Below are 126,079 nucleotides of genomic sequence, written 5' to 3' on the forward strand. Positions count from 1 at the left end.
TTATTTATGGTTGAAGTCTGTTGACAACAAATTGACTAATTGAAAATGATTATTGCTTTTTTTATTTAATTTTAGATAACAGTTAGACAATGCTTAAACGGCCAGTCTGAGATCATCTGAGTCCCAGAGACAAGAATTGAAAAAAACTATGATTAAGTCAATATTTTTTACAAAATATAGGTAGTAGTCCTAATGTCGTTGCAAGTAAGGTCGAATTTCGACCTTTAGGCGATCTCTAGTTTCCTTAGAGTGAAACATCGATTAGGTAAGCCAATTATAAATGGAGAAATACCTTCATTTATTTCCGATGTTTGATAAAATAAGTGCTTACATTTGTTCCTGTACCATAACCAATGCCATAATGTAAATAATAAATATAGTAAAAGTGAGCCCACAACGTGACACTACGCGGCAACGCGCAACACCACAACGCGACAGTACGCGTCAACGCGCAACGCCACGAGTCACGACGCAACATTTTAAGTTCCATAGTAGTGACCTTTTAGAAACTTGAATCTCATGTTTTACAAACGTCAGTTCTATGGAACGTAATGTGTCGCATCGTGTCGTATCGCTTTAGTGCGGTCTCGTCAAGGGTTGCCGCAAACGCACGTTTTCCGAATTCGTTTCCCGTATTCGAAATTTCGTGAGACTAGCGCAGACATCCGCCCCCGTATCACGTATCTTGCGAGAGCAATGCGATAGCAATTATTGCAAGATAATTGCTCCAAAATCGCATTTCGTATCACGTATCAGCCAAAACAATACGATTGCAATATATGACACCGTTCACTATACATATATGACACCATTGTTTGTGACATTCATGACACCCAGCAATCGCTCGCGTGATTATTGCTAGTGGATTGTTGATCGCTATATTTACGTGATAAGGTAGCCGCTTTTTTTATGCGCTAACGCGCTGACTTGCACATGAAATGTACGTGTGGAATGAAATGATGGAATGAATGAATTAAAAGCATTTCAGTTATTATGCTATACGCTTCATAAATCAAACCACAATACCGCTTTAATGTACGACCAAAATCTATTAGCCGAAATAAAACTAATGAGAAACCATCTGAAACCATAAAATTTTCTCGTACATTTGTTGATAAAATCTTTAATTCCGACTGCGATTGGAAACCTTTCCAGTCTCACCTGACCCTTCGGCTACTCCGATACAAAATTACTTTCATCACTTTTAGAATCCGAAAAGGGTCAATCAGTTATGGGGTCGCCACACTTCAGGATGTAATGGGACACAAGTCATTTAAAGTTTTAAAGAGTACTGTTTGAGACACAGGTCGTTTAAAATTTGAAGAGTATTATTTCCATATGTTATCAGCTGTCCTTGCAGTTTGTCTAGAAAGAGTACACAGAACTAATTTTTTTAAACGTAATCACGATCGCATGGTGGTTTTTCTCGCCTCATGTTTCCACAACCAAGGCACAAACACTCTCAACATTATGACTATTAAACATTTTTTATTTGATTTAAGTACTTATTTTTTGCGATTTAAAAATTATAATCTTTTTTAACAAGAAGTATATTCTCCGCCAGAATGAAAATAGCGAGGATATATTCAAATAGGTTCGATTAAAAGTTATCCAATACAGGTTTCTCTCTATGAAAACAGGCCCCTGGCTAGTTCCATTATTTTGGTAAAACGCTATTTCTATTAATGTAGACTGTGGTTACCGCATGGTTTTTTAATTTACCTGTCCGGCTTTTCTCATATGACCTGGTAGCCCTTCTCGTAGAAAATATAAATGAAAAAGGGTTCGGGCCCTACAAGCCATGACTCAGAAGTAGTGGCAATCGCCTCACAATACTCAATAAATATTCAAGTGAATCTAACTTATCAAAATATGAGAAAATTGGATAAACAAATTCGTTTATCTCATCTGGACCTAGAACTCCCACTGAGTTTTGAAATTGACTTATTATTTACAAAACATCGGAATATTTATCTTTCTTTTTTCAGCATGAATTCGTGATGTTTCTACCAATATTTTTTGATGAATTATTATAATGTTTGTGTAAGGTATTCTTTGCTCACGGGCAATTAAATCCCGGACCTTTGGAAGGCATACCTGGGGCCGAAGCCAACACGTAGAGGCCCGTTACACAGTTTTAATCTAACGGCGGCTCTCCCTGTCCGCACTATGGGAGTACGACCAAAGAGAGCCAGCGGCCAGTGTAGGACTATTACAGGGAATGGGCTATGGCATCTCCCGATACAACGTGGAAATATGCATCATAAAAGAGACTGTGACTCGCCAACTCTTTAAATGGACCCCTCGAAATGGTCGCACGTACGGTACACCGAGGCGGCAACATTGATAGAGCGGCCTGAGGCAGAAGAGGTGTCGCTATGGACTTTAAACGCCGATCATTTGCACCCTCAGAGGGTCCCATCACGTCGCCCACTCGCCACTTATGCTTCACATCCTCCCTCCGAGCCGAAGCTCTTGCGACTCCACTCTGTCCGGCCGGTTAAGCTAAGGCAGAGGTCTGATTCTCCGTCAGTGTTAATTCCAGCTGGCCAGTGAAGGCAAGCCGGAGATGGAGAACAGAGACTTCCCTGGGAGCACTCGGGTACGTGGGGTCACTACTCCCCAACAGCTCACCACAAGCTGCCCTGCGGGCTTATTATTATTATGTTTACTTTCAGTAAGTGATTTTGTAAGTTTCAATTGAACATATTGGTTCAAGTGCATGGTAAGTTCATAATTATTATGACGTTTGAACTGTTTAAAACACGATAAAAAATATTATGTCAAAATTTGGACGTTTTATCTTTTTAATCTGCGTTAATGCGTGCGCAAATATCATAATAAACCTAATAAAGTTCACGTTAATAAAAATTAGGGAATCAAAGGGCTGGTTACAGCTTAAACTAAACATCCCACATAATATAATTCCCAGGTCCTACCACAAAACTATCCAACATAAACCAGTACCACTCCATTAGAAACGACCAAATCAATAACAGTAAGGTCGATATTCGCTCAGGATTCTTATCAGAGGAGGAATGCAGAGAATCCAAACAATCTGAATGTAACAGTTTTTCGCGCGATTCCATTAACATTTCAAGAATAACGGCCCTATTCAATTCGTCCGGTTGCGTGCTGCCGATTCGGACAGTAAGGCTGGCCGTATACGCACGTTTTCCGTATTCGATTTACTAATGCGGGATTTCGATTTTGAATTCCGTGGGAATAGCGCAAACTTTTTTTCGGCTCCGGTTACACTCGAAATGTACGTGCGTAATTCGTTCCGTTTGGAATAAAAGCGAACATGTGCGTCAGTTAATGTATTTTCAACTGATTCTATGCATACGGAAAACGAATTCGAAAATTGAATACAGCAAACGTGTGTGTGGGGCCAGCCTAATATTTGAATTTTCACAGCAAATTGTTTGCCGCGTTGTAAAATTTCACAAAATGCAGCGTTGGCTTTTCATCAGCATTTAAATATTTGTACATTTTTGGAGCATTCGCGCTGATATTAAATAATGGCTGCAACCCGTTACTATTGATGATATATTTTAAAAGAAACAAATTAATGCATACTTACCTATTATAATGTGCCAACGCACTGCGTAAAATCAAACATTAAATCAACAACAAAATCAAACTGTTTTAAACTGTGAAGAAAACGTCCATAGTTCCATTATAATATATTTTTTTTATCCTTTTAACGTTTTTTTGTTTAAGTATAGCAAACTACGCTAGGTAAAACTGGTTTCCAATTTAATTTAGGTTCCCAGTAACTTTATCAAATTCCCAAGATGTTGCCTCTGTAATATCGATGGTGAAGTGGCTATGTCTCGAGTTACGTAAGCGTGTTGAAAATTCTTAAGAGTTGAACTGAAGACATGAGTGGATGAACCGGGTAACTAAAATTTTATAATATAAGAGCAACTACTCATATTTTCCCTTATAACTTGAACCTTACCTTCTTCAACATCTGAATAATGTATCTAGCTATAAAAATAATTTTCTTGGTCGCAAAACCTCCATTTATGAAAAAACAACAGTTTTCAAATTGTTACTTACCCGCTTCATCCGCTCATGCCTTCAACTAATACATTTTCTATAGACGGTAGCGTCGAAACTCTTAAACAATAAAAGTGTGAAGTTGAAAATACAATTGCGTTTGAATGTACCCTACGGTAATATGGTCGCTGTTAAGCATTAGTATCCTAACCCACAATATTTTTTTGTTGATAAATTTTGAATGCAGTCTTGTTCTAAATCGTTTATAGAACATAACTGCATTCAAAACTCAATACGTAATTTTTATGTGGGTTAGTACACGAATGTTTAACAGCGTCCAATTATAACGTGATAATGTTTTTGTTATTGCTTTTTGTATACTCTTAAAGTTTAGTGTTTAATTCAATTCAATAGAAAGGATTAGCAGAATTATATTACTAAATCAAAAAATCGTATTAACAATTTTTTTTTATTATTTTAAAAGACGTACTTATCTATTTAAATGACGACGGGGTGACTGCAAAAAAAAATCATCCCCACAAAAAATATTTTTAGTGTTTTTACTTTAACACTTTGTCGGCAATTTCAAAAAATGATGCTAATGGATGCATGGAAAAACACAGACAGACAGAACAGACTGACATGACGAAAAAATATGATTCTGAGATCGAATTACGGAATCCTAAAAAGGTTTTCAACAGTAACACATATTTATATTACCTTTATAAGATAAAACCGATAAAACATCTTAAATTCGTAGCCAAATCCCTGATAAATTGATTTTTAGACCCAAAAGCCTTTGGGATTTATTTTTTGGACCCTAGATTATCTTTATCTATAGACCCTCGAGTTATTTATAAATAGGAAATACCTTTTGAAAAATTAGGAAATATATTTTTTGGATGTGAAAACACCAAGTGGACTGTAAAATGTAAATGTTTTGAATAATTTAAGACGCGAGTGGATGAATTACGAGTAGATAACTAACATTTTATAACATAAGAGCAATTATTTACGTTTTCCCTTATGATCTGAACAAACCTTAACTTATCTACTTCATCATCTGGCCAATATATCTGGCTATACTATATTATAATATTATAATAATTGTTAGTTACCTACTTTATCCACTCACGATTTTGATTCAAAGTTGTACATTCTCAAATTAATAAATAAAATCATAGCCATCTTACACCATAATAATTTTATGATATTCTGTACAATCTCATTACTACTTCATAGAACATAGATTGTAGTCTACGTCTATGTATGCGCTTAATACTGTATGATAAATAATCAGAGAATCTTGTCCAGTGTTATGCCGGCTTCTCACGGCGCGTAATATCACGAGCCGCGCTGCGCCAGCTCTATCCACGCGCCCGCACCCTGTAAGGGCCACCCCCTTTGGAGGTAGCGTGAGCTGGCTCGAGCAGGTGCGTCCGATCCGATTGATTTCATGATATCACGCGCCGTGAGGGGCCAGCATTAGTTCCAACCAAAAACATTTAAAAAAAAATGTGCTGAAAGAGCCTTGTAGAGTTTGCACTAGTATAATATAAAACTCTAATACCTACATAATATTCCCTAATTACCTATCAATTAAATAGCTTTCTTTGATGAACTTGACGAGACTAATTTTAATAAACACTTCGTCATAATATAGGTAAGTATCCTTAGATATAATTGAAATGATTGGTTAATTTTATTACTCTAGACCAGAGTGATGTGTAAGTGATTATTTGATTAAAATTAGAACTAACATTAACACAATTTAAATTTACTAAAATATAAATTGTGATGAAATTCGAAACGAAATTAATACGAACATATTATAGGCCACAAACCTAACTATTTTAATCAAGTAACACATTATCTGAGCTCAAAATATGGCAGATTTTATAACGAATTCCGACAGAATTATTATTCTGCGGCTAAATTTAATTCAAACTGGGAACACATTGAACTAGTTGGGAGTTGGTCGTGCTATATGGTGGACGAAGGTAAGTTGAGAACAATTATAGAATCAACAATGATACCTACATAGTATGTAATATAATATTGTACGCCTCGCCTAAACTGCGTGCAATATTATGTACGACTATTCGTGTCCGTAAAATGGTCACGTCAAAGTCAAAATATTGACTTTATTACTTTTTAGACATAATTCCTGCGACAGTCTCAGATTAATAAAGACAATTATGATGAGAGACTGGCCGTGTAATAATTGTCTAACAGTTTTCAAGATTCAATAAAAAAAACTTTTTAATTTGACAACCACTGACAACAGACTTCAACCATAAAAATATATAAAAGAGTACAATAATTCAAACAAGCGTATCAATCAGAATCTCCTGGTGTGTGTGTTGTAGTGTGGGTAATGTTTTATTTGTTAAAAATGTATGATAATAAAAACATAATTTCAAAATAATATTAGCTCGATGCACTTCTTCACCATATAAACTATAACTGTGCAAAATTTCAATCACCTACGTTTCCATATTTTTCGTAAAAAGGGATCCAAAGTTTTTCGCTCGCGTATTAATATAATATATAGAAACTTTATTATTATTAACTGGTGGCACTGGCGCATACGTTCGCTTTTTTTCCGAACAGAATGAATTCCGCACGTACATCACTCTGCACTCGAAGCAAAGACATCTATTTAAATAGAGGTCTTTGACTCGAAGCAAGCCAGCGCGTTCGCGCGTGAAAAAAAACAATGTTTGCGCTAGTCTCACGGAATCCCAAATCGTACATAATCCCACATTAGGAATTCGAATACGGAAAACGCGACGTAGCAATGTAGCTGACCCTGACAGTATTGTTTGACTAACTACTAAAAATAAACTAATACAACATTCTCTCAAAAAATAAATTGTCATAAAAGAGAATTTCAATTGTAATTATAAAATTTTATTTGAAAATTGTTAAAATTTCATTTCGCGAAGTTTTTCGGCGTATGCGGCCGCATATTAATGACTTAACCTTTTTTAATTAAAACGTGAAAATGTTAAGGCCAATTAATGTAATGTTAAAATGAACATACCTACGTTTAATACGATTTAAATATCAAGCGTTTCATTATGTGCCTTTTGTATTTTACATTTATATTTAAATTTAAATACTTTAAGACCTGTATACTGTATAGTATATAACTTTATTCTAAATGAAAATCATACAGAAGTGTAAAATTAAGTGCTTGAACTTAATACGTTTAACGATTAACCATCATAAAAATTAAGTAATAATTACGACGAAAAACTTCACATTACTAAGGGCCTGTTTAACCACTTCCTGATAAGTGCCGGATAGGCTATCCATCACTTAACTTAACATATAGAGTATGGAGAATCTGTCAAATAAATTGTGGATAGCCTATCCGGCACTTTATCAGGAAGTGGTGAAACAGGCCCGTAATACGTATGTCAAATTTATTGTAAAGTTTTTTGACGTGTTTGTCCTGGTACTGATTATAGTTTGTGCGTTTTATGATGATATGCGTGACACATAATTGACAATAGTAGGGAAATTACCTAACAAAAATTAATCGATAATTTAAAAATATCGAATCACTTCGTAAAGGAATTGCAATCGCAATTATCGATTTCGTACCGACATTTCAGTGGTGCCGGCGATTTAAGATGGCCGCCCTTTTTAACCGACTTCCAAAAAGGAGGAGGTTATATAATATGTTCGGCTGTGGAGATTTTTTTTTGTATGTACAACGATTACTCCGCCGTTTGTGAACCGATTTTCGAAATTTTTATTTCGTTGTATTATGTTTCACTCCAATTTGGTACCATGTTCACAAAGTGGTGACCTGATGATGGGATCCATGAGTAATCCATGAGTAATGAGTAATCGAGGGAACTCCTCAAAATTTATATGGAAACATATGGTGATTTTGGTTTTATAAGAAGTATCCTAAGCATATGCTACCAAAATGCAAGATTTTGCACCGAGGTATACTATGTTTACAAAGATACTAACAGAACTCCGGATTCCTTATAAATAAAAGTTTGGGGGCTTAGGCTCTGTTTTAAGAACTGAAATCATATGCTACTATGCAAATTACATTCATCATCATCATCATCATCATCATCATTACCACGTCAGGGTCACCAATGTCACCAAAATTAAATATAACAAATTCAGCCTTAACTTCAGAGCGTAAGGCACACATTTGACATTACTTCTGAGAAGTAAGCTGCTTCGATAAAGTAACATGCATGTCTCACTTCCATACAAAGTAATACAAACTGCGCGAAATTGCCGAGATATTATTTACCTACTATTCTGGAAAAAAACCTAATTTCAACCTTATGTATTGCGTTTAGCGTTCATTAGTACAATAACTGTCTGCCGTCTCGCTTTAATCTGTCAAGCGGTTCATAATATTATAAGGATGTTATTATTGTTTTTACCTTGGAAGTCGGTTTTAATTTTTTGTTAAAAATAATAATTATCGATTTGATTTCGATTCGACAGAGTCAATCTCTATTGCCATAAGTTCCGTTTCATGCATCAGACATTTTTCAAATGTTTTCGTAACAATAATTTTATACTTACGCCTATTTCACAAATTTTATATTAATAAGTTAGCATTTAGGAACTTTTAATTTTTGTTAATTTACAATTAAAGGAAACATTTGTTTTTGTACATGGAATATAATTTATTACATTTTTTTTTGTTTTCTTGTAAAAAAAACCCGTAGCAAGGAATATGAAAACTGTCACCCATATCATCTTAAAACGCACAAGCTATAGTTACAGATGTAACAATAATTAATTTCAAACAATTACGCTAGTATACTGTTTATTTAATTCTAAAGATTTTTCAACAAGAGTTTATCTTTTTAAAGCATTATCACCTGACTAACGTTTTATCACACTAATGTAAAGATTAACGCCTTTCAGAAAACCTCAGGGACTTAATGGATGAAAGCCAAAGAAGTTGAAGAAATATTAGAAGCTAGAATAATCTAATTTAACTTCACAAGAAGTGAGTCGCAGAATTCATCGCGGAATCTCAAAAATGCTAATCCCACATTCCGCTACAAATGTATCTTAAAGAGTCGTAAAGAAAGAAATCCGAACTTTTCCGGAATCCCAAAGTATTAAAGCGTTGAAACTGTCCGGAACTTATTGGAGCAATAAGATTCTGGAGATTCCGTTTAACATTAGCAAAATTTCTCAAATTCAATCGTATTATGGACCATTTAAACTTTCCGCCGAGACACTCTAATTTCTTTCGAAAGAAATAGGCTTACGGGTTCGTGGGATCGATTGGACTGTTTTTATAAACCCTTTAGCCGTTAGGGAGTATCTCCTATTGTCAGAATGTAATGATATATCAATAGACTACTCAAAAAAAGAGATACTTAATATATCTCCTTTTTTGAGTAGTCTATTTAAGTTGCGTTGGTGTGTGTCAAAGTTAGTCGTGGATTGTAGATTATATTGTTTTTTTTTTTTTTAATTTGTTTTTATGAAACGTCTATTTTGTAACACAACTATTTTTGCGCATTGTAATTAGTCCGATAGCGTAAGTCTACTAAGACTAGGCGCACAATAATTAATTATTGATACGTCTTTGCGCGATGTTTTTGCGCGCTGTTTACGTTGTCATTTCTAAGGATGTACGTTAATTTCTACTTAGCTGTGTACGTGTTTTAAAAATAATACGATTTACATGACCTTAAAAGAAAAAAATTAAATGATTAAAGTGTTTCGTTTTCGTCCGTCACGGGGTGAAAATTCTGACAATGGCCTTTTGTGTCTTTCACGTCATGTTCGAATGGCAATTTGTTTGACCGCAAATAACTAATTCAACAATATGGTGAACGATGGACGTTGGTCCGACCGCAACACCCAAATTGTACCTTTTTGTTGCGATTGTAATATTTATTTAATTCCCAACTATGGTACAAAGGTTTAACCCTAGAAAGATAATCTGCGCCTCAGAGGCGCACGCAAAATGCATATACAGTTGTCTCTTTCTAAATAGCGCGCTCCCGATCCTGTCGTGGCAGGTAATTTCAGTGGTCGCCAAGTGCTACAGCGGGGCGTACGTGTGTCACCGGTAAGTGTTTTAGATTAGCTGTTTTCGGTAGGTGTTGCGCTCGAGAAGCGCATGATTATCTTTTGTGTAACTTTCGCCGGCATTCATGAAGTTTAATTCGTAATTATTTCTATGATGTTTTACAGTTATTTATGTGTTATAGGATTTGGAAATCATGGCACAGAAAAGATACTTGGCTGAGGAGGAAATAACTAATGCGTTGTATGAGGAATGTGGCGATGATATCCAGTTTGCTGGTGAGGATAGTGATCAGGAAGAAGAGGATCATTTGAGTGAGGATGACGTTCAGAGTGACGAAGAAGAAGTTTGTAACGAGTCAATTATTAGCGAATCTGTAAATGTAAGTACAACATTAGTAAATGAAATTACTGATGCCTCACCTCCTGGGTTCCCTGAGGTTCCTGCGGTTGCCACTTTACCCAGACAAGACACGCGAATTATTATACCGAGCAAAAGGGTACTTACTCAAAGGAAAACTCAACTCACAGAGCCCTGGATGAATAGCAGATTGCTCATTCCTACTCTTAAACGATCTGCCCGAGCCGCTATAGAAGCTACATTACCAAAATTGGCTAGAAATGAAGCTGAAGATAGAGAAGGTGAGCCGGAACTAAAAAAAAGGCGATATTGTGACTTATGCACATCTAAAAAAAGGCGGATGTCAAAAATGACTTGCACGAAATGCAAGAAATGCATCTGTGGCGAACACAAAAAAGATGTGTGTGTCGATTGCATTTAGTGTACCAATATAAGTCTCAAAGATATTTTTTTTTTTATATTTTTATGTTATTTTTAAGTCGCAATAAGCAATACTTGTTACGATCTCACAAAGAGAAATTATATACTGTTAAAAGAAGACTGATATTTTTTGTTAATTTTTATTAAAGGTTTAAAAGTTTGTGTTATATTTTTCGTAAAATAAATAATTATAAAAATGTTTAGATTTTATTTACTTCTAATAAGTATGAACTGTATACTAAAGCAGGCTGGTTTTGAATAAAAAGCTTTTCAGGTGTCAGAGAAACCATAAAAAAGTCGTGCGCTCGAGAAGCGCAAGAATATCTTTAACGTTACCCCCAACATGATTATCTTTCTAGGGTTAATTTAAATATATTTTTATTCTATTTTTGTAAAACTGTATACTTACTTGGTTTTTGTGGTAAAGTTTATTTCAAGTTAGTAATATTAATGTATCGTAGACGGCTCACATAATATTATAATATTATTAAATTTATTATGAAATATACATTTTACAATGTACAACCAACTTTTCTAGCAGCTTCGCTTGTTTGAAGTAGATATTCCTTATTTAGTTACCTTAGGGGTAGAATTTTGAAAAAAAAGATTAGTGAATTATAAGAGAAACAAGTTTGCGAAATTAAAGTATGATCTGTGCCTTGATCTAAAAGTCAATCAGTTTTGCTGTTTTAAATACATATTTTACAATCGTGCTTATACTGTTTTAAATAGCCCTAATGATACATCCTGTAACTTTTTTATTACTTTTGCCAATTTTTGTGGACTTTACCATAGTACTATCACATTCTAAGAATCACGGTGTACCACCAATAAATATCTGGCTATAATTGTTCCATAAACTATAGTTTACAGGTACTCTTTACTACCCGGTTTGGTACGTTCTATTCCCAAATATTTTACCTCCGACTTCCATTGAGGTGGCCCTTGTGTAGTTGGCATAGAGGTTACATTCCCGGCAAAACAACTCAAAACAGACTTAAGAGGCGGCGCGCGTGCCATTGTTTATAGAAGACGTGAGTAGAATGTGGTATGCTGTAAGTTGTAATTAACATTAGTTAGTAACTAATTACGTAATTACACGTAAAGTTAACGAGGTCTAGAATAAGCCTTCAAGTTAGGTGTCCACAGTCCATAACAAAAAAATCCATTTTTCATGAAAACTCGACTTGTTGTTGTTATAGTGGAAATACTCAGGTACAATGAATGCGACATAATATTATGGCTTAGAGGTCTAAGGTCTTGTATACAATATGACAGTCGTAACTTTTTTATATATCCATACCTATACAACAACATCATACACTCATACACACAAATACTGTCTGTATTTCCATATTTTGTATCTTTGTCTGTTACTTCATCACGCTCAAACTCAAATCAATTTCAATTTGTTTTATTTTGGTGCAAGAAAATTACAGGTCACATCAAGTATTATTTCTTATTCCTACTTCACCAATAAAGTTATTCCTACTACAATACTCATGTCTCAAAAAATATACCCCCAGTTTCAGCGATATTAACCCGGCTGGCGACCGCGGTCGTAAATACCCGGTCATTCTTGTCCGTATTTGTCCGGTGACAGCGAGTGCGCCATATATTCTGTCATGTTACAAGGTACGGGTTAATTTGTTATGTTTCTTCATGCTGGGGTATTTAGGGGTCTATTTTAACAAGGAGTTGTGTTAGGCGTGCCAACTGCGTATTCGAGATACACAGGGTGTTAAAAGTGATCATATTTTTAACCGACTTCCAAAAAACGAGGAGGTTATATATTCGGCTGTGGATATATTTTTTTTTGTATGTTCGACCACTACTCCGCCGTTTGTGAACCGATTTTCAAAATTTTTGCTTTGTTATATTATGTTTCACTCCAATTTGGTCCCATTTTCACAAAAGTGGTGATCTGATGATGGTATCCATAAGTGATCGAGGGAACTCCTCAAAATTTATATGGAAACATAAGGTGATTTAGGTTTTATGAGAAGCATCCTAAGCATATGCTACCAAAACGCAAGATTTTGCACCAAGGTATACTATGGTTCCGAAGATACTAAGAGAACTCCGGATTCCTTATAGATACAAGTTTGGGGGTTTAGGCGTTGTTTTAAGAACTGAAAGCATATGCTACTATCCAAATTACATTCATCATCATCATCATCACTACCATGTCAGGGTCACCAATGTCACAACTCACATGGTTGTATATGGATACAATATACACACAACACCATAAAATATCATCAGTCATCACGTTATGTCCTTATTTATTTGGTATATTTCAAAGCGATTTTAATATAAAAAATATACTTATTTTTTTTTATGAAATAAGGGGGCAAACGAGCAAACGGGTCACCTGATGGAAAGCAACTTCCGTCGCCCATGGACACTCGCAGCATCAGAAGAACTGCAAGTGCGTTGCCGGCCTTTTAAGAGGGAGTAGGGTAATAGGGGAGGGTAGGGAAGGGAAGGGAATAGTTGAGGGTAGGGAAGGGAATAGGGTAGGGGTTAGGGGATTGGGCCTCCGGTAAACTCACTCACTCGGCGAAACACAGCGCAAGCGCTGTTTCACGCTGGTTTTCTGTGAGAACGTGTTTGAATGAATTTATCCGGTAGAGACTTCGGCACGAATGGGCCGGCCATTCGTGCCGAAGTATGGCTCTCCCACGTAGTGTTGTTTCATAATTCTGTTTCAAAATACATAATATTTCAAGTACCACAAAATTGAACATAAGTAACAAATTCAACCTTTACTTCAGAGCGTAAGGCACACATTTGGGTTGGACTGAAGGAAACGGCACTATGGAAAAAATATTTAGAAAAATTTTTCGTCAAAATTTTAACTTCTTATAACCACCCTTTTTGAATATACCAATCGATAGGGGGCGCCAAAGGGAGCAAAAAAGCTCAGATAAACTTTTCTCAAAAAACAACCCCTGTCGAAAGACAGGCCGAAATGTGACCCTCGTTAGCACGGAGAAAATACTTAAAAAAATTTGGACGAAAAAATTCAACCTCTTATAACCACCCCTTTTGAATATACCAATCGATAGGGGGCGCCAAGGGGAGTAAGAAAGCTCAAATAAACTTTTCTCAAAAATCAACCCCCGGTCAGATACAGGCCGATATACGAACCTCGTTTGTATGGCGAAAATACTTAGAAAAATTTTGACGACAAAAATACAACCCCCTATGACCACCCCTTTTTATTATTATACCAATCGATAGGGGGCGTCAAGGAAAGCAAAAAAGCTCAGATAAACTTTTCTCAAAAATCAACCCCTGTCGAATGACAGGCCGAAATGTGACCCTTGTTAGTATGGCGAAAATACTTAGAAAAATTTGGCTAAGGTGACATGGGTTCCACAAGGCAGCGTACTCGGTCATTTTAAAAAAATTATATACCTTACACACAGTCTTAAAAGTCCATAAACAATTAAATTATAAGTATTAATAGCAAAGCAACACAGCGAAGAAATAAAAAAAATATCGATAAAGTCAAAGTAAGATCCAACTTTGCTGCAAGACAATATGCATCTCAATCCACCCACATTTACAACCTAATTAATAAAAAACAGAACATTTATGGTTTAAGCAAATATAAATTGAAACAGACACTAAATAAATGGCTACTACACGCCACTTAAGCTATGACGAAACGGAAGCACTGTTTACTAGGTTATGTTAGGTTTTCCTTATCTAAAATGAAATTGTTTTTACCCAGCATGAATTTGGCTTATTATTTATTTACATCCACATATTATACCGAACATTGTCACACACAACACAAACACACGCACATCACCTACATACATACACACAACACTCACACCCACATTTCAACAACAGAAGCACATACGCGCTCGCTTCCCGAATAGCTTTTAAGATATTAGTAAGTAATTATAATGAATAAATTAAAAAAAAAATGTAAACTTTTTAAATACGTCCATGAGTAAACTCTATATTTCTCTTTGTAATAATTACTAGCCTCACTTAATATACGGTACTTACGGTACTTCCCAAGTTTATTGTTTTCGGCAGAGCGAGATTCCCCTAACACAGGTAATTTACTTATAAGGGTCTCAAACACTGTTATTATATTGTATTTTAAGTTTGTGAATAAAGATTTTTGTATTTTGTATTTTTTTTTTGTATGGGTTAAGGAGGATTGTTTTGGGTGAGAAAAACTCCTACTTACCGTTTCCACCGCCAGTAAACTCTCCGTTTAGAAGAAATTCGCATTTGAGATTTTCGTAATCTTCAGATAAGATCATCTGTTTTCTGATGTTTACGAAGTATTAATTTTAAGGCATCTCAAGGCTGTGATGAGTGGGTCTTACTTAACTACTCAGCCACGGATACCGAAGGGGGGGGGGGGGCTCGGGGGGCGCAGCCGGTCGGTTGGAGGTCGGTTTTAATTTTTGTTAAAAATAATAATAGAGTGTATAATAGTAGAGGAGGGGAGGGTGCTATTATTGTAGTCACTCGAGCGTCATGGAGACCTAGTAGGTTTTGTACATTAGGTAAAGCTGTTAAAAAAAATAAGAGCGTTTTTTGTTTTAGCGGTGGGTTCAGAGACTGGAGCCATTTTAAAGCTTTGAAAAAGAAAATATATTCAGAAAATTGCTAATTTAGGTAAAATATAAATATATTTTAGACAAAGAGGTCGAAATTATTTAGTTTAGAGCAAAATACAATATCTGCGAAGCTTAGTTAAGAAAATATGAAGCTTTATTTTTTATATTTTAAAATGGCCCTACAGGCTTATCTAACCTTTGAATCGTCAGTGCTTTATATGGAAGCTTCTTTGGGGTATACTAAACATCCCCTATCTTAATCTGACAGATCCGACACTTCAATATTAAAAAAAAAAAACATTTTTTTACCCACCACCTGAGAAATCTGATTTCTATACCATAATAACTAGACACATGTCGGAAGCCTATGCAAGCTTAACCTGACACGCTCGAGCTACTCCCGAAATCCCCTCTTCCCCTTTTCAACTATAATAATATGTGTTTCTGTAGATTTAATTATGTAAGTGGAGGACTCTTACACTCTTACTTACACTCATGTAGGACTGATAAAATAATTACCTTTTTCATTCTTATTGTATGCGCAAATCATTCATGATTTGATGAAGTCAAATGTAACTGTAACTTTTGACTTGTTTAACGCGAAGTTACATTCAAAACTAAGTAACTTCTTCGGCGAATAAAACCCATCATACCCATAGTCTACAATTCTGTTATAATGGGACCAATTATTGTAGAGTCTATGCTAGATAATATAAGAAGAATTATCCAAATATGCTAACTCGGTAAAAATTTATTTGCAATCGTACAAAAAAATCGCGTAGACATTAGAATCTCTTCCAGTCTAATTTAGGACTCTCGGTTGTAGTAGCAACAGCTGGCTATTAGCGAATGATTTAGCTTGACCTAAGCTATCCTAGGTAAACTAGATGTAGCTGACGTGTTTATGGAGGGCTTACCGGTACGTGACGTGAGACAAGACAAGGGAATACAGGACAACGTGACAGACGGACACCTAATGTGACAGGGTGCATTCAATAATTTATGTAGTAGAGGATAATGGACGTAATTTCCTTAATGAATGGAGGTACTTCTGAGAAATTGGAAGGCTTTTACCCGACTTCGTCAGAAGTAGGGTTATATTATTAAGAAGGCTTCGGAAAGGAGAGACTTTTTTAAGCTGTAAACATCTTTTATGATATGTTTCATATGAAATTAAAGATATTGAATATAATGAGGGACACGATAGACCTGACGTCTACATCACGGCACCCGGTGGCAAATAGAATTTCAACAAATCTCATTCAAAAACAGTATATTGTATGTGAAATTGCTTGGCACGCTTTAAAACCAGTTTAATTGGGTTTATTAGAAAGCAAATATTGTACATATTATCCCATAATTTTTGGAGTTGCTGCAGTTTTTAATAGTCTGTTAATAAGACAGAGAAGCAAGATTTAACAGTAATTTTAAATAGATCAAAAGTGAGAAGAAAGGAATAAGAGAACGAAAATCCACTTTGACTATAAATTTTTACGAATTGCTATTAATTATTCTGAAAAGGACAATTCTAAAAACGGTAAAACCATAGAGTCAATTTGGGCTCTCAGAAAAATAGTGATTTTATGTGTTAAAGTGAATAATTTTCAGTAAGTTGCTTTCGCAACAATATGGTAACTATTATAATATATGATAATTATTCTGAAAAGGACAATTCTAAAAACGGTAAAACCATAGAGTCAATTTGGGCTCTCAGAAAAATAGTGATTTTATGTGTTAAAGTGAATAATTTTCAGTAAGTTGCTTTCGCAACAATATGGTAACTATTATAATATATGATAATTATTCTGAAAAGGACAATTCTAAAAACGGTAAAACCATAGAGTCAATTTGGGCTCTCAGAAAAATAGTGATTTTATGTGTTAAAGTGAATAATTTTCAGTAAGTTGCTTTCGCAACAATATGGTAACTATTATAATATATGATAATTATTCTGAAAAGGACAATTCTAAAAACAGTAAAACCATGGAGTCAATTTGGGCTCTCAGAAAAATAGTGATTTTATGTGTTAAAGTGAATAATTCTCAGTAAGTTGCTTTCGCAACAATATGGTAACTTGTTCGGTCACCGATTGTGCTACAACACATCGAAAAAACCCGGACAAATATTCATTTCACAGGTGAATTATCGACAGGACCCAATTTTAAGTTTATTTTTGCCAATTCCCTACGAGTTATTGGTATTGATTTTGATAATTCACTTCTATATATGTTTATTTATATGGAAAACGTAACTTGACTAGCCATGGTGCACAATTTAAGGATATTTTGTGTAAACAATTTTCATCTATTTTACACTAGGGCTGCATCAGGTTATCGATAAGTAGTATCGATATGAATATATTTTTTTAGTTATACTAATTATCTAGGAATGTTGACATGATAATTGATAACGTAACTGATCCGTACTTTATTATTAATTTATATTAATATACTTTCATACATAATTTATCGTTTGTAGAGTTCCGCACCCAAAGGGTAAAAACGGGACCCTACTACTAAGACTTTGTTGCCTGTCCGTCTGTCCGTCCGTCCGTCCGTCTGTCCATCTGTCCATCTGTCCGTCTGTCCGTCTGTCTGTCTCGGGTCTCCAGGCTGTATCTCGAGAACCGCTATAGTAATAGACTTCTGAAATTTCCACAGATGTAATGTCTTTCTACATACAAAATGGGTATGGCATATTCACTAGATCAGGTATCAGATCATTCCTTCAATAGAAGATCAGCTCGGTGTAGGGCATCGTCAGTAAATAAGCTAGATATTCTTCCACACATCATAAATATTTGTATGAATAAACGAACCGATTTGTTTGCCTTATATTGTACTATGCCATGAATCATAGTTATGGTTTTACAAAACAAAAATCGTTTAAAATTTTAGAAAAGTTTTTTAGTTTGACTGTTTTTATATTGTGTATCTGCATATTGATTTAAAATAAAAAAGGTATGATATAGTAGTAAGTAGCAATAACAGCCATTTTTTTGTTATAGATCAAGATAAAGCCTAGGCGCACTGTGTCATCCTACGTTTACAGAGACATTGTACCACCAGAGTTAGCCACAATATGTATACCGTCGTCATCGCATTCTACGTCCTCGCCAACGCTGCTACAACTGTCTTCACCATCGACCTCCTTTCAACTAGAATTTATATCAAAAGAAAAGAAGCTTATATCTAAATGCACTAAGTTACAGGATAAAATAAGTAAATTTAAAGCTAAATTCACTGTAGGAACACCAGAAATAAGCACAAGCTAGATTTGCCGGTGATCAGACTTAGTAAAGTCAGTAAATCTTTTAGATGTCAATGTAAGTAAATTAAAAGCTAAAAGTGACATTCACTGTAGGAACACCAGAAATAAGCGCAAGCTAGATTTGCCGGTGATCAGACTTAGTAAAGTCAGTAAATCTTTTACGGGTCAATATATACGCCTTTACGATAACATCCCAGAAAACGTTCAAAATCTTTCCATTAATAAATTTACAAAAGTAGTCATAGAAAGTTTGTGTGCCAAATCCTATAGTTATCCTAAAAGGTCAATGATTTTATAAAGTATAACGATGGCACATTTTTGGAGTAGGTAGGATACTAATTAAAAGTCGCTTACATGACTGTAGTCTGTACGTGACTTCTAAGAAATAGCAGCTGCTATTTCAGGGGTAGAGCCGTGAAAGACAGACTGATAGACAGACAGAGTTACTTTCACATTTATAATATTAGCATGAATAAATAAATGAGTTATTTATAAGTATGTATATCTTTTGTTTTTTTGCTACAAAAATGTTTAATGATAAAAGTAATATTTTTCTCCAAAATTACAATATTATTATTATTCTATGCAGTTTTATTTTATCCTATTTTATTATTTTTATTACAATCTTACAATTATTATACCATGATCGGTATTTTGTCGAATTACAAGATGTATACAGTACATCACTAACACGCACACGTAAACATAACTGTATACACAGATCTAAATCAATTTTGGTTACGTTTGATAGCTCGGGATTGTTTCACTATTCCGATGGGTAATATTACCTTTATGCTCACTTTATGGGTAAAACACGCTTTTGATGATAAAAAATAAAGGCATTTTATTTCATTTTATTAAATATATTATTCTTCAATTAACTACTACTAAAGACAACAAAGGCTTTTAGTTGTTGTAGAGGCTCCTTCACTTATTAATTTAAGCAATATATTGGGTGTTAGTAAGTAAAATTTTTAGGGAAAAATTACGACATTTCTGTAGACAACCTTGGCTAAGCAAAACAAATTTGCTTAGCCAAGGTTGTCTACAGAAAGTAAGACTTATAATTTTATTTATTTATTAAATGTTTTATTTGGCTTAAGCTTCTTACAGACGAACGGCCCTTGTCCGATCCGTCGACTGGAGTGTAGTGTTGAAAACAAAGTTTTTTCATCATCATCTATTAATTATTATCTTTTTGTTAAGTTTCCAAAGTATATTTAGTGCTCAGAAGCGAGATTGACCATTTTTACAATATTCGATACGATATCGGACCGATAATAATGTCGGATAAAGGGTCGCTTAAGGTTACGACCGATAAATCAATACGTCTGATGCCGGATTGATCTGAGCGTATTTGACGAAACCATACGTTGGTATAGCTGAAACGTGTTCTCTCATAACAACTGCATGTCGGTCACTAATCAAATCCGACGGTCCTGTCACGGGTGACGGGCTGACGGACAAACAGTTCCAATCCCAGATTGTTCGATACCTATAAATCATCTGAGGCATGCAGACCGACAAACACTGTTACCAGAAGAAAAAGATGAAAGGACTTAAGAATTCTAGAATGAATTGCCTAGCGAAGAATATTGTAACGCCGTAAAATAAACCTATTTTGATACTTATAAATTAACTAGACGTTGTTTGCCTCGATGTCAACGAATTCTGAATTTGTTTGGCTGGATTTGTTTTGGCTACAGCTCTCGATTGCGCTGGATTCGTAGATTTATCTACTATAAAAGCTATTCTATTTCCTTTTTTGAGATAAAATGTGTTTTCACATATATGTAACAAATTTCAAAAAATAAAACTTCAGTGACTGACGGACTGACATACCCACTTTAAAATTTATTGTTCTGAAAGTAAATATTACTTTTAAGGCCACGCCTTAATAATTTGGCTGTAGCGGTGTGTATTGATTTTTCTTAGCAATGACTAAAGCTAAGAAATTAAAGTTCATTGTTAGTATTCATCATGTCTTTGTCTTTGAATTACCCATAGCATAATACGATTAGTCAACTTTTATAACACAGAATATTCAATCAAAAAGACATGTGTAAAAAAAGGCTTCTAATTTTGCTAACAGAGGAGAGTGATTTAAGCTTCCAAAATTTGTACACAGATTGGTTCAAGCATACACTTTAATTTGACCATTGCTTATATTAATGAAATATGTTTATGGTTTTTAAATTACACGACAAAACCATTTTGTCCCTTACGCCCTTTCCATTTTTTGTTTACTACGAGAGGCCGGGCCGGATCTAAAACATTTCCAACACGGTTTTTTAATTTAACGCGGCGTCACCTTAAGTAACTAGTTAAATAGCTAAGTAATTTAACGATTAGCAATTCATCAATTCATAGCCGAGGAAGATTGAAGTCGGAAACTCCCATCTTGTCTAATGGGGGTCAGAAATTGCTGTAATTGTCGATTTAACGTGGAAGTTTTGGCCCCATGAATCTTTGTTAATGGGTTTAACGAGATTGATTTGATGGCGAAGTTTCTGAATTCTGATGCTGACATGTTTGCTAGTAAATAATTTTATACTTTTTGTTGCATTTCACGCGATCAAATTATAATTCATTTATTCCATACTTCCATACTAATATTATAAATTCGAAAGAGTCCGTCCGCCTGCCTGTCCTTCTGTCTGTCTGTTTCACGCCCAAACTGCTGAACCGATTTAGCTGAAAATTGGTATGGATATACTTTGAGACTCGGGAAAGGACATAGGATACTTTTTATCCCGGAAAAATGTACGGTTCCCGTGCGATAAACGAATTTTGGCGCAACGGAATTTTCTTGTTTATATTATTATTTTCATCCATGAAAGCTGTTCACAAACATTTGAAATACCTACTTATACTTACTTAATGAAAGTATGGATAAGTTACAGAGCAGCAAACATTTTTCTACTTTCACTAACTTAGCATATTTCTCTCAAATTGGAAAAATCTAGGACTTAAAAAGCGCTAGATACTAGATACACAGAATCTTAAAGTAAGAAAGGTTTAGATCGAAAGTGAAGTAATCAGAAGAATAATTATTCTGATTAATTTCGTTGTGGGTCCCAAATCAGCTTAAGAATGACCCTGAGATCATAACGAAGGAATTTCGTGCTTCGATACCGCTGTCAGGCTGCGTTTCCACCAGAGAGAAAGCGAAGCTAAGCTGCGTTGCAAGGATTGTGTTTTTAAAAACCTACTAGCTGTGACGACAAACATTGTTTTGCCATAAAATGATTTTCCCTGTTTTCTTGCTTTTCTCTTGAAGAATTTTCGGATTTTTTTTTCTATAGACCTCACGGAGCCCGACACCTTTCCAACGAATGCAAATCCATGGAAATCGGTTCGTGCGTTCTGGAGTTATAGCGTCAGGAAAGAAAACCCGACTTATTTTTATATATTAGTTAGAAACGCTTCATTTGTAAAACACATTCCTCGCAACACAGCTTAGCTCATCTCCGGTGGACCGTGGAAACCCACCTTTATCCTGGCGACTGAGGAGATACAGTGGATGTGTGGTGGGCCAAACCTGTTGAACTGATATGAAATAAAAACACGTTCTAAATTGACCAGCGAAATTCATTGTTATTTGCACCCTTTATCTAATTATGTAAAACACGAAGACTATGTTTAAAACAATGGTAGAATTACAAAATCCCAACCGAAAACGGTGAAAATTTTAAGATCATATCCAATGAATATTAATGGAAATGAAATTTATTTAAAGCCCCCAGCCCGAAGTTATTTACAAGGTAAACAGTTTATAAGTGTTCGGTGAATAGTTTATGATGTACAAAGCCCGTTTCAACTTATTCGTATAATTAACATGGCTCAAAGTTCATAATAGTATTGGTATTTCGAATAAATTGAGCAAGTTTGGTTAAACAATGTTAATGAAAGGTACTTTCGACACATCGTAATACAATACTATGGAAGTCTATATGCGAGTCAAAAATGGTTCCCCTATAAGCCCACCAAGGAAGGCACCATGGCGTAATTTTATACCGTACTCGGCAAAACATGGCGGTAGCGGTCATTGACTCCCTGTTAAAAGCTTGTCATTATCTATATAAACCGTGATTGACAATGAAGTGTCAGATGTTGTCAATCGCGGCTTTATATAGAAAACGAGCTTTTACCCGCGGCTTCGCTCGCGTTAAGAAGTATTATTATATACAAACTTTCATCCCCTATTTTAACCCCTTGGAGGTGGAATTGATCAAAATCCTTTCTTAGCGAATGCCTACGTCATAATATCTACCTGCATGCCAAATTCCAGCCCGATCGGTCCAGTGGTTTAGGCTGTGCGTTGATAGATCACCGTGTCATGTATTATATTATGTTAAAAAGAATATATATCAATTCACGAAAAAATGTGACACCCATGGGAGAAATACTCGTAATAAACATAAGCTTGAAATTCCGGTGACTAGACTTACTAAAGTCAAAAATTCTCTTAAAGGTCCAGAAATCGTTCAAAATCTCTCAATTAATAGATTTAAAAAAGTTGTTAAAGAACGTTTGTATACCAAAGCGTACTATAAAGTTACTGATTTCATGAATGATAGTACACCATGGGAATAAGGTCGCCCCTTGCAGAGCTGTTTCTATATAATATTATGTATAATAATTGTACACTCGTTCTATTTTATTTAGTCACACTGCTGTTATTTTATAATATATTTTTTGTAATTTTCCATCTTTTTAGAAAAAGATGGCCCCGTGCGAGTTTCTTATGCCGGTTCTTCTCGCCGGGTTAGTTCCCGAACCGGTGGTAGGTATCTGTGTAGCCCCGACGTTCAGAGAATATTTGAAAAAATTTATTCTGAATAAAAAATTTTGAGTTTGAGTTTGAGTTTGTCAGTCACCTTTGAGTTTTATATATATAGATGTCAATTTTTTTGACAGGGTCAATGACCGCTACCGCCATGTTTCGCCGAGTACAGTATAGTTATTTATCATACTCGGGTCAGTTATAGCAGTGGCTTGAGTAATTTTTGAACGGCCCAATGTATGAACATTATCGTTCCATAGGATGGTATTTCGTTTAGTCTGCATGGGTATTAACTATTAAATTGAATGTTTTGAAAATAAATGTAATTATGATAATTCTTTAAGTCCCATAAGAGCACCGGTGATCGTGACAACAATAGAATACAATAGCATTTCCTGGAAACTGTGATCGAAGTATTAATATCTATGGACGCTTCACACCACGTCAGTCTGGCCCCGTGGTAAGTACCTACCATACCATACAACGGAAATATATTTAATACTTTCATACTATACATATATTTAAGATTTTTCTTACATTATACACATATTCAATACACATTCATAACCCAGGAACTTTGAAAACTTTTTGTTCCGTCGGCGGGATTCGAACCCGCGACCCCCGGCTTGAGCTACCAACAGCCCACTAACTGAGCCACAGAGGTCGTCATGTAATGATGATAGCTTTAACACTAGCACTGCGTAGCTGGCCTGGTTTCAATGAAACCGGCCATCGTCACCGAAACCGGTGTGGGGAGCTATTATTCTTCATGCCAAATTTCAGCAAAGTCGGTTCGGCAGTTTGGGCATGAAGAGGTAACAGACAGATAGACGGACAAACTTTTGCATTTATATTATACTATAGTATATAGCAGCGGTTTCCAAACTTGTTTTGTCTACTGCTCACTTTGAGAACAAATAATGTTTTAGCGTTGTTTCAATTTAAAATGCATTCAGATGAAATAAATCACCCCCTAAGCTTGTACACAACGCCCCCATTTTTTTCTGGCCACACGGCCCCAGCGCCCACAAGCGGGCATTATCGTCCACTTTGGGAAATAGTATGGATAGTATGGAAAACTGGTATATAGTATGGATTGCTGCTATACACAATATAAGATTATCCGTTTAAGTTTTTTACGAGAGGGAATATACTCATTCTTCATCACAGGTGGCACATGATTTTTAACAACAAAACTGAAACACTTTTTACCTGATACAAGAGCGTTTGATGGTCCTTTTCTTCTTTTAAAATGTTAAAGCTTGAAGTAATATCAACGCAGTTGCCGCTCGACGAGGTGATGAAAATCACTCAGAAGCGGCGTAAAATTGTTCACTTAGGTACAAATGCGTCAATGTCATGTAAAGCGCTCTATATACAGCAACTATCAGATTAAATAAAAATATATACTATCAGGGAACTTTATTCATAGGCTAGGCATTTGGTTATGCTTAGTCCATTTACATGACGTCTCGTCGGAAGTCGGTCAATATGTAACAAAACAAGTCATAATACTTTACTGTGTTTATGGGTCCCCTATATAGAGTTCACTGTAAAAAAGCACTAATGGCTATTTTACATTTGTATGGGAAAAGTCATGACGCTCGGGCGCTTACCCATTAGAAATGCATCTCACGGCATCTACGCGTCACATTGCAGTCTGACCTGACCCTAAAGGGCAAAGTTTTGAAACTGGCGATGCACGAACTTCGTCGATATAAGCTGGTAATCTCCATGTAAAAGTTAAGTCTAATTGATTCCACGTAAGCTCAAAAGTAGGAGATTTAGGGGATGGTAAATTACTAAATATAAGATATTATGAATATTAGAAGAATATTACCGGAGCAATTTCCTGTCAAGGATTGCTTTGGGAATTTCAAATAAATATAGATCAGAGGGAGACAAATGAAGACATAAAGTGGGTAACTAACAAAATTGGGTGGATCTCCGTGGTAACTAAAAAAATTTGAAAACTGTCTTTTTAGGGTTCCATACCCAAAGGGTAAAATCGGGACCCTATTACTAAGACCCATTATTGAATCAAGCAAGAAAATACTCAGAATATTACGTGCTAAATTACATTGTATCTCTAAGCTTAGTAGCATAATAACAATCATTATAAAATACAAGATTCAATTAACTCCGCAAACCCTTGTTTCTACGACGATAAAGGTAATTAGTTCATATTATTAAAATTATTACAAATCTTGAACGTCCGGCAAACATCTAATATTAGAAAATTTAATTTAATTTAAGAGCAAGATTTCGCAGTATCATTTTAATTAGAGATCGTAACAATGATTAAATTAATGTATTTAGTTGGTAATTGATTTTATGAATCTGGGCTAATAATACTCGTTATTCAGATGAGCCCTTGCCGTTATTTAAATGAGCCTGTCTTGCCTATTTCAGTTTTAATGCCTCTGTGATTTCGATTTCTATTCCAGTATGTGTCGATCTCTGTGGCTAAATGGTTGAACGACGAGCGTGTGGCGGCTGAAGCCCCGGGGTCGTGGGTAAAATTCCGCCGAAAGTTTTCAATGTTCCTGGGATGTGAATGTGTATTGTGTATGATATTATTATAATAAAAAATCCGGAATATTATGTTTCGTATAAAAGTACTAAATACATTTCTTTTGTCTGGTACCCGAAAAACAAGTCCGACCTTACCACGGGCCCAGACTAACGTGGTAGGAAGCGTCCATATTCCATATATACAAAAAGCTTCGGTTGACATCATTTTATAATTAAAATTATTATGGTGTAAAAATCCTACAAGAACCAACACCTAAGACCTCAAATGCAAGTAGAAGACTCTGTTTTATGGAGTCGTTACTTTTCATGACGACAAATAAAAAGGGAATAGGTCATAGAAACGATTGCCATTCAGAGAACGACTTCTATTCGATAATAAATGAAGATGATCTTGCTGCATGAAAAAGTTAAACATGTTCGGCTCTACAAGCAGTTATGGGACATATTTACCCGAAGCTATCCATCAAAGTTCGACCCAATATCCTCAATCTTGGCGATAAGACAAAATACTCTTCAGCATTTATGACACAGACGATATTATCTACGACGATACGATTTAGAAAAATAGCCTCGTATTTATAAAGCGATATCGTTTTACGTTCGTACCGGATCTTATATCACCATTAAAATGTTTTCGTCAAATTACGGGTTTATGTAGTCTTTGAATTTTTATTATAATGTATTTTGAAGGTGTAAGTATAGCAAAAAAATAAAGTGAAGGAAGAAATTACGAAAAAGAGACGAAATATTTACGAAACGAAATATTTTTACAAGCTTTTATTTAACTTGCTCTGTATGTATGTAAGTATGTATGTTCGGGTGAAATCTTGGAACTCAATTTGGAAGCAGATATATTTAACCGATTGAGCTGAAATTTTGCATACACGTTTAACGTTGTTAGTGGCGCACGAAAAGGAAGATCTTCCGACCGAGCGAGATAGCATGCTCGGTCAGGCCGAAGCCCACTGACGTCATTTCAGACGTTGTATATTATCTTGCCGTTCTCCGAACCTTCGATAGCGCGATGCAGGAATGTTAGGCGAATTATGGGTACCGCCACATCACTCCCCCCCGAAGACCTGTGGTATTCTTCGATGCGCTTGTGTTGTCAGGTGTGGGCCGAAGCTACGCGTGCAATGACCAGGAGAGGGACCCCGTGCTCTGCTTGCTGACCGGTCGTTGTAGCCTATGGCTGCCCCGTTCAAGCCAGACGAGGGTTCGACCGGCGCGGACCTCCAACGCGGCTTATGGTCGAGGCGGCCCGGTTATGCTTGATGTCTGCTGACGTGGTGCGGAGGGGCGGGGAGTGTTGATGATGATTGATGTCCAGAAGGATGCGTGTTCTTGTCGGTGGTCACCAATTTAACGTTGTTAGTGGCGCACGAAAAGGAAGATCTTCCGACCGAGCGAGATAGCATGCTCGGTCAGGCCGAAGCCCACTGACGTCATTTCAGACGTTGTATATTATCTTGCCGTTCTCCGAACCTTCGATAGCGCGATGCAGGAATGTTAGGCGAATTATGGGTACCGCCACACACGTTTAGTTTGGATGACAATACACGATATGGTATGTGGCATCACTCTAAATCCAATATGGCCGACAATCCAAGATGGCGAAATAGTTATTTTCAATGCAGTTCTACAATATGGATATTAAATGAAAGGGCTTTTTGAGAGTAACTCGAAAACGAATGTAATGTCATTCTACATAGGTTCAATATGGACGCTTATCCAAGATGGCGAAATAATTACTGTTTTTATGCAGTCGTACAATATGGATATTAAATGAAAGGGCTTTTTGAGAGTAACTCGAAAACGAATGTCAAGAGTCAAGTCGTGTCATGTCGTGTCGTGTCGTGTCGTGTCGTGACGTGAAGGTATGTGTCGTGATTTTACGTGACGTCACGTGAGTCGCGACGTGACGTGAAATAACGTGACGTGACTTTAAGTCAAATCCAGCCGGGTTTCAGAAAATGCCCGGTTGAAGCCGGTCACTTTTGTTAAATGAAATTTAACTTTTTAGTATATAAATATAATATATAATAATAAACGGAATAGAACAACTCGCTAAATATAGATTTTTCACTAGTCAAAGTCGAGTACGATTTCTTAAGGACTTAAGTTGATCAGATTTTAACAAATTCTTGAAACAAAACAAATTATGTACTATCAAACAGACTAAGAAGTCTAGCCAGAGATAACTAAAAACAAAAAATAAATTATAAACAAAAAACTTTTTGAAAAAAAGCTTTTATTTAAATAGTCTAAAAAGAATAAAATAAATTTCTACTTAAAAATTTTAACTTTTATGTTAAAATCCTCAATGTATTATACAATTTGCATGATAATAAAAGCTTGTCGCGCGATTTGTAAATAAACTACAAATGTAGATGTAGTACCAATATGACTGAGCAAATTGATATTATATTTTTATTTTAATAAATTTAGCAAGTACTGATAGATTGTTAAGTCTCTCGACAGTCGCGCGACAAGCTTTTATTAATATTATTCAAATTGTATAATACATTGAGGATTTTAACATAAAAGTTAACATTTTTAAGGAGAAATTTATTTTATTCTTAGACTATTTAAATAAAAGCTTTTTTTTTTTAAGTTTTTTGTTTATAATTTATTTTTACATTTTACACCAAAATGGAAATTCATATTCTGCCATCAAAAAACCGTGATTGTTACAGACTGTAAACAATGAATGAAATCGAAAACAAATTGATACTTAATTTATTATCTTCTTTTCTTCACTATCTTGTACAAATATCACGATGACCCACAAAATCCCGAAAAAGTGCGTTGTAGGTAGTTCAGATATTGGGTAGTTATACTCGTCAACTAGACAAACATTACGAATAACCATCAAGTTACTTATAAATTGTAAAACTACAACAATGAAACCAAAATATTTCAGCACATATTGCTTTCAAGCTTAAATTACACCACGACTCTGACAGGTCGTTCGCAGATTTTTTAACGGACGACATTTTGATTTCCTCTGACGTACAGCCGATTTATTGCCATGCCACAATCTGTATCGAGCTGACGGCAGTCGGGAGCCATGTTCACAAATTCTGCCGGGCAATAGATCAAAACATTGATAAGCGAACGTTGTCTATTACGGCAGATACGAAGTTTGGACCAATAATCCAGGTCGTATACCATTTGGTAACTAACAAACCGATTCACCAAACATAAATATAGAAATAGATGAAGGATAAAAATGAGGATAAGGTAAATAAAAAAAGAAACAAAAAAGGGGAAGCAGGAATAGAATGCATGAAACATCTGACAAAATGATGGCTTATTCACTTACATATTGAAATAGAATTCATATCTCACAAAAGGATCCGCCCATCATACATCATCAGACAATTCCTAATCGAATACTGAATACCTGTCAGGAGCACCTCGAATGGGCAATTTATCACCTCGTATTGTGAACATTGAAAGGGGTGGAATTCGGGATAAACATTAGTGTGGAAATTAGGACCGGACCACATTAGGAGCGTTTCAGTGGACTTACTGATGTGAGCTAATCTACTTTTGTACGGTAAATTAAGGCTTTTGAAAGAGAATTTGACAGATTTGGTAAACGTGCTCGATGTGTTTTCCCGCTTTTTCGAATGTGACTTTAGTCTCACGCAGATTTGTTTTCAAAAAGGCAGCATATACCCTAGCAAGTTTTTAAGCTTTAAACATTTCCTGACCAGAGAATCACCAGACCCTAGAGAGGCAGAAGTGTAAAACATTTTTTCAGTTCAGTAACTGAGTTATTAATTAGTAAGTCTATGATTTAAGGTTCAAGTTTCTGTAAGTGCCTAAATTTAACAAAAAATTTGCTCCGCAAAAACATTCGTTAGCAGTAAGCACCCAAAACTGTTTTATCAGTACTTAAAGAAATACATAAACAAAACGTTAGGAAACCTTCTATAAGTTCTATTTTATTATAAACATAAGCAGTTGGTTTTCCAAAACTAATAAATAAATTTATTATTTTTGAGACCTAAATTATTTAATATTTCTCAAATAAGTGTAAGCATCAAATTCACACAACAGAATTATTTCCTCAGATCGAACGTTCAACGGTAGCAGATATAAGATGCAGCAATTGCAAGGAATGGTATTCCAGTGTCCGCCATATTTCAGTGCGCAGTGCGACGCCATTGAATGATGCTGTAATATCCGCCGAGGAATGGTCTTTGAATGTGTATGAATCTGCAATAAAATCTTGTATGAAATGTTAACCAGCTACGTGAACTTTATTGAGTTACTTCGAGATGCGTAGTTTGAGAAAAATATTTTTTATTGGTCCAAAGTAAACTTTAATTTATATTGGTCTTAACATAATCGATTTTTCCTATTCTTCCTTAATATTTTAGTTATATAAGCCCTATCTTGTCTCTTGTTGTAATATTATGCTCTTGATAATTTCATTTGAAAGAAACACATTTTTCCAATGAAGACATTTTCAAGGTATGTGACGTACCTGTCGTGGCTCGTTTTGGCATTTCATTCATAACAATTTCATAGTGGTATCTCCAACAATAAATTTTGACCGACATTACAGCTTGAGATTCATATAGAGTCTCCAGATCTAAAAGGATCGTGTGGCATTTGGAAGATATTTAATGAAGTCTTTGGTGAAAAGCCTTCAAATAAATGACACCAGGTGAAAATGAGATTTTGGCCTCAAACTGACGATGACGGAGACCGTCATTGTGACGATTTACAAGATGGCAGTCAGGCTTTGATAACACACAAAAAAGCCTGGCAGGGCTGTAAGAATACAAACTCGAAAACTCCGGTGCCAAGAACCTTTCGTGTACGTAAAAACACTTAAGTAATATATTTATGCAACGTCTACTGTATCTGCCCTGCTCATATACCAGTCTGTCAGTACCTGGGCGGATTTACTGTGGGCTGCTAATCACCAGCAAAAAATAACTGGTTTTTGTGCGCGGCCGGGTGTTGGAGGCGAGCCAACCGCGCACCGTAATGCCTCGTACACGAATGTAGATTGATCTACTGCACTGTTTTGAACTGTGGCAATTTGTTTTATGTATCAAGAGTTAGTATGAAATATTGGTGGTCATTGAAGAAATTCTTAGTTCGAGTTCGGTTAATTTTATATAGCAGCAATCTCAAACAGTATGGTCCATTCAGACTCTATAGTAAAAATTTCTATTTTTCTATTTTTATTGTGTGAATCGATTGTAATTAGAGCTTTAATGGAACGTAAGTCCATCCATTTTTAGGGTTCCGTAGCCAAATGGCAAAAAATGGATGGCTGTCTGTCTGTCTATCCATATGTCACAGCCACTTATCTCCGAAACTATAAGATCTATACTATTGAAACTTGGTAAGTAGATGTAGTCCATTTTTGTATCAAAATCTTAAAGCGGTTCTTTAAGATTTTGATACAAAAATGAAAAAATTATCAAAAATTTTAGGGGTGCCATAGATACAACTGAAACAAAAAAAAAACATCTAAGCTATGCGTGTGGGATATCTATGGATAGGTCTTCAAAAATTATATTAAGGTTTCTCATATCATTTTTTTCTAACCTGAATAGTTTGCGAGAGAGACTCTTCCAAAGTGATAAAATGTGTGTCCCCCCTCTTACTTCTAAAAAGGGGCATGATAAGTCTAAAAAAATATATGATGTACATTACTATAAAAACTACCAACGAAAATTGGTTCGAGCGAGGTCTAGCCAGTAGTTTTTTTTATACGTCATAAATGGTAAACCAGCTTAATTTAACTTTCATTAAATCAACTGAAATATGAAAATAATTCAAAAACCTCTTAATTTCATAAAAACAAACCTTATTGCTGCTGCGGAACCCTGCAAGGGCGAGTCCAACTTGCACTTGGCCGGTTTTTTTGACAATTTTACCATGACGGTAAAATTGTCAAAAAAACCGGTTAGTTGTTGCGATTATGCTGAAATATAAATTACACAGTCGATAATAATTATAATAATTATTATAATCGTATGCACACGCAGATGTGACTCATAATAATATTACTTTTTTTCAGTACAATAATAATTGGAACAACGATGGTAGTTGAAAATATTATGTCAAAAATTGATGATTTATATGGACGTACCGTCAATGCACACACTTTGCATGCCCTGAAAACGAACACAACATGATATCGCACAGGCACTCATACATATATATACAGCCAATCATTCCGAGATACAAAATATAAGAATAGATGTCCTGTGGTAATACTGAATTTATTCACTTTGAATTGCAACCCAGATGAATGGTTTTAAGTAATAGCAAGAAATAATGTACAAAGTTAGTCATTGAGGATTTCGGCACAGACAAGTTGAATGAGACCCAAATTATGTCGCAGGCGGACCACTGATATGCAAAAACTAGATATGTCTTGTTGGATGTTACATTCTGCTTGATATCAAAATTTTTAAAGGTTTGTAATTGTTTTTTGTTACTTCTTCAGACAACAAGTAGGTACTGAACGGATTTTTATCAAAGACAAGGCAATAATTTAAGCATTGTATGAACACATATTGTTACATATTATGTAGAAAAAGTATAGTGTTAAAAACTAGTCACGAGTGCCAGAATACAATATATCAAAGAACGGACGGACTTAACGGACGTTGTTCATAGAGTCCACATCCTGAGGATGCTCCGGTGTTGGGGCGAAATGCGCGTCGAGGTTTTCAACCTGCATGGTGGTGAGGGGCCTTGCACGGATTTGCCAACATAGCTTGTGTGGTGGTGGTGTTTGCAAGTTCTTGCATGCGAGTGTACGTATAGGCAGTGTGGGAGGAGGGAGGTGCTGTACGCATGCCTATGCGTACACTCACTCATTTACTTAAAGGTGGAAGTTGTTTTCGCGGAATATTGCTAAAAATAATAACAAACTAAATTTAAACTATGGATTTCCGCAAAGTAACGCCTGCTTCCATTAACTATATAACAAAGATCTTACACATACTTATTTAAACAGCTATATCTAATAATAATTATTATAACTTGAAAGTTGCAGTGGTTAGAATCTAAGGTAGGCCGATTCCCGTTAAAATGCAATGAAGTAAATTGCTAAAATGTTAAACTATCTTGTGTTCCCGAAAAGAAAATTCAATTCGTGACTGTTCTAGAAAACGTTGTATCAATTATTTCTATGAGTTGGATATTATATTAAAAAAGTTTGCAGTGTTGGAGCAGTGGACTACCGCGGGCATTTCACGTTCGCGACTGATGGGAAAACTTCCAACCTGTTTGTAGGCACATATTTGCTGGTAATTAACGAATACGTCCGTACACTGAAAGTATGAACATGAAAGAAGTAAACTTAATTTTGTAATTCGTTTGAACGAAGCAATTTTGTTACGTTACATTGCAGTACCGCAGCGTACGCAATAGAGGCTCCGACATACCACCAAACCAACAGTATGAACGAAAAAACAATGGACAGTGGACATACTGACAGACTTTAGTGACAAATTGGCGGATTTCCTTTAACTGTCTCTTTGTCTATTCTCCCGTAGAAAGAAACCGTTTCGTTGTTGACCATGCTAAGCCTGCTGATATGTGCATTCATAGGTCAATTATTATAGCGGACCTTTTTTATTTGGAGGAATACCGTTTAAAGATTAGCTGGGGTTGACAAAACACGAACAAATTACGTTATTTCAACATCTGCCTATGCATGACTTTCTCAGAAAATACATAATATTTCAGGATCTCGTGTTTTATCTTCCGTTTTATCAGAATTGGGAGCGTTATTTCGATCTGACAACTCAAGGCACTGAAGTATTAGGTCCTCATTTATTATTAAGTACCTTTAATCCAAGTCTACTATATAACTACATCAATTTTTATAATATTATGCATCTACGGGTCTTCCCTATATCCTCAAACCGAAACACCGTTGCTCAATTTCGAAATTGCCAATGACGACGCAAACTATAAAGGAGCTGCAGAAGCGAATATGCGTGAAGTTAGTATTAACAAGTTCCTATTTACGTTTCCTAATGCAGTAACAGAGAACGGACTATTGTTAATAGATTGTCGGTTGGAGTCTCGCCAGATCTCAAACTCTACTATTTGAACTCGATCCTGTTTCCACAAACTTCCAAGTTTAAAACTTTATGTAGATCCAGTCAGGTGCAATACTTCAGATATTGTAAGGGTTTCAAGATTCGGTTTTAGTTTAGGTTTGCCTGAAGCTTCTAGTACTGCCGGATGAATAATAAAGCGTCTCAGCATGGGACTAGAAATGAGCATGCAGGCATGTCTACAAGACTACATAAGGCCCAAAAATAAAACTAAAAAGTCTTGTAAAATGTCTAGTAAAAGACAGCATATTAATTTAGGTTAGTGTAACGTTATATTCCTTCTGTCACTGACATATTATTATCAGTATAATTTTAAGTTGCTTTGCATTTACGCCCATTTCACTATCATCTAAATATCACAGTTGTAGTCTTTAGTCACAAAACTGTCTTTGTCATTATAACAGTGAGATCATAATATTATTAACATTTTAGTCCTTATTAGTCCTTATTGAAAATGGTGTCTTAGTTTGTTTGATTCTGTAACTCCTATGAGGATCAACAGCATTAGCCAGTGCTACCAAAAAAGGATAAGTACCTATAACCTATATTACGAGAAAAGTCAAAAGCAAGCCGTTCAATCCACATCGGAAAATGGGATTTTTTTTTCATTTTCCGATTTGGATTAGTACCAAGTAATAATTAATACTAGAGATCGCCTAATGGTCGAAATTCGACCTTAGTTTCAACGACATTAAGACTACTACGGACTACCTATATTTTGTAAAAAATAATATTGACTTTATCATTTTTTTTTCAACTCTGGTCTTTGGGAGTTAGCTGATTTCAAACTGGCCGTGTAAGCATTGTGTAATAGTATCTTAGATTCAATAAAAAAAACTATAATCCATTATCAATTTGTCAACTTGTTGTCAACAGTCTTCAACCATAAATAAAAGAGTATAAATTCGTATGTATAGGCTCGTCACTCAAAAATCTGTCATTTTCCTAGGTGTGTGTTGTAGTGTGTGTAATGTTGTATTTGTTAAAAAAATGTATGATAAAAGCATAATTTCAAAATAATATTAGCTCGATGCACTCCTTCACCATATAAACTATAACTGTGCAAAATTTCATGCATCTACGTTACCCCATTTTTCGAAAAAATGGTTACAAAGTTTTTCGTTTGCGTATTAATATTATGATTATAAATATATATATTATTAATTAATTTTAGCTTCATCGCATGACATCGCCATTATCACTTGTCAGGCGTGTCACAAGCACGACCTGCTTATGTAACTGCATTCAAAATGTAATTTACTAATTGAAAGTGTTTTGTTTTTACATGGGCGTTAATGCAGTGTTAAAATTGTTTTAGTTTTAGTATGTTCCTATGTAATAAATATTTCTATATTTTTTGTAAGGCTGCTTTCTTAAGCCTGAAAAATTTTAACTTGAGTGAGACGTTATTCATTATTCATTACTAATTATTATGAAAGTGACCAAAAAGTGACACTAAGTTTATTTAATTTTTTACTGTACTATTTATTTACCTTCACGTAACCAGGATCAGAAGAAACATAAAAAATATATAGGTAAGCATACGAATATAATTAACCTCCTTATATATTTTGTAAGTTGTTATAGAAACAAAATTATATGTGTAACGTCTCCAGTAGTGCCGACAGAAATGAATACTAAACAGCTGCTGTGCAAGCATTAATTTTCACCGCACTTTTTTTTATGAAATAAGGGGGCAAACGAGCAAACGGGTCGCCTGATGGAAAGCAACTGCCGTCGCCCATGGACACTCGCAACAACAGATCTGCAGGTGCATTGCTGGCCTTTTAAGAGGGAATACGCTCTTTTCTTGAAGGTTTGCAGGTCGTATAGGTCCGGAAATAGTGTGGAAAGAGAGAGGGATATTACTTCCTCGCTTACACCACGCTGGCCGTCATTCTGCGTCCCTTCTACGAACTTTTAAGCTATTGCATATGCTTTTATCGCGAGCTTCGAGCGCGGCGATCGAATCAAGAAATACCGAGACCTAAACCTTAACCTAACCTAACCGCGCGGTTAGGTTAGGTTAAGGTTGGGCAATCCGACCGGCACAGCAGAACTGCTGTGCACCGAACCGAAACTAAAACCGAACTACAACGACGATGCACGTTCGGTAAACTTCGGCACGGTGTTTGTGTGCGTGTGACTAGTCGTATGCGCATTGTTATAATATAATAGCTTTACCGTAGCAGTCCCCTAGTGCTACACGAATTTTTAACATTTCCACCCATTGCTAAAAGCGCACAACACCACTAAACAAGTTTTCACTCAAAATACAAAAACTATATTATCGTGAGAACTCATGGTAGTCCAAGACTGGACTCCCAAGCTGCACAATTTAGGATTATTAGACTATTCCCGACGCAATCTAGCCCATACAAGATTTCTCAAGCCGAATGTCTACGAAGACGAAGCGAAGGCATATGCGGTCTTGAATCTAATTATTAATTAACAGTTTATTATTTAGGTAAGAGAGTAGAAAGTTGTAATCTATACTAATATTACAAATGTGATCTCTGTCTGTCTGTCTGTCTACCTCGCTTTCACGCCAAAAGTAATGAACAACGTTTTACAAATCTTTGAAATTTGACCAAAACCAATTTTGTTATTAGATGGATTTTTAAGAAAGCTTTGCAGCAGTGTCGGCTACATTTTATGCCGGCATTCCTACGGAAACGGGAACCATCGCGCGCTGTTTAAACTGAAGTCCACGCGGACGGAGTCGCGGGCAACAGCTAGTAATAAGTATATTTTGAGTTTTGACCCAAACTAGCTTCGATTTATGACTTCGATAAGCATGGTATCCCGTAGAAACACTGTAGTTTAGATTTTTGACTTGCAACTGTTTTTGATTAAAGGTATGTTGGGAAAATTTATTATAAATACGTCGAACAGTTTTTTCATCAGGAGAGCGACTTACCCCAAAAATCAAACATCGTCCTTCTCTCTTCACACTCACGCCCGTCTTTTATATGCAAGGTGAAAAAGAACGACGCGGATTCTTAACCAAATTAGTTTTTTCTCAATAACTCGATAAATATACAACATTTTAAAAATCCACTAGGTCGATCTCTCAATGATAGAATTTTATACAATGTGTTAAAATATGAACTTAGTTCAATGCACGGTTATGGCAATAAATGAAAAAATCGTGAAAATTAGATGCATCTTTGTGATTTTTTCTATCGAGAAAATTTTAAGATATCGTGTTTTTGCTCAGATGGAATTCTCGGAAATATAATGAAGTATCTAATTTTAGAAAATAAAACAATTCGGGGCATATTTTCAAGTATAAAAATGAATTATAAAATCGACACTTTAGGGTTAGTCACCCCCTTAAGTAATAATTATACTCCAAACCGCGAGACCAGTCACATTACAATGTAATGCGGACAATGTCATGACATGTTATGTCATGACATAATATTTAAATGTTATTTGAACTCTGGTATTCATACAGGGTTCAAATGTTTTTATTTTTTATTTTTGGTATCATACCCATGTATGATATGAATTTTTGGTAAGTAACTACCATAGTTAGGGAGCATACCCATACTCAAAAAATCTTAATAAGTTGGTCACGTAGTATGGGTATGCTCCCTTACTTACCAAAAATTTTAAAATACTAGTTCAAAATATTTATCAATGTTGTCCGTTTCATCTTTGTATCTTTACGTCAGCTAAGTGTTTTTATAAACTATTACCGTATTAATTATAATAACCTTTAAGTTTAAATCTGACTAGTATCAGTCGTTTTACCAAAAACTTGAATAAAATAGGTCTTGCGATATGTCTTTAGCCACTTATAATCCACTTATAATTTTCAGGCCCTTTTCCCCTGTAAATAGATTCGCGCCCCTGCGCGATATAATGATTTTTCTATTTGCATTAATTGTAATAATTGTCATTGATTTACAATAAAGTTACCTATATAATGTAAAACTAATAAATAGTGCCATAAAATTTTACTAACTTATTCATAAAAACATCGACTATGATATTAATGTATATTGTATAAGTACCTATAATTATAATATTATAATATAAACGATATTAAGTAATATTTTTGAGTTGTTACATAATATTATTATAACTTCTTTTGTTTGCTAACTTTTTCCGAACAAACAAAGAAACAAAATTCCAGCTGACGTTAACCTAGAGTTGTTTATACGTGCGAGTTGTACAATGTTTGCGCTCAATAAAAAGCTCCAAGTGTGAGCGAAGATATAGGGAAAATGTACAGTAGATGTGCCTAGTTAAACCTGTAAATAGATTTCCTTATCTTATACTAGATGTCCCACGCGGCTTCGCCCGCGTAAATTAGGAATTCTACAGAAACCGTACATTTTCCCATAAAAAATAGCTTATGTCCCTACTCCCTTCACCTGGTCTATTCTATATCTGTGCTTAATATTGCCATAAAAATTGCTCCAGTAGTTCGTAATTTCTAATAGTTCCCCCATTTTTCCCACATTTTCCTGAGTTGCTTCGGCCGTATTAGTCTTAGCGTGATAAATGGGCTATCTAACACTGAAATAAGTTTTTTAATCGGACCTGTAGTTCCTGAGATTAACGCGTTCAAGCAAACATACACTTCGGGTTTTATGATATTAGGTAGGTATAGATTTTTTTAAATTATCGCTTGACAAACTCGAGTCTCGATCTAAAAGACTATGAAAAGTACCAATAACAGCGTGATTATAGGCTCATAACCATGGGACGATGCATGGTATAATAATATGATAGTGATGAAGATGAATGTAATTTGCATAGTAGCATATGCTTTCCGTTCTTAAAACAACGCCGAAACCCCCAAACTTGTATCTATAAAGAATCAGGAGTTCTCCCAGCACCTTCCGAACCACGGTATATCAGGTACACCTCGGTGCAAAATCTTACTTGTTGGTAGCATCTGCTAAGAAAACTTCTCACGAAACAGAAGTCACCACATGTTTCCCTATAAATTTTGAGGAGTTCCCTCGATTACTTCTGGATCCTACATCAGATTACCACTTTAGTGAATATAATACCGAATTGGGATGATACCCTATATACAAAAAAAAAAAAATTTGAAAATCGGTTAATAAACGGCGGAGTAATCGTTGAACATAAGAAAACGAACATAACACCTCCCCCATTTTGAAAGTCGGTTAAAATTGTAGCCTGTGTGTTATTCTGATGTATAAGCTATATTATTGTACAGTTTCATTAAAATCCGTTCAGTAGTTTTTGCGTGAAAGTAGGATCTTTAAACGAGCAATTCTAGTATATATATATATATATATAGCTAGCTGATCTGACAGACGTTGTCCTGTCTTAACGATTTAACCATGATTAAAATGAGTATAGCTCCATGCCAAATTTCATCAAAATAGATTAAATGGTTTAGGTGAAAATCATAGTTATCATCATAGTAAACTCACAGAAAACCGGCGTGAAACAGCGCTTGCGCTGTGTTTCGCCGAGTGAGTGAGTTTACCGGAGGCCCAATCCCCTTACCCCTACCCTATTCTCTTCCCTACCCTCAACTATTCCCTTCCCTTCCCTTCCCTACCCTCCCCTATTACCCTATTCCCTCTTAAAAGGCCGGCAACGCACTTGCAGCTCTTCTGATGCTGCGAGTGTCCATGGGCGACGGAAGTTGCTTTCGATCAGGTGACCCGTTTGCTAATTTGCCCCCTTATTTCATTAAAAAGAAATAGTTTATTGTGCGGAAACCGTACATTTTCCGGGATAAAAAGTATCCCTTATGAAGTCATTTGGAAACAGACATTGTATTTTTGAGTGTTCGCTAGAAAATGTCATGATTCTAGTGTTTCGCCATAAAGCAGCCTAAATTCCGTTCCTTTCCGATGATTTTATGTTTTTACTGTAGAATAAATCTTAGGTATTATTTTCGGGAATTATAAATTAAATAATTAATAAATAATTTTCGAAAATTACTGTCTAAAACAAACAAATATAAGAGTACCTGAACTTGGTAGACATTTTACAAAAAATAAATTTCTGAACGCACACATGATGTCTTCAGAAAAAAATAAAGTTGTGGCTTAAAGGTCTCAGCAACCAGGCCATAAGCTCCAAAAAAAAAATAGTTGTTACACTATTTGACAGGATTGGACAACAAATGTTTGACATGTAATAAACAAATCAGCATCTATTGAAATGATTAAGTATTCATTACACATATCGAGTTTTCATTATTTTTAAGATGCATTCTGCTATTCGGGACGGAAACAAATCCAACAAATCAAAAACCATGGCAATTGGTCCAGCCGTTCTCGAGTTATAAGTGTTGTAACAAACACGACTTTCTTTATATATATATATATATATATATATATATATATATATATATATATATATATATATATATATATATATATATATATATATATATATATTCACTTTTTGCATTTGCATGGCATGTCTGGTTTTCCTAGATCTATGACAACAGATGACAAAGCCGACGTCCATTGTGCGGGGGAAAGAGTTGGCAGCTAGTTCCTTAGTGTTTTATGGAAACTGTGTAAAGGTAACCACTTATTGTTGCTATTTTTCATCTCGTCTTACGGCCGTTCCCAATATTTGATCTATCTCTGGTTTTGCCCTACTAGAGATAGGAATAGCTCACATTAGACATTAGAGACATATATTTTATGTCAATTCAATGTTAGCTGCGATCGGTTGTATGTCAAACCAGAGATAGATTGAATATTGGGAACGGCCGTTAAATTTTACCCGTGGTAGTTTGATTGTGAAAAAAGGACTTTAGAAAACTTGAAAAATATATAAAAAAGGATAAGTTAACTGCCGTGCTCAGCTAGACAATTTTCTTTATACGAAAAACGAAAAGCATTATTAAATAAGTTTGCCTCAGAGTAAGTCATTATCAATTAATTACAGTAAAGTAATTATTAACAGCTGTAATTGAATGAAGATTTTGACATAAGCGCCATTCATTATCTGTCAAACTCTTCATTAAAATGAAGTTGTGGGATATGCGTGGCTGCCACAAAGGAAGATCTTCCGACCGAGCGAGATAGCATGCTCGGTCAGGCCGAAGCCCACTGACGTCATTTCAGACGTTGTATATATCTTGCCGTTCTCCGAAACTTCGATAGCGCGATGCAGGAATGTATGTTAGACGAATTGTGGGTACCGCCACATCACTCCCCCCCGTAGACCGGAGGTCGAATCTTGAAGTCTTGTCGCTTGAGTCGCCAATGCCAGTGAGTTCAAGTGAGTCGGAACTGTTGCAGCGAGTCCCAGTGAGTCGGAACTGTAAGCTGCTGCACGGGATCCAGTGAGTCGGATAAGCTGCCGTGCGGGGCCGATGCTACGTGCTGACCAGGAGAGATGTGCTCTGCTTGCTGACCGGTCGGTGTAGTGAGAAAGCTCGATGATGCCGATGCGGAGTCGCCCAGGCCGCGGTACATTGCGGCTAGTGGACGATGTACCCGATGAGGCGATGCTGGCTGGCGCGGTGCGGAGGGGCGGGGAGCGATGATGATGAAGGAGGCGTGTTCTGTCGAGGGTCACCAATGTGGGAAAATGAGTGGCGGCCACAAAGGAAGATCTTCCGACCGAGCGAGGTGTTATGCCCGGTCAGGACGAAGCCCACGTGATACATCTCAGCTGTCATATATAACCTGACGCGCTCAGAAAACTTCGATAGCGCGTGCAATGACCAGGAGAGGGACCCCGTGCTCAGGAAAATTCGATAGCGCGATGCAGGAATGTTAGGCGAATTGTGGGTACCGCCACAAAGTTAAGTCATCATTAAAATATAATGTTGCGGCCGTTAGTTTTTAGTTTCAAAAGTACCACCGAGGAAATTGATTCCTATTCAGTTGACGGACCTATGTCATTTATGTGGTCTCTACTATTAAAACTATGTGGTTTCTACTATTAAAACTATACTAGCATATACAATGCAAGTAGCGCCCTCTGCTCAGACCTTTAGGAATATTCCCTATTAAATCACTATTTAAACAAGATATTGAAACAAGATAAAAGAAAAATATAGAGATTCAGTTTTTTTTTTCTAGCAAAAAGAATATTTGTGACGATGAGCTGAGAGTAAATGGTACCAATTATTACGAGCACAAGAGGCTTGCCAAGTTTAAGCTGCACTTGCAAACTCACTTATAGCAAATGAGTTTGGAGGCTACGCGATAATAGTTCCAATTTGTATAGATTTCACGATTCCGTATTCATTTGTTTCTCGCATTCTGTAATTTCAATGTGTTTCATCATGTGCATTGTGCATCCTTTTATTTAAATTCCTTCTTTTTAAGCATTCTTTTTGTGTGTCATTAATTTTCATTTCATGTTCAAAGCTTTTATTTTGATCAAGTGTGTGTTTTTAAAATAGTTTTTAGCTTACCGTAACATTCAAGTCATTAATTCTGTATTTTGTCTGACCGCCGCATGTTTAAATGATGAATAAACTTCAATGAATAATTTTACAGTTCCTCCACAGCTCCGCTCATCTCAGGTGGAAACGTAGCCTTAGTTTTTACCTATCATTACATCTGTTTGTCTATCTGCCTGTCTTCGTAAGTAATGTAGGATAATTATAGTACTCCATTTATTCATATATAATTGTCATTTTGGAGAATAAAATAAATAAGAAGAGTAATTTTAGATGCTTATTTATTTCTTATGAATCAACAAGTAAAAAAAATACAAAATAGTTATGGCACCTAGCTTTACACGATTAGGTAATAAATACTGTCTAAAATAACGTCATAAACGTTTTAAGACATTATGTTAGTCTTAACTTTAACGTTTTAGCAGTTTTCAACAATTTTTTAAACTGCAAAAGTGTAACTTTAATAGTGACTCATGTTGACTATGTTATTGTGAAAAACTAGGCATTTGCATCCGTTGTGGATGATTTACACAGTATTTTCAGAACAAATATGTTATTGTAACTGCCAATAGGATATTTTTTTACAATGACATGACTAGGTACAAGTATGCCTACAAGGATATTATGACACGTCGATGACATTGTCCTCGGAGAGAAGTGTCATTAATTGATTATTCGATGGCATGGACAAGGATATATAGATGACATTGAAGAACACGGAGTTTACAATAGGTATTTTGAAAGTTTACAATTGACATTTTACAAAATTGCGGTCTTAGTTGAGTTAGCGTGTTATCCATCCTTTTAGAACTGCATTTCAATCAATAAGACACTAGCGACCACCATTATTAATTGACACACATGACACAGCTCATGTGTGCATGACTATGGCACCATAGCTTAAAAAATTAACCTCATTCTTTATTAAAAATAAAAAGACCAAGTCAAAATCGTAGCATGAATTAATAAAAGCTGAATATGGGGCTGTTTCACAACTTCCTGATAAGTGCCGGATAGGCTATCTACCACTTAACTTGACAGATAGAGTATGGAGAATCTGTCAAATAGGTTGTGGATAGCATATCCGGAACTTTATCAGGAAGTGGTGAAACATGCCCTTAGTCAAAAATCTGGCTAATAAAATTTAATGTAATCAGCATAGTTAAGATTTTTATTTTAAGCACTATCCTATAATACTTCATAGACTTATATTACTATGACCATAATTGAACTCAAACTAACGATTACAGCGGGGCTAAAATGGTCACATTTAGCAATTCCTCTCAATTAATTCAGCAAATTAATTGTCAAAACTGTCAAACTGACAAATGTCAAGTCAGTACAAAAAACAGAAATGAATTGCAAGCCGAGTTGCATTTTGCGATTTTAGAAAAATAAATCATAGGTATTATGATTCATGTCATGATTCTTCAAAGCGACCATTTTAGCCAGCCAGTCAGCTTACTACTAAAACAACCTAATAAAAGTTAAATAAATTCTAGCTTTTGCAAATACGCAACTAAATAGTGTAAACGAACATTACAATAACTTTCTAAAGTAAATAACTTAAGTTTTAGTATAGCACAACTAGGGCTTTTACCTTAACTATGAACAGTAATTCTACAATATGAATTACATATTACAGTACACCAGATTCATGGTAGACTGCTTGCAGAGAACGCACGCTCACAATATTCTTAGGCCGGCCATAGACTGACCGCATCATGCAGTCGAGAACCGACTGCAAGATGCTGTTGCCGCACGGCGATCTGCAGTTTCCATACTAAATTCATATCCGCAATACACGGACCGCTCGAGCAGTTCTTGAGAGGTCGGAGCAGTCGCTCTGCGGTCGAGTTCCGCGGTGCGGTCGAGCAACAAAGTTATATATAGTCGACTGCATGATGCGGTCGTGTTGCAGTCGTGTACGACTTCAACGCGACCGCTCTAGAGCACTCGGTCCCGACTGCGACTTGCGGTCCGTCTATGGCCAGTCTTAGAGTAGATACTGGATGTAACAAGACAGTAATTTCGCAATGTAAATAGATAATTTTATAATCTAGACTTTGACATTTTACATTATTTTATATTGAAATTGCCATGTAGTTTTGACTCTAAGGGCCAGTTTACATTTCACCTTGACGAGCGACGCGATTCGAATTATTGCGATGTACCTACCTCTATAATTTTTAAACAAAGCCATCCATCCATCCAAAAATTAACAGAACAGCCGACTGCGGCATGGGAATGACAAACCATTCCAGTTTAAAATAGCTCAATTATTTAGAAAAGCATCGCATCGTCTTTTCATATTGCAGTGTAAAGTGCCCTAATAAAATATTAGTACATTGAATTATATAATTCTAAATATAATTTAGCATAATATTAATAAAGTGAATCAATGTGTCTTTCCATGTGTCGATGTCTTGCATACCTGAAAAGGAAAATTTTAGAAATTGAAAAAAATCGACCAATCACGCATCCTTTAAATTTAATTATTAGTAAATTGTTAGATTGTATAAACAGAATGATAAATAAAATAAAAAAATACAAATATATATATATATATATACAAATATATATTTATCAAGAAACGTATATATATATATATATATATATATATATATATATATATATATATATATATATATATATATATATATATATATATATATATATATATATATATATATATATATATATATATATATATATATATATATATATACGTTTCTTGATAAAAGGAAAGATTATTTGTCGTTCATAATTGATAATTTTAACTTACTGGTTATGTCTTCTTCTTCTTATTTGTTCTTTCCGTCTTTGCGGTGTTGACTCTATACATAGCACTATGAGTTTCTTATCACAGGAATATCTAAAAAGGAACAAGAAATAAGTAAAAAAAAAACTATAACCCGACTACGTAAAAAATACATTATTTTACTATAATATTTTATTAAAAGCCAACCAGTAGATTAGCCGCTACGAGGGCACGTACATACATACATCCATACAATATAATAAAAATACTTTCCTTTGGCTTCGCAGTAGTTGTGTGCAAAATACAACAATTTCTACTATTAATTCTACTCCCATACGCTTCAAAGATAGGTACAAGATATTTCAGCCACAATATTCCAAGAAACAGGCCTATCCAGTCTTAGATTACGTTAGACAACAATTATCTGAACAATAGACCAGAGTCCAGTCCACTATAATAGTCTTGGCTTATCCCCTGCCGCAGCTATAACTATAGGACTTGAATTAGTGTCATTCGCACATTGTTACAGTAGGAAGCAACTGTTATTATACTGTATTATAATGTATTAGATGTCGCCCGCAATTTCATTTCGCGCTAAACTAATTTAGTTTTACATAAATTTTTTCTAGGACAACAGGCCGATAGACACACTTTAACATTTATAATATTAGTCCTTCGATCGTGGATTCTTGTAAATCTATTGTGTCTCGTTCACCGGTGAGCTTATGGGGCTTGATGGGTTGATATGGATAATGGATATAGATAGTCCGTTTTAATTAATTCTGATCTAAATATAAACAAGGCTCTGTTTATAATATAAAAAATACACTATGAATATAGGATTTTGTCTTTGCCGTAATTTCTCCAATATTACATTGTGTTTTGTCTTTGTTTGGAGATGGAGAAGACTTTCATTCATATGAACTCAATGTGGTAGTCGACTTTAATGCTCGAGCTCGAGCTGCAAAAACCTCTTCGCAACTTCGTGGCGCTGAAATACGTGGGAGAGCCATGCTTCGGCACGAATGGGCCAGCTCGACCGGAGAAATACCACGTTCTCACAGAAAACCAGAGTGAGTGAGTTTACCGGAGGCCCAATTCCCTTCCCTATCCTCCCCTATTCCCTTCCCTTCCCATCCCTACCCTCCCCTATTACCCTATTCCGTCTTAAAAGGCCGGCAACGCACCTGCAGCTCTTCTGATGCTGCGAGTGTCCATGGGCGACGTAAGTTGCTTTCCATCAGGTGACCCGTTTGCTCGTTTGCCCCCTTCTTTCATAAAAAAAAAAAAAATACGGTAAAATATTACAGGTTTAGGTTTAAGACATTTAGGTTTGTTGGTATTGGGGTAATATTAAGAATACTTGCCTATTCTGCTCTAACAATCTATGATTGTAGAGTGGAGATGCAGCTCCGAATCTTTGCGGCCCTTTGCTGGACCACTCGTCGCAGGAGTCGGCCTGCTTGTGTAGGCCAAACGCGTTGCTTCCATGCCACACTGATTTGTTTGGCCTGAAAAACAGTGAATTTTAGCTTCATGATCTTTTTATAGTCACTTTTTCAAAATCTGCAAACCTGAGGGAGAGAGGGCTGGTAGTCTACACTTCTACAGTGAATTTTATGCTTCCAGATCTTATTAAAGTCACTTGATTTAATACCTTCCAACCTTCAGAAAGTAGGAGGCTGGAAGACTACTTGCAACTTCTTCAGTGTTGCGGGTACAAACTCTTTTTTAGCAAGGAGCAATCATATTATACAACAAGGACGAAGAATACCTTTAGATCTCTGTAGATAGAATTAAGTGGCGTCCCGACACTGTCATGTTTTATTATGTGGCAGTACCCACAATTCGCCTAACATTCCTGCATCGCGCTATCGAAGTTTTCTGAGCGCGTCGGTTATGTATTACGTGGGCTTCGGCCTGATCGAGCCCAATACCTCGCTCGGTCGGAAGATCTTTCTTTGTGGCCGCCACGCATATTCCCACATCGGTGATCACATAAAACCTTACCATACATTATCCTTCAGCACATTTCTACCGCTGAAACTGTAGATATTTGTAGAAAACGGAGCCTGTGATCCGTCGAAGATAGTCCTCCAGGAGGGGAACATCTGATCCCCGTGGAGGTTCACTATAGGAATATCCCGAATTGACTTGTAAAGGCTGTTCTTGATCACCACGTTCAAGTCTTCTTCTCTGCAAAGCGTAAAAGTAAATTGGTAATGTTTTTCACGTTACAATATTTCCTATAATATTATAATCCTTTCTTATGACATAACGAATATCTAAAGTCATCAAAATTGGTTCGGCGGCATACGCATATGGGGAGGCCGGTCAATCCAGTCGGTCTGATCACAGGCCAACCTGATGAATGCACACGGGAATGCACAAAATTAGTTAGAACAGGTTCATCAGATTGACTTTGCCTTCCCATGTAATAAGGTTACATACAAGAAGGCAAGCGTAAAACATAACAGACAGGATCAAGCTTCCACGTTTATAATTAACAGGATTTGGATAAAAGGTTCTGTATTTAAGTACAATTACTCACTTGGTTGATAGGAACGCCACAAATTTTCCACTAATGGCGAGTCTCTCGCCTTCTGTGTGGCACGCCAGGTCCACAGCACTCCTGCCAGTTCGATTGGTTCTACTCAACATGTTGCCCGAGTATGGCTCGTTTAGCGCTATCATTCGAATCTGCAAGAAGAACTTACTTAATATTTATTTAGTATCAAATTAGAATAAATTATACCATTGAGGAAATTGATTCATATACCAACGTGATTTGGTCGGATCACGTCAATTAAATGTTAATTGTGATATTCTGTTGGCTGGGTTTGACATAACGCGACCAAATTACGTCGGTCCCTCATCTGCCTGTGAATCAACTTCTATGATAGTCATAATGTTACATAGGAGGCCGATCCATCGGAGTGATCGCAGGGCGACTTAACCGGAACCGGAACCGGAGAAAAAGATGTCTAAATGATAACGAGCGATCAATAATAATTGATTGACGTAAAGAATTTCCACTACCAAGTTCATTTCCAATAACGAGAAACACATTTGGGCTTCGCAAAAAATATGATATTAAGAGTTAAATGCGACAAATCAACAAATGTTGAATGTAAAAAAAACCCTAATTAATTTGTAAACCTTTGTTATGTTTGTGATGTAATGCTATTTAATTAATTATTGTGTATAGTTTTAATTCTACTTACATAACTACTTTGCGAAGTGGTTTGCTGCCGTGCAGGAAGAGAAGGCCTTGGTGTTGATGGAGGCTGGATTCTATTTGAGCTTAAAATATTTCGTTTTGTACGCTGAAAAAATTGCAAAAATTGTAGAAAAATGAGACATCACAATGTCGATGATAATAATATTATTATGAATATTATTATCATCAAATAAACTGAAAAAGAAAGTAGAACAGACAAATTGTCTGATGGCAAGCTTTAGTCGCAATCCATGGACGTATCAAATGTGTTACCAGTACAAAACATCTCGCATTCCTAGGCCCGAAATTGATATCTATAACAACTAGACCTATTTTTATTATCTAAGTTTATTAGAAAAGTTTTTGATATTATATTATTAGCTTGATATTTTAACGCCTGAACGTGTTAATAGTAACATTATTTTTGGGTCTAATTTCGGAAGTCAGTTTGGAGGTCAATCTTTTCTACGAATCTTTCATTCGTGGAAAATATCTCCAAATATCTATACGACATATAAAAATTACACAAAATCGAATATTAACAAGTTAAGCATATTACCAGCACCGGCTGCCATCCTTTTTGCACCCGCAAGACCAATTCATCTTCATCTAAAACATACGCGAGTGTTCCCAAACGAATAGTGTGAGTTTTCTGCAAAAGGAAATCCCGTTACTTCATTATAATATTCTTATTTAAATATGGCTAGTTATTCAAAGCGCTTTTGATTAAATAACGCCAAAATATTGACTCGTCAACAACACTGTTGACTACATTTAAAAAACTGTGAAATTGAGCAAAAGCGGATGATATTTTATTAACTGTAGGTTTTACTGTTTTTGTAATATTGTAAATATTTACCTTTATGTAACCCATTTTAGATTTGAACAGCATAACCGTGGTCGCCATGAAAAAGTCGTCGTCATTTAGGAAGGTATCTAAAACAATAATTATGATATATTTTAAAATAAATATATAAATGAACGTTTATTCAAATTTTTTTGCCGTGCCGGTAGAGAGAAAACATTAAGATTTCGTCGTTTATTCACATTTTTATTATTATTAACAGTTAAGCAGAATGTGTGAACAAAATTTTACGGTCAACGAAAAGGTTGAGTCTACATCCTGCTTAATTTTTTTTTAAAGTAAACTTTACGACGTAGAGAGAAAAGCAGAATTTTCAAAGGGTAATCGGAAATGAAATTATGGGCATGGATTGCGAATTTCTCACAGAAATTGAATACCTGGATCAACTTCGTCGTATTCGATATAATTGTCAACGTTCACCGACGCGGGTTCGCCTTTAGGACCAGTAAGGGAGACTCCTGGTGGTCCGGGGGGTCCAGGTGGTCCAGGCGGACCACGTGGTACGGTCACGTTGTGCCAGTTGCACTCGCCACGAGGACCTACTGGTCCCGGCAATCCATCTTTGCCGGGTTCACCCCTGTCACCCTTTTCACCCTTTTGCTGTAAAAATATTGATGTTAGATATTTTACAATTGTTGGGAATTTGATTCATTGGCAGATAGCGGACCTACGCTATTTTGTCGGGTAATGTTAAGTGAAAGTTATTCATAATCTATTGGTTGAGCTTGACATCAGCCATCCTTGAGTCAGCCATCTTCCTTTGATTCAATTTCTCTTTTAATACCTGTTTAATACGTATAAAAATATATAAATAAGGAAATGTCACTAACTCCTTGCATTCCTCTGGACCCAGGCTCCCCCTTCCACCCTCGAGGACCACTTCCTCCTCTACTTCCTCTATCCCCTTTTGCACCTTTTTGACCACTGTCTCCTTTAGGACCCTGCACAAAAGACATGAACACAATAAATTCGAAACAATTATTAAAATCATTTATATACACAGTATTTCCTTTTGCGAATTATTATTTTCTGATTGATTTTGATTTTAATGACGTTATTATGTATTCTTACGGAACTATAATAAAAATTATGTAATAAATTCATACCTACTTTCATGAGAGTAATTTCAGATTGTGCGACATTTCCAGGTGGTCCAGGAGGTCCCGATTCACCCTTTTCACCTCTTGTACCCTTCTCTCCAGGTGCACCTGTATGACCTCTAGACCCCTTGTGACCGGGAAGACCATCTTTTCCCGGGGGTCCAATAGGACCAATTGGCCCTATTTCACCTCGGTCACCCTAAAATAGTGTAACGATTATTTCCTATGCATTTATGAGACAAATGTTCCTTTTTTTTAAATTAAATAATTAATTGTTACCTTTTGTCCATCTTTCCCGTCATCTCCTCTAGCCCCTTTAAATCTTTTGATTATTGCGGTATCTGAAAAAACATAGCAATGAGAAATTTTATTGAGATTCACAATCTATATAAAAAAATTAACAATACAATAATCTTACAAAATAGAAATATAAATAATCTGAACTCGTAAATACTTCGTAATTTGTGCCAATCTCAAAGACTTGTAATACGACAAGAGCTTTCCGCTTATTTTACATAAAAATATAAAATAAAATTTATTAGACACTACATAAAAATCAAGTGAGGTGAAGCGCCTGCTATCCTATATAGGTTAGGAAACCTGTACAGAACATAATATGAATTGGAAATGCCAACACTCAAAAAACTATATTATGTACAATATAATAAACATAACCCAAATTAAACTTTTAATGCCTTTTAACTGCATGAAACACAGTTAAATATAGCATGAGTTATCGTTTTACAGAGTTTTTATTTGTAAATATTAACTTTTACTGTATGATTGCGTACTATGGATATGAGGGCTTTGCTATTTCACTGAATAGTATCTTAAAAATAGTCAGTAATATACTTACACTCCAGATGATCTATGTTAGCATCCAGTATAGAAGATAATCTTGCCGGTGCCCCCGCAGGACCTACGTCACCTCTGTCACCTTTGTCACCTCTGTCTCCCTTTTCACCGTGACGTCCATGCTTTCCAGGTGTTCCAGGAATACCATTCTCCCCTGGTGCACCTGTTTCACCACTAGGGCCTGGTGCCCCATCTATTCCCTAATTATAAACAAAAAGATGTAACGATAACAAAAAAATTATTATTATTATTGACGTGTTACTGATTTGGTAAATGCTATATTAGTTGTATATTTTTTGGAAATCATCAAGAAATAAACTCACCTTATGTATTACCGTATCTCCTTTGGCTCCCTTTTCTCCACTAGCTCCTTTCTCTCCCTTTTCTCCGATTTTGCCCATCGGTCCTTCCACACCCGGAGGCCCCGGTGGACCCATGTCACCTTTTTCCACCAGCGCTGGTTCCTTTGCGACTTCTATTTCCTGTCAATATAATTTCTGACACAATTTTTTTCAACATACTTAAATAACTATACTTAATATAAAATGTCCTAACTTGCATTTGAAATAATATGGTAAATAGCCATTGTACAATGATATTATAACCAACGCAATAATATTATAATACGAAATCACTTTTTACGCCATGTACGTTTGATTATCCCGTAACCAAAAAAATATAAGCATGTGATATTGTCATCAATCACCTTTGGCACTGGTCCTGGAGGGCCTGGTGGGCCTGGAGGTCCTACTGGTCCTCGTAAGCCGGGAGCACCATCTTTCCCCGGTTCCCCTTTTGGTCCATCTTTACCGTCTCTACCGGGTATTCCATCTCGACCTGGATCTCCGTGCTTACCCGGTTCACCCTGTGGTCCCCTTTCACCCGGATTACCAGTTGCTCCCTAAATAATGATCATAGATGTGTATAAATTACTATCGACATGTAAGCGATGTTCTTGCCTTTTAGTACTCTTTGTAATTATATTGGTCATCTAGAGCCACTATTTTTTAAATTTTGCCGATAATATTGTGTACTGTTGTGTTAATCATATAATTCATTAAAATATATTGGCCAGTTTAAATTAATAATTATGACGTATTATAATAACTTTTAGTATATTTTTTAATTTCTTTTTGAGCTTCAATTACAACAAATATGAAAATTACCGTAGCTCCATCGTCACCATCTTCCCCTTTTTCTCCTCTTTCCCCTCGAGGTCCTTGTGGTCCTCTCATCTCTGGCATACTTAGTAATAAATTGGAAACCACCTCTTTCGAGCAACTGCATGTCTGGAAATGAATACTCGTATTAAAATAATCACTTACACTATCTAAAAAAAATATTTACCTATGTACTTTACTTTTTAAAATTGGCTTAATTTCCGGTGCAGATTTTGGAAATTAATATAAGCTAACGATTTTTTATTTTTATTTCATGGTTTTCATTTAACTTACCCCCTCTGGGCCTTTTGGTCCAATTGCTCCCGCGTGTCCCTGTGGTCCTCTTGGCCCCGTGATAGATGCGCCCGGTTCACCCTAAAAAATAAATCAAGTTATCAAAAAAAATCAAAATGTTAATTGTAATCTTGTATTTAAAATATTTTGTATTTACGACGCGTTTACAATATTATAATTCTGGTTATTACTGATTCTGCTTTTTGAGAAGTTCCTTTGTTGAAAAAATTATATTCAGTTATCAATTATATACCAAGAATAATGTATTTTTGCGGAATATTAATATAATATTTATTAATATAATTTAATATTAGTAAATAACAATAAAACACAACTCAACTCTACGTTGATGAAGAGTTAAAATATACGTTTATTTTTACCTCTAATGGCATACTAATATTATATATGCGAAAGTGCGTCTGTATGTCTGTTACATCTTCACAGCCGAACCAATGAACCGATTTTGCTGAATTTTGGTATGAAGATTCTTTGAGGATACTTTTTATCCCCGGAAAATGTACGGTTCGCGAGCGATAAGTGAATTGAGGCGCAACGGAGTTACGGGCATCAACTAGTACAAAATAAATTTAAAACAACTAAGGTTTTGAAGCCAGTGATATCTTAACTACGAGGTTCCCGTGTTGAGACACTGGAACCTCGTTGTTTTTTAAGGTTGGTAGTCTGAGGACTACCGACCTTCCATGTTCAATAAACGTTTCATTATAAATTTTAAAATATAAACAAATACATTACCATTCCACCCTTTTCCCCTCTTTCACCCTTTTCACCCCTTTCGCCTCTTTCGCCCTTTGTACCGGGATCGCCTTTTTCTCCTTTTTCAGCTTCTTTTTTTCCAATTTTGCTTTCATCGTCTAGTAAATAGTTTATATTAATTAAAATAGGGAACAATTATAATGACCACCGATAACTTAATTATAAGCCATTAAAATATTTTATAGCAACAGTAAAATATTTAGTAGATAATAAAAATTTATCGGAAATCAAACAATGTAGATTTATTTGAGATTTATTTTCAGAAAATAAACTAGTATCAACAACTGAAAAGTAATAACTAAAAAGTAACAAAAATCTTACCACGAATATAACTGCTATCTAAGAACTGTAAATATAAAAAATATATTATCACACTGCAAGGTATAATAGGTATTTAAATAATAAAACGGAAAGGTTATAAAAGCATTATACTGAAAGCCATTAAATGGAAAATTAAAATATATCAAGCAGCATTTTACAAAGCTTGTTATAAGTTATATAAGAACCATACGAACTAAGCCTATGACGCATAGGTTGACATCATGGGCGTACCGAGAGGGGGGGGGGGGGGAGGGGGTAGCTGCCCCCCTGGATCATGTTTAATATTTTTATATATATATAATTAATAATATAAAATTATTAATTTTTTATTCTTTATAAACACCTAGCTTATAAAAAATCTGATTTGCCCCCCACTGGCCCAGAATCTGCATAATTTGCCCCCACACCCCTGGCCCAAAACCTGGGTACGCCCATGGTCGTCATCATAACAACTAAATTGACTAAATATAATATTTTTGTCATTTTCCGTTTATTTCACTATCTCTGTGCTATCTCTGTTAGATATAGAATAGACCAGGAAAATATAAAGAAATGAGAAAGAGAATGTGAAAAAAATATATCTCCTTGAGTATTTATTATTAACCAAGGAAATATTAGATATTGTGGAATTTATAGGAATTAAAGATATTAACGAATCACATTTATTTTAATTGTTATAATAAAAATGCAGCGCAGTGCCTATTTTTTATTTTCCTGCTCATTTAATTATTTTAGATTTACATTTTCTATAGAACCATTAGGGTTCCTAAGTGATGCTACTATATTTGGGGGCTCCACGTTCATGCCTTGTTTGAGTTTATGGACGATTTTATGATCGACAAAATATTATCTTTGATTACGACATTAAGGAATAACCTTCACGCATTAACACCAGTTACTTGTGGTATCAATCATTATTATCACCCAAGTGCCGTAGTGTGTCCTATAACCTCAAAATGTTGGTGCCAACCAAAAATTTTTGGATCCAAAATATTTTTTTATTATTATGTATTGAGTACTTATGTATGTGTTATAGTAGTTTTTTCTTACTTTATCCTACAATATGTACGAATAATATGTGGAATATTCGGATAGTGGAGCCACCATAGGGTTTTTATCGTGTGTTTAACCCTAAAGTGCATGCATTTCGACTTACAGACTTTCCTGGCGGGCGTTCTCTGTGAGTCTGCGACACAAATATAGTATTAGTTGACCCAAGTAGGTAGTACAGTCAAAAACATTAGAAGTCTATAAGAAATAACTAGCTAAAAGCCGAGCTTTGTGAGGGCTCGCGTCGTCACACCTTGACTAACTGATGATAACACATCAATGGGCGTGATAGTTTTTCCGCAAAATGTACCACAAAATGTTCAGGTTGTGGGATATAAAATACTAGGGCTCGCTTCGCACGCCCTGAAAATATAATAATTTACGTAGATTTAGATGGAGCCAACAAACATCTTTAAAATTGCCTCCAATATTGCTTTTATGGTTGTAGATCTAAAAATTGTGTACAACTTAGAGTGATTCTTTACCAGTTTAGAACTACTGAAAAATATTTATTAGTTATTACTTCCGAATATTATGTAATGTATTATTTATTATATTATTTCTTGTCATAATGTGGTTGACAAACATAGTATATATTTAGTACTAGTTGGCTCACACTGCTAGACCTGCCTACCCACTGAATATATTATAGTAGTACCAAGTCTAGCTAGTATTATTTTATGCGACTCCTATGTTTTTGACTGTACTATTGCATAAAGTCTGCAGATAGAACAATTATTTTAGAGGAGTATGCTATACTTAATAGCTGTGTAAATAGAACACCTTAGATAAATAGATATTATGTTAAACATTATATTGGTTAAAACATATTTTATATTATTTATAGTAACACACTCACACTATCAGGTAGTTTATCCTGTGAAGTAATATAAAAAATGGATCAGTACAATTAAAAAAAAAACAATAGGTAAATGTGTTGGAATTTGTAAATAACAAATAAGTAAGTTATTATCGAACTTCATTCATCATTCATGCAATAATTCAACAAATTTAAAGTAAAAACCACAGTAGTCTAGGTAGGTAACGTGAGAGAGCCTTGCTTCGACCGCAGAAATACTACGGGCTCACTGAAAACCGGCGTGAAACAGCGCATTCGCTGTGTTTTGCCGAGTGAGTGAGTGTACCGGAGGCCCAATCCCCTACCCTTCCCTACCCTCCCCTATTACCCTATTCCCTCTTAAAAGGCCGGCCACGCACCTGCAGCTCTTCTGATGCTGCGAGTGTCCATGGGCGACAGAAGTTGCTTTCTATCTATTTCTAGGAATCATTTTTAGAAAATGTCATTTTGTTCGTGTTTTATCGTATAATATCAAATAGCTAGTAATAATATCAAATAGCTAGTAATAATTAATGTTCGTGCGTCTGGCCTAAGATACACACGTAAATCGACTTCTAGTTTTGTATATAGGAAGCAATTCGAATTTGCACAATAAAATCTGACGGGCCCGCTCAATCTTTCAGTTTGCTGTGGATTTTTCGAACTGACGGCTTACACGGATGCACTCTAATCCTATTGCCTGCCTTACACAAATACAACTTTGACTAGTTGTTTTGACTGTATTTGCGAATTTGGGACAGACAGATTATTAAGTGAATTTGTAGAATCCATTAGCAAAGTTTTCTGACCACAATACTGCGTTGCGCTATCGCATTGTAATTTGTATAGATCTACTTAGTGCTTGTCCATACACAGCGGGCACCGCGCGGTTTAGATCCGCGCGGTTAAGAGGATACCACAGCAGCTAGAGAAATGAAAAAAAAGTACGTGTAATATCTATAGCTGTCTCCCTTACCTCAAGCCTATACCGCAGAACGCGATAGAGACAACTGCAGAAAATCCAGAAAATCAACGATTCGTTGTCCCCTGATTCCTTCTCCAAAACTTAACCGATTTAAGTACTTTTTTCATTAAAGATTAAAAAAAGGCTTGAGCTGTGTTCCTATGTTTTGCTTTTTTTGTATAATCTATCCAAATCTGTTTTCTGGACGTTTGAACACAGTGGAAAATCTGGCCATTTTTTTGGGTTTTTGAACGTTCATATCTTATTTAATAATTAAATTATGAAAAAAAGGAAAACATAGGGACATTGTATTAGTGGCCGTAGATATTCAGGAAAAAAATTATAACTCTACTAGCATTATCCAGGGAGGAAACAGGGGACAGCGTTTGTATGGGAAAAATGGCGGTGTGGAATCCTCTTAAGCCGCTCGCAGCTTATTACTATGGCGTTGTATTACCTAGCGTTCATAGAGCACGGAAACCACGCGGTTCCCGCATGTCTGAACAAGCACTTAAAGTACTACTTGTACTATTATCTATTCTATGGTACGTATAACGAACGTTTTCTGTGGCAACAAATTCGTGCTGGGCCACAACTCTGCGTTGCGGCATCGCATCGTAACGATCAACCACAAAAGTAGTAAAAACTGCTACTAAATTGCATTGCTGTGCGACGTTGTTTTTACGATTCGACCCCACAACGAAGTGTGGCCCGGAACTTTTGTTCTTGATGTAAATCGATTGCTTTAGACTTTAGAGGTTTAAAATAGTGTAAAATACACAAAAACAAGCAAAATCAACATCATAATATCAAAAACCCGCATCACGCTGCACAAGCACGAAAAATTTGTGAAAGTGTTCGATTCTCTTTTTTTTCAATTATGATACGAATACGTTGCTGTTACTATCCCCGCTAAACCCCGACAGGTTTAAAAGAATTATTACTTACATCCTTACAGATCATCTCTTGGTTGTAGATTTTCAGGTTCGGTAGTATCAACAAGTCTTGAATAGCCCCCTGAAAAAAATTAAACAAAATATTATTCTACGATAATGTACTTGTTAGGGTTCCGTAGTCAACAAGGAACTCTTATAGTTTCGGTCTGTCCGTCCGTCTGTCGGTCCGCGGTTTTGCTCAGAGACTATAGGACCTACAAAGCTGTAATTTGACATGAATGCACATATTAATGATGCCGGCAAAATGGTTCATGAAATCTTAAAAAATATTTTTTTATGGTACCTTCCCTACACATCAAGCGGGGATGATTTTTTTTTCACGTCCACCCCATCGTATGGAGTGTTGTTGGATAGGTTTTTAAAAAATATTATGAGTATTCATAGGTCATTTCCCGATTTAGGAATCTGTTAGTGAAATATTAAGTTTTAAAGTGGAAAAAATCGTTAGAGTCCAGTGTCCCCCCCCCCCCCCTTCTACCACTTAAACGGTTGCCTCTGGAAATGTGAAAAAATTCATGGGAGTATAAAATATGCTGAATTTAAAAGGAAAACTATAACGGCTAATAAGACTTAATAAGTTTTTTGAGTTATAGTCGATCAACTAAAAAAAATGTACCTATTCGACGAAATATAAAGGGACTTTTCGTTCAAATTCCTTTGAACGTAACTGAGATGATGTTGTTAGTAGTGTAAAACACGTTATAAATGTACATTCATTGACCATACCGAAATTATCAAAAACTAGCTGTACTACGGAACCCTATATTGCGCGTGGCCCGACACGCACTTGGCCGGTTTGTTTTTGTTCTTAACTTTGTTTGAACCAGAATTTCTAGAAACCATAAATTTTTCAGCTAAAAAACAGCAGCCTATAATCTATACCCTTTCTCGTAGACCGTAGTGTTCATAATATATTTTGTTAGAATTTCATCACAACCAGTATAGTAATTTTGAAGAATTTTGTTGCAAACAAACAAAACTCTTATACCAAAAGTATGAAATGTTATACATAATAATATAATATTATGATATTATAATTATATGAGGTCTATAATTACATTCAAATTACCCAACTAGAATAAACTTAGCAATGTTGTAGGCAATGTCATTATTATTTTGTTACCGATTGTCAAGAGTTATGTCTACGAACATTCGGAAAACTAACAAGCTGTATTGACAGAGCTTAAACAACATATCCCTTGTTGCGTTGACGTGCATTGTTCCGTTAGAAGCATTGACTTGTTCATAAATAGCGTAAGGATAGGCCTCGAACAAGAAATAATGTCCCCATTGAGTGCTCATTGGAAATGTTACTAGTGATTGTCATTTAAGGCAAGCGTGACAAAAGTATATTTTTAGGTAGAAAAAATCGTTAAGCGTTGAAAGAAGCGTTAAGCTCCTGAGCGTTTAAAAATTCGCAACCAAATTATTGTTGTAATTTGTTTGAGATTTTTTTTGTTTTTTAATAATTAAAGGCCCTTATATTAAGATCACATTGTATCCGTTTGGTAAAAAAATCCAGCACTAACATACGTCTAAAAACACAGTGTCGATCTTTTTATTGATAGAAAAGACAACTTTTTTGCTTTCAGTTTAGCCGCCATTCTGTATAAAATATATTTCGCTAGAAAACATTTATTTTCAATATTATGACAATAAATTTATCACTTACATTGCTTGACACAAACTACAACCTCGATGGTAATTGGTGAGTGGTGACTGGTGACATACGTGATACGGCTCATCCTTACTTTCGAAATCATTGTATAGAAGATTAAAAATATGGAGGTCTTTTGTAGGCTAGGAATGAAGCTGACGGTAGAATAAATTCGCATCTCGCTATCGGCACGAATTATGAGATTGCGTTTTTTCAATGTACGCTTTCCCGTTAAGTACTTGATATTTCGATGGGTTTTCAGTTCAGAAACATTAAACATAAAAGTTCGATTATGGGTCTGTCCGAATGAGCGCTGCTGCAACGCCATTTAGAAAGGAATAGAATAGAATAATTAAATTTACTATTTATTTACTCACTATATCAATATTTTTTTTCTAACCTAAATAGTTTGCAAGAGAGACTCTTCCAACGTGGTGAAATGTGTGCCCCTCTATCTTCTAAAAATTAAAAAAACAAATGATGTACATTACTTTAAAAAACTACGAACGAAAATTGGTTTGAACGAGATGTAGCAAGTAGTTTTTTTATACTTCATAAATGGTAAACCTTAAACCAATAAAAAAAAATTTCATCTTCAAAAATTATACTTAAGTGTTATTAAAGTTTCTTATATATATGTTTTTTAACCTGAATAGTTTGCGAGAGAGACTCTTCCAAAATGGTAAAATGTGTCCATTCCCCCCCCCCCCCCCCTCCCCCCCTAACTTCTAAAGGAGTCATGATGAGTCAAAAAAATATATGATTTACCTACATTACCATAAAAACTACCAACGAAAATTGATTTGAACGAGATCTAGCAAGTAGTTTTTTTTACGTCATAAATGGTAAACCTTAAATTTACTGTTAAATCAACTGAAATATAAAAATAAATTAAAAAAAAAACCTTTTAATTTAATAAAATAAATTATAAATAAAACTCTTTTCGAAAAAAGCTTTTATTTAAATAGTCTAAAAAGAAGAAAATAAATTTCTCCTTAAAAATTTTAATTTTTAAGTTAAAATCCTCAATGTAATAAAAGCTTGTCGCGACTCGCGAGACTTAACAATCTATCAGTACTTGATAAAATTAAATTAAAATAATATTATCAATTTCCTCAGATATAATATTGGTACTACATAATATAGTTTATTTACAAATCTCGCAACAAGCTTTTATTATCATGCAAATTGTATTGAGGATTTTAACTTAAAAGTTAAAATTTTTAAGGAGAAATTTATTTTCTTCTTTTTAGACTATTTAAATAAAATCTTTTTTCAAAAAGTTTTATGTTTATAATCTTTTTTTTTTTGTTTTTTAGTTATCTCTGGCTAGACTTCTTAGTCTGTTTGATAGTACATAATTTGTTTTGTTTCAAGAATTTGTTAAATTCTGATTAACTTAAGTCCTTAAGAAATCGTACTCGACTTTGACTAGTGAAAAATCTATATTTAGCGAGTTGTTCTATTCCGTTTATTTCTGCGTGACTAAAAAGTTAAATTTTATTTAACAAAAGTGACCGGCTTCAACCGGGCATTTTCTGAAACCCGGCTGGATTTGACTTGAAGTCGCGTCACGTTATTTCACGTCACGTCACGACTCACGTGACGTCACGACTCACGTGACGATTGAAAATAACTGTTCTCGTATTTTGGATGAGCCGCCATATTGGATATAGAATGACATTACATTCGTTTCCGAGTTATTCTTAATGGGCCCTTTCATTTGATACCCATATTGCAGAAGTGCATTAAAAATAACTATTCCCGTATCTTGGATGTGCCGCCATATTGGATGTAGAATGACATTACATTCGTTTTTGAGATACTCCCAAAAAGCCCTTTCATTTAATATCCATATTGTAGGACTGCATCGAAAATAACTATTTCACCATCTTGGATTGTCGGCCATATTGGATTTAGAGTGATGCCACATACCATATCGTGTATTGTCATCCAAACTTAACGTGTATGCAAAATTTCAGCTCAATCGGTTAATTATATCTGCTTCAAAATTGAGTTCCAATATTTCACCCGAACATACATACTTACATACGTACAGAGCAAGTTAAATAAAAGCTTTTAAAAACAAACCTTACTGCTGCTGCGGAATCCTTCATGGGCGAGTCCAACTCGTACTTAGCCGGTTTTCATGTAAACCTAGAGATCCGACCGTTTGCCGTTATTTTCTTAAGAAGGGAGGGAGAAAGGGAGGTAGAAATCAAGATCATAAATGGCATTACGTATATTTCACAAAAAATATCCTTACTATAAGGAAAAGTTACTTCCCAATTATTTAGACAGAATTGACAATAGTTATGTGCCTAAAAACCAGCAATGGCTTATGTAACACTATTTTACATTAAGTATATTATTATTGTGATTGTATTTTTCTTTGGGTCTTTAATAAAAAAAGTCACTGTAATTGCCCTGAATAAAGTCAAAGTGATGTTAAAAAACTATTTTGGTTTCTCGATATGCCATGCCTACACACGTTATAAGGGTAATGGTAGAAAATAGTAATAAAGTCGAATGGCATTCTAGAATTCTGATTCCCCGGTATGACACTTAACTTTATATGGTTGCTTTTAGTGCGATAGTATTAGCATAATTTTCATCATAAATGTGCACTCTGCGATATGTAAGAATATTGAATCTATTAAATCTAAATCTGATAAAAACAATAATAATAATATTGTTAGGGCCGGGACACATAAACACGATACGACATCGTGTCCTACCACGATGCGGCGTCGTTTCACGATGCGACGTCGCGTCGTGGGAATCTACGACGAGCATCGTAAAAAACTACGTCGTGACACCGTAACGTGTCATGATACACGACGTCGCGTCGTAGAAACTCACGATGCGTTTCTGTGTCAGTGACACAGTTGTTATTCAAAATTCAAAGATGACGCATCGTGACCCGATATGACGCGTCGTGTCGTGTTTATGTGTCCCGGCCCTTATTACGATGTGAAAAATGCTAACGTCACAATAATATAAGAAACTAGATGTCCCGCACGGCTTCGCCCGCGTAAATTAGGAATTTTACAGAAAACGTACATTTTGCCATAAAAAATATTAACCCCGTTTTCCCCACATTTTCCTGAGTTTTTTCGGTCGTATTAGTCTTAGCGTGATAATATAATATAGCCTATAGTCTTACTCGATAAATGATCGGTATACCAGGTATATCTCGGTACAAAATCTTACTTGTTAGTAGCATATGCTTAGAATACTTCTCACAAAACCGAAGTCACCACATGTTTCCCTATACGTTTTGAGGAGTTCCCTCGATTACTTATGGATCTTCATCAGATCACCACTTTTGTGAATATAATACCAAATTGGGATGATACCCTATATACCAAAAGAAAAATTTTGAAAATCGGTTAACAAACGGCGGAGTAATCGTTGAATATAAGAAAACGAACATAACACCTCGCCCATTTTGAAAGTCAGTTAAAATTGTAGCCTATGTGTTATTCTGATGTATAAGCTATATTATTGTAAAGTTTCATTAAAATCCGTTCAATAGTTTTTGCGTGAAAGAGTAACAAACATCCATACATCCACACATCCACACATCCACACATCCATACATCCAAACAAACTTTCGCCTTTATAATATTAGTAGGATGACGCCCGCAACTCGACCATAGAACCAAAATTCGTATATCACGAAAGGAACCGTACATTTTTCCGGACTAAAAAGTATTCTTTTTCCATACCAAATTACAGCAACATCGGTTATGAGGTTTGGAAGTGAAGAGGCAACAGAAAGACAGACAAACAGACACACTTTCGCATTTATAATATTAGTATGGATTGCATGAATTCATTTCAGGAATTCTGTGTTTCAATAAGTATAATTTTATTTCACAAGTTATAACATTATTTAAATAAGATGGTACAAAAAGAATTCTATTATATTTTTTTAGCAAAAATCAGCTTCTATCAGCGAATATCCTACAACTTTATTACAGCAAAAGTGTCAAATGAAATTAATTGTAATATCTTAACAAGTGGGTCAGCTTAATAAAATTAAATCCTTACTGCTCAGACATGACAGCCAGTCAGCGGATTTCAGAATGTTCACAATGCCGACTTTGGACAAAGACATTTTATCAAAAAAGGAGGGTATTATCGCTTCAAGTTATTTCTGGCGTTATAATACTGTTTGTTCAGTATTTAATAATCCATACTAATAATATAAATGCGAACGTATGTTTGTCTGTATCTCTGTCTGTTAAACGTACACAACCGTTGCTTAAACAAGCGTGACGAAGAAATAAAATTCGTTTCGCTGAACCGATTTTGCTGAGATTTGGTATGAAGATTTTCCCCGGAAATTGTACGGCAACCGAGCGATAGTCGAATTTTGGCGCAGTGGTATTTCGGGCGGGCGGTCATCTACTAGGATATAAATTACTGTACGGTAGTATTGTTTTCACACTAGAGGCCAGCACCAGCATAGACAATAAACAAACAGTTTTGTTCGACGCCTGCACACGCACAGTCAGATAGAAGCACAATTCTGCCGTGCAGACACTAAAGCGCAGTAAGTGCAAAATCATGATTCGGAGAAAAACGCGTTTAAAGTTTAAAAACAAAAAAAATATATATTAAAATGTATTTGTTTTGTTCTTTTTCAACTTTATCTCAAAGGGAATAACGTAAACTTAATCCTAGACGTAAAGAATGCCCTGAAAACCCCATGAATAATTTATTACAGGCATTAATATTTTTGGGGCCCCTTTACTGCACAGAAAAAAACCGAAAATTACATAATTCTGGAACATAAAAGAAGTAGTGCATACAAATGAAACAGCATAATAATTTAATTATGAAAATTTTATTTTTAATAATCAAATAGGATGCGTTTTTCATTTGAACTTCGTTTCTAAGCTTAAAATTTATTAAAAAATCTGCATTTTTGCATAAAAAACTAACAATTATTATCTTCTCTTAGTACGTTAACATCGTTATTTTGAAATAAGGCTTAAAACTGTAAATACCTAGTACTATATTTAAAAAAATACCATTTTTATGTGCATTAGGAATACTAAGCACTTCATTATACAATTAATTAGTCCATAATTGGCACTGAAAGGAACACAAAAATCTATAAAATGGTGGAACTGAGAAGTAAGTGGTATATTAATAAGTAACAAATTTTTTAACTTATCAATTGTCATTAATAAGAATTAAAACCGACCAAAACTAAGCGATTACACTTATCGTTAATTAATATGGTGTCATTTTAACCATTGTTGATATAGTAAAATCTAATATTGACCTCACCATGCAATAATAATCATTATAATTGAATATCAAAATACAATTTACAATAGCCTGCAAGTACTTATATCTTTTTGTAAAAGATAGTTGTACAAATAGGCATGATGACTATTTTTTTTTCTTATCGGTAATTGAAAGACACTTAAAAAATAGAAACATCGTTGAAAGAATGACTCTGATAGCTTAAAAATTCACCAAGATATGACAATTCAAATATCTCATAAAAAAGACCTGCCCGAAACGCTCCATACAAAGTGCTACGAAAGTATGACGTCAGTCTTTCGTAGTTTGTACGCATCGGGAGACAACTTTGTTCGACAGGTATATTAAATATTGCGTTTATGAAAGTGGTTTCATAACAAAAGTTGCTTTTAAATGTATAAGTTATCGAATTGTATACAAATATTAAGAAATTTAATTGAAAAAAAAATCGACTTGAATATCCATCTTTGAAGGCGCATAACAAAAAAAAAAACAAATGCTATCAAGCTGAAGTTTTGGGAACACTTATTTTTTACCATGATTTCTTTATTTTATTAACAAAATTCGCTAATCTTTGACCTTGTCATCATCCCTATTGCATACATACAAATCTTTCAAAATACTATACAAATACTGCATTTTAGTAAGTAGTATAGATTATATCGATATAGCAATTATTTTTTTTAAATGCAGTATTATACCTGAATTTACTGCATTTTAATTAGTAATCACTAGTACTGATTAAATGCAGTAAAAACTGTCTGTATGGAGTTAACATATACTGCGTTTTAATTAGGTTTTCACGTAACTATGTGTGTATACGGAACTATTTAAAAAACAGTATTTTATTTGTATTTACTGCGTTTTAATCTGAAATCACAAAAAATCCTTGCAGCAAGTGATTTTACTGCGATTCATATAGCAATAATGTCTTTTTAGCGGTAAAATGGGGTCGTTACTGCATTTTCAAAAAACTTTATGGTTAAAAATAAAATACTTCCATTTAACGTAGGATAATGTGAGTAAGCCAGAAATAAAGTGAAAAAAATGTAGATTTAGAATATATCAAAAACGGAAAATCACCAAAATGCGCCTTACTGCGCTTTAGTGTCTGCACGGCAGAATTACCATCTTACTGTACATAGTTTGAATGTTTGTCGAAAATAGACGTACATTTTTATTGCCCATAGAATTCCCACCACGTACATAAAGTAAACTTCATTCAATATTCTAGGTGATGTTTTTGTTATAAACATTGTTTACAATTCATAAGGTTTTATAAAATGAAGTATGTTATGGAATGGAAGGTAGTGCTAGCTTCCATTCCATAACATATACATATACATATAATAATAAAGCTAAAGAGTTTGGTTTGTTTGTCCGCCGAACGCGCTATTATCAGGAAGTACTGGTTAGAATTGAAAAAATATTTTTGTGGTGGATACTATATTTATCGAGGAAAGCTTCGAGTTATAACTTAAACAAGATGTTGAGGGTCAAACCAATAGAAACGAAGAATCAGAGGAAAAAGTGGAAAAATGCTCTTATTTCACAAACTAAGTAGGTTCGATTTTTAAGCTATTTGGCATAGCATTAGCAATACATAGGGAAGAAAAGAGCATAGGCTTTTGCGGGAAAATGTACGGTTCCTGCAAATGCCTCATTTACGCTGGCGGAGCCGCGCGAAACCTCAAGCAATAACAAAAGGCAATCCAGCGAAACGTTTGTATCTGTATAGCGAAATTAAAATGGCGCTCTTACGGCCTGTCCACATCTCCACGTCACGACGTCGTTAACGTGGAATGGTGCGGTAACGTGGTGTATTAGGACCGGTACACATAAACACGATACGACGTCGTGTCGTACCACGATGCGGCGTAGAAATCTACGACGAGCATCGTAAAAAAACTACGTCGCGACATCGTATTTCATCGTAACGTCAATCAATATTATACAAGTCGCAACGTAGAAACTCACGATGCGTCATCTTTGAATTTTGAATAACAACTGTGGCACTAACACAGGAACGCATCGTGAGTACTGGTATAATAGACATACTATTGTGGTAGAATTTTACAAGGCACGGCGACGTGCAACGTTGCGTCGTCGTGACGTACATTTTTACGTTACGTTAACGTAAATTTATCAACGTACCGTGCCACGTTACCGCACCGTTCCACGTTGATGACGTCGTGACTTGGGCATGTGGACAGGCCCTTAGATATTCCGACGTCAACGATGATGAATACGCCAGATGTACGCCAGTTGAAAAACTTCGCGCGGGAAATTTATGACACTCACTTAGAAATTAGGCGCACTCCGGATATATATTATAATGGCGGATTGTGATTTTGACTGATCTTTTTCGTTAGAGGTCAGTTTACACTGAGACGGAATGCAGCTTGTAAATATATTGGTGTAGGTACTAGACTAGTGGTACTCAACCTTTTTTTATACGGGCCACAAACAAGTTTTGGTCTAGGTGTCTCGGGCCACAAGCAAATTTTTTTTTGGATTAAACATAATGTTATTTAAAATTTGCGATTTAAAAGAGACGACTTTTACGACGACTTCGCACTTATTTTGCAGGTGGGCGTGAATTTAAAATTGACGTAACATCAAGCGGGCCATTGATAAAGCCCCGGCGGGTCGCAGGTTGAGTATAGCTGTACTAGACGTTAATCGCAAGTTACAACTCATTTGAGCAGAAATTCTGTTGCTGTGTCCTATTTCCTTTCCCAGGCTCTAAAGTATTTTCAAGCAAATTACACTTTTTGATATATTGTAATATTATAACATAATGTACTTATTGGTTTTTCGACAACGGCTGCAATTATTGATTCATAGGCAGCTGAAAAAGTCGTACCTACATAATATTTTGGTGAGGTTATGCTAGCAGCTAGTCGACAGTCGCGAATCAATCCTCTGATGGTAACTAGTAATTCTACTGTATTTTATAAAAGCGTCAATAAGATTATATAAATTATAAAACATTACTAACATGTTTTATTCAAAGTTCAAACCAAATATCCGAAATTATTTTAGGATAGGTCATCGGGATTATTGTAACCCAAGCCTTTAATATATCCTTATTTTCACAAAACACCTCCACAACTCAGGAATCTTCGTATCCCCTTTGTGCTACATTTGACTGAGCTTTCCCTCGAAAACTTCTTTGAAATTCTACATAAAGAAAACCTTTGTAAAAAGCCCAATAAAAATTTCGGATTTTTTTGAGATTATGAATATATTCCTGTATCAAAAAATTAACGATTATCTAAAATGAATACTAAAAGTGTTCTTATAATTAAAAACTCATATTAATATGAAATAATACCTACTTTTACAAAATGCACACAAAATATAAGTTCATAGTCTTACGAGCCTTGTAAAATAGGACTTTTGGTTCTCTCGACGTACAGTGTTGTGTCACTATAAAGACAGTTGTTTTACACCAAGGACTATTTAACATTGCAACGGGATGTGTCCATGCAATGCGATGTTTTTTAAATAGGTAAATTATCCAAAACTGAACATACACATACACATTCAATGAAATACAGCCTGTGGTAGGCTGCCTGTTCTAATTTTGAATGGCTTATCAAAAACTAGATTCGCAGCTTCGTTCCGCCAAAATTCAGTTATCGCGTGGAAACCGTACATTTTTTTCGGAAAAAAAGTTTCCTATGTCCTTTCCCGAGACTCTAAGTCCTTACCAAATTTCAACAATCGGTTCAGCGGTTTGAGCATGCTACCTCTACACGCTCAAACCGCTGACAGACATGCGCACTTTCGCATTTATGCTATTAGTATTGACTATGGATGTATAGCGCTTTGTCACCTTACGCTGCGATCTAAGCTATATTCTAACTTTGAAATATGTATAAGAATAATTACTGATCCTCAGAACAGAATCCCAGGTATAAAATAACTGTACCTATTCAAAACTTTACTGAAAAGACTAAATGACGTTGATTAAGATTAATGACGTAATTAACATTAACTTTATACGTCGATACAGAAACTTTGTGAAGGATCAACTTTCTTGACATAAACACGACACGACGTCGTGTCGTACCACGATACAGCTTCGTTTCACGATGCGATGTCGCATCGTGGGAAGCATCGTAAAAAACTACGCCGAGACATCGTAAAATGCCACAATACACGGCACGACGCCATCGATACAATGCAGGGTGAATTATTGACGCAGTTAATTTCTTTGAATTTTAAATAACACGCATCGTGAGTTTCTACGACGAAACGCAGACGTAACGTAACTCTTTGTAAGCTGACCTGTCCAGTTTAGGTACTATTAAGAGCTTATACTACGCTATGCAACTTAATATACTACTTACGTCCAGTGGTCTAGAGCGTGGCTCTTGACTCGGAGGTCATGGGTTCGATTCCCGTGTTGGGAACATGGTTATTTTCAGGTTTGGTTAGGACAGTGCGGAATAACCTGATTATTTATCTCACAAGTAAGATGATTCATGCGTCGGATGGGCATGTAAAAAGTTGTTCCTGCACCTGATCTCTCGCCAGTCGTGTCGGTCTTCCGTCCCACTGGGTTATGAGAGTAAAGGAATAGAGAGCACTCTTGTGTAATGCGCACACACCTTGATACTATGAAATTACTCCTGCGTATCTGGCCTTTTTCCAATAAAACCGGCCACCATCACTGAAACCGGTGTGGGAGTTATTATATGCCATAGGTAATTTGTTTTAGGGGTCACCTTACACCGAATAAATATTTTTAAAGCATCTTCGATTATAATTATTTTTAAGATGAACATTGAACACCCATTGTCCGTTCTTCAGCTACAATGACACTGAAAGCCATGACGTCCAATTTATGATACTCTCTTATTGCTCCATAATCTAAACTAAAGATTATAATAATAGTATCACCTTTGGTTTAGGCGCTCTAAAGCTATTTAATTTATTTTTATAGTTTCGCTACCTTTAGAATATTCCAAATAGGCTTGCAACTTGTAAATGCATTTTCTCAGTAAGTCACAAAGTGTATTCCGCCGTTTTGGCAGCGGGTTCCGTATTTTTCACTTAAAAGCTTAAAGGTATGCGACTCTGCTCCTTCGTGCGTAGAGCTCAGAAATTGAATTCTGTGCAAGTAAAATTCGAAGCATACACTTTGGGTCTATACGTAGATCTGTAGCGGCTTCTAAACATAGATAGATTCAATGTAAGGATCGGATTATGCCTCCCACACAGGGTTCGATGATGGTGGCCGGTTTTTTTACCAGGCCATGCAGTAAAATATGTACAATACTCGATTTTGTGCGCTGTACGCCTCCTGCGTAGCCTTTAGTTTAGTTACCTCTTACAGCGGTTGATTGACAACTGACAAGACAGTCAGGCGCAGGACCGTCGCTCTTGACTATATCCGACAATTTTCTGCACATTCCGGTGATGAGTCTACGTCGTTATAAATTATTATAACCAAATATGAGAACAAAATTATCTACGTTAAGAGAATCCTCAGAGAACAATTTTAAATTATCGGATCGTAACAATAACACGGCTACATAGCCATGTTCATAAAATCAAATTCGTTTAGAACAGCTACTAGTTTTATGTGCCCACAAGGAGATTCGAGATACTGCATCGTTTTCTTCAGCTTAGCTTCAAAGCTATCAGAAAAAAGTTTATAAAAGCGCCCAATTTGATTCATCAGAAGATGGTTTACTGTGTAATAATCACTAGCTATTTGACCGAGCTTTGCTCGTTATTCGATAAAACACGAATAAAATTACATTTTTATCCGACTTCCAAAAAGGAGAAGGTTATACAATATAATTATGTTCGGCTGTGGATATATATTTTTTTATTTTTTTTTTATTTTTATTTGTGTTCTTAAAATTATTTCATGAAAATCGTTGGAGCCGATTCCTAGATTCCTAGAGATATATTATATATGTACAAGAATTGCTCGTTTAAAGATATAAGATTTGTGTTGCTTGCTCTTCAATATATACTATGTAATTAGTATGTTGTCTAATATAAAGATAGTCTACTATGACGTACTATTTATACTAGACCGCAAGTCTGTAGCGCCCAAAATAATTAATTGTGCAGAAACCGTACATTTTCCGGGATAAAAAGTCTCATAAGTCCTTTTCCGGGACTCAAAATATCTCTATACCAAACAGCAAAATCAGTCCAACGGGTTATGGTGTGAAGAGGTAACCAAACAGACATACACACTTTCGCATGTATAATATTAGTATGGAAGTATGAATTTGCGTGTTGGTTGCTTCACTATAATCATTAGTGTGTCTGAAAAGAAGCTCTACTTAATACTACTTATACTGTGGCTGTACACAGTTGGCGCGGTCCTGGTATAATAGGTGTGAAGTAAGTTTGGTCGGATAATATCCGTTTTGCCGTAACTTCACAGCTGTCTCGCCTCCGCTTCCGGTGCACGAAAATACAAAAGCTAAAAGCCTGCCGTTTAATACCAAGAACTGTTTAGGTTCCTAAAGTTTTAAGAGAACGAAACAGTAAACATATACCTTAGAATTTAGATACTACCATTAATTGTTTTATGTAATTTTGGGTACTGCATTCTGCACTGAACTTTTGATCGGAACACCAAACTTTGGCACTTATTTATTTATTTATTTTTATAGACTCACCAACAGAACAGCATTTGTGACATTTTTTGTACATAAAATTTGTTTGCAGATAAAATGAATTCTAATGACATGTGAAGTACAGCGTACTTACTTAATTAAGTAAGCTTTAATTTTTATAACAACAAAAGTAGTTTAGGATCCTCAAGTGTTAGCACGGAGCTCCAAACAAATATGTACTTTATTAATAATCTACCTATACTAATATTATAAAGTGGGAGATTTTGTTTGTTTGTTTATTTGTTAGTTTGTTTGAACGCTCTAATTTCAGGAACTACTGGTCCGATTTAAACAAATCTAACACTGAAATAATTGTAAAAATTATTTCAGTGTTAGATAGCCCATTAGTCCATTTATCGGGTTATATTTTATCACACTAAAACTAATAGGAGCGAAGAAATAGAGGAAAATGTGGGAAAAACGTTGGTTTATTATTATGAATCAGCTGGTGGTGACTAGTTTCTTAGGGCCAAGAAAGAAAAATTAACACAAACCGAATGTGGACTTTCATTCATCGAATGCTAATTTCACACATTTTTGATTGTCGATTCTATAAAGAAACTATAAAGAAATAACGTTGGCTAGGGGCTCTGTTCATTTGCATCGAAACAATCGATCACAAATGCTTGCGACCTTGGCAACATTTTTCAAAGTCTAGGTCAAGATATTCAGAATTATGAAAAACGAGCGCGTAATTACAGAACAGAACGTCCATAAATCTACGGCTCAAATTTATCAGGTGATTAATGAGTCTATTAGTGAGGCTTCTTTGTTCCACATTGTGCCGAAAAGAACGGAAAAAGACCGATAATTAAGTATTTAGGTCCCAGTGAAAAGTCACTGTGTTATTATTCACGTGCTGTCTATTTAAGAGGGTGAATGCTAGACAGAAAATATTGTCCTTCTCTGCTTACACCTACGAATAATAACGGCTTACACTTACCATTTTGTAAAAAAAATTAAGCGGAAGTTGCAAGGTCAATTATTGTTTGATGAAGTAGTACATAGAAGACTTAGAAGAGTATTTATTTCAATAAAATCTTAAGAAATACGATAGTTCAATTTCAAAACTTTATATTTCCTAGAAATATACTAGAAATATGATAGATGAATAAAGATCATAATTCCTAGAAATATATAGAGACTCCTTTTGGTAACTATGTAGTTATCTTATTTGCCTTACTAATGTAAGGCTTACTTAGTAAGCCTTGGAGACACTTATTGTTTCTCGGATTCTTAATTTTAATCACAATTCACAATTTGTTAAATTGTAACACACATCCCAACATCTTCACGTCACACGTAACAGAGTACCGACCTGTCACCCGTCAACCTCGCCAAGATAAATTGTGTGCAGGGCAACAGACATCCGAGAGACAAAACTACTGTAGGCCAACTTTTACATGGCAGCTTAGCACTAATGTTGTACATGCAAAAGTTTTTGAATATCACATCATTCTGGACTTATACCTGCTTATAGCTTTCACAGTAAACTCTATACAGGTGCCACATTAACACCCTAAATATTATATAGGATGATCAGCATTCAAGATCAAAATGCCACCCGTTGAGATTTTAAGATGCCACGAACAAACATAAAAACACACAGAAAGACACGTTAATCTTACAACACCCCTCTTCTTTCAACAAGGGTTAAGCATACAAATGACCAGAATGAACTAAGGATAATAGGTTAAAATAGTGAATTCTAAATCGGCGTGAAATATGAGAGACGTGCGAGATTGCGATAAGGCTCTCGGCCCTAAATCATAGGATTTTCCGCCTCAGAACAGACGCAAATTCAGTCCCTATAAACTCTTGTTCAACTTACATAAGTGGATTCCAGAAGTTTGAGTATTAGAAATTACGAGAACAGACTTTTATTCATGTAATGCAGGTAAGTGTGGAAACTGGAAGGTTTATTCTAATAACCGGCTTAAAATATACTTCACGTATCTTATCTTATATCCTTAAACGAGCAATTCTTGTATATATGTATATATATATATATATATATATATATATATATATATATATATATATATATATATATATATATATATATATATATATATATATATATATAATTGGAATCTCGGAATCGGCTCCAACGATTTGCATGAAATTTAGTATATAGGGGGTTTCGGGGGCGATAAATCGATCTAGCTAGGAATCATTCTCAGAAAATGTCTTTTTATTCGTGTTTTATCGATAATCGATAAACTGAAAAATATGACTCTTCCTGACATCTATTGGCGAATAATAATATTATTATGTGAGCAACTAATTGTTTTAACGACCAGCAGATGGCGTTATTAAGTAACACGAAGTCAATGAGTGCTTGCTATACCGAGCAAAGCTCGGTCATCCAGGTACTTTACGTATTTAGCAGAGATAACGGACATATTAATCAAGTTAATATTTTTATACTTTTTTTTTATGAAATAAGGGGGCAAACGAGCAAACGGGTCACCTGATGGAAAGCAACTTCCGTCGCCCATGGACATTTGCAGCATCAGAAGAGCTGCAAGTGCGTTGCCGGCCTTATAAGAGGGAATATGGTAATAGGGGAGGGTAGGGAAGGCAAGGGAATAGGGGAGGGTAGGGAAGGGAATAGGGTAGGGGATTGGGCCTCCGGTAAACTCACTCACTCGGCGAAATACAGCGCAAGCGCTGTTTCACGCCGGTTTTCTGTGCCACTTGCCGTTGCTGCCACACTAATAAAATGCATGCTATAATAATATATTGTATCAGTCTACCTATCAAATGTGATAGGTAGATCGTCTCAATTTACGCTAAAGCTAAGACACAGGAGATGTCCGCTTTAGCGTAAAATGAGACGAAATTTGGTATTTTGAGTTCGAAAAACGAGATAGATAGGATATCTTTTCTCGAGCGATAGTGCCTTATATTTTCATACTCCAAGCATAGCAAAGCGTTTTGCTATTCTTAACAATATATATTTTTCTTTTCTCTGTCATATATACCTACTAAAACCGAAAGGGACCATGAAAAAAGACATCTAAAGCTACTTTTATTGCAGTAAAATGAACGGTCCCTGTGGACGTTTTGCCCGTACGAAGTTGCAGAGAACAGCTAGTATCTACATAAAAAATCAAATGAAAAATGTATGTTATTTTATTCAACAATAGAAATCTCGTTATCCGGTCGGCGCTTTCCGGATCAGGGTTAAAACTGCAACTGTTATTTGATCAGCTTTACATGGCGAGCTAAAACGCCCTAAGCCACGTGTTCCGACGATTTTGTTGTAAAAAGTGATTATTTAAATATACAAAAATTGTACGAAATTGAATTGAAAAAACGGGCCAAACATTTACCGTGTTATCTGAAAACAATTTTTTTATTCTATTGTAAAATCATTATTGGTATCTACTATATTTTATTGTAGGCATATAAGGTACACAATGTGTTGGAATGTAGAGTTTTCAATTGTTTCAAACAAAATTTGAGACAGATGAACGCTACAGATACTCAACTCTTATTAATATAGCTTCCTACTATATGTTTAGCTTCGTACAGCCCGCTTAGCATGACAATTTTAGATTTCTCTATAATATAACAATAATCTTGATGTTCTCTTAGATTTTTTAAGCCGATGTCAAAATTTGCAATAAGTATATTAATTCCAAGCTACGATTTTCATAAGACTAACACGTTAACTAACTACCAAAAAGTTCGCTCAATAGAGGATATTAGAAAATATTAGTAAACACAGGATGTTATGAAGCCATTACTGTTTCGTATAAATCCACAAAATGGCGAACACGACTCGAATGGTGATGGCGCTAATAGTGTTTTAGTCACTCCGGCAAAACCAATATTGCCTACGTCAGGACGTACTTAACTTTATTACGAAATAAAGTTAGGTTTTTTTTTCTGAAAAAAATATTGTTATGGCTTATGAGCACCTATGTACTATCAGAGAAGTTGATTCCTATGCAAATCGAGGACCTACGTGATTTGGTTGCGTTACGTCCAACCCAGCTGACAGATCACAATTAACATTGAATTGACATATTCGACCAAATAACGTTGGTCTGTCAATTGCATAGGAATCAACTTCCCCGATGGTACATAACATGTACATACCTAGTCATAACAATTATTTTAACTATTTAGTATTATATTATAATACTAAATAGTTACTATGGTAATATAAGTATTACACCACAATTAAGATTAGGAACTTTAAGAAAATAAAAAATAATTTTAACTTAATAATCTATACATACACTGATATTATGAGTGCTAAAGTGTGTCTGTCTGTCTATCGGTCTGTCTGTCTGTCTATCTGTTAAGTACCTACCTCTTCACACCCAAACCGCTTATCCAATTTTGCTGAAATTGGGTATGGAGATACTTTTAATCCCGAGAAAGGACATAGGCAATTCCGGAGAATGTACGGTTCCCGCACGATAAAAAAATTTTGGCGCAACGGAGTTGCGGGCGTCATCTAGTATGATATAAAGTGTCTAAACACATCATGCCGAATATACGCGGACATAATACGAATATGCCGAAGTTCCGTGTCCGATATTACGTTCCGACGCATTCGGCTGATGTGACACACGATAAGAACCGAAAGTTCGCGGCGGGAATTCAGTTGCATAACTTTGTCCGAATATTCAGTGTCTCGAACGCCGCCGAAGTGACGCCGAAAAAAATATTACCGCCGAATCGCTGCCGAACTTACGCTCGACCAAAGTTCGGCTGTACGCTCTAACGCGACGTAATTTCGGCACGGCATTTAAACTACATTGCAGGCGTAATCTTGCCGAACTTCGGCCGCGTATCTTCGACATGGTGTGTTTAGACACATATTTTCAAAGTAGCGGGGTTGATTTGACAGATTCGCGAGACGTCTCGAGTGATTGAAATCTGACATTTGACAGATTTCAATCCCGCGTTCCATATAAATTTATGCCACGCAGCGCCTCGCCTCGCCTCGTCGCGTTGCGGTCTAATTGACCCACGCATGACACGACGTATGCCGCGTATGCTTTGCTTCTGAATGTCAAATTTCATTTTAGATTTCTAATTTCCCTATCAAAATCGAATGCAATTTCGTGAACTAAACATACTCGCCAAACGCTAAAATCTAAACTAAACATACAGTTCGCGAACTACCAAATATAACTCATTGGCAACAGGAAACGGGGAGCGTTAGTATAATGAAGTCAGATTTAATATTGGGGTTAGGGTACATTAGCACTCGCTATGAAATTGTATTTAGCGGCTTGTAGTTCCCTTCCTTCACTGTAAATCACGGGGTTGCGGAAATTAGAACAACAATACGTTAACTATAAATTGTAGGCAACATTTCTATTTTATCTTCAAACATATTATGTAATACAGTGCTGGACTGTAATAATTTAGTCACGGAAATGTATGTTTTACTATCAACGCCACTCAATCCGTCCAAAGTCTCTTTCAATACACAATAAAATATCACAGATGACACTACATATTATTTTAAGAGATGGAAAAAACACGTAAAAATGGTGCATTTAAATACCTAGCCTAATAATAATTATAAATTAAATAAAAATAAATAAAATATCCTTTATTGCTGTGTTTACTAACTACACTACATAAAATATAATACTTACTAAATTCATTTATATACTATTTTTTTAACATACACTTATTACTTGTTACTACTAATACTAATTATTGGTACTTAAATAACAATAGGAATAACTTTTCCGTACATTTTTCCGGTATAAAAAGTATCCTATGTCCTTTCCCGGGACTCAAAGTATCTCCATACCGAATTTTAGCAAAATCGGTTCAGCGGTTTGGGCGTGATGAGGTAACAGACAGACAGACACACTTTCGCATTTATAATATTAGCTGTTAGTAAAAAAGTATCCTATGTCCTTCGCCGGGACTCAAATTATCTCCATACCAAATTTCAACAAAATCGATTCAGCGGTTTGGGCGTGAAGAGGTAATACACAGACAGACAGACACACTTTCGCATTTATAATATTATACAGTCTGTCAAGAAAGTGAAAAAATTAAAAAGTGGCAACATCGTAGTGTCATCCCCTTCAAAGCAATCTGAGAAAAAAGGGATGACAATACGATGTTGCCACTTATTAATTTCTTCACTTTCTTGACAGACAGTAGCTGTTAGTAATTATTTTGAAAGTGCGTCTGTCTATTTGTTATCTCTTTACGATTAACGAGAGGATCAAACGATTTACGTGACATAATATGGTATGGAGATACTTTGAAAGACGGGCAGGTATTTTTGTGCAAAGGAGTTACGGATAACGGACGTCACTAGGCCCACAAATTAATTATTTTACTACCTAAAAGTTATTTTGTTTAAAACATTTCATACTTAACCCTAGAAACCTAATCTACGTCCGCGAGGCGTACACGAAATCAAAATATTATATCGTTTGTATCTTTCTAATGATTGAAGATTGTGCACTCTTAGGCCAACTCAGTGGAAGCCAGGAATTAGCATACGATGTCCTTAACGTGAAAATAAGTTCCGCCATTTTTGATATATCGAAGGATTGCACGCCTGCGAGACGTATGTTTAGGCTAAGACTGAAAATACTTTTAAATCATATTCGTGTGAAGTACACACGCCCTAATCCGGCGGACCCAAACGGCTTTGAGGCGATCTAGGTAATCTACTTAATCTTTTCCCTCGGCGTCTCTACGATTTCAAACCTTATGAAGTCATAATAAAGTTTCTGTGAGTGGCAGAATTACTCTGAATGAACCGGGTAACACGATTTTCTTTTATACTAAACAGAAAACACCATGCAGATATTTATGTACTAGATATTTAAGGGAATCCTTAAAATGGCGAAGACAATAATAATAATTGTAAAGTTCGACGACCTCTGTGGCTCAATTGGTTGAGTGTGTGGCAGCTCAAGCCGGGGGTCGCGTGTTCGAATCCCGCCGACGTGACGGAACAAAAAGTTTTCAATGTTCCCGGGTCTGGATGTGTATTAAATATGTGTATGATATAATAAAAATCTTAAATATATTATGTATGGTATAAAAGTATTATATAAAACACAAGTCCTTCAGGTACTTAGCACGGGGCCAGACTGACGCGGTGTGAAGCGTCCAATAGATATTAATTATTATTATTAAAGAAATTATAAAATTTGGCAAAAACTAATTACGGCTATTACACAGAAAAACGTGATTTTTTATATAAAGGTAGCTTTCGTGATTAACATAACCTAAACTATAACTTCAATACCTGAGCAAGACACTGAGTAGTTATTATAAGATTTGAATGCTATTAGGATAATGTTATAACCTTTTAGAATGAACCAGTCCGTATATTTGGTTCACAACTAATAGCAAATTTAGAAAAAATAGTAATTGCTGTTGAGTAACGCAAGTCCAGAAGGTCATCATTTCAAATTGAAATCCATTAATACTGAAATTACTATTTATAAATGAAACAAAATAAATGGGACTCACCTTGAACAACTCCGAATCGTTCTCGTGTGATTTTCCAACAAAAAGTACAGCCTCGTGCAGAAAAGCGACTTCTTTGATTGGTGGATCCAGCGGTTCCTTATCTTTTTCATCAAATTCACAATTCTTTACCATACTAACACTATCTTCTTCGACGTGAAAAGCGAACCTCACCCATTCTCGGTCTTTTTCGCTTAATACGTATTCGAATGCGATCGAAATACCATTGACGAAATTTAGCTCAATACCCATCAGCTCTTCGCCGGCTGGCAAAAACTTCAAGGACAGGTACAAGGACTCATCGTCTGCATCAGCATTCTTGATCAAGAAGAGAGTTCCTGAATCTTTCGTTATTTCTACGTTTGCGTAGATTTCGAAGGGTGTTTTTAGTGTCCTCAAAGGTTCAGATTCCGATAGTTTGTCTAGTTTCATCGATAGTACTTTGTCGTTTATTATCCTGTATGCTTCTTTATCTGGCCCATCGACATGTTCTATATTTTCAATTGAATTGTTGTCCAGAATGTCTACTAGGAGGTTATATTTCATTGCTGAAACAATATGATAAAGATCAATAATTTTTATAATCATTTTGATTGCAGACGCATTGGGTCAGTTTGTGATGCATCGATGCGAAGCATTTTTAAATGACTCATTCAAAAATTTACTTTATTAACAGCACAAGGTGATACATATTGAATTGACAGACTTGCCACTTCTCGGGCTGGTTATTCCAGAATGGCTCATTTAAAATACGTCGCAACGTCTCGTCACGTTGAAATACGAGTATAAATAGGACATTAGCTTTGTCCACACTGTGCCTTTTTCTGTTCGTCAAGGGCATGCGTTATAGCGCAGTCAACAGCGAACGTGAGACATGCCCGCGACGCATGCCCTCTGACCGTATCCAAAACTTCAAAAATGACAATAGTGGCGTTGCGTTCCTTGATGCATTCAATTATTGAATGCGCTAATATGAAAGTTGATGACGAAAATTGACGAAAAAGATGAAAGTGCACAGTGTGGACATAGCTAATGTCATTTTTGTAGTCTTAGATACGTTCAGAGGGCATGCGTCGCGGGCATGCCTCACGTTCGCTGTTGACTGCGCTATAACGCATGCCCTTGACGACAGAAAAAGGCACAGTGTGGACAAAGCTAATAGTAAATATTACGCTAAGGTCGGAGCAGAGAGGGCTACTAGCACATAAAATAAAATATAATCTGCAGCCTTATTCCCGAAACTGATATTAAACCACTGACCTCCATTATACAAGTACGCTGGACTGTTTTATGTGCCTATTTGAAGCGGAATCAGCGCCCCCAATGCGGGGGAAGAGAACTAAATCTGACGTAACTTGCATGGCTGCTTAATCGCTGTTGGTTGTAGAAACTAGTATTAGTTCCAAGTACTCCCGCTACTGATATCAGCGCCAATATAGTGACTTTCGAACGTCATTTTAGGTCATATTTAGTTCTCTTCCCCCGCATTGGGGGCGCTGATTCCAAACAAAATCGCTGTCATTTTAAAGGGTATCATAAGTCTAGCGTATCTTGTATTTAATGGAGATCAGTGTATCAAACTAATGTCAGATTTTTGACACTTTAGACATCTAAAATATGAAGAACGTCAAAATCTAAAATATGTGTGTCAAAAATCTGATATCAGATTGATATCAGTTTCGGGCTGCTAACCAAAATCAGAGCCAAAATCATGTTGCGCGCGTCATATTAAAATATTGACAAAAATGTTGTCGAACGTCGATTCGATTTTGTTTACTGTATAATATGCTGGTACTTGCTGTATAGCGTAAAAACATTGGACTATATCCTATTTTAATACTTTCTTGAGTGTTACCATAATAGTGATTGTAAAGTCTAATAGATTTATAGCACCTATAGCTACGACCTTTAGTGTATTATTCCTTATTTAGTTAATCGTAGTTTTGTTTCACTTAGCCCCAATACAATGGGCTTTAACAACTGTTTTAACACGAACGTGCTATCTCTAACTATTTGTCAAAGCCCAGGTTTAAGAAATAAACGCGTTAGTGAGATTCTATCTGTTAGGTGATGAACACACAATGAAACACAAAAATAATAGATATTTTGAAAAGTTGACGAAATTATACGAATATTTTTAGTATCGTCACGTCGAAACATAATTATATTGCACTCTTATTTTTTTGCTAAAAATTAAAATCATGACTTGTGTTGACTATAATTTAGGTATTTATAATTCATAAAATACGTTATTTTATTCATCTATTGAATTAGCAGTCTCTTCAAAGCTTAGATGTTTAAGAAGACGGTATATAAACTCTACGAAAAGTTATAAAGGTTTACGGGTTAAATTAAACTCTACGTACACGTAATTATCGCTAAATACGTAATACCTATTTTAAGAACAATTTAATAAAAAGGAGCGTGTTATAAAAATGCAGGTTAGTGGCATTTACACAGAAATAACTTAATATTTCTACACTAACCTTTAAACACACCCTTATATTAGAGCAGCTGTTTTAACTAATCTTGATCGTAGCTAATGGCATCGGTCACGGTACGTTTTTTGTAAGTTGATTGCGATTTTGATACTTGTATATAAAGAGGTGGTAATTTATAGAGCTTCTTATAACACTATGGCTTCATTTTGCATGCACCAAGTCATTATTATAACCTACTTTTTGAGTCATTGCAATTTTCAAAAGGAAATTTTATGTAGCAATATTGCCCGCAACTTTGTTTACGCAGAAAGCATTATACGTGTCATCGTTTGTTTATCTTAAACATATTGTTAATATTATAAGCAAGTTAACTTACGTGGTTCACTCCCGTATATTTTGACAACGTGTAATCCAAGGAGACATCTGAAACAAGAAATATCAAGTTAAATAACTTCCATATAATGGATATTAATGACTTAAAACGAAGTGGTAATGACTTAAATGCTCTATTCATTAACTTCATATTGTAGTAAAGGGTTCTCGTAAAATGCTTAGGAAGGTAAAGGCACAGATAAACCAATCGTTGCGCCAATATTTGCTAAACATTTTACCTCAAAGATAATATAATTTTTGTGCTTACACGGCATCCAATGTATTAATAAATAGTATGTAACAAAGTGCTAATTCTTTTACACTACGGATTTTCATGAGGATTTTTATTAGATACGATGACTGAAATTTCAAGAGGAATTATGTATAAACAGTATAATACATGCATAATAAAGTATAACTTATATGCCAAAGCAACTAGGTCAGCTAGTATAATCTGTATAATATTTTGACCGGACTGTGGCAAATTATAACAAGCCTTTTACGAATGGAAATGGATTGAAAATAATTGCTTTTTACGTACAATAATGGAAAATGGCAATTCGTTTGGCCGGAATAATTTTGCGGATCCGATTAGTGGATACATCCTTGTAATTTTATTACCGACGCAGGGGAAATCTCATATTGTATTAATCTTTCAGCTATAATTGGATTCTAGAACCTTCTAGCCTCAAAGAGTTGATAAGCCGCTAAACGCATTCAATCTTTATGAGTTGAATTTTGATTGAAAATCTTATGGAAAGTTATATAAAAAGATACAAACAAAACATGAAACTACTGAATTATTAGGATATATCGCTGGCCCCGGGCAACAAAGCGGTAAACGCCGGTTACGCCCTTTTTAATGTTATTTGATTTTTGGCCTCTCTGAGTATTAGTCTATAACCCCTATTTATTTCATATTTTTAAAATAATATTTTCGGTATAATAAATGACAAAAACTTTATTGAATCGAAAATTCTCTTACGACTAAAACTGTATTCTTGCATTACTCTATGAAACATAACTAAAAAAACCGGTGGAGATACGATACAACTAAGCTTTCGCTGTAAGATTCCCCAGAAGAACGGAGTAATCGGCTGGTAAGCTCGAAATCTAAAGCGAAAAATACGTCGTATTATGTTCTTACAGCCGTAAGTCTCAAGCGGTTTGGTGTTTTTATAAAGTCAATAAACAATGTTACAATTGAAACAATATCGCTTATTAGTTATATTATACTTTTTTCAATTATTTGAATATTTTTTTATACTATTACAATTATTGTGATATGGTCAAATAATTAAAAAAAATTAACTTTCATATGAGACATCACACATTTGTTTTGAACCACTGTACGCTGCACTATAAACAAAATAGCTTATTTTGTCTCTCCTGAACAAAACTATTTTTGATATTACGCATTTATTGCCCGGGCCAGCGATATATTATTATTGCAATGTTTTCATGCAAGCGACAGCACCAGTAAAAAACGTATTGTTTGACGTTTGGCAACGTTTTTGTCAATCTTTACATAATATTATAAAACTAAGTCGCTTTTTTTCCCTCATGTCCCTTAATTTGTTCCCTTTAATCTTTAAAACTAAGCAACGTATTTTGATGATTCTTTCAGAAAAAACGGGGGAAATTATTTGAAAGGGCTTATCTCGCAAACTATTGGAGCAATTTTTATGTTATTTAGCACCGATAAGAAGTAGACCACGTGAAGGATCATAGGCGATCGATTTTAATATTTTTTTCAGTGGCTATATATTTTATACCCTTGCGACGCCGGGGCCGGTCGCTAGTATTCTGATATAATACGTGTGCAACATGTCGGATTTTGGTCGGATTATTTACCTATTAAAGTGTCGGCCAAGAATACTGTCACGCCACTCTACTCGATAGGTGCAAATTATAAACAAGCCCTAACACTAACGAGAACTTAATAAGATGAAACAAAACACTTCCTACTACAAAATCACGAATATCTGAATTCAGAAATCAAACTAAATTGATTGTGTACGCAAAATGAATAGCTTAATCAAATAATACATGATTTAATAGAGTCGTGTTTTGCATATCAAATGAGCTTTGCATACGTGATGTTACCTGAGTATTTTCTGATTGCCGCTTTCTCAACAAATATTGGTTCATTAAGACATCTTGGATGAGAATTGTCATAATCCCCAACGATAAATTAAAGGCCCTTCTTTGGCTGTGATGAACCAATAACCTCGTTATATTATAAATGCGAAAGTATGTCTGTCTGTTACCGCTTCAAGCCCAAGCCCCTGAACCGATTTTGCTGTTTGGTATGGAGATACTGTATCGTTTTATCCCGGAAAAACGTGCGGTTCCCGCGCGATAAACTAATTTGACCCGACCGAGTTGCGGACGTCATATCGTAAGATATATTGCACATAATATCAGTACGAGGACATTTTATGTAGTTTTAGCACCTTGTTCATGACTCATGAGCTAACTGTGATGTCGACAAACGTTATTTGATACTGAATTCCTAATGAGATTACAGTTGATTTATTGATTACTTAATAAAACCAATGATTGTCCCGGCAAACGTTTCTTTGCCATATAAAGTATTTCGCCCATATTATGTGAGTGTGACTAAATAAGTATGTCACCGTCGTCCATCGCTATCCCGTCGCACAAACAATGGTCGCCGTCAGTCTCGAGTTGTAATAATTTACTATTATTTATTCAACAAATGCACTTATCAATATAAAAAGTACCCAGTAGCCGATTCTCAGACCCACTGAATATGCATAATATAAAATTTGTTTAAAATCAGTAAAGCCGTTTCGGAGGACTATACGGCCTAACACGAGAATTTTATATATAAAAATATTATTCGGTACTATTAGGTACTCATTATAAACATGCTTTTCATCCCGGATAAATTGTACATTTTTTCGGGATAAAAAGCATTATTATGTTCTTTCCTGAGACATAAACTATCTCCATACCAAAATCTGAAAAAAATACAGACGTTCTAACTTCTAGAAATTCTTTAAAGAAATTCTAACATACATACAAACTCAAACTCAAAACTTTTTTATTCAGAATAAATTATTGCAAATATTCTCTGAACGTCTAGACGTTCGCATTAATTTTATCATATAAATATTAAGGAAACGTAACTCCCTCCGTTTTGAATTTGGTTCCTTTTCCCACACTAAAATATGGCAATATCTGGCAATATCAACGAAACACCAACACTCAAATTAACGAAATAAAGGCGTAAGTGACATTAATTGTTACTTCTATATTTACATAAAATTGTGTACCCAATACATGCATAATGTATCACTCCCTTACTTGTTACTCTTCCTTAGTTTTCATTATTCGTAGATGTATGTTGATGTTCATCAATGGTCAGAAGCTGGTAACACCTAAGACCTCTGACCTCAGCGTTTTGCCACGTTGTTGCCACTTTTAGTTGTCAATTTTGCAACAAACAACACGTATGTGTCATCCAAATGGAATCCATTTAGAAATCAATTTGTTACAGCCACAAATCATTTGAAAATAGTTTTTGTTGTTTACGTTATAACCCAAGAGCCAGCCAGGATTTCATCATTTTATTAAAGCTGAGTTTTCCTGTATTATGACTACCATAGTGGTACATAAGAATCACCAGAAACTATGGAGATTCGCTCGTGGTAACTTTAGAAGGTATCCTTCTGAAAATTCACCTTCGATAAAGTATAAAATAAATTATTTTATTTTTTTCTAGGATAACTGTATAGGAATCTCTTCTTCCGCTGCCGTACATTTTTGAGAGTTGCTTCCTACAGCCAGACACTTCTAAACTTTGAGATGGCCTGTATATTGTATAAGTCTAGCTGTCGCTGGCTCTTGGACTATTATAATAGTTTCTATACATTTTTACGGATTTTGTGGGAAACGTATTGAAGCTGTGTAATACTAGATTCTCTGTGGTTTTTGTGTCTACATTATACATTATGTAACTTATTTAATATAAAAGTATCCCGTAAAACCGTAAAATATTGCCACAAAATTGTATAGAGAACCCTTAAATATTATTTTTATTCTGTTTTCAGAAATTTTTGTTATATCGACAACAGATAGACACAATCTGTAAAAATTTCAGAAGTCTAACTAAAGCGGTTCTTGAGATTCAGCCTGGAGACAGACAGACGCACAGACAACGAAGTTTTAGTAATAGGGTTCCGTTTTTACCCTTTGGGTACGGTGCCCTGAAAATAAAATATTTGCTTTTAAAAAATTGAGCTTCACTCTTTATCAAGGGACCTTCAGAATTGGATACCTCGACCTAGAGTAACCGCAATCGAAACTCTGTTGCTGGTCGTTCTTACCGCTATTATTTAGGGGTCATTTACAAGCCAACTTTTATAAAAGGACGAAAAGCTGGCTGTCGCTAGTAACCGCCGCCGCTCTTGGGTTAAAGTTATGACACATCTGACCATTTATAGTCTATGGTGTGGTGACTTAACTTTATAGTTTATAGTACAGTCACTAGTCGTTAAGTTAGTTGTTGCAATTTAATTGCGTATTCTGTAAATGGTGAAAACACATAAAATTTATGATCTCAGAAATACTTTAAGTGGCTTAGTCAGATTTGTGTGAGAACAGAAGCTGGTTTATATGGCCAATAAATGAGATAATTCGAATAAAAAGCCTTTTAAAAGTTTTTATACTAAAATAAATTAATTCAAAAATCAAAAAACCCGACTGCAAAACAATTTTAACTAATCCATGTTTTAATTTGATAGAAGAAGAAAGTGGACTACAAAATGCAGTCGGAGGTATGTTGCATTAAGTTTAACATTTCTTAAATCATAAAATATACCTCCGACTGCATTTTATAATCCACTTTCATCTTCTACATTTTTCTATGTAGAATGACATACTTACAAGATACAATATACGCGCTAAAAACATAACCCTCCTGGCAGTCGGGTAAGCGAAGTCGTAAGCGTAAAGGATTGATAGGAATTAAAATCGTTTAGTGTGAAACAGATATAAGCACCTAGCTGCTTAAAATAAAAATAAAACATTTTCTTTTCATAATATTATTAAAATGTTTTATGTTTCTGAGATAATATAATCTGAGATAATAAGAAGGATCTCCATACTATTATTATAAATGTGTGAGTGTGTTTCTCTGTTACCTCTTCACGCCCAAACCACTAAACCGATATTTCTGAAATTTGGTATGCAGATACTTTGAGTCCTGGGGAAGGACATAGGATACTTTTTATCTCGGAAAAATGTACGGTCCCGGCGCCATAATCGAATTTTGTCGCAACGGTGTTGAGGGCGCCATCTAGCAGACGAATCATTTCACTACTCAGTACAAAAGGATACAAAATAACTCAACAGAATTATCACAAAATACACTGTTTACTTTAGATCCCCTTAATTGCTTCGCGTGCTGCATAGTCATTTATTATTCCAGAAATTTCGGCGATTTCATAAAAAAAAACTTTACAACATGCAAGTAAAATTTAATGTGATGAACTTTTATTATTTACTTACACTATCGCACGCGATCAAATGTGACAAAAGGCTTGTAAAAACTTATAAAAAGTTATGTAAGCTCCCCTCTTTTTTGTTTACAACCTTTATTTAAAACTAAAGAAATAATATATTGAGTGAGTAATATAACTAGTAAATCAACTTGTTACTTTATTCCAGCATTTTTAAATTAACAGCCTCACACGCAAAATGTATTCAGTATCCATACTAATATTATAAATATACAAATTGTGTCTGTCTCTTTATTACCTCTTAACGCCCAAACTTCTGAACTGATTTTGCTGAAATTTAGTATGGAGATACTTTGAGTCCCGAGAAAGGATATCTAAGGATACTTTTTATTCCGAAAAAATGTACGGTTGATGCGCGATAAACGGATTTTGGCACAACGGACTATTTGACTTGTAAATCAACTTACAACATTATTCCAGCACTTTTGAAATTAACTTCACACGAAACCGTCTTCATTGCGATATAAATCAATAAAATTAAACACGAAATCTCAACATGTCCGCCGTTTCGTTGAAATATAACGTAGATAACTTGGCAGACACTTCGTTGGAGACGCCAAATGGAACGGAATACATCAAATTCAATACAATTCTTCCAAACTGGCGAGATCGTTTGTAAGCAGGTCAGTTTTATTCACGACCTCTTGTGTGTCAGCAATTCACAAAGGCGAATAGAAGGAAAATGAGGTTTTGAGCGCTCGTTACTTATATACAGTAAAGTTACTTGCTGATGATTTTATTCGTTTTTCTATACAGAAATTTGTTGTATTGTTGTAATGAAACTAATCGCTAGAGGCTGATTTTTTTCAGATGGTGGCCTTTATAATTGATAGAGATTTATTTGATTTCTAAAATATAACAGTTAACGGAAATAATTGACGGGAAATAAAGATTCAGGAAGTATTCTGGGACTCCTTCCCGCCCGCAGCAATAAAAAAAATCTATTTAACGACCTCTGTGGCTTAGTGGTGAGCGCGTTGGTAGCTCAAGCCGGGAAATCCCGCCGACGGAACAAAAAGTTTTTCAAAGTTCCTGGGTCATGGATGTGTATTAAATATGTGTATCATATAATAAAAAATCTTAAATATATGTATAGTATAAAAAGTATTAAATATATATCCGTTGTCTGGTACCTGTAACACAAGTCCTTCAGGTACTTACCACGGGGCCAGACTGACGTGGTGTGAAGCGTCGATAGATAATTTAAAAACTATAACTAAAGGAATCGTACATGGTTTTTACCACTGTTGGGAATCGGCAGCAAAAATTAAACTTTGAAAATCGAATGATAGGATAGGTACCTTAATAATAATTAAAGACATGAGTGGATGAAGTGAACTTTATACAGTGTGTAACAAAAATAAGTGATAATACTTTAAGGTGTGCACGTGTTTCTTGTAGAGAGTTCACTATGAAAGTAGCAGCGCTGAAAGACGAAAACTTTTTTTCACTTTTGTATGGGCAAGGGTAAGTATGTAAAAAAAATTTGGTCTTTCCGCGCTGCTACTTTCACAGTGAACTCTCTACAAGGAACAAGTACACACCCTAAAGTATTATCACTTATTTTTGTTACACCCTGTATACATGAGAATAATTGACACAAATTTTTCCCTCATAATTTTAACAAACCTTGTAACTTATGTATCATCTGACTAATATAATTAAGATTTTATGTAAAATCCTCATTTTTTATTTCAAATAATTTTTGCAGTCCTAAAGCATCCATTTATGCAATAAAATTAAATTAAGAAATTTAAAAAAACCCCCGCCAAACAACTTTAAAAAGTAATGAAATAATATTAACTGCCTTTAAGTTCAAATAATTCCTAACTTGTGTAAAGTAATATTTTAGTCCATAATTGTTGTCAAGGTGTGTCGGGGGACCTACAACCTACAACCGCCAAGTCGCTGATTATCTCGATTCAGTTCGCTTAAACTTAAACTTGTTATGTGAAATCAAACATCTACATAAGCGGTCCCCCGACACACCTTAACAACAATTATGGACTAAAATATTACTTTACACAAGTTAGGAATTATTTGAACTTAAAGGCAGTTAATATTATTTCATTACTTTTTAAAGTTGTTTGGCGGGGGATTTTTTAAATTTCTTAATTTTATTATATTTCATACCTACTTTTTAAACTTGTGATGGTTTAAATAATGCAGAATAATTCCTATCAACACAATCATATTCTCATAATTACCATATTCTATCAATATCCTTTTCGATGAGACCGTTAATATGAGCCTAAACATGAAACCTCCACTTTGGGTTAATACTGATCTCGGTTCCTATAGAATCTAGGTGATGCTGCAGCAGCAGCATGTAAATATTTACTGTTTAGCTACTTCTTACTGGTTGCCGCAATTAAAATGAGCCCAAACACGAAACCTCTGCTTTAAGTTGGCGAGGAGTTGGATATCCTATTGATTACCAGGTGATGCTGCAGCACCAGGTCAACTTTCCATTATTATGTGAATATTGTATATTCACAAATGTCACGAACTAGAATGAAATATAAAACCCATCAAACGACTACAAGTTGCCAACGGCCTTTCATGGACCAGATAAACCCTGATTGTTCAGCACTGAACAGAATGATGATGATGAATTATATCTAAGAACACTGTCAATCATGTCAGCTTTCAAACAAAAAAAACTAGATCAAAATCGGTCCACCCGTTTGGATGCTACGATGCCACGGACAGATACACACACAGACAAACAGACAGACAGACAGACAGACAGACAGATAGACAGACAGACAGACAGACAGACATACAGACAGACAGACACGTCAAACTTAAAACACCCCTCTTTTTTGTCGGGGGCTAAAAAAGGGACATTTTCAAGTGTTACTTACCCACTTCATCCACTCACGTCTTCAATTAGTTACTATGTAAATCTTTACAAGACGTCCTAGATCTATCTATATCTAGATCTAAAGCATTTCTCATTAGTGTTATAGTCCCACATCAGATTCTGATGCTCGTTCAGCAAATGAACGTATTTCATTTTCCGTATCTTGGTGTGGATTTTTCCGGACCAATGCCCAGTCAAATTAAGATTTACTCAACACAATCTTGTTACGATGATTTTGTTTGCGAGCGCAGACATTTTGTTTATTGTGAGTACTAGGTCATATGCGTTGCTATTTCTATCGGCTTATGTTTATGTCGTGAATAAAGATCGTGTCTATAACATAGGCATCTTAGAATCCTTGAGGTCTATATCAGTTACGAATCTGACATCTTGTATAAAGTTAATCACTTATAATATTACTAGATGACACCCGCAACTCCGTTCCAAAATCGCACTGGAACCGTACATTTTTCCGGGATAAAAAGCATTATAATATTATGTCCTTTCCCGGGACTCAATGTATCTCAATACCAAATTTCAACAAAATCGATTAAACAATTTGAGCGTCAAGAGGTAACAGACAGACAGACACACTTTGGCATTTATAATAATAATAATAACTCCCACACCGGTTTCGGTGACGATGGCCGGTTTCATTGAAACCAGGCCAGCTACGCAGGAGTAATTTTTATAGTGCCCAAGTTTGTGCGCAGTACACAAGAACTCTCTCTTTTCCTTTCCTCTCATAACCCAGTAGGATGGAAGACCGACACGACCTGCGAGAGATCAAGCGCAGGACCAACTTTTTACATGCCCATCCGACGTATGAATCATCTTACTTGGACAATCAGGTGACCAGCCTGCATTGTCCTAACCAAACTTGGAGATAACATGTTTCCAACGCGGGAATCGAACCCACGACCTCCGAGTCGAGACTCGAGAGCCGCGATCTATACCACTAGACCACGTAGGCGTTGTCTAGTGGTATAATATTAAAGTATCGGTGACTTCAATGTGATTAACTACGATGACATGATCTTCATGAAATGACATGATGATAGTGTGTCATGATCTGTAAATGGATCGTAAACCAGTTAATTTCATGGTTCGCTTGCAAATTATAAGTGAATAATCGGTTAACGTTATGTTATTAGAGCCACGACAAGTCATGACTGGTTATTATAAGAATATAAAACTGGTTAATAACTTTATACCGCTATGTAACTGATGTCACACTTATTGAGCCACAAGGATTATAAAATGAATACGAAAAAAAACCCTTATTACCTTCCTCATCAGCAGTGGCCAGTTTCATGGAAACCGGCCCACGTATGAGTAATTTTATGATGTCCAAGTGTGTGCAGTGTGCGTAGGTATTACAAAAGGAAGAGAGAGAAAAGAAAGAAAGAGAGCCCCATAAAACCGTTATTGAATCTATTCTAATAATCGGGCGAAAGATCTTCAGGTCAGTTAGTAAGATGCAAGAGTGATAAATAAATCTTTTGTCGTTCTCGTTTTTGGCATAGTAGTTAGTACGGAAATCTGTCTGGATTACTTCACTGTCTTTGTATGTTAGGACATTGGCAAGCTGGTTTAATTAACGCTGGCACGAGTATAAATGAGGTTTAAATGAACCGGCATTTTGTTTTACAACTTCCTACATCGTAAAGAACAAAGTTTAATACAATAGTCACATTTTCTTCAAATAATATTATTACTTCGCGTGATCCCAATATATTTGTTAAACATTTTTGAGGTTTTTTACTTGAAGTAATAAATTTTGGAAAACCGTTTTGATGAAATCAGCACCAAGATATTTCAAAAGCTTACTAGCAGGGGTAAGAATATTATATAAATTGGTGTTAATTTTCCTAAAAATTTACAATAAAAAAATGACGGAGGCAAAATAACATTATGATTCAAAGATCGACGAGGGCCTTATGGCGTGGTGACTTATGCCACTAGTGGCGCAAACTTGTAAAGTATCACATATTAATAATTATTATTGTCAGCGGTTGCATACTTTGATAATCGCGCCTCCACAACAATGTCATCCGAATATCACAAGATTGTAACACCACGTTATACGTATGCGATGTCAAGCAGCTGTCATCCAAAATCACTCCATCGTTAGTTTTCATTTCGGCTTCATGCAAAAATAATAATTGGATTTATTAATAAGAGCTTCATCAATTTTTTGACGTAATACAGGGTGTAACAAAAACAAGTGATAATACTTTAGGGTGTGTACGTGTTCCTTGTAGAGAGTTCACTGTGAAAGTAGCAGCGCTGAAAGACCAAAATTTTTTTTCACTTTTGTATGGGGAAACTCGTGACGCTCGGGCTCTTGCCCATACAAAAGTGAAAAAAAAATATTCGTCTTTCAGAGCTGCTACTTTCACAGTGAACTCTCTACACGGAACATGTACACACCCTAAAGTATTATCACTAGTTTTTGTTACACACTGTATAAACTTCGCTATGGAAACTGGTATTTTGACTAGGGAGCCAAGTGTGTCTTGACTCTTGACTCTTGAGTGGCATTTTACAATATGTTGACATATAAATATTTCTGGGTAATACCAAATATTTCGTGATTCTACTTACCTTGTCTATAATGTATAGGTCTATGGTATTTGTCGGGTATTTCATACAGTCACATAAACCGCGATCGGCGTTCATTCTATTGTATTCCGAAGACCTTATAAAACAGGCGAAACTCAAATAAAGAAGTCATGACCGAATCGAAATAAAAATGTATGGTAAAAATTTACTACATTTTCCTTTCATAAAACTTGACAATAGCGACGATGGCAATAAAGTCTATATGAAGTTTCACATATTCGTACAGAGCTGAGAATGCGATAGATTTGACAGTCAATACGTATGAATTTGACAAACATTGTCACATTCAAGCAATTATTATTTATGTTACGTCTAGTGTTTTTAACTCAATTATTTGTTGAAATAAAAATAAGAATGGACCTAAAGCGTGCCCATGTATTTTTACATACATAATCGATGATAAAATATCATACATAACAATATAACAATTTTTCAAAGAGAAATGAGCAAATCCAGAAATCCTTCGTCAATTCTAGTAGAAAGTAATTTGAGCGATACTAACAGAATCATTAGGTAGCATACTGACCCAAAATTGTATGCTTTCTTGTAAATTGTCTTCGAAAGTTCCTCTCATATGCGGTTCCAACAAAATAAAGGAAACTATACCATGTGATTCTTTTATTTTGACATAGACGTTCTATCAGTAACTCCTTCAAATAACATGTGACCCCCGAACATATAACAGCCTTATATTATACAAGCACGCCTGATCGCATTGTCTACATTTCCATAGCTCTACATAAAATGCTTAGAGATTGGGATATTGGAGAGACATTAGTCTCGAATGGCGTTGGATGGAACTATAAAGGAACCTTTCAAGAAACTGATTTCAATCCGAGAATATGCCGTATGAATTTCTTAGCATAGAATGTATTTTTAACCCCGACGAGCAGAGCTGGTTGTCTTTAACAGCTCTACAAAACCCTATCGTGGCTGAAATCGAAGTGACGCCATCTTGTAAAATGTCACTAAATGTAGGTCCACACTCACTTTTGTCAAAGTCAAAAGTAAGTAATGATGTGGCCGAAATAAGAACGAAGTAAAAGTGTACATCAATGCACCCATGTCATGTCATCTGCATCTTAGTGCCACAATATTTTTGTAGTTTTGTAAAAAAATTGTGAGCTTTGGATGACTAAAAATTTGAGTTCGATAGATTACAAACATAATATTATGAAAACTGTCAGTGTATTCGGGTTTAAAATCTTTTGTTAGTTAACTTTCTTATTATTCCACGAATTTAACAATTTTACATTGACAGAAACATTTTATTTCCTGAAAAGTAGACGACACTTAAATTGATAATAATATTCTTACGTTGATGTTAAGATTATGCCAAACAATAATACACAATTCCGACTTGGCAAACGTTTATTTACTGGCGTCCTATTAATTACTACTGTGTCGCAATTTTCTGTGTATCACAGTGTAACCATAATGCATTAACTTCTGCAGACTGAAGTGGGCTCGGCTTTACGGCCGTGGAGATATATGCCGCTGTGCGAAATGGCGCTGTGACCACACGGGTGTAGCGTTTAGGACAATTTCCGGAAATTACATAGAGACTAAAGAGCATCCGGAAAGTTTCACGACACGCTCTATTCGGGGTAGGAGTGAAAATGCTTTTGAAACTGCTATAGCCATGTCAAAGTATCTTGGTATAATCCAAAACTTTTTAACTATCGATAATTATTTTGGAATTGTGAATTACTATACATTATCATCTCAAAATTCGTTAACATTTTAATTTGTAACTTCATGTCCCCTGGGGTCTTAGCTAATACGTTTATGACGACCAAATTCGGTAACAAAAATGATTCGATTGATGTATGGCGAACCGTCACTGCGCATATACAGGGTGTAACAAAAATAAGTGATAATAATTAAGGGTGTGTACGTGTATTTTTATAATTATTTCGTCATTATGATCAGCGAAAAATATTTTCCAATTTTATCAAAATAATATAGTTTCGCTTATCTCATCTACGTAACTATTCAATTAAACCTGCACCTTGATTCTGTTATTTTTATTTAATATTAAAAGATAATAAAACACTTTTGACAAAGTTTTGACAGTCTAGGTCTTAGAAAATAAAACTTTGTCGTTTAATGTCACACAAGTTCTGATTGGTCTAAACTTAAAAATAATTAAAGAAAATAGAGATTGTTCAATTTCTGAGAAAAAAAAAACAAATCTTTTCAAAATGTTTACGTGCTGACCTTCCATCGGTTCGGGATAAAACCCGGCGAGAAGAACTTGGCTTGTCAATTTGACGTTGTTAGTGGCGGCCGAAAAGGAAGATCTTCCGATCGAGCGAGATAGCATGCTCGGTCAGGCCGAAGCCCACTGACGTCATTTCAGACGTTGTATATATCTTGCCGTTCTACGTAACTTCGATAGCGCGATGCAGGAATGTTAGGCGAATTGTGGGTACCGCCACAGTATGATAGAATCCAAATCTGAATTGAAGCTTTATTTGTATTGGATTAAAATAGCAAAATTAAGATGCTTTAATTATATAAGTCAGTAGGTGCTTAAAATATAAATAACTAGATGACGCCCGCAACTCCGTTGCGCCAAAATTTGTTTATCGCGCGGAAACCGTACGTTTTTCCTGGATAAACTGTATCCTATGTCCTTTATACTCAAAATAATATTATCTCCATACCAAATTATAGTAAAATCGGTTCACACTTCAGCGACTTGAGCAGCGTAACAGAAATATATTATAGCATTGATTCGAGAATCAGGACTATTCAATATAATGCCAAATGATATGCAACCTACACTTCTTAATTATGAAAGCCATAGCGAATAATAAACGCATCTTAAACAAAATGTTATTTATTTCTGGAGCCGTACACAAATAACATTATATACGTGAAGTAAATTTCCAACTGTATGACTGTTCTGGCTGTGACACGCACTACCCTATTTATTCAGATAATATATCCACATTGAAATAGTCTTGAAGTTTTGTATCCATACCAGAGTAGACAGAATTAAAGAGTATGCAGACTTAGAACCATAAACCTACGACAGTATATATTAAGTCTATGCTTAGAACTGATGATGAAATTTTTAAATTTGACGTAATATTATGACGAAAATCGTCGCTAGGGTTGTTAACTTGTTACCTACGAATTTAAAACTATGACATATTCGCTGGACGTGTTCCTCCTTGGTCGTATTGTTGTTTGTGTTTTGGCAGATGCGATTAAAATAATTGTCAGAATCCAATTTTGAAATATTTATTTTAAATATTAAAAAATAAATTATATCAGCCAGCGCGAGGCACATTCCATTCATAATCCTAGTGAAACCCGACGAATTTGACAGATATTGAAACCTGTCCGTTTCTTTGCAGTCGAACTACTGGTAGTTATGTCTATTGTGGCCATACTATCTATAATAAGTAACTTTATAAAATATTATAAAATATGCGAAAGAGTCTGTCTGTCTCTCTGTCTGTTATCTGTTCACACTCAAACCGCTGAACCGATTTTGTTGGGCATGGAGATACTTTTTGTCCCGGAAAACTATCGTTCCCACGCGGATAACGAATTTAGGCAGATATCATTATAATATTATTATTATGTTTGTGTAAGGCATTCCTTGCTCACGGGTAAATACATCCCGGACCTTTGGAAGGCATGCGTGGGGCCGAAGCCAACGAGGCCCGTTACACTTAAGTATTATTATTATATTATATATCTACATTATACAATATCCCCCTTACTTAATAAACGCTGTATAAGCTTTGAATAGTTATGCAGGGTTTTGTCTTCTTCAATCCAATTAAAAATGTCGCTTGTGTGACAGGAACAAAACACTGTATAACATTTCAAAGCTTATACAACGTTTATTAGTAAGGGGGTAAACATACATAGTACATACATACTGGTCAAAATTATAACCCTTCTTTTTGCTTCGCTGTAGTCGGGTAAAAATAGCAAAATACGCTCATATTGTTTTTAAACTTTACTAGGTGACCCGGTAAACTTCGTATGACTTCCCTCCTGACATAATCCTTTCCCCGGAATTCCATGAATATTTCAAGACTTAAATAATCCAAATCGGTTTAGCCGTTCTCGAGTTTTTGGGAGACTAGATTCAAAATTCATTTTTATTTTGATGTTCGCAACTCCGTTCTGCCAAAATTCGTTTATCGCTCGTACGTGGGAGAGCCGTGCTTCTGCACGAATGGGCCGGCTCGACCGGAGAAATACCACGTTCTCACAGAAAACCGGCGTGAAACAGCGCTTGCGCTGTATTTCGCCGAGTGAGTGAGTTTAGCGGAAGCCCAATTCCCTTCCCTTCCCTTCCCATCCCTACCCTCCCCTATTACCCTATTCCCTCTTGAAAGGCCGGCAACGCACCTGCAGCCCTTCTGATGCTGCGAGTGTCCATGGGCGGCGGAATTTGCTTTCCATCAGGTGACCCGTTTGCTCGTTTGCCCCCTTATTTCATTAAAAAATCGCGCGGGAACCGTACAATTTTTGATATAAAAAGGATTTTAAGTCCTTTCCTGATAGTCAGGGAGCCCTAAAATATTTTTTTATTACTATCAAGCTAATTTTTGTGAGTAGCTTCATTTTGATAAGACAAACAACATTTTTATTTGCGAAAAATCTTGAAAGTGGTAGCTCTAACAGAGATAGAAAGGATTTCATACTTTGATTTGATGGTCCTAAAATATGGATTGTTCTATTTGTAGGACAATGTTACTCTTAAATTATATAACTATTAACCTACCAATATATAAAAAATCTGTTAGTTAGGGTTCCGTTTTAGGGTACCGTATCAACCAAGATTTGTTGATTACAGAACCCTAGAACGGAACCCTAACCAGCTGATTTTTTTGTATATTGGTAGATTAACAGCTATACTTATAATTTAAGAGTAGCATTTTCCTACAAATAGAACAATCCATATTTTAGGAACATCAAAACAAAGTATGAAATCCTTTCTATCTCTGTTAGAAAGGACTTTCAAGATTTTTCGCAGATGAAAATGTTGTTTGTCGTATCAAAATGAAGCTACTCACAAAATATTTCCTTGATAGTAATAAAAAAAAATATTCTAGAGCTCCCTGACTATGAGATTTACCACCGTACACAGAGACATTTAATTATGATTAACCTTCAATTTAATGAAGACTTTGACAGATAATGTATGGGGCTTATGTTGAAATTTGAATTAATTATATTTAATGTAATTAATGTTCCACTCTGCGTGCGGCGGTTAAAGTATCTACAACAGCAAAATTGGTTCACCGGTTTGTGCGTGAAAGGCAACAGACAGACAGACACACCTTTGGTAGTATATGATTAGTATGGATGCAAAAGAAGTACTTAGTTTTATGTTGACCTGTGCGGTCTTAGTTTACTTTCGGCGCACGCTCCACCATGTTTTATGTCGTGATGCCAAATTTTTTCGCTAACCGCAACTTGCATTCAAATTGCAAACTTATTATAATCGTGCAAAAAGTTGCGATGCATTCTGCTTGCCTTTTGGGTTTAGTTAAAAAATAATTGTTACTCATTTGAGTCTTCAAAAGTTCTTCTCTGTGGCTCACTGGGTGTGCGCTTTAGTAGCACAAGCCGTAGCAAAAGTATTCTATAATAAGTAGGTATCCTTGTGACACTCAAAGTATTTCCGTACCAAATTTTATCAAAATCGCTTCAGCAGTTTGGGCGTGAGTAGGTAACAGACAAACACACTTTCGAATTTATACCTATGGAAGCTTCACACCGCGTCAGTCTGCCCCCGTGCAGCTTAGTTCCTGAAGGACTTGTGTTACAGGTACCAGACAACGGAAATACATTAAATACTTTTATATTATACATAATATTACTATATTTAAGATTTTTATTATAATTATATGATACATATTATAATAAAAATTTGATGCACATCCATGACCCACGAATATTGAAAACTTTTTGTTCCGTCGGCGGGATTCGTACCCGCGTCCCACGACCCCCGTCTTAAGCCACCACACGCTCTTAACCATTAGCTTTGTCCACACTGTGCTTTTTTTGTTCATCAAGGGCATGCGTCATAACTTATAGCGCAGTCAACATCGCACGAGAGGCATGCCCGCGAAGCTATGACACTTTTCTTTCCAACGCGGATGGATTTTGACGCATTCAATTATTATTGAATATGCCAAACGAAAGTTGAATAAAAAGATGATGACGAAAATTGGAGATGAAATTGCATAGTGTGGATATAGCTATTGAGCCACTGACAGCTGGGTCGTCAATTTACAACATTAGTATGGAGTACTGATTACCGCACTTGAATGTTTGCTACCAGCCAACAACCATTCATCTTCAAAGTATTTATCACGTTAGTAAAATATGTAAACGACGATATTTATATGCGAAAACAAAACTGCATACAGCATAATGTTTATGCTAATCTTATTCCTTTGTTTAGGCGCCATATTTGTAACAACAAATGCGAAATATGTTTATCGGTTTGATCAATAACAATTTCGTTACTTTTTGATTTATTGAAACTTCAAAAAATGATCTGACTTGGAATTTATTTCACTTTAAAAAGTTGTAACATTTTGTGTCTTTTAATAACCCGTAGAAATAAACAAAGCGAGCGGACAAACATTAATTCTTAAAGTTAAGAATTTGTCTCCTGACCCAAAAAAATTTTTGTTGTTAATTTTGAATTCAGTCTTGTTCTAAGACATCTAAAGGACGTAATTACTACATTTATAACTTAACACGTATATTTGTGGGTTACTACTCGAATGTTTAACAGGGTCCATTAATATTTAATAATTATAATATTAGTATGGAATATGGATATGTAAGAGCTGAAAAGTTTTTACTGTATTGAATACTTTAACAATGTATTCATTCACAATAGACATTGAATGAACGTCATCTGATGTCATTCTCTTTACTTCAAGCCCGCCGTGAATAATATATGAATGTTAAAAATTCATAGTCCACACCACTTACATCACCCGCTAATGTATGTTAAACATGCCATTAATAGGTTTTGGAAGTCAAATCAAACTTGTCCAGAAACGCAGCGCAGCGAAGTGAATATTCGTGAATATTTGAAATGTTTATTTCAAACGCAGTAATAACAAAAATATATTGCGCCAAAAACTAAAAAAGAAATACATTGTACCTACAAATACATAAAAACTTAAAATGAACCTTTGAAAAGAAAGAATTTCCCAGGTCGTCCCCATCTGGAAGAGTACCCAGCAAGCTGACAGCATTGCTACGTTGGATGGCAATTGCTATCTGCTGTGCCAGGTAGCACCCGGCTCTGGGGTCTCGGGTGGCTTCGGTAAGCTTCTTAGATATCCCTCTAAAAAGCTTATGTATCCCGGACCCCATAATATTTCACTAATAACGTATTTCAGAAATAGCAAAATATTGATATCGTACTTCCAATTTATACGAAATATAGGAAACAATTTATAAGAAATTTGAAGATAAAACTAAAAACTTAAAAATTATGAGGAGAATCATAATAATATTATGGCATACGGTATATCCTGTTTTAAAAAGACTCTCCTCTATTATCTTATATCTTTAAACGAGCAATTCTTGTATATATATAATTGGAATCTCGGAATCGGCTCCAACGATTTTCATGAAATTTAGTATATAGGGGGTTTCGGGGGCGATAAATCGATCTAGCTAGGAATCATTTTTAGAAAATGTCATTTTATTCGTGTGTTATCGAATACCGAGCAAAGCTCGGTCAAATAGCTAGTATTGTTATTCACTCTAGATAGACACTCGTTAACCTGAGACAAAAATATGCCATTACTCATCGCAAAAATTCGCGCCTCTATAATGCATGGTTGTTGTTTCAATCTCAGAGCTTTGATCCTACATCCATACAAATATTATAAATGCGAATGTGTGCCTACCTGTTTCTTACCTCTTCAGGCCTAAACCGTTTAACCAATTTTGCTTAAATTAATTAAGGAGATACTTTAAGTCCAAGGAAAGGATATAGGATGCTTTTTATCCCGGAAAATGGGCGGTTCTCGCGTTGGCCGACGCGTTGGTCGGCGCGCTGGCCCAATGTGTAGAACGGGCGTTCGCGTGTTGGCGGTAGGTATTTCTCCCGTTCTACACAATGGGCCAGCGCACCGGCCAACGTGTCGGCCAATGTGTTTGCATAATATATGATTGCGGCTCTACACGATGGTATAGCGTGGGGAGGACGTAGTGGCGTAGGATGGCCAGCGCTGGCCGTGGAATGGCGGCGGTGTCAGTTTTTCGGTCGGACATCAAAGGATGATGGCCCAGCGATGGCGGTACGCCTCTACACGTTGGCGATACGACAGTCGGTGCCCGACCGCGCTCGAGTGAGGACGTTGTAATTCGTATTACAATTTACGAATTTTATTCAAAATGACGAGTACGTGATCTCATAATGAATGAAGCTATAATAATATGATAAAGGCGAAAGTTTGTATGGATGCATGGATGTTTGTTACTCTTTTATTCAAAAACTACTGAACGGATATTAATCAAAGCGCACGAAGTGCGCGGCTAAGTTCTAGCAGGCCGCGCGCATGCTGTGCACTATTTACTCGAACCGTTTCGACGCACTTTTGACCCCCTGTAGCTCAGTGCCTATTGCGAGTGCAAAGATGAAATTATACCTACGTAATTATGTGCTAGTACTTAAACAGTATACCAAATTTAATAGATATAGCTTCGGTAGATCTTGAAATATCTCCCCGTGAAAAGCTATTTTCATGGGGATATATTTTAGGATGAAAAGAAAAATGTGAAAATAGCTAATTTTGGCACTCACTCACTCACTGACCGGTAATCAAAACCTCTAGGCCACTTCCAATTGTCCTAGCGTTATGAAATTTGGCACACAGGTCGTGTGTTATATGTAGATTGACAAAAAAATTAGAAATTTAAGAAATCGGTCAAGCGTGAGTCGGTTCACTTACAAACCTTAGAGGCCACTTCCGATTGTCCTAGCGTTATGAAATTTGGCACGCAGGTCATGTAATTATGTGACTTATATATATATATATACAGTTTAATAAAAAAATGAGGAATTTGAGAAATCAGTCAAGCGTGAGTCGATTCATCTACGAACTTTAGATACCACTTCCAATTTTCCTAACGTAATGAAATTTGACACTCAGGTCGTGTGTTATAATATGTAGATTAATAAAAAAAATAAAAAACGTATAATTTCTTGAAAAAAGTATTGAAATTCCACCAAAAACATACCTGTTAAAATGTTATGATTTGTTGGGATGAAACTTTACAATAATAATTATAGCTTTTACATTATAAACATAACTTCCGACTTTTTAAAGATACAAGTTTGGGAGTTTCAGCGTTGTTTTAAGAACGGAAAGCATATTCATATTATGCTATTATTACATTCATCATTGTCATCATCATCACTACCATAAACCATTATTTTAATTTTAGTCTCGAAATAATTATTCGTAGAATTCAAGAGAAGGTTCATATTAGGAGGGAGGTGATACGAAGTTCACCGGGTCATCTGGTGAAGTCATAGCATAGCCATCGCATGCGCCATTCGATCACCCAGCGCTGGCCCATCTTGTAGAGCCGCTATTTTGTAGTGCCGACATTGCCGCAACAGAGTTGCGGGCGTCGTCTAGTCTTTTTTTTTTTTATGAAATAAGGGGGCAAACGAGCAAACGGGTCACCTGATGGAAAGCAACTTCCGTCGCCCATGGACACTCGCAGCATCAGAAGAGCCGCAAGTGCGTTGCCGACCTTTTAAGAGGGAATAGGGGAGGGTAGGGAAGGGAAGGGAATAGTTGAGGGTAGGGAAGGGAATAGGGTAGGGGTTAGGGGATTGGGCCTCCGGTAAACTCACTCACTCGGCGAAACACAGCGCAAGCGCTGTTTCACGCCGGTTTTCTGTGAGAACGTGGTATTTATCCGGTCGAGCCGGCCCATTCTTGCCGAAGCATGGCTCTCCCACGTATAAAGTCTATAATATAAATCATATTACCTATATATATATATATATATATATATATATATATATATATATATATATATATATATATATAAACACACCGGCAAAATTAGAGGAACATAACAAAATTTTCAATTTTTTTTTAAATTGTTTTGAAATTTCAGTAGTAAGTTTTTAAGATAAATTCTCCATTTTTATTAAAGAAATGCCATGTTAAAAGCGTGTAATGCCTTCTATGGATCTCAAGAGGGCCTGGATACGCCATTCCATGCTTGCATTTTAATTGTCAATCATTTCCTGTGGGATATTCTCCTACTCCTCCACTAGCGTTAACTCGAGCTCCTGGACACATTTTGGAGCTGGAGTTTTAACTCGTACCGTTCACCCATTTATGTGCCACACGTTTTCAATCGGATCCATATCCGTAGACCACGCTGGCCTCTCCACCTGGGCTACGCCAGCATCGTTTAGGTAATAATGCCCGATTTTCTTACTCTATGGACGCACATAAAATTGAAATTACTACCTAAAACTGTGTAAAAGGCACACCATGCAGTTCCAGGATGTCGGTGCTATAGCCCTGTACTGTCAAAGTACCATCATCTATAATCATCAGCTCCATGCGGGCTCCAAATCATATGCAACTCCAAACCATTACGAAGCCTGCATCATAGGCCACTGTTTCCGGTAAGTTTGATGGCCTGTAGCTTTCCTTATGATTTATCCACATTCTTTATCGCCTGTCAATACAATGTACACAGAATTTGCTCCCATCACTGTACAGCACAAGATTTCACTCGCTTGTCTAATTTTGATGTTCACGCGCAAATCTTAGCTTGGCTCTTCGGTGTCCTGTCTCAAGTTTTGGTGCCCTTGCTGGCACTTTTGAGTTTAATTTAACTTCTTTGAATCTTCTTCTTACTGTACAATCACTTACACGTTCATCTTGGACCTGTTCCGACAGGTTTCGTGTCTGCATAGCAGTTTGAGGTCGATTTCTTAAGTTTTGTTTCCTTACAAAATGGTCATCCTGAACCATTGTCACCCGATATCTGCCTTATTCTCGTCTCCGAACGTAAGATCCAGTCTCTCTGAAGCGTTGAAAGTTACGATGAACCACGGAAGCCGACACACGTAAGGCCTGACTGACCGAACGGTAGGTGTGACCTTTCTCTATCGTGGTTACAACTCTAGTTGTCGCAGATGCTGGGAAATCACTAGTTTTGTATCTAAGCAATGTGTTCTTCCAAAAACCAAACAATCAAATGAGCTGAGCACACCTTGCACCCCGCTAAAACGCCATTCTTATCAGGAACACTTACAACGTCAATAATCGAAAAACACTTATTAGGGCATAATTGCTATAAAAACCTGTCAACTTGCCAGTTTTGTTCAATATTTTATTTCTTGAATGAGCTTAGAAGCTATAAAAAAGGCTTTCAGACAGCCCGACCCACTTGAGTTCAAGTTTTGGCCCTTTTTACCTATGTTCCGCTAATTTTGCCAGTGTGTGTATATATATATATATATACACACATACATACAGTTCCTCGTGATTAGGAAGGTCAACACTAAAACAGCTTAGGCTCAGTACACAGTTACTAAGTCACGGAATAACGGTACTCCTGACCATCGACTTAGCGCTACTAAGTCCGCAAATACCCAGGTGTGAATTAGGTAGCGATAGCTCACGAAATCATAGGCTATTCTCGACAACCTGACACTCTCCTAATAACTACTGGTGGCCGGTTTTAAAGAAACCAGCTACGCAGGAGTCATGTTTGCAGAATTGACTTGAGAACTGTACTAAATTTAAATCGGCCAAGTGCGAGTCGGACTCACACAATAAAAAATAAAGTACACATATTATAATTGAGGATTTTGTGAAAATTTCAAGTGCCTACTTGTTACCATTACTGATATAGAGCAAAAAAGCCAAAAAAATCACATTTGTTGTAAGTATGGGAGCCCCCTTAATTTTAAATTTTATTTTGTTTTTATTTGTTATTATAGCGACAATAGAAATACACTAAACTAAATGTCTAGCTATAGCGATTTTTGAGATACAGCCTGGAGACAGACAGAGACGGACAGACAGACAACGAAGTCTCAGTAAACGGGACCCCCGTTTTTACCCTTTGGGTAGGGAACCCTAAAAACGATATGATTTAGAATGTAAAATAATATTGATCCAATTTGCTTACAACCTATCAGGTTGTAAGAAAATAATTGTAAACCCAATAATGTAATAATATGTATAATGTAATGTAAAAATGTAATAGGTTGTAACTTGTAGAGCCAAGCCTTTCAGCACTTTCTAAAAAACTCCCAATCGTGTCAGCTTAAAAACCAAAAAAAAAAACCCGATCAAAGTCGTTCCAAACGTTTGGATGCCACAATGCTACGGGCAGGCACACAGACACACGTGAAATTTATAACAGCTATACATATTGACTGACTGACATGGTGATCTATCAACGCACAGCCCAAACCACTGGACCGATCGGGCTGAAATTTGGCATGCAGGTAGATATTATGACGTAGGCATCCGCTAAGAAAGTATTTTGATCAATTCCACCTCTAAGGGGTTAAAATAGGGGATGAAAGTTTGTATGTAATAATACTTCTTAACGCGAGCGAAGCCGCGGGCAAAAGCTCGTATCATAATAATGTTGCTCCGGCCGGAAAATCTAACTCACTCGGAACAACTAGGCCACAGAAGCGTCGCCTTTCTCAAAATAATTGATCCTTATCTTGTTTGTTTAGCGACACGGCTACGCTAACATTGTCAAAGTGTTGGTAATTTGATCTAGCAATAAATCAAATGATAATTCTTTTGACCGGTTCCACCATACATAAAAATCGATTAAGCGACACAGAAATAGACTTACTGCCGCACCCAGATACGAATTATTTCATTTTAAATATAGAATAAATAAGAGCGAAAACACGATATCTTAAAATTTTCTCGATAGAAAAAAATTACAGAGATGCATCTCACGAATATTTCATTTCTTTTCAAAACATATAATATAATATTCTATTACCGACGTGAGAAGTGTTGGCAGATTACTATGACCGCCCGAAAAAACTAAAATGGCAGCCATTTTACAACCGAGAGAGAGAGAAATTTAAGAGCCAATTTGTCAATAAAATATTATGCCATACCTCATAATGATCGGACACTGGTGTCGGGACACGTTGTATATCTTATCAGTTATCACATTAATATAATCCGTGACTGGTTGCTTAAGTTGGAACAATCTGATCATTCTAATGAGGCTTTTGGCATATATCAGAGATTTCACTTTCGCTCAAGTAGCGTTATCTCTGTCGAAGTATATAATTTCATTCGAAGGCAAAAATATTGAACAGGTTCAAATTATCACGAGGCCCCTGTATCCACTTATAGCCGTATTATTATAATAATTTTAGTCTGCCTACAGGTTTTTACGAGGACAAAATATAACATCTTTTTTTCCTATACAGTTAGTAGGTACAATATAATTATTATAATCTTAATATTATATTATTAGATATTTCAAAATTCTATAGCATGGTTACATTTTAATCGGTGAGGCGCGCGGTGATTCTATAAAGATGCGATAAAGCAAACGTGTTGGCTAGGGGTTCTGCTTTCGTTAAGGTAATCAAAGTCGCCGAATAGAAGAAACTACATTTGATACATTATTATTAATGATAGCAATTTAGTGACCAGTTACTTAACTAACGGTGAAAGGAATCTAATTAAATACGTTCTATTTGAATTTAGATAAGGTAATCTTTAATAAATGGTAATTAAAAATTAATTATAAACAAACTAATAAAATATCAACTATAATATTTAGTCTTTATCTTATTCTTTCCGGGATAACTCTAACTCAGAATCTCGTCTTCCAACCCCGTTTAGATAGTTGCCCAATTAATTTTTAAGGGCCTGTTTCACCACTTTTTGATAAGTGCCGGATAGGCCATCCACAACTTATCTGACTGATGGAGTATTTGTCAGATAAGTTGTGGATATCCTACCCGGCACTTATCTGGTAGTGGTTAAACAGACTCTAAGAGTCCCAATCGTATCGGCCGATAAAAAGTTCCAATGAAATGTTCTTTAGAAGTTTATTACAACATGTAGTTAAGATATAGCACATTACATTTAAAATTACGAGCAAATGCAGTTGCAAAAATAGACTGTCCTCATAATCGTAAAGCTGGAACATCGGAGTTGTGTTCGCGAGACATCTTAAATTTATACTACTGTGAGTGACGTCACAGTACATAAAAATAAATGAAAACATAGCCGCACTAAGCGATATTAAATAAGATAGTATAATGTGTATTACTGCAATGAGCCTAGAGGTAGCACCACTGTCTGTGGTAAAAAAAAACTTGAGAGGTGTCAAGGGACACCCGGATGGAACGAAGTTATAAAAAGGAGTCTATTTCTCAATACTATAGAGATCGCCCAATGGTCAAAATTCGACCACAAATAAAAAAATTATAAGTTTCAAACGCTTTTATATTGATATTATATTGTCAAAATATTGACTTTATTATTTTATTGACATAATTCCCGCGACCGCGACAGTCTCAGATTAATTTAGTCAAATGATGACAGACTGGCCGTGTATTATTTGTCTGACAGTATTTAAGATTCAATATTTAAAAAAAACTAAACTATCAACGCCCTCTGCCCCTACCATGCAGGTACTAATAAAAAAGTGTCGTTACAACTTTTTCAGTCTAGCCCCCGCAAGGCGCTACGCGCGATAAGGAACTACGTTCCAAAAGTTTTGTGCATCGTTTGACAACGTCGAATACATAATACATATCATATATTAACAGTTTGTGCTAGTAGCGCCCTCTGTTCCGACCTTTGCGTTAAATAGCCTATTATTGTATCTAATATATAATTTTCGAAGATTTTGCCGTTTATGATCCATAATTTTTTTGTCAAGCTCTTTTATAGTCTACTATATTCTTTATTAGACTGTAGTAAAATAAATAATAATAATCATTAAATTCACAAAAATAGCAGAAAAAAGTGATGACTTATGATGTGGAAATTCTTATAAAACCCGACCAATGGAAATTGTCGGGAAATAGGTAATTTGACATTTCCATCCAAGTTCATCAAACCCACGTGTTATGCGTAACTTTTTCGCAATGTCAGTCTTAAGACATAGGCGATAATTGGCGCTTTCGATGGGACGACAGAAATGACGAATTGTTAGGGAAATCGAGGTTATAAAAGACATAAATCATTTTACAAAATTAATATCTTATCAAGATGTTTTCGAAATAATTGAGCCGCCTTAGACACATCTTAAATTCTATAATTTTAATATAGAAAAGTTGTAAGAATTAGATGGTTAGATTTTTGTATTTAGCAGACATTTTATTGCATATTATTGTGTATTAATAATTTCGAAGATTATTCTAATAACCATATGTGGCCCACATTTGGTAATTAGAATCCGTTAAAATATTAGCAATTAAAATGCGTCGATATCCATAATCGCCATTTCCATAAATAGACAATGCAATCAAACGCATCCGCTTCTCGTTAATTTGTTGACATTATGATAAAATATGATAATACTATGATACTGTTACTGATATTTCATTTGTATGTGAATATATACTAATACGAGCTTTTGCCCGCGGCTTCGCTCACGTTAAGAAGTATTATTATATACAATCTTTCATCCCCTATTTTAACCCCTTGGAGGTGGAATTAATCAAAATCCTTTCTTAGCAGATGCCTACGTCATAATATCTACCTGCATGCCAAATTTCAGCTCGATCGGTCCAGTGGTTTGGGCTGTGCGTTGATAGATCACATGTCAGTCATTCACCTTTGAGTTTTATATTTATAGACGAGCTTTTGCCCGCGGCTTCGCTCGCGTTAAGAGGTATTATTATATACAAACTTTCATCCCCTATTTGAACCCTTTGGGGTTGGAATTAATTAAAATCCTTTCTTAGCGGATGCCTACATCATAACATCTACCTGAATTCCAAATTTCAGCCCGATCCGTCCAGCGGTTTGGGCTGTGCGTTGATAGATCACTATGTCAATCAGCCAGTCATTCACCTTTGAGTTTTATATATAATATAGACAATGCGAAAGTGTGTCGTTCTGTATGTTACCTCTTCTCGCCCAAAACGCGGAATCGATTTTGCGTTGGAGTTGCTTTGAGTCCTGGGAAAGGTCATAGGATACTTTTTATCCCGATAAAATGTACGGTTCCCACACGATAAACGAGTTTTGGCGCAACGGAGTTGCGGGCGTAATCTAGTTTCGATGTATTATTTCTAAACGGGCATAATTGGCCATTGATACTTGTTGATACTTGTATCCTACCATGAAAAATCCTTTGATTTGATCTCAGGTATCCCGACTGTTATGGGAATTATGTTTTATCAGTATCAACATTTTATCAGAAGAGACATAGGAGAATTTATTAGTATTTACAACGATATATGTTAACGCAACAGTTTTAAATTAAAGCTTTCTCAGCCCAATCTATAATCTATCTGTTCGGACTGATCGCATGCCTTTTCCGTCAGGCCAATCCAATCGCGAGAAGCCCAATGTTTCTCGAATCTCGTATACCATTTACAGGGCCTTAAAATTTATATTTCTTGCATTTAAATCTCAAATTTTCACTCGGTTTACCAGGGAAACCGATATTTAATATCGTAACCATTACCGCCGTTAACACTGTCCGCACTACCGATATCGCATACATTACGTCCCCTTATCGCACCGAATAATGTGCAGTGGCTCCCAAACTTGAAAACTTAAGTGCCGCGATAACATGAGTAATGGGGGTTCATTTTTGCATGAATACAGCCGCGATTATTTGTTACCCGATTGTGCCAAAAAGGGTAATGTTTTTTGAGAGATGATGTTTGGCACGTTCTTAAGTATGACTTTTTAGCTTATTCAGATGTGAGAGTGATACTGGGTGTATCAAAATAAAATTCGCATACGTCTAACTCTAGTCGCACGCACACAAAAGTTTGTTTGCTTGCCACTAGACGTACATGCGAATAATTATAATTGCATAAATTGATAAAAAATGCTATATATATATATATATATATATATATATATATATATATATATATATATATATATATATATATATATATATATATATGTTATAGTCAAAGTCCGATACACAGTCTCTTCGCGGAAGGACTGGTTTATCCTAGGTTTGGCCAAAGCCGTTAGGCGATCCCCGAAATACATTTCAATTTCGCCCTTTGCCTGAAGTATTTTTAGTCTAACCCAGGAGCTCCTAACTTTTCAGTCAAACGTCGAAAGTAAATTATTCTGTTTCGGTTTTGGCCTAGTCAATCCTAGAAGCGACTGCAAAACTCGGTCAAACGTTGATCTGAACATGTTTAAAGGTTCATAATGTCTCTCGCGGTGTTCGGACCGATTGTTTTGTCATTTCATGTTCGTTCATTGAGCGCACGCTCAATTGTGTACGCACGCACACGGGCGTGTAATTGTGTAAAATTGAAGATGAGTGAATCAAACGGTGTTGTTGTTACTAAAAACGTGGATAAAGAAGTTTATTAAAACAATTAACATTAACATTAATGCCTCACCATGTCAGAAAAATGATTAACGCGATAGAGACAACTGCAGAAAATCCAGAAAATCAACGATTCGTTGTCCCCTGATTCCTTCTCCAAAACTTAACCGATTTAAGTACTTTTTTCATTAAAGATTAAAAAAAGGCTTGAGCTGTGTTCCTATGTTTTGCTTTTTTTGTATAATCTATCCAAATCTGTTTTCTGGACGTTTGAACACAGTGGAAAATCTGGCCATTTTATTGGGTTTTTGAACGTTCATATCTTATTTAATAATTAAATTATGAAAAAAAGGAAAACATAGGGACATTGTATTAGTGGCCGTAGATATTCAGGAAAAAAATTATAACTCTACTAGCATTATCCAGGGAGGAAACAGGGGACAACGTTTGTATGGAAAAAATGGCGGTGTGGAATCCTCTTAATGCCTCACCATGCCAGAAAAATGATTAATTTTCCATTTTAATTACTTAAGAAATTATTAAAACAATAAACATCAAAATTTTAAAAATGTTATTTTTTTATACTTACCTAATCTTACAAACTAACCTCCGTATATTCCAAAGCATTTATTTATTTATTTTATACTTTATTGCACATCGTACAAAAGGCGGGCCTAATGCCACACGGCATTCTCTCAAAGCATCTCAAATAATATAAAAGTGAAAATCACGTAAGCTGACCAATCAGGTGTCAGAACTGGCAGAGTTAAGCGGTTAAGACTTGAAAGCTGCTTAAATGATAAAATGCTTCCAAATATACAAAGATAAGACACTTCATACCTATATCGGAGTTTGACTCGTCAAACCCCGATTTAATAAAATTGTGTTTTGACGTTTGCCTGACCAAATTAGTCCCTCCCAGGTTTGACGAAAATTGTTTAGTCAAAGGCCGAAAATTTACATTTGTTTGGGCTTTGACTAAGTCATTCAGTCTGACCTGAGGATTGACCAGTCCAACCTAGAAGCGCCGGAGCTTCGGAGTTTGCCTATAACATATATATATATATATATATATATATATATATATATATATATATATATATATATATATACAAGAATTGCTCATTTAAAGATATAAGGTTTCGGGGCGATAAATCGATCTAGCTAGATTATTTTTAGAAAATGTCATTTTATTCGTGTTTTATCGAATACTGAGCAAAGCTCGGTTGGTGCGCGCGCATTCTCGCGCATCCAAACGCACACAAGCGAATCTTATACGCGTCATCACTCGCAAATCCGCGAGTAGGCGCTCTGGCAAATCCGCGAGTAGGCGCTCTGGCAAATCCGCGCGCATTCGTTCGACCTTTGCGATTATAAATTTACCCTTGTAGAATGTAGATTTCGAATTGACAGCTCTCATGCATTTTACGTATTTAAGCTACTTATTCGGTAACTAAGGCAATAATTTAATTAGCTACACATGATATTATTTCACTGATTTTCAGTTTTGTTCCTTTAATGAATTTGCATACAAATAAATATGCAATAACTCACACAATGGCCAGAGTTTCACGTTTTACAAAAGAAGTCCATTCGTTTATTACCTGAAAGACCTAATTAATTATAATTTAAGTATGTATTTAGTAATTACGAATTTAAAACGTTGTAAACTTGATTGAACCAATTGTGTCTGCACCAGCACTACGTACACAGAGCTCAGGTCATAATTAGGTTACTAAAATATATTCCTGACAGATTTCGCTTAAATTATTTATAATATTTTGTACCTACTAGATTTGATAGTAGAATACCACGTAAAATTATAATAAAAGTAGTTTTTGTACAATATTATGAAAATATACATAAATATTAGTCGAATTTTTTATTCACTCTCTTATTAATATTGGGATAAACTACTAAAACTAAGGCACTGTTAATGGGCAGTAAGCGGGTGCTAGCTCTGCTTGATAAAGCTACCCTTCCTCCAATTATATTGAACGGCACCACGATACCTTTCTCCGACACTGCTAAAAACCTGGGAGTTATTTTTGATGAACATCTGTCATGGAATTCCAATGTGAGCAACGTTAGTCGTAAAGTTTATCACACCTTGCATTCACTCAAATTGCTGCAAAAGTTTCTACCAACTCCTACTAAGATCTTATTAGCGCAGACCCTTATCCAATCCATTATCGATTATGCAGATGTTTGTTATTTAGACGCGAATGAAGATATTTTAAACAAGTTGGAGCGACTGCAAAATCTTTCGATACGTTTCATTTTTGGCCTTAAGAAGTATGATCACGTGTCCGAATTTAGAAAGCAATTGCAGTGGCTCCCTATTCGCTTGCGTAGAAATTATCGTATACTGTGTTTTCTATTTATTATTTTATTTAGTCCTACATCCCCTTCCTATCTGAAAGAGCGCTTCTCCTTTCCCAACTTACAAAATCCGTCCTGTCGATCCTTTAGACGCACCCTTTTAGATATCCCTCCTCATCGTACTGACTTCTTTGCATACTCCTTCACTACTTATGCTGCTAAACTTTGGAATTCCTTGCCAAGTCAAATACGTGAATGTAAAACTCTTGCACTTTTTAAGAGAAGACTGCATGAGCACTATTTAAGCTTCACCTAACAATGTCACCTCAATCAAACCCCTAAAATTTTATATAAGTAATATATATAGTAATATATATTATATGTATATGTATTTGAATATATATATATATATATATATATATATATATATATATATATATATATATATATATATATATATATATATATATATATATATATATATATATTTATTTATTTACATATTTGTGTATTTGTAAATTTTAAAATATTTGTTTCTATAATATTTTATTTAAGTATATATAAGTACTTAATATGTAAGTAGGTACGTAATTATAATTATAGATTACTATTACATTTATATTTTATTTTTATATAATTTGTTATCATATAGTTTTCTGCTAATTTGCGTAGGTATTTATAATAAGTAATTGTTATTTTTATATAGACTCAATTGTTGTGTGCACTGATTTTTGTTACCTGTTTTCTAAATTTCCTGTAACAGGTCTACTGGAAGAGATTCCAATCGGAATAAGTAGTACCTTTGTACTGAAATGTATTTCTAGTTTTAAGACTTTCACTGTAAACATTTTTGTGTTCCGACCTTTGCGCAATAAGTATTAGGAATATTAATAAACTAAAAATATTAATAAACCGACCAAAATCCGACATAATAATATTGCATACGTCACAGCAGAATAATTGTCAGAAATCACAGAAAAGTTGTCAAACGTCAATCAAAAATTTTTAATTACTTTCTATACTGGTGCTGTTTAGCGTGAAAACAGTTTGGGAATCACTGGGGTCCGGTTTATATTTATTCGTCTTTAATCATTCATCATTCAAGTAACGGTATCATCTTAATGTTTGTCTGTAGATAAGAGTTCTTTGAATCGAGTGACGTCAGGACTTGCTAATGTTAAGTGCGGTTTTCTTAGTTTAGTTTCAACAATGTTGCTCTCCCATCGACCACTTAATTGTAATTACTTTCTGGCGCTTGAACTCGATCCATAAAATATAATATTATACTAGTTATATGACCGAGTTTTGCTCGGTATTCGATAAAACACGAATAAAATGACATTTTCTAAAAATGATTTAACTAGATAGATTTATCGCCAAAATTTCATGAAAATCGTTGGAGCCGATTCCGAGATTCCAATTATATATATACAAGAATTGCTTGTTTAAAGATATAAGATAGAGGATTTTTACAGGACCCATATTTTAATTTTACTAGATGACGCCCGCAACTCCTTTGCGCCAAAATTCGTTTATCGCGCGGGAACCGTACATTTTCCGGGATAAAAAGTATCTTATGTCCCGGGACTCAAAGTATCTCCATACCAAATTTCAGCAAAATGGGTTCAGCGGTTCGGCCGTGAAGAGGTAACAGACAGACAGACAGACACACTTTCGCATTTATAATATTAGTAAAAGTATGGATATGTATGATTTAGTGATAAAAATAATATTTCTTAAAGCGCGCTGTAGGTTCATCGACTTAAGTTAGTAATATTATATTATAGTGTCTAACACGAACTGACAGACAAACACTGTTGCATTTTTTATATTAGCATGGATCGAAAATCGAATACGGAAAACGTATCGATGCGGCCAGCCTAAGTCTAACAATATGATTTATTACTTGGTGAAAATATAAATTATCAAATGCCACTAGAATAGCCCTGAGTGCCCCTCAGCCCCTAGCCGAGACTTTCTATTTATTGATTCTTTATAGAATCGCCGATCAAAGTGAATTGACAAATAAGTCGAACGTCAACTTCTTATTATCGAACGCTTATGTCAATTCCAAACATTTTGATCTGCGATTCTGTAAAGAAGCGATAAAGAAAACGTTTTGGCTAAAGGAAGCACATTCTAACTGGTAACTGTTCTACACTACCACTAGTCTGTCGTCTATACAAATGAACTAACTAAAACAAATTGAAACACTAGTCAAATGTTTAGCGTGGACTGCATGCGCTAACTCCTCTACTTGACATGCAAGCGACTTGAGGATAACTTCATTGATCAAAACCATGTAACCTGAATTTAATTAAATATGCTAGAGCTAAGTTCGTTTATTTGACAGATTAACACAAACAAATATAATAAAATTTAATAATTAAGGCATAAAATTAAGGCTTAAGAGGATACACCAGGGGCGAGAGAAATTGAAAATAGGTATTTGAAAATGTATTGCTGTCTCACCAATCTCAAGTCTCCCACCGCAGAGCGCGATAGAGACAACACGACAAAAGTTCTAATAAAAGAACAGAAAATCTTCGATTCGTTGTCCGCTAATTCCTTCTCCAAAACTTAACCGATTTAAGTAATTTTTTCATTAAGAATTAAAGCAAGGCTTGAGCTGTGTTCCTATGTTTTATTTTTTTTGTATATTCTAGCCAGTTTTGTTTTCTGGGTGTTTGAACACAGAGGAAAATCTGGCCATTTTTTTGGGTTTTTGGACGTTCTTATCTTTTTTAATAATTAAATTATGAAAAAAAATAAAACATAGGGACATGCTAATAGTGGCCATAGATATTCAGGAAAAAAATCATAACTCTACCGGCATTATCCAGGGGACAGCGTTTGTATGGAAAAACGGCGGTGTGGAATCCTCTTAAGCATCCTGATACACGCCGTTTTACTATTACCTGAACTAGCCAACACTTTTTTATAGCTTCTTTGTAGAATCAGCGATAAAAAATGGGATTGACACGACAAGAATCGAATGTTGACTTCATAATATCGACGATTCTATAAAGAAGCGATGAAGAAAACGTGTTGTTGTTGACGATGTCGCCAAATGGTTAGCAGCTACTGCTATAACAAAAAATACTAAAAACAAAATAAAATTAATATTTAAGGGGGCGACTAACCCTAAAGTGTCGATTTTATAATTCATTTTTATACTTACTTGAAAATAAGCCCCGAATTGTTTCATTTTCAAAAATTAGATACTACATTATATTTCCGAGAATTTGATCTGAGCAAAAACACGATATCTTAAAATTTTCTCGATAGAAAAAATTACAAAGATGCATCTAATTTTCACGGATTTTTCATTTATTGCCATAACCGCGCATTAAACTAAGTTAATATTTTAACACAATAAAATTCTATCATTTATCAATCGAGAGATCGACCTAGCGGATTTTCAAAATGTTGTATATTTATCGAGTTATTGAGAAAAAACTAATTTGGCGATGAATCCGCGTCGTTCTTTTTCACCTGGCATATGAAAGACGGGCGTAAGTGTGAAGAGAGAAGGATGATGTTAGATTTTTTGGGTTTCTCGCCTTCTTAAGAGGATACACCAGGGGCTAGAGAAATGAAAAAAAAGTACGTGTAATATCTATAGCTGTCTCCCTTACCTCAAGCCTATACCGCAGAACGCGATAGAGACAACTGCAGAAAATCCAGAAAATCAACGATTCGTTGTCCCCTGATAAAAAAAAGCTTGAGCTGTGTTCCTATGTTTTGCTTTTTTTGTATAATCTAGCCAAATCTGTTTTCTGGACGTTTGAACACAGCGGAAAATCTGGCCATTTTTTTGGGTTTTTGAACGTTCATATCTTATTTAATAATTAAATTATGAAAAAAAAGAAAACATAGGGACATTGTATTAGTGGCCGTAAATATTCAGGAAAAAAATTATAACTCTACTAGCATTATCCAGGGAGGAAACAGGGGACAACGTTTGTATGGAAAAAAGGGCGGTGTGGACTCCTCTTAAGGGGGACTGCCATACAAGAAACGAGATTTTTTTGGCCTTTTTTGCTATAATGGCAATAGCTAGGCACAAGAAATTTTCACAAAATTTTTAATTATATTTGTACTTAAATTGTTAATAATAAAATTGAAATAAAATTATTATTGAGGGGGGCTCCCATACAAAAAAAACATTTTTTTACCTACTTTCGCTCTATAACGATACGGAACCCTTCGTGCGCGAGTCCGGCTCGCACTTGGCCGATATTTTTCTACATAATTTTATGCCCTATATATGCGTATACTCTTATAACCCTTTTAGTACCTTATAAAGTTTTTAAGCGCTAACAAAAAAGTTATTTTATAAGTTAGACGTGTTTTTGTGTGTATGTGGCGAGCGAGCGGCAATCTATAGGTATCTCTTTTTAGGTATCAAACAAAAGTCCTTTTCATCCTTACCATTTCTACCTCTATTTAAGCTATAACTTAAAAAGTGTTTACTTTTTAGTTTAGGTGCACAAAGTCACTATTTTTAGCCTGCGCTAAAGAAAACACAATAAATAAAATAAAATAAACAAACCAGTTGGTGAGTAAAATAAACATGTCTGCCTTTTTGTAAATAAAAGTGCTTTGGCTTTTAGTTTTATTTAAATTTCTCTGACATTTTGGCTTTTGCGGCCTGGGTCATGGTTCAATTCTGTTCAGACCTCAGATTAAGTATTATAGGTCTACCAGAATCTGATGGCCATTTTTGACAGCAGATTTTCAAAAATATCTATACCTATATTACTATTTTAAAAATAGTACCTGGGCAATTTCATATGTGACTGACTCTACATTTGATACGACTTGCGTTTTATTTTGTCATATATTATGGTTATTAATATCAATTTTAAGATGGCTTTGTAGCAGATTAAACAAGTTAACTTATGCAGAAAAAATGGTGTACACTGTTGTCTTCAAATAGCATTTATTTAGTCAAACATAAACGTGACCGACACTACATGCAAAAGGAAGTCGTTTCCAAGAGAGTTTCTAAACACCAATAATCTTCCTCTCTGAGTGCTAAATAACTCTACTTTGTATTTTTATCGAAAGTGAATGAAACAAACTGTTATAAAATGGTTACTTAAAACCTGTAAGTTATTTAAAAAATATTTATTAGCAAAAGAAATTGTGACCGACACTACAGCCCAAAACGTGACCGACACTACACTCACTTTGTGCAGGTAAAAGTCGGTAGTTTTACATGACACCTTAAAATTTATGTATCTCAGCACGTACAATATGAACTCTTAAATTATATAAAAGCAAATCAGTAATTAGTTAATTCATTAAAATGCTTTTTTTGAACTTAAACATCACAAAAACGAAATCACTAATAATTTGTCAAAAAATAACTCAACACGAAATCTTCTCAAAAACGATTAACATAATAACCCAAGAGCCAGCGATAGGCAGACTTTCGTCATTTTTTAAGCTAAAAATTTTCCTTTATATGAGCCATAAAGAGGTAAGAACGACCAGACACTATGAAGTTTCGGTCGCTATTACTTTAGAAGGTTTCCAGTTCTGTAAGTCTACCTTACGTTTAATAAAGTTTAAATATTAATTTTATCTTATTTTCTTGCGATATTTGTAAGAATCTCATATTCTACGGCAAAATTTTTGTGACAATTGCTTCCCATTTCCAGACATCGCTAAATTTTGGATTATATTTGACTTTGAGGTGGTCTGGCAGGTTCTTAAAATAATAAATTAGCTTTCTGCTTCTCTCTCACTGCTTTCTATAGCTATTTTTGCCCTCTATCACCAAAACTAAAAAACAAAAAACTGCTTTTGGGCGTGATTAACTCTATAATGTGACTGACACTAAAAAAATATTTTTAGAGTTTAGGTGTTATAAAAAAAGAAGACAAATTTTTAATGCCGGCATCATTTGAGTAACGGCGTCACGTAGGAAAGTTTTTAATTTTATTGATGTAAATGTAATTTTACTGTAGTTAAAGACAAAAGTAATGTTTTTTATGTGACCGACACTACAACTCGACACTGTGATCCTACAAGCCTATTATATATCTTTATAAAAATGAATTTTCCCGAATTTCAAAAGCTATATCAGTATTTAATTGTTTGAACAATCAGTGTGTAACAATATATGACAAGAATTTAAAATAGATAACGTGAAAACTAAGCCAGAACTTCATCACACAAAACCACACTCAGCCGAGCTCACGACATCATCTCATAAATGGCAGCTTTGCTAGAAAAGTAATGCTTAGAAATTGTTGCTTTTATAAAATCTTAATAGTACCATAATAATGTGACTATAATTAAGTATATTTAATACCAAAATCAGGTATTTATTTTCTTAGTTTATGGTAGACTTTTACATGGAACTGCCCACCTACTTAATCATGACTATTAAAGTGACAGTGGCCTGGACATATTATTATTTTCATTGCCAAGGCCGGTTAAGATTATTTAAAGACCGGCTGTGATTCGCACACGTGAAAATGTGAGTATAATAATAATCATATTATAAATTCTAACACGTTATGTGCTCTGTACTTAATATTCTTATATTTTACGTCAAACAAACGACAAACGTTTTCGGAGTTTTGACCAATCAGAACGGGGTTGACGACTGACGTTTAAGGAGTGACTATCTAAGAGAGAAATGAAGAGACAAATGATTTTATTAACTTTGCTGCCATGTACGCATACCTACATATTACATTTAACTAAAAGAATATATCTAGGGCGATTCGTTTTTTTGACTCGATTTAATTGATGTATAAAAAAACGACGATCAAAAAACTATAAAATAGCAGGCGCAAAGTGTGTGACTGAAAGCGTACCAGCCGAACCTTTGCGCCTGCTATTTTATAGTTTTTTGATCGTCGTTTTTTTATACATCAATTAAATCGAGTCAAAAAAACAAATCACCCTAGATATATTCTTTGTCTTTAATTCAGTGCAAAAATTATCTGAAAATTCCAAATAATTTGGACATAGTATGGAAAATTCGTTAAAAGAAGAGGTAAGTTTGGGATTTTTTTCTATCGAGTGAAGTTCATGATATTGTGTAATGGAATATAAATTCCACTGTGTTAGATCCTTAACTAACAAATATATTTTTTTCAGAATTTAAATTACTATATTTTTGTGTCTACTGTCACTTTTAAATCTTGAAAATCGTCCGTTTTTGGGAATACAGGGCCTTAAATGTTCAATTTTGCACAAAATATTTAAAAATAGAAAGGTTCAGTTTTGCACAAAAAGCCTTAAAGGTTCAATTTTGCACAAATAGTAAACTGTTCAATGCCCGATCATCGTTGCAATGCGCTGAATTTGTTTTCACACTCTTTCATACAATTTAAATAACTTTTCTCGTTTTATTTTCGCCATCGAATCGAACACACGCACATAGCACACAAATACTTCTGTCGATTCGTTTGTATTTTGGTATTCTCGATCGAATGTTTTTATTATTTTTGCAAATAACAAAATAAATAATTCGATTTCAGGAATTGTAAATGCGATGTTTCAGGAATGGAGCCCTGTGCCACTCAAATAAAAAATATAGAGCTAATTTTTGTAGATGATATTATGATAAATATTTATTTTCCAAGTTTGGTTTACTTTATTCACTTGCCTGTTTTTTAGTAAACTAAACTTTTTTTATATGTATAGTCCCGAATAGCTTTAATCGCGCAGACGAGTTTATGGGATTTTTAATTTTTATTTATAAACTCCGAAACCACTAAAAGGGTTACTGGAATTTTTGATAACTACTATTTTTTAGGGTTCCGCACCCAAAGGGTGAAAACGGGACCCTATTCATGAAACTTCGTTGTCTGTCCGTCTGTCTGTCTCCAGGCTGTATCTGAAGAACCGCTGTAGCTAGAGTTCTGAAATTTTCACAGATTGTGTGTATTGGTTGCCGCTATAACAACAAATACTAAAAACAAAATAAAATTTATGTTTAAAGGGGGCGGAGGGCCCATACAACAAACGTGATTTTTTTGTCCTTTTTTGCTCGATATCAATAATAGTAACTTGATATTTTCACAAAAGCCTTAATTATATGTCTAATTCAATATTTAAGTATATTAATAAAATAAAATAAAAATTTAAGGGAGGCTCCCCTATACAAAAAACACAATTTTTGGCCTTTTTTTGCTCTATAACGGTACGGAACCCTTCGTGCGCATCAATGTCTGAACTTCAGAAATTTTAATCTATGAAATGTTTTTCTTTAAAGATGTTATGGTTTATTTAAGAAATTAAATTCTTAAATATTGGCATCGTAAGTGCCACTTACGACTAGACATTAAAATCATTATAAATTATTACAATATTTTACTGATTTATTTTAAGAACGTAAGTAGGGTAAAGAGCAAAGTATTATAATCATAAATTTGAATATATTTCACATAATAGTATATTCTATATCTCATCAAGTCAAACCAAATACCAATATCAAAATATCCGAAGAGAAATCGAAAGCCAATCGTTAATAAATAAAAAGATTTTTTGCATTGACAACAACAATTGCATAAACTGGAAAGAGACCCAAAAATGTACATGAAAATACCGCAAAAAATTCGCAAATGACATAAAATCCTTTTTTAAAAAGTTCTAAATTAATTTCGCATTTTAAAACTGTTCGAAAAAAATACTCACAAAAAATACTTCATGATACAATCCATTTGATGAGATATAGAATATACATTCTATATCTCATCAAGTCAAACTAAATACCAATATCAAAATATCCGAAGAGAAATCGAAAGCCAATCGTTAATAAATAAAAAGATTTTTTGCATTGACAACAACAATTGCATAAACTGGAAAGAGACCCAAAAATGTACATGAAAATACCGCAAAAAATTCGCAAATGACATAAAATCCTTTTTTAAAAAGTTCTAAATTAATTTCGCATTTTAAAACTGTTCGAAAAAAATACTCACAAAAAATACTTCATGATACAATCCATTTCGTCACTTTCAATTTTGTCACTCACATAACTGCGCGCGCGCCGGCGTCTGAACACTCACTGATGGCTTAGCAAAAGCTCAACCTTGAACTTTACTATGATAACATACTTCGCATACCTCCCGATATATAGGATGGATGGAAATGAATTGAGAGGTCAATATTTATACAGAATGATCCATAAAATTTTTTAGTGAGAAAGAGTTCGAAAAAACCGTTTATTTTCATAATTTTGGTGGACTATAGTATTTTTTTTTATTTTAGGCATTAAGGCTAATAATTTTTATAAAAAAATATCCACATCCTAACATTTAATGATATGAAAATCATTGTAATATTCACAAATCGACTGTATCATTATCATCATAATATTAATACGCGAACGAAAATCTTTGTAACCCTTTTTACGAAAAATGGGAAAACATAGGTGCATGAAATTTTGCACAGTTATAGTTTATATGGTGAAGGAGTGCATCGACATATTATTATTTTGAAATTATGCTTTTATCACACATTTTTTTAACAAATAAAACATTACACACACTACAACACACACACATGAGAAATGACAGATTTTTGAGTGACAAGCCTATACATACGAATTATACTCTTTCATTTATGATTGAAGTCTGTTGACAACAAGTTGACAAATTGAAAATGGATTATAGTTTTTTTATTGAATCTAAGATACTATTAGACAATGCTTACACGGCCAGTCTGAGATCAGCTAAGTCCCAGAGACAAGAGTTGAAAAAAAAAATGATATTCCTAATGTCGTTAAAATTAAGGTCAAATTTCGACCATTGGGCGATCTCTAGTTTAAATTAATTGTTGTAACCCGAACAAAAATAGAAAGATCACGAATAAATAACGTATTTAAATTAGCTCTACTATTTCTCTTTCAATAAATTATAGGTAACAAGATGATGCTCACGGCTTCATTGCGCCAAAATTCATTTATCGGAACTGTACATTTTTCCACGATAAAATCCAATGTAAAGGACATTGGATACTTTTTATCGAGACCCAGGACTCAAAGTATACCAAATTTCAGCAAATTCGGTTCAGTGGTTTGGGCGTAAAGAGGTAACAGGCTGACAGACAGGCAAACAGACCGACGCACTTTCGCATTTATAATTAGTATAGTGATACGAAAGTATGAAAGTATGGATGAACATTAATCACATGCCACAAATCAAAAGAAAAGCATTTTATAATAATCCAAAAAATTGCCAAAACGAGATGACACTGGTGTCTGGTACTATGAAGAAAAAGTCAAGCTTTCAATTAATTATATCTACACCAGCCATTCGGAAAGAAACATTGACCGTGGGAGAGCCATGCAAGAGCTAAATGTACGGTTCCCACGCAATAGACTAGTTGCGGATGAGGTGGTCGAATCTGCTCATTTCTTTTTTACGGGGGAGAGCCATGCTTCGGCACGACTGGGCCGGTTCGATCGGAGAAATACCACGGGCTCACAGAAAACCGGCGTAAAACAGCGATTGCACTGTGTTTCGCCGAGTAAGTGAGTTTACCCCCTACCCTGTTACACTATTCTCTCTTAAAAAGCCGGCAACGCACCTGCAGCTCTTCTGATGTTTCGATTGTCCATGGGCGATGGAAGTTGCTTTCCATCAAATGACCAATTTGCTCGTTTGCTCCCTTATTTTATATAAAATAGGCATTGTAGGCTTCGCGGACGATACTTAAATTATTTTTAGAAATGTCATCAGAGTTCAGACACCAGCATAGAGACAATTCATTCAAACAAAGCCAAAACTTTTTGGGGGGTCCGTGAAAAAGGCAAAGACTTCTATTTAAACTGATTAAATAGAAGTCTTTGGAAAAAGGTCCCTTCTTTCAAGGATTCAAAAAAGTTTGAGAACCGCTGTTCTACTCCACTAACACAAACTCTACATTCTAAGCCTTAGTCTATTAATGGGTCACTAGGTTGTGCTACCGGATCGATTTTAATGTTTAATTAACATAATAATTATAATATTACCAACGGGAAATAGCATAGGTTAGTAAATAAAGCGATAAAATGTACAGTTTTTACGTATTTTTCTTAGCACACACTATATTAATTAAATACTCCACAATCCAGGATGCTTTCGTGCCCTCCACAGTGTATGCCTTTAGCATGTTTTCTATCGCTTTTAGTTTTCTTTTACCTAACAAGTAGACAAAAAATGATAAAAATATCAATTATTTTAGTCTAGCTGGTGACTGATAACGACGATACACTTATCGGTCAACTTGCTAAATTAATAGGTTATCTTGTCATATTACGTGCGTAGCTAAATTATCAAATTCTAATGCTCTCAGACCATTCTAAGTTGCATTGTTATTTTATTTAGCCCAAAATGGACCAATACAACAACGTATAGAGGGGCTTAATCATAATATTAATACGCGAACGAAAAACTTTGTAACCCTTTTTACGAAAAATGGGGAAACTTAGGTGCATGAAATTTTACTCAGTTATAGTTTATATGGTGAAGGAGTGCATCGAACTAATATTATTTTGAAATTATGCTTTTATCATACATTTTTTTTAACAAATAAAACATTACACTCACTACAACGCACACACTGAAATGACAGATTTTTGAGTGACAAGCCTATGCGAGTACATACAAATTATACTCTTTTATTTATGGTTGAAGTCTGTTGACAACAAGTTGACAAATTGAAAATGGATTATAGTTTTTTTTTTATTGAATCTAAGATACTATTAGACAATGCTTACACGGCCAGTCTAAGATCAGCTGAGTCTCAGAGACAAGAGTTGAAAAAAAATATGATAAAGTCAATATTATTTTTTACAAAATATAGGTAGTAGTCCTAATGTCGTTGAAACTAAGGTCGAATTTCGACCATTGGGCGATCTCTAGTATTCATTAAACGTCCATGATTAATGTCGAATATGTATGCTATAAGCCTGCTGTACACATTGCAGGCCAACAAATGGAGCCAGCGCATTGGACTAACGCAACATGTATGCAGATGATGTAGAGTACGGGATGTCGCTCCCAACTTGTGGCAAAGTAGGCCTCCAGTCTCCACACATTGGCCTAACGCTGACCAGAGCGTTAGGCCAATGTGTGGAGTTTGCCTCATGTGTACAGCGGGAAATAGACATTTTAGCAAACATAGCAGCAACTTTTTACTACAAAAATGTTGCTACAGAATACAGATGCTAAAATAATATATCGATTCATACTCAAACTCTATTCTGAAAATTCGTTACACAATTGAGTGGCTAACTGGTTACAGTTAAAGAAATATAAAAGAGCTTGGAATACTTATTATCCAATCAAAGTTGATTGATCAAAAATCATCAGTAGCGATGAGTTTAATAAGTCGCAAAGTCAAGATTTCTCTTGTAAAAGATCAATAAATTGCTAATTTGTTTGCTCTATAGAATTCAAACAGTGATTTCGAAAGTAAGGATGAGCTCAGAATATTTTGTAATACATCATCGAAGATAAATAAGTTTGTTCACGTTAATGTAAATAAGAATCTTAATCACTAAGTACTATAATTATGGCTATTTTTAATTAAAAAGAAATGTTTTGTTCACTAATTGAAGATGTTCAGATTTGTAATAGAAGGCTTTATATTATTATACTTATATGTTATGTATGTCGTAGGATGATTTGATAAATCCGTGTTTTCGCGAAATCCCTAGAATTTTCGCGAAAATTCGATTTATCAAATCATCCTACGACATCGTAGGATGATTTGATAAATCGAATTTTTCAAATTCTAGGGATTTCGCGAAAACACGGATTTATCAAATCATCCTACGACATGTACACATAAATGTTATGTTACTACTGTCTACTGTCTACATTATTATCTGCCTTATCATCCTGCGGATCGTAAATGCGTTGGCCCCACTGGGTCACTCGTGTTGAGACATTTAAATTCTAAAAAGGCCCTGTTCCTACGGCAGTATATTTATATGTATAATTTGAAGCAAAGTTTGCAAATCGCTTCGGCGAGTGTTCGAGTTAAAAGCAATTAGCTCGGACCCGGTGTCTTGTTTAACTTTAATATCAAAGGTAAAAATGTATTGAATCTTGATGATCTATTCATTGTTTTATTTATTCCTTATTAAGTTTCGCCTGTTTTTTAGTTTGCAATGTTTTGGCTTCGGTTTTATTCGACCAACACGTTCGGCCATTGACTTCGATTCTACTACACATAGAGCACATATTAATTATCATTATACTTAGTAGTTCACTTAGTTTTGTAACACCATAATATAGCAAATAATATTTAACGTTTCTACGTTAACGTTAAGAGCCCATATGACCCTAACTTGACTACATACTTTAACCTAGATCTCAAAATCTGTAAGGTCTTGAAAGCTGATTTTTTGACACAAGTTACTTCAGTTCATAAAGATTAAATGTTTAAGACGAAAACACGATTACTCAAAAAATGCTTGATAGTTTCTTTTTTACAAAAAACCTTGTTTTAGACACATTTTTGCTTGGATCTTCGAAGTTTGCTGTCTTTTCTTTAATATTTTTTAATATCTAAAAAGGTATTGATACAACCTAAATTTGCTCAAAACACTTTTTTCATAATCATTATAGTTCGTCTTTTACACAAGTAAAACTAACTCGGCGATGATTCCGCCC

General features: G+C 35.2%; 1 protein-coding gene and 1 long non-coding RNA gene across 6 annotated transcripts; both read right to left on the bottom strand.

The window, feature by feature from the left end:
- Positions 1 to 17,408: 17,408 nt before the first annotated feature.
- On the bottom strand, positions 17,409 to 33,165 carry LOC121738885. The gene is made up of 3 exons (XR_006037354.1): positions 33,155 to 33,165; positions 21,543 to 21,553; positions 17,409 to 17,461 (listed from the first exon to the last, which is right to left on the bottom strand). It is a non-coding gene; the product is annotated as an uncharacterized LOC121738885 (long non-coding RNA).
- A 10,743-nt stretch (positions 33,166 to 43,908) lies between these two features.
- LOC121739023 (collagen alpha-1(XVIII) chain-like) lies at positions 43,909 to 121,469 on the bottom strand. 5 transcript variants are annotated; one of them, XM_042131327.1, is made up of 25 exons: positions 121,397 to 121,469; positions 81,550 to 81,596; positions 78,736 to 79,280; positions 57,650 to 57,718; positions 55,759 to 55,776; positions 55,006 to 55,035; positions 53,850 to 53,874; positions 53,508 to 53,626; positions 52,755 to 52,835; positions 52,467 to 52,589; positions 52,007 to 52,201; positions 51,624 to 51,782; positions 51,302 to 51,500; positions 50,725 to 50,786; positions 50,456 to 50,644; positions 50,176 to 50,286; positions 49,723 to 49,945; positions 49,340 to 49,416; positions 49,040 to 49,132; positions 48,485 to 48,586; positions 47,812 to 47,960; positions 47,271 to 47,456; positions 46,628 to 46,771; positions 45,285 to 45,374; positions 43,909 to 44,933 (listed from the first exon to the last, which is right to left on the bottom strand). In XM_042131327.1, the coding sequence occupies exons 1-25, from the start codon at positions 121,420 to 121,422 to the stop codon at positions 44,885 to 44,887; spliced, it is 3,111 nt and encodes a 1,036-aa protein (XP_041987261.1). In that variant the 5' UTR covers positions 121,423 to 121,469; the 3' UTR covers positions 43,909 to 44,884. The 5 variants fall into 5 exon arrangements, with proteins under 5 accessions (XP_041987261.1, XP_041987262.1, XP_041987263.1 ...); XM_042131328.1 differs by lacking the exon at positions 121,397 to 121,469 and adding an exon at positions 121,110 to 121,131; XM_042131329.1 differs by lacking the exon at positions 55,759 to 55,776.
- Positions 121,470 to 126,079: the final 4,610 nt, after the last annotated feature.

Source organism: Aricia agestis, chromosome Z (assembly GCF_905147365.1).
Source record: "Aricia agestis chromosome Z, ilAriAges1.1, whole genome shotgun sequence".
NCBI classification, from domain to species: domain Eukaryota; kingdom Metazoa; phylum Arthropoda; class Insecta; order Lepidoptera; family Lycaenidae; genus Aricia; species Aricia agestis.

Coding starts and splice junctions, on each gene's coding strand:
- LOC121739023 (XM_042131327.1), bottom strand. CDS start 121,422: ATGGATTGTATCATGAAGTATTTTTT. Junction 49,946..50,175: donor GGTCCAGAGGAATGCAAGGA/GTTAGTGACATT, acceptor ATATTTTTACAG/CAAAAGGGTGAAAAGGGTGA. Junction 49,133..49,339: donor CTAAAATGGGTTACATAAAG/GTAAATATTTAC, acceptor TTCCTTTTGCAG/AAAACTCACACTATTCGTTT.